Source organism: Cucurbita pepo, chromosome 7 (assembly GCF_057944985.1).
Source record: "Cucurbita pepo subsp. pepo isolate OVF chromosome 7, ASM5794498v1, whole genome shotgun sequence".
NCBI classification, from domain to species: domain Eukaryota; kingdom Viridiplantae; phylum Streptophyta; class Magnoliopsida; order Cucurbitales; family Cucurbitaceae; genus Cucurbita; species Cucurbita pepo.
Window position 1 is genome coordinate 4,506,269 of NC_141804.1, and position 144,179 is coordinate 4,650,447.

The window sequence follows — 144,179 nt, forward strand, 5'->3', positions numbered from 1 at the left end:
GTGGTTTCCATAGGAGTGAAAAGGATCGGTGTTGTTATCTTAAGAAATACATTGATTCTTATGTGTTTCTACTCCTATACGTGGATGATATACTGATTGCTGGATCTAGTACGAGGGAGATAAACCACCTGAAGGCAAACATATCTTCAGTATTTGAGATGAAAGATTTGGGTGTAGCGAAATAGATTCTTGGGATGAGGATTTCTCGAGATAGATCTGCTAGCACATTAAATCTATCTCAAGAGTAGTACATTGAGAAGGTGTTGTCCAAATTCAGGATGAATGATGCAAACCTAGGAATACCCCTTTGACAAATCGTATTAAATTTTCAAAGGGGCAATCTCCCAAGGCAGTTTAGAACGTGAGCACATGGCATCAGTTCCGTACGCTTCTATAGTTGGGAGCTTGATGTTGCTATTGTTTGCACTAGACCTGATATAACACATGCAGTGAGAGTTGTTAGCCAGTACATGGCAAACCCAGGGAAAGAACATTGGGAAGCTGGGAAGTGGCTTCTGAGATATCTGAGAGGTACATCCAATACTTCACTTTGTTATGACAATGACAAAGTAGTTCTGCAAGGTTTTGTGGATGCTGATCTGAGTGGAGATGTAGACTCTGGCAAGAGCACATCTGGATATATCTACACTATAGATGGAACAACAGTGAGTTGAATGTCTAGGTTTCAGAAATGCGTTGCTCTTTCATCTGCTGAGGCTGAGTACGTGGCAATACCTGAAGCTGGAAAGGAGATGATATGGATGGCAGACTATCTAGAAGAATTAGGCAAGAAACAACGCGAGAAGATTCTACAGGTAGATAGTTAGAGTGTCATGCAGTTGGCGAGGAACCCGGTCTATCATTTTGTGGACAAAACACAGTAAGCGATACCATTTCACTAGGAGGTTAGTGGAAGATGGTGATATGTTTGGAGAAGATAGAGGGTGCAAGGAATCCAGCGAACATTTTGTGTTGATGTTAGAACATTAAGGTTGTGCAAAACCTCAAGTGGTTTGGTACAAATTGAGAATGAAATTCTTGGTTGACTGGATCAGTCTCTAAGTGGGAGATTGTTGTGATTAACTGGATCAGTCTCCAAGTGGGAGATTGTTGGGATATAAAGCCTGATGCCTAGATCTGGTAGAGATATATTTGGAATATATTTCGTAAAGATCTCATAGAGATATATATGTTTGATATTTGGTAAAGATTTGATAGATATATATTTGTTTGATTATATGTCGTAGGTTTAAATATTTGGAAGCTATATTTAGTAAATTGAAACCATATATATACCCGATCAGGCAGTGCTCTCAAAATCTACTTTTTTTCATTCTTTGTATTCTCTATTGTTGTACATACCTGAAGTCATCAATAAAACATTTAGCCAATATTCCTCCTTGTACTTTCTCTCTCCTATTCTTTGTGTTCATCTTGATCGAGTGACTGCGTTGTTGAGCGATCCTAACAATTGGTATCAGAGCGAGGCAAAATTCACTATGATCTATGAGATGGAAATTTCAAAGATTAGAATTGAAAAGTTTGATGGATCTGATTTCAGTTTCTGGAAGATGCAGATTGAAGATTATCTGTACCAGAAAGATCTTCATGAACCCGTGTTGGGGGTGAAGCTGGATAATATGGCCACGGAGCGGTAGAATCTCAAGGATCGTTAGACCTTAGGGTTGATTCGATTGACGCTGTCCAGAAACATGACGTTCAATATCATCAAGGAGAAGATAACGTCAGATCCGTTGAAGGGCTGTCGAATATGTACGAGAAATCGTCGACTATGAATAAGGTGTATTTGATGCATAAAAGAATCACAAATCTAAAGATGACGATGATTCTATACATTCAGCAGAAGATACTGAGGATGCTCTAATCCTTTGTGTGGACAACCCGATTGAATCCTAGATTTTGGACTCATGTGCATTGTTTCATTCGTCTCTAAATTAGGAATTGTTTCAAAATTTCAAATCAAGAAATTTTGAGAAGGTGTATCTTACCGACAACAAAATCTTGGAGATTGAAGGAAAGAGAGATGTATGTATACAAACTCCAGCAGGGAATCAATGAACATTAAAGGATGCCATATATATTCCTGGTCTCAAGAAGAATCTGATTTCTATTGTTCAGTTGGATAACACAGGTTTTGTAGCTGAGTTTGGAAAGAGTTCGTGGAAGATTGTGAAGGGTGCCATGGTGGTAGCACGTGACACAAAATCTGGAACCTTATACACCACTGCAGGGTTTATGAACATGGCGCTGTTGCTGAGAGTGCTTCCAATCAAGTCTATGGTACAATAGACTTGGACATATGGGTGTCAAAGGAATGAAGATGCTAGCTGCGAGAGGAGTTTTAGAAGACCTAAAATGTGTTGATATGGGCCTTTGTGAGAGCTGCGTTATGGGCAAATAGAAACGAGTTAGCTTTACAAAGGCTGTCAGAGAACCAAAGAAAGTACGATTGGAAATGGTCCATACAGACGTTTGGGGATCATCTCCAATTTCATCACTTGGCGGATCAAAGTTTTATGTCACCTTCATTGATGTTTTCAGCAGGAAGGTATGAGTTTATTTCCTGAAACACAAGTCAGATGTGTTTGCTACTTTCAAGAAGTGGAAAGCTGAAGTTGAAAATCAGACCGGCTTGAAGATCAAATTCCTAAGGTCCACAATGGAGGAGAGTACGACAAGTCAGAGTTTAAAATATTTTGTGCAGCTAAGGGAATTAGATTAATGAGGACAGTTCCTGGTAAGACAAGACAAAATGGCGTTGTAGAAAGGATGAACAGAACATTAAATGAGCGGGCAAGAAGCATGAGGATTTATTCTGGACTACCAAAGACATTCTGGGCTGATGCTGTGACTACAGCAGCTTATTTGATCAATAAAGGGCCATCAGTACCCTTGAAGTTCAAATTGCCAGAAGAAGTATGGACAGGAAAAAAACTCAAGTACTCTCACTTGAGAACTTTTGGCTGTACTGCATATGTTCACATCAATCCAGAGAAAAGAGACAAGCTATGCTAAGGCTGTGAACCGCTACTTCATAGGCTATGGCTTAGACATGTTCGGGTATAGGTTTGGGATGACAAGAATAGAAAAATCCTAAGACATTGTAACGTAACCTTTGATGAAAAAATCTTGTACAATGACAAAGAGAAGATAAACTCTGAGACTCTGAAGCAAGTGGGAGTTGAGCTTGAGTCGCAGGAAAATTCACCCAGTGATGTTACAGCAGAAGCTTAAGAAACTCCTGAATCCGTTGCTGAAGAACCCGACGTGGAACAAGTGACACCTAAGTAGGTGTTGAGGAGATCATCCAAAACCATCAGAACACCAGCTAGATATTCACCTTCATTGCATTATCTATTGCTGACTAATGAAGGAGAACCATAGTCCTTTGATGAGGCCTTTTGGGGAAGCCCAAAGCAAAGCCATGAGAGCTTATGCTCAAGGTGGACAATATCATACCATTGTGGAGAGTTGTGATTCCTTACATGGTATCAGAGCTAACATAGTCAAAGAGAAGGAGGTGGCTAAGATCCCATGTGGTCATGTGTTCCACAAATCATGCATCCTAACCTGGTTTTAATGGAGCAATTCATGTCCTTTGTTAGAGCATCATTCTTAAAAATACGTTATAATTTGGCTCTACACAAAGGACATGAATTGCTCCATTGAAACCAGGTAAGGATGCATGATTTGTGGAACACATGACCGCATGGGATCTTAGCCACCTCCTTCTCTCCGCCCTTCTCTTCCTCGTAGCATTCATAGCACACACTACACTCTTCTCCCACAATCCCCTATTTTCCCGCCGCCACTCCAACTTCCTCCAAAACCACCCTCTCCTCCACCATTACACCTCGCTGAACAGGACCTTGGCTCTCCTCCCTCCAAAATATTTAAATGTAGTCAATATCCGCCACCAATTAAAACCATATATATACCCCATTAGGCAATGCTCTCAAAACATACTTTTCTTCATTCTCTGTATTCTCTCTTGTTGTACATACATGAAGTCATCAATAAATCCTTTAGTCAATATTCCTCCTTGAATTTTCTCTCTCCTATTCTTTGTGTTCATCTTGATTGAGTGTGTGTGTTGCTAAGCGATCCTAACAACTGATATCAGAGCGAGGCAAAATTCACCACGATCTGTGAAGATGGAAAGTTCAAAGATTGGAATTGAAAAGTTTGATGGATCTGATTTCTGTTTCTGGAAGATGCAGATTGAAGATTATCTGTACCAGAAAGATCTTCACGAACCCCTGTTGGGGGTGAAGCTGGATAATATGACCACGGAGCAGTGGAAGCTCAAGGATCGTCAGGCCTTAGGGTTGATCCGATTGACGTTGTTCAGAAACATGACGTTCAATATCATCAAGGAGAAGACAATGTCAGATCTGTTGAAGGTGCTGTCGAATATGTACGAGAAACCGTCGACTATGAATAATGTGTATTTGTTGAAATAAAATTCGCTTTGATACCAACTTGTAGAAAATAAACGCTCGCTCTGAAATTAACTTGTTTAAGTAACTCTCACGAAGCTGTGAAGGAGGTGTCGAGAGGGGAGAGACAAGGGAACAAAAGAAATTCTGAAAAGCTCTTTTCTATTACACTGTACACTTTGCTTTCTGTCTCTTGCTCTTACTCTCTACCTCTTGCATTTTACAATGAAAACAAATCAATTTATAGGGTTTCTAAAGTCTAAAATTAGTTATCCCATAACCCACTTTCCTCGAGTGATTCTTGGCCCTTTATTTTTTCTTTTCATTTTTCTTCTTTACGACTAAAATTTCACAAGCCTTACTAAATTTAACAAAATAAAAAACTACCATTCTTTTCTTTTTTCATTTAAGTTTATTCTCAACAAAACTCCCCCATAAACTTAAATGCTCTATTCAACGATTCCACCTGCGCTGTTTTAGTTTTCTCAAGCTTAGTCGTGGTTTCTTCAGTTTCCTCTCCTTGTCCTCGAGCGGCAAACTAAGTTTGTCCTTCTCTGATTAGACTTCATTTGGATCTTCTCGAGAACAGCCCATCTGAGACACCAACTCTTCATTTCTCCCGTTCTTAGCCACGCTTGACTTAGACATCATGGCTTTGTTCAGTTTACTCAATTCCCTTTGCAAGTTCAAAGCAACATTTACAGCTAGTATTTTTGCTTCCTCCATTTCGGCTTTATCACGAGTGAGTAAATCAATCGTGGGTCGTAAGTTCACTGTCTCCTGTTGGATTTGATTCAGGTTCACGTCGAGTGAGTCTCTCTGTTGAGTCAGCATCTTTATATCTTTCTCCTCCCTCACTAGCTCGTCCACTAGAGCCTCAATCTCCATTAGCAAGTCATTCTCTTTCTCTACATCTTCTTCAACTTTTTTCATTAGATTAGAGATTACCTTCCCATTCTTTTCCTTCTCCTATTTGAGATAGGAAGAACTCTCACTCAACTCAGTCATTTCTTTCTCTAACCTTTATTTCTAACTCTTTCTTTTCTTCTTCCATTTTCATCCTCTTTTTTCTTTCTTCATCGAATTGCCTTTCCGACCATCGGAGCTCTCTCTCTCTTCGCGCTCAGGCTCTCTGTTATTCGGTTGTTCATCTTTCTTCGATTTTCTTGTCTCCGCTATCAAGATTTCGCCACATCCGCTGCGCATCACCTCATTTCCAACAGTTTCCACTACCTCACGACTATCGCCATTGTCTTTCGCACCGTCGCGTTCAAACCTAATATTTTCAACATCTGCCAGAAGACATACAAGGTGCACCTCATCTGTTGAGTCATACAAATCTCGCAAACTTCGCATTTTGGGTTGTCGTGGTTCATCTTCATCATCGGATATTTCTGAGTCTGTTGGTGCACTTGTTGGTGCAGCGACTGATGATTCTCTTACTTCGATATTGACTTTCGTCGAATTATTCCGGTCCCATTCGCTTGCTTCATTTACTCGCACATCGCAACTCACTTTCACCATCTTGCTAATCGGGTCAAGTAGTTTGTATCCTTTTGTCTTCTCATCATATCCAATAAAGATATACTTTTTGCTTTTGCCTTCGAGCTTTGTTCTTTGTTGGTCTGGTACGTGAGCATAAGCCATACTACCGAACACTTTGAGATGAGAGATTGTAGGCTTTTGTCCGCTCCAAGCCTCTTGTGGTGTTTGATCATCTAACTTCGCATGTGGACATCGATTCTGTACGTAGATGGCGCATTGCACGGCTTCTGCCCAAAATTCCTTCGACATGCTTTTGCTCTTGAGCATTAAGCGAACCATGTCGAGAATGGTCCGATTATTTCTCCTTATGCCTTGCTCCTCGCAGTACTCCATGAAAGCTGTCGAAGTATACTCGCCACCTCCATCGGATCGTACAACTTTGATGTGTCTACCAGTTTCCTTCTCCACCATTACTTTGAACTTTTTGAACACCTCGAATGCCTCGAATTTTTCTTTCAGAAAGTAAGCCCAAGTTTTTTGTGAGTAATCATCGATAAAGGAAATGAAATACCTCTTTCCACGGAAGAACTCGGGGGTAATTGGTCCACATGTATCTGTATGGATCAACTCGAGAGGTTGTTTTTAGCCCAAAATTTAGCCTTCTTTTGAATTTAGGTTCTCGCATGCTTGTTGAGCACGCATTCTTCACAAAATTTACCTTCAAAGTCCATATTTGGTAGCCCATGTACCATATTCTTCTTCGCTAACTCCTTTAGGCCGCCATGATGTAGATGATCAAAGCGGAAATGCCACAGTGATGCCTTGTCTTCTACGTCGACTCGCAAACACTTTTCTCATATGCTTCTTAAGTTCAATTTGTACATCCGATTTCTTCCTATCTCGACTCGAGCAACCAAAGGCTCTTTCTTATCCTTCAGGTGTAGCAGGCGGTCCTTTAGGAATATCGAGTAACCTTTCTCTGTGAGTTGTCCCATACTCAATATGTTGGTCTTGAGGTCTGGTACGTAGTAAACATCTTGGATTGACCCCATCACACTATCCTTTTACAAGAAATGTATCGCACCTCGGCCTTTGACCTCCACCTTTGACGCATCTCCAAATGACACATGACCATCTTCAATCTTTTGCATTTCTTTGAATAGGTGCTCATGACCGCACATATGGTTGCTTGCTCCTGAGTCGAGGTACCACAGAGTATCGTTGTTGAAGTTCTCTTCATCTTGAGCCATCAAGAGAAGACCTTCATCTGTTACATCTTCCACGGCTAGGTTGGTTGTTCCTTCCACCCTTTTTCCAGCTCGACAAGCTTTTGCAACGTGCCCCATTCTACCAAAATTGTAACATTTGTCGGAGTTATAATTATTTGCATAGTGGCCATATTTTTTACATTTGTAACACTGGATGTTGGAATTATATCCTTGACCACATCCTTGATTGCGTCCTCTTCTACGTCAATTTGCTTGGCTCGACTGTCTCTTCTCCTTATAGTTTTCTTCGTAACTGTTGTCTTGACCACCTCGACCATTCCTGCGGCTTCCGTGACCTCTACCTAGAACATTTTGAGTGTAGAGTACTTTTTTATCCTTTATTGATGCCTTCGTCTGAAGCGCTTGATCAAGTGTCTCCTCCTTCTTTTTCTTACGTTGCTGGTGTGCCTCGAGAGAACCGGCGAACTTTGCTAGATCCTTGGACTCTTCTATAGCACATACAACATTCTCGAAGTTGTCTGTTAACGACCTCAAGATTTTCTCCACAACCCGCGTCTCGAGTAACATTTCTTCGTTTCGATTTAGCTGATTTGCCACGGTTTGTACGCGTGTAATGTAGTTAGATACATTTTCTGACTCCTTCATCTTCATGCTCTCCAACTCGCCACGCAGAGTCTGAAGACGCACCTGCTTGACTCCGTCGGTTCCTTTGAACACCTTTTCTAGAGTGTCCCACACTTCTTTTGAAGTAGTTGCCCTTGCAATCTTCTCAAAGCCCAACTCGTCAACAGCCCAGAACAGCATGTATAATGTTGTCTTATCCTTTGATCATAATTCTTTTAGCGCCTTGTTTTGCGCCGCCATATAACCCGTGGTATCTTTCGATTTTTCGAAACCTTCTTCGACCACTTCCCATGCGTCTTGAGATCCGAGAAGAGCTTTCATTTGGATGCTCCAATTCTCGTAGTTCGTCTTCGTCAATCGTGGTAGCAGCATTTGTCCCATCATGTTCGCCATCGACTCTATTACCAATTTGTTGAAATAAAATTCGCTCTAATACCAACTTGTAGAAAATAAAGGCTTGCTCTGAAACTAACTTGTTTAAATAACTCTCACGAAGCCGTAAAAGAGGTGTCGAGAGGGGAGAGACAAGGGAACAAAAGAAATTCTGAAAAACTCTTTTCTATTACACTTGTACACTTTGCTTCCTGTATCTTACTCTTGCTCTCTGCCTCTTGCATTTTACAATGAAAGCGAATCAATTATAGAGTTTCTAAAATCTAAAATTAGCTATCACATAATCCACTTTCTCCTAGAGTGATTCTTGACCCTTTATTTTTTCTTTGGCATTTTCCGACTCAAATTTCAAAAGCCTTACTAAATTTAACAACAGTTTCTAAAATCAATTTATAGAGTTTCTTTATTTAAGTTTATTCCCAACAGTTCTTAGCGAAAGTATTCGCAAACGGGAAATTGGAGATTCATCACGCAATGCTCTCAGTTTTGATCGAAGGGGAAGAAGTAAATCAAAGGGCCCAAACAATGAGCGATCAAAATCAAGGAATTGACAAAAATCTCCAAACAAACCAAACGTAAAATGTTGGAGTTGTGGAGAAAAAGGTCACTTTTGGGTAGATTGTACAAAGAGGAAGAAGAATCACAAATCAGAGAATGACGGTTCTATACATTTAGCAGAAGACCTTGGGGATGCTCTAATCGTCAGCGTGGACAGTCCGATTGAATCATGAATTTTGGATTCAGGTGCATCTTTTCATTCATCTCCAAACAAAAATTTGTTTCGAAATTTCAAGTTGGGAAGTTTCGAGAAGGTGTATCTTGCCGACAATAATGATTTGAAGATTGAAGGAAAAGGGGATGTCTGCATAAAAACTCCGGCAGGAAACCATGGGACATTAAAGGATGTTAGATATATTTCTAGTCTCAAGAAGAACCTGATCTCTATCGGTCAGTTGAATAGCACAGGTTATGCAACAAAGTTTGGGAAGAGTTCGTTGAAGATTGTGAAGGGTGCTATGGTGGTAGCACGTGGCACAAAATCTAGAACCTTATATACCACTACAAGGTGTATGAACATGGTTGATGTTGCTGAGAGTGCTTCAAATTCAAGTTTATGGCATAATACACTTGGATATATGAGCGTTAAAGGAATGAAGATGTTGGCTGCGGAAGGAGTTTTGGAAGGTCTGAAATATATTGATATGACTTCTTGTGAGAACTGCGTTCTGAGCAAACAAAAATGAGTTAGCTTCGCAAAGACTGCCAGAGAATTGAAGAAAAGTACCAAGACAACGAAGCAAGTGGGAGTTGAGGTTGAGTTGCTGAAAGATTCACCTAGTGATGTCGTAGCGGATACTTAAAAAACTCTTGAGACTGTTGCTAAGGAACTAGAGGTGAAGCAAGTGGGAGTTGAGGTTGAGTTGCTGAAAGATTCATCTAGTGATGTTGTAGCAGATACTCAAGAAACTCCTGAGACTGTTGCTGAGGAACTAGAGTTGAAGCACATGGGAGTTGAGGTTGAGTTGCTGAAAGATTCATCTAGTGATGTTGCAGTAGATACTCAAGAAACTTCTGAGGCTGTTGTTGAGGAATTAGAAGTAGAGCAAGTGACACCTGAGCAGGTGTTGAAAAGATCATCCAGAGCCATCAGAGTACTTGTAAGGATTCAAATTTTTGTTTTATTTATTTTAGATTTTATGCTAAGATTTTATTTTTACTGCCAAAACGAAAAGATATTATGCTGCATTTATTGTCTGTCGCTGGAAAAGGTACGATTTCTAGCAATGAAATTACTACCTTAATGGAAGAGTCATAAAGACCTTTTATATTCCCATATACAACTCTCCTCCTTCCTTGAAACAACTTTTGCTCTCCAAACGTTTAGGGTTTTCGAGGGTGTCTGAGAGTACGGAAAAATCGAGAGGGTTAGCCAGGAAAAACGTGTGAGGTGGTTCGATGGATTTTCTTCGGTGAGTGGCTGGAGGGAGAAGCGACCGAGGCTATCGGTGTTGAATATCGTTGCGCGTCGGTTGGAATAGGCGAGGGGTGTCATTGCATCTTCGGAATCGGGGTTGTGACATCGTCGTTTGCGGCGCAGCGACGATTAGGGTTTTCGCGAGATTTCGGGTAAGGAAGACGAAGGAAAACGGGTCGGGTTCACGTTTGGCCTCTGGACCAGCCCACGGAACGAATGCGGGCCCTGTGCGTTTCGGCCCAACGCGGACGGGCGCTGCAGCCTTGGTCTCGACTCCGCACGTGTGCTCTCGGCTCGGCTTGACGTGTACGGCGGCTCGGCTCCGTCAAAACCCGCGGCTCGACTTCGTCAAATCCCGCAGCTCAACTTGGCGGCTTAATTGGTCGGCTCGGCAGCTCAGCTTGGTGAATCGGTATCACTATAATATATCGATTCCAAGGTTTTTGGCCCTTCCGAAGCCGTTTCTGCCCTTAATTTTACCATCCGAGGTCAGTATGGCTCCTAAACGTTAAAGACAGATTAGGTCGAGGGTTTATTTGATAAATAGCATGAGGTTTAGACCTTATGAAAGGTTCTAAATTTTTATGTGGTTATCATAGGACATATTTAACCGCTGGGATTAGCTCGTTGTGAGTGACTTCAACCAAGACCATCGAGGTAAGTGACCTTACTGTTGGAGTTAGCTTTCTACGTGTTGTATGATGGTGTGTGCCATGTGGCCCCTGCATGCACCATATTTATGTGATATGATGATGTGATGTATAGATTGTGTTGATCGTACATTGTGTATGTTATGTGACGTATGAACTTGTGTTGACTGTTGATTGTTTATGTTATGTCATGAATGAGATGTTAGTATTGTATGTCATGAATATGTTGATTGATGCCATAGATACACGTAGAATTATCGAGTCATGTCATGAGATGCTTATGCAACTGGAATGTTATGTAATATGCCAGGTAATGTAAGTCATGTGAGATGCCATGTGATGTAAGAAACGTAAATGCGATGTTAGCACTGCTTATGTAATGCCATGTTAAATATGTTAAGGGACCTCATGCATATATGTATGTCACGTGCATCGGGATTCTTCCCCTTTATGATACGAAAGAATGAAATACGATATTTATGTTCGCCTTGATATGATGCGGGCCCTTTTCTGTTCTGTGGTGTCCGACTACGTGTAACACGTTGTGCCCGACCAAGTCAGGCCCAAGGGGTACGTATAAGAGCCCGCCTGGTGGGTTCATGTACACGTACATGGGCCATGTGTGAAGGAGTACCACACATCCAACCCTACCCGGAATAGAAAAGCGCTCAAGGCTATGAAAAGTTTATGAAAAGTTAGGTCCCGCTCATATGTTGCATGTGTTTGCATTCCTAACCCTAACAGTGGGGTGACTTACTGAGTATTTCATAAAATACTCAAGCCACGTGCTACCTACATTTTTTAGGTAAAGGCAAGGCGCCAATGTACGGTTGACGGCGGAGCTGAGGCCACCATGGAAGTTGGAGACGGGATATTTTTAGAAGTTTACTTTTATTAGACTGTTTGTTATAGGATTGAGTATGGATTTATTTGGATTTATTTTGAATTCAGTATTGAAGGTTTATTTTTGGAGTTTAGGTTTTGTTTTGGATTCATGAATTTTTATGAAAGACTATTTCAAGGTTATTTATGATGAGCTTCCGCTTAATGAGATAAGTATGCATGGGTGACGTCACTAATTAGGTTAAAGAAAATTAGGGGCGTTACAGTACTAGATAGGTATGTACCTTCTTTACACTATTGATTGGTGACTGATGAAGGGGAACGGAAGCCCCTTGATGAGGCCCTACAGTTGGAGGATACAACCAAGTGGGAGCAAGCCATGGATGATGGGATGTCTAGGCTTCAGACATGCTTGCTCTTTCATCTGCTGAGGCTGAGTACGTTGCAATAGCTGAAGCTAGAAAAGAGATGATATAGATGACAGACTATCTAGAAGAATTAGGCAAGAACCAACGCGAGAAGATTCTTCAGGTAGATAGTTAGAGTGTCATGCAATTGGTGAGGAACCCGGTCTATCACTCAAAGACAAAACACAGAAGGCGATATCATTTCACTAGGAGGTTAGTGGAAGATGGTGATGTGTTTGGAGAAGATAGAGGGTACAAGGAATCCAGCAAACTTTGTGTTGATATTGGAACATTGAGGTTGTGCGAAGCCTCAAGTGGTATGTTACAGATTGAGAATGAAATTCTTGGTTGACTAGATCAGTCTCCAAGTGGGAGATTGTTGGGGTTGATTGGATTAGTCTCCAAGTGGGAGATTGTTGTAATTGACTAGATTAGTCTCCAAGTGGGAGATTGTTGTAATTGACTAGATTAGTCTCCAAATGGGAGATTGTTGGGATATGGAGCCTAATGCCTAGATGTGGTAGAGATATATATGGTAGATATTTAGTAAAGATTTGATAGAAATATAGTTGTTAGATTATATGTGTTGAAATCTTTGGAAGCTATATTTAGTAAATTGAAACCATATATATACCCATTAGTTACGGCTCTCACTCTCAAAACATACTTTTCTTCCTTCTCCATATTCTCTCTTGTTGTACATACATGAAGTCATCAATAAAACCTTTAGCCAATATTCCTCCTTGAATTTTCTCTCTCCTATTCTTTGTGTTCATCTTGATCGAGTGTGTGCATTGTTCAGCGATCCTAACACGTTTATGCTAGTCTCTCTCATCATCATCATATTTTTAAACCTATGTCATAGACCCTCCAGGTGAGACCTCAATCACAAATTTTGTTAGGTTATGGAGCCTGATGCTTATTTATAACTTAGTCAATGGTTATACATAGTAAAACTATATATGAAAATTTGTTAGGTTATGGAGCCTGATGCTTATTTATAGCTTAGTTAACGGTTTTACATAGTATAACTATATATGAAAAATGACATATAAAGTAAATTGTCATAAATAATAAATAGCTATGTATAGTAAAAAGCTACATACGGTAAAGCTATATATGGTAGATAGTTATATCTCGTAAACCTATATAGTAAGTTGAACTATATATATATATAGAGCTTTGAAAATGTACTTTATGTATTCTTTGTATTCTCTTACTGTACATACTTGAAGTCATCAATATAAATTCTTTAGCCAGAGTTCTCCTTGCATTTTCTCTATCCTGTTCTTTGTGTTCATCTAGATCGAGTGTGTGCGTTGTTGTGCGATCCTAACAAAATTTTCATAAGGTTCATGTATTCTAAAGTTCAACTAACTCTCAAGGTATTACAATGGACCTCTGCAGCTCGTGAAAGGTTCATTAGGAGGGAATTAACTAGCAAACTCTCTAATAATCTCTCCAAAGTACAATCATAAATTATAAGTCAATTCTATAGTAATTCGGACTTCCAAAGATCGAGTCAGGCTTACGATTAGGGGTCAATCGGTAAACCCCTAATTGTCCTCGTATAACCACATAAAATCACATTCATGAATAGATCATCGTAAGTCTCAAGTTCAATCAGCTCTAAAGATATAACTGCGGACCCTTGTCGCTCGTGTCAGGTTCACTAAAAAGAAACTAACTAGCAAACTCTAATAATTTCCATAGGGTACAATCATACATCATAAACCAAATTTATAGTTATCTGAATCCCTGACAATCAAGTCAGGTTTATAGTTAAGGACTAGTTGACGAACCTCTGCCCCTTATAATCACATAAAAATCACATGCATACACATTGAAGACATAGTATAGCGCCCTACACATGGATACTTAGCTACACTTCAATTCGTCCATTTTTTTGGAAACGTACATAATAACATTCAACATGCTCTTACATACATTTAAGCAACTCATTCCATGCTCAAATCTCGATAATAAGTTCCCTATAACATGATTTTGATCATACTCAAGGCATGTTTTTAGTTCCATTCGATCAGAGTCCAGTGGCTCATTTCTCAAGAAACGTGCATCATATCAATTTGACATGCTTTTCATAGATCAAATAAACTCAGTTCAAACTCAAATTTTTATAACATGTTTCTCATATCATGCTTGCATACATACTATAATCATAGTTAAATCCAAAGTTTTGATGTGCCACTTAAAAAACATGACACTATTTGTACGCGTTCACATCCTTAGAAAATTTTAAAATGATCTTAAATTGAGAAAAATCATGAGAACCAATAAAATTTGGAGTAATATAGCCCAAACACAAGAGAACTGATGAATCAAATTGGTTGGACCGAGTCAGCTCGTCCAACTAGTCCAATTAGATCGGTCATCTTCAATCTCAGTTACTCGTGTGCTAGCCGTTCAGTTGCTCACCTTTTAACTTGTGCTCTAGGTCTTGAAACTATCCACTTACTTCTACAAAGTTGTAGATCTCGTTATGTTGAATCGAAAGACATAAAAAACACAAGTTTTTGTTAAGAATCTACGAAAATATCGCCGATCAAACTTCTGCCTCATGTTAAGCTCCTTTTGCATGAACAGGTATTTAAGGCTCTTGTTATCTATGTAGATGTGGATCTTTTATATGTAAAAACAGTGTCTCCAAATCTTCAAGGCAAAAAACTGCCACTACCAACTTCAGATTGTGAGTTGAGTAGTTCTCATATTCGTTTAACTATCGGGAGGCTTAGGCAACCATCCTCCTATTTTGCATCAATACGCAGCCTAGTCCCTTCCCTAATACATGATTGTAGACTACATAGTTTTCGACGTCATCGAGCATAGTGAGCACTGATGCCGTCACCAATCTCTTTTTTAGTTCTAAGAAACTTGTCTCACAAGCTCGGTTCCATATGAACAGTTGTTCTTTTTTGGTTAGTTGAGTCAGGGCGGCTGCAATCTTGGAAAAATCCTTTATAAAACGATGGTAGTAACCTATTAGTCCCAAAAAACTTTGTATCTTAGTTGTTGTAGTCGAACAAGGTCATTCCATCACTACCTCAACCTTGGTTGGATCCACTACTATTCCTTTTATTGACACCACGTAGCTTAAGAAAGCAAATTTTTGAAGCCAAAACTCGCATTTCAAAAGTTCCGCTCTCAGCGTGGTCAGTACTCTCCTTAAATGACCTTCATGTTCTTTACTAGATCTAGAATAAACCATGATGTTGTTGATGATTGCTATCACGATCATGACAAGGAAGTTTCTGAATACCCTCTTCATCATATCTACAAATACAATGGGTGCATTCGTTCGTCCAAAAGACATAGACATTATTGTGAACCCATAATGATAAGCGCCAACAATGCTGGAATTTGCAAAGCTAGAGGTCCTTCTAGAATCCTTGCAAAACGCTCACAGAGAAAGCTAACTTAACGGATTGATTCCAACCAAGAGCTGGTTAGAAGATGAATGACTCTTAGATCGAACTTGGAATCTATGATGGTCACTCTTAGATACCAAGACAATTCACTCAGAATTAGCTTGATCAAAACTAATTCAATGAATCGGTTTAAACATCAAACCTAAAGCAAGATTTGAAAAAGAATAACACCAACAGGGTATTAAGAAAACACAAAGGTTTTTTTCTGTATTCAACCAAAATTCCCCCAAACATGAATATTACATGCCTTTAAATAGGTCCAGAAGATAATCCTAACAAAATAAAGTTCAGCCACCAACCATAATAAATGCTATTAAATATAAATTGAAGAATATAAGGCAATTCATACAAACTATTAATAAATGCGATTAAATATAAAATGAATCAAATAAGGCATTAATAATTTCCTTAATTGGTAATTCAACTACCAAAGGCAAGTCTTCTAATTACTTTCCAATATCAGCCACTCCATTATCTTCTTGATTTGATATGCTTAATGCTATAAAGATTTTTGGGCTCAAAAGTCAACCGGTACACTAGCTAGCTTTTGAAGATGCAATGTATAGGCCTCTTGAATCTTCTTAACCTTGCTTCTTGTAATCGGTCCTTCGGGTACATGCACGTGATCAGTTGTTGGATTCATATCACTAGATCTAGAATAAACCATGATGTTGTTGATGATTGCTATCACGATCATGACAAGGAAGTTTCTGAATACCCTCTTCATCATATCTACAAATACAATGGGAGCATTCGTTCGTCCAAAAGACATAGACATTATTGTGAACCCATAATGTATGTCGTAAGTTCAGAAAATTGTCTTAGCTATATATTCCCTAATTATTAATTAATGGTATCGGTCCGCAAATGTTTCACTTGCCCTCTTTTATTTTTTATTATTATTTATTTATTCTTTTATCCTTTTAAAAAAATAGATATTACACGAACATTGCCAACCCACCCAAATTGTTGTGCATAATGTATTCCATGTGTTAATGGTGCGCAAGTACACACCAAACTTGTCAAAAGTGAAAACACTAGCAACAACGAGATCACTCAATCAGATTAAATTAATGCATGAAAAAACTTAATTAACTTATAAATTTATACAATAATGATGTTTTTCTTTATGCTCTAAACAATTTTGTATTATATATATCTCCTATCATTTATTTTAAACTAAAAATTGCAACATAAGGTTAAAATTGTAGCCATTATAATGCAATTTGATAAAAAGTTCAAGGTAATTATGACTTTTTTGAAGTACACTTTAAAAAATATAAGCAAAAATTCATACAAGACGAAAAGAAACTGAAAGTTGTAAAATTACTGGCAGTGAAAGACTCGATTGTAAGCTGATTTAAGGAGAGACTATTGTGTTCTTACACCGAAAAATAGAAAGCTGATCTTATCTCACAATGCAAACCAATAACTAATTAATCTACACTGAAGAAGGCGGATTCTGTTATGATTGCGAAGAGACTTACGAGTTTGAATAATTTAAATGAGCTTCTTTTTCTCGAAAAAGGTCTTCAGGTGCCATAGTTGCAATCCTGCAACTGATAAGCAAACAAAGAGCGAAAGCAAACTCAACCATGCCATCTTTGTGTTTGTACTTCTGTTCAGATCTTGCATCTCGTCCTCCCTGCAATCACAGATTGTTCATGGTTTCAGACCAATAACGAGGACGTCCATGAGTAACGGGGGCTGGGGTCAGCGAAAAAACTTGTATTGAACACGGTCGAGAACAAGTGAGAACGAGTAATCTCAATTCCTAAATGGGGGAATGGGGTGGGGGCAAAGAAGTAGAATGCATGATTCTATTTTACCTTTCACGGAGATAATTCATCTCTTCTTGAATAGAATTGGCTGTGTCAAACAACTTCTGAAGCTCTAATTCCATGGCCTGGCATTGTAAGAGAATCGTTAATGACATAGCCACATGAGATTGGGAAAACAACTCACAGCCATTTATTAGAATTGAAAAAAAACAAGCAGCATTCATCGAGTCCCAAGTGAGTTTGTGTTCCAGTGAGTTCAAAACTTGATAATTGCGGAGATTCGACACAATTTCGATGTCGTTGAAGCAAAATTATGGAAAAAGTCAAGAAATTAGGTGGCCATCATAATTCAGTTCCTCCCCACTTTATTTTTGGTGAGGGTATTCAATTCAACAACTCCAAAAAATCACCCGACCCAATTCAAATGGTAATTTTCTACGTGGGGTACTGCATTAAGATTTCTGAATTTGTTATTACCTAGTTGAATCGAAATACCCTCACCAAATCTTCAGCCAACATAATTCGAACTTCTATCGATTGTTTTCTGTTTCCAAGTGTTATTTGGTCTAATGACGCTAATAGCAGAGTACTTCACCAACATAAGACATTACTAGAGTTGGTGTATGAATGGACCAATTTAAAAAGTTAACAGATAAGCAAATTAGAACAGGAGGGGAAAGAAATTTCCTACACCAAATCAGATGTCATGCCACAAAAGAACTCGCACCAATAGTGGGAGACATTCATTCAAATAGTCAAGTCTTGACCGCAAGCTTGATGACACTTTTTAGGACCCATGTGAGATCCCGCATCGGTTGGGGAAGAGAACGAAGCATTCTTTATAAAGATGTGGAAACCTCTCCGTAGCAGACGCGTTTTAAAAATCTTGAGGGAAAGCCCAAAGAGGAGAATATCTGCTAGCGGTGGGCTTAGGCCGTTACAAATGGTATCAGAGTTAGACATCGGACAATGTGTCAGCGAGGAGACTGAGCCCTGAAGGGGGTGGAATGTGAGTTCCCACATCGGTTGGAGAGGAGAACGAAGCATTCTTTATAAGGGTGTGGAAACCTCTCCCTAGCAGACGCGTTTTAAAAACCTTGAGGGAAAGCTCGAAAGGGAAAGCCCAAAGAGGACAATATCTGCTAGCGGTGAGCTTGGGCCGTTACAACTCATGTCTCTAGATTGGTATGGTACTATTCACTCAAGAATTTTGAACCCAACTCCACTTATGTCGTGTGAATATAGGCACAACCCATAAATCTTCTAAATAATGTAGAACTCTAATAGCAACAATAATGGTGCTGAACGTCCTTTTCAAGTGAACTGTTAAAATTGGTTCAGAGAAGCATTCATTCCTAAGAGAGAATCTGAAACTGAGATTGCTGGCAGCATTAGAAGGAAGAATACTGAGAAAACTTGGCGAGTGAAAACTTTGTTTGGGAGGATGTCTCATGCTCTCTACTACAACTTTTTCTTTCAAAATATGCCTTCTTTCAAACTATGAAGAAAAGTGGCTTTATATTTAGCGAAAAAAGTGCACACCTTGAGTGGAAAAAGGGAAAGAAAAAATTTAGCCATCATATTAATTTAAAGATCTTTCCTATTATCTTGGAAAGCGGAGGATAAGACATCCCGAACTAAATCTTGTTAGCAAAATGACCTCGGAGATACCGAAGGAAATCAAAGAAAGAATCTTCATAGTAAGATCACAAGCATCCATGGGAAGGAGAATTGTGGATTTTCTTGGACCAAAGAGAGGAAATTTAGATATGACCACAATCCTGGTCAAATGTTGCTAAGCCCAAACCTCTTTTCGAGGCGTCAACAATCCCAAGGGTGGAAAATAAAGCCTCAAACATTATGTTGGAGAGACCGGTGCCTAGATGGACAGGTTTCTAATCTCCAATGAACTATTCCCTACCTCTTTTACCGTCTCGGGTTCCAAAGACACCAAAATGAAAGAAGCTATGAACGAGACAACTAGATTTACAAGATGGTAGAAAGGACGATCTTAAAACAGAGAGAAATTAAAATCCAGGCCTGCTTCTAAATGGGACACACCTCATTAGAGATGTTAATAGAGAAAAAATAATTTTTTTTGGGAAAAGAAATTTTCAATTTTTCTTGGGAGGAGAACTAAGAAAGTAATTTTCTTACTAGGTCCTAAGCTTGGTTCTAACTGTAATTTATGAAAAACAGCAGATCTACACTGCTTTATAAAAAGAAGGTATCAATGAACTTCTCTGAAATGGTTTCATGGGATTTAGCCAATTGTCTTGATCGTGAGATATCATTGAGAAATAGAAGAGTTTGATCAAAGGATTTCCTGCGATTCTTTCTAGTATGGAATGAGTAAATCATCCTCCCTCCTGTTTACCTCGTGTTTAAGGTCAGGGAATAGAAGTTGGTTCGCAATATATACATCAAAATAAGAAGGAGACAGATCAAACGCCTTTCTATTTACCGAGTTAAAGAAGGGAATTCAGTGAAACCAATGATTCGGTATTGTAACAGATAGCAAGAAATTGAAGAGGTTATTGTACCATTAGCCTACGATTGTTGGCATATTAGACTACGGGCGAAGCCCACTCCTGACTCCTTACTCCCTCTCCCTATCGTTCTCGTTGCTGCGCTCACTCCTTATAGTTTATTACCTGAACCGGAACAAGGGAGACTCTTTTGGCTTTATTTTTGCTCCTACAATTAGAGAATCCTAGCACACATTAAATGATGATCTGTGATTGTCTATATTGTGCAATTGCTCCTACAGTTTGAATAGCTGGAATTCCCTACTACAGCGCTTCAACTGTTCTTGAATATATGCAAATTCCACAAAAGAAACATAATTCGATCACTTTCTGGAAATATAATTAGAAAGATAACAAAAACTCTGAGGCTGAACGCAGTCAACGATGGCTGGAGTTTGCAACTTGAAAGGAACTTTAGGTCGTTCAATTAAAAGGAGTGCCTAAAGGTAGGAGATACAACTAATACAAGCAAAGAATGGTAAATTCCTCGGATCCGGAGAAAAGACCTTAACAAAGAATTCAAAATTCGGGTAAACGCGCCAATCAAAATCCTCGTAAACAATCAAGCAATCGAACAGAACGAAGTTCAATCAATATTTGTCATAGAGATGCGAAAACTTACATCGACAGAGCCTTTCTTAGCGACATTGGACCAATCCTTGGCAGCCACACCCGTCCTCCAATCGAAATCCACGGACAATGTGACCTGAGGCTGGTGATCGGGAGCCCAAAAGCAGGTCATGAAATCACCCGCCTCCGCAGCAACGAAAGCGAATTGCCCCGATTCCACCTTATCGGAGTAATGGTAGGTATTTCCAGTAGCCGAAGTCACCTACAGATTCCAAAACCCTAAATCAAGCATCACAAATCGACCAAAACCCCCCGAAAAAACAAAAAAAATCAAGAGATCCTCCCAAAAAAAAAAAAGAAAAAAAAAAGAAAAAAAAAAAGGAAAATACCCGAACAATGAGCTTGCGATCATCAGTCAAAGGCTGGCCTTCATCGGGATTAACAACGTGATACTTACCGACGGACATGGCGTTGTGCTTAATGTCCTCAGAGATACACTTGGTGTGGCCGGACTGCAAGTCGAATCGAAGAGATTCAGATCCAGACGACATGAATCCGATGAGGAAAATAAGGTGAAAAGCGGCGAAAAATCGCACCATTTTTGAGAAGGGAAGAAAGTTTTCAATGGGAAGTAAGCGGAGAGAGAGAGATTCGGGATTATGTGCTTAGTAGAAGAAACAAGAGACGATATCAATGGCGGCCAACGAAATTGTAAATCGCAAAATCAAATAAATATAATTATCACATTACAAATTAAATTACATTTAACATTAAATAAATAAATAATATGAAATTAAAATGATGTCAGTTGCTCGATTCTCATTGGCCAAGACACGTACTCTTCCTTCCTTCCTTCACTGACACGTGTTTTATCAAACCATTAAACTATTAAATTAATACGAAATATTAAATCATAGGTTCCTTCAGTAGCTCTTTGATTAAACGTATTAGTCAACATTTCTATGTTTCGATGCAACCACAACAAGAAAACTTCAGCTATCGAGCACTTCTGCCCCGATAAACATTTTACACTTATGAAGTTTAGTCCTTCGGACCTTTCAACCTCGCAACTTTAGTAGCTAGGCGCTCGCACGCTCTAAGGGTTGTTTCAAGTATTGCACTAAGAAAGACTCCTGTCGTTGCTAAAGGTCAGATTTTCAATCAAGCTATTTCTTTAAAACGGTTTCAGTATTCAATCTATCCCCTTTGTTCTCGAGTTCAGGATTGATTTTTTATGGTCTTTTTTCCTTAAACTTCGACCCTCTTTAAACTCTCTTCCAGAAATTTTTGCTTGGTCGAGTAACAAGCGGTCCAATCACCGTCAAATTTTTAATAAAAATATAAAATTTTATTAGAAAAGTATAATTGTTTTGTTGTTGGTTACCATAAATAAAGAAAGAGTTACATAATAATAAAACAAAACAAAACAAAAAAACAAAAAAAAACAAAAAAAACATTAATGCTAAAGCAATAAAACACACAAATATTGGAGTAATCGTGTCAATCCTGTGCTACGTCTTGTCTTATAAGGATGTGAAAGAGAAACAAAGTATTTTTTATAAGGATGTGAAAACCTCCTCTTACTAGACAGGTTTTAAACACACACAAATAACCTGTCATAGTTTAAGATTGTCTGGCTTGGTCAATAAAAACATTGATCACTTAACTCATATGTTAATGATCCGTTCCTAAAAACCGAGATCAGAAGATCATTGTGGCAATGATCCTTCTCATTACAATACTCGTGATGTTTATAATTTTTTTTTATCATTTACATGTAAATAAAAACAACGTATCTACATTCTATAGATTATCTACCTCTTCGATTTCTTCTCTCTCGTTGTCACAATTTGATTTTTCGAGATTTCAAATCTCGTACCATGACTAAAAACAATACAACAGTAAATAAATGAAAGCAAAAACACAATAAAACTTCGAACGAATTAATAAGTAGTCAAAATCTAAAATCCAATACAAAAATAATTCAAAATAGGTATTGTTTAAGTTATTTACAAATAGTGAATGTGAGCGGGATACAAAATGTTACAAATGACAACCCATAAAATACAAATTAAACTGACGCCCCGAGTCGACACCTCTATGTGATAGTACAGCTCCCAAGCAGTCCTCCACCTCAATCGGTAACTTGTGATCACCTGAAAAAAAAAAAATGGGGAAAGAGACGAGTATAAAAAAAACATTCAGCAAGCAACCAACTTGTAAGCTCTCATTGCATCTTTAACCTAGTAAGTAACCACAAATTTTTCATTGGGTTCCAAGAAGTTTGAACCCAGTTCAAGAATTCTCCTGATTCCTCGTGTTATCTACTTATGTAGTCTCTCGTCCTCTCAAGGTAGTTATATTCTACACAGTATTAGTTCCTTGCGTTATCTACTTATGTAGTTCCTTGTGTTATCTACTTATGTAGTCTCTCGTCCCCTCTCAAGGTGGGTTTTATTCTACACAGTAGTAGTTCCTTGTGTTGTCTACTAATGTAGTCTGTCATCCCCGCTAAAGGTGGGTTTCATTCTACAGACTAGCAGTTACATAAATTACTGGCTACTCAAATTCATTGGTTCACACTGCTAACGGTCTCATAAGTTCTGACAATTTTTCTTGGGTGGTGTGGAGATTTACTGGGTTCTTAGGACTTTTAGGCGGCTTAGATCTCATCTCGCATTTTCAGGTTATACGAGATTAGCCCTTTGGAGCTAAACTAGTCCTCTAGGTACATTTAGGTCTAGACGTCTGTTCAACGCTCATGATCCTAGGGTGCTCGGTCTACTGAAAACGTACTGACATCGGTTAATGTGAAAATAACTCTAGCTCTATCGCCCTATTCTTAACTTGGTTCTCTCATGCATGCTTGGTTAGGGAGAAATTTCATCGATCATCTAAAACACGAGAAACATGATCCATTCATTCAGGCATGCTTATTAAGGAAATATTTCTATAAGTCACCTGTAGCATTGAACACATAAACTAAAACATTCATGCAATCAAACGAGCTCGATAGGGAGATAACATCCATCAATCTCTCGAAGCATCGATCACATTAGTCCATCCTCCCTTCTAACATAGCAGAAAGTATACAGAACAACATTTATCAGAAATCTCATCGTAAGTCTTTTGGTACTAGCATCTTGCATAGCTTACTCGTCCATATTGCCCAACTCGTTTTCTAATTATGCATATTTTATTTCTAGCTCAATGTAAATATAAAAACAACATGCATACCGAAATTCTCCTTCTAGGGGCATAACGATAATTTTTCATGACATACATACAATGCGTTCTCATCTGAAATTGTCCTTCAGAAGTCTTAAACATGCATTTTTCTAACTTCCTAAGATAAGGAATGCTCGCATGCTAGATCGTCCTAGCGATCCCTACAAGTATTACTTGCCTAAAGTTCATGTGGTTAATTATCAGGATGAAGCGTGTCTTTTCGAGCTTGTTTTTTCACGTGTTAGAGGCTTCAAATTTCTTGAAAATTTATTGATAGGTCTTGGTTCAAGTGAAATTAAGGTCAGTATCGATATCAAGACGAAAAACAGTTGAATGAGTAAAAAAGGAACTCACACGTGTGTCAGTTTGTGCGGTTCAAGTCAATCTACGTTTTCAATTCAGATGTTGGGTTGTCGATTCATGCACGAATCTTGGGTTGGTTATTGATAGGGTCGGGTTAATCCGCGACACGTGTCACCGCTAGATACCGTACACGCTTCTGCACTCCATGCTTGACACGTGTCAATCATTAGTCATTGTGTCGCTCGACATGTGTCTCAACCATTTCCAGACGAATACATCTCCCCTCTATGCGACACGTAGCTTCCTCCAGTTTATCCCATATAACTGTAAAAGTTCGTAAGAGGTTTTTCCCTAAGGAAAGCAACTTCAAGCTAATTTATTCTATCCCCATATAACTGTAAAAGTTCGTAATCGGTTTTTACTTCTTAGTCTTTCCTCTACTCTAAAGAAAGGTTAGTTCTTCTTCAAAGAGCTTGACTTTACCTCCTTCCGATCAGTAGAACTTCTTCACCTACGAATTTCCAGTTTTCGATCTTTCTTTACATTTTCATTATTTTTCATAAAAAAAAACGAATCAACTTGATTTATTCCCCAAGTTATAGATTTTAATCCATCTATACGAAGGTGTTTTTCTTGTAACTTATTTCCAAACACACAAATAAATGTTCACGTTCAAAGTAGGCAAAAAACTACATAATTACCGTTTTTGGACGATCCGTTGAAACTCCAATTCCAACCCGAATCTCCTCTGAGTTTCGTAGACCTCTTTGAGATAAATAGTCTTTTTTGTGCAATTCCAAATGGGAAGTAAGTCTTCATATCTTATTAGTGAAATTGACTACTTGAAGGCATATTCATAGTCAAGCCTCCAAAAGACCAAGACTAAGACTCCAGAAGAAAAAGAGTTGAGCCTCCTCGAAGACATAGTAAAAAATGACTAAGACTCCAAAAGAAAAAGGAGTCGAGCCTCAATTAAGGGGAGACATACTTTATTCGAGGGAAGGTGTTGGATGATGAAAATTCCACATTGGCTAATTGAAGGAATGATCATGGGTTTATAATCATGGAATACTCTCTCTATAGTATGAGACCTTTTGGATAAGTCGAAAGCAAAGGCATGAGAGCTTATACTCAAAGTAGACAATATCATACTATTATAGAGAATCATGTTCGTCTAACATGGATTTGATTACGAACTTGTGTGGAATCAACTCATTTTAAATTTCTCACTATTTTTTTTTATATATTTTTTTTTAAATTCATGAGATTTTTCAAATTATTTTTCTCTTCTACATCATTTTGAAATTCGACCCTTTCGAACTTCAAAGGAAAAATGGAGAAATTAATTATCGCCGAAGGCTTTCAGTATTACATTCATCTATTTCAACCTGACTAATACCCTCGTAACTCCCTCATTTCATTCCTTGATTTCTGGAACTTTTCCAATTTCTTTCTTTTTTTTCTTTTTTTTTTTAATAAAAATGAGAAAGTTTTCATTCATAAACATTTCTAAACATGAATATAATAAATTTGACTACTCAAATAGATAATTTGTTTTCAAGTTAGTTTTTTTCTTGCGAGATTAAAGATATTAATGCTACTTTTTAAAGTTAATGGGTATCTTTGAAACGTAGTAAAGTTATTTTTTTAATTTAAAAAAAATTAAAGGTACTTTTTTTATTAAAAAAAAGTTTAAGAAAATTAATGAAATTTAAAAAAAAAATGTTAAAAAGATATTTTTGAAACAAGTTATAACCGATTCCCATCCAAAACTAACGATAAAGATTTAAAAAAAATATATATTTTGAATATTTAAGGTACGGTTGAAACTTTTAAAACTTTTGAGGTGTTTTTTAGGTAAGGTATAAAACTTAGAGGTATGTTTATTAACGATATTCCATCTATAAATTTGGCATAAAAACTAATAATTTATTACCTTTAGTGGGAAGCAAGGCATGTTAGGAAAGGTGAAGCTATCCAGTGGAAGAGGCAGAGAAAGATTTGGGATTGAACTCCTCCATTACATGTATGAACACTTGAGGAGCATCTTCTCTGTTGCATAAACATAATATATGACAACACCAAATCAACTCCAAACATAAAGCAATGCTTAAGACAAGAAACATTATGAATAGAAAATGAACCTTTCTTTAGCTTCTTGATACGTACAACTTGAAGCAACAGCCAAAAGTTGACCTCCGCAGTTGTACGACAACGATGCCACGCTATTTGGAAATCTAGGCAACTAAAATCAAATGAACGAATTGTCAAACATAGTCGACCCTAGTCACATAAATTTTAGAGGACAATGCGAAGTGTGAGAGTCCCATATTGATTGGAGAAGAGAACGAAACACTATTTATAAGGTAGCAGACGCGTTTTAAAGTCTAAAGGAAAAGCTCAAAGAGAGCAATATATGCTAGTATTGGGCTTAGAGTATTACAAAAAGAATCTCATACCTCGAGTATTCTTCTCTTGCTTTGGAAATCCCATACGCTAACAAAGCCTGCATTGTCACCCGTTGCAAAGGCACCATGATGTCTAAATGCAACATACAAAATTAGCATAATGTGACAAAATATGTTGACTTTGGGTGAAACTATAATGCATACATTGGATTAAACACAATATCATTCACCGACTCCAAATGCTTTCTTCTACCCTTTGACTTTGGGTGACACCAGAAAATATATCTGTTTCAAAAATATAAAGGAAATACTGTGTAAGAATAATGCATCCCAGGAGTTATTGGACAAGGCCAAATAATGATTCAAGAATATCATGAATATCTTTCTTTAGCACTTGAAAAACTCTAGGAAGATGGAACGTGGCAGAAAATGAATCTTTTCACATGTCTCTTTATCCTTAATTAAGCCTTTAAGTGTAACTGGATGGAGAACGCCCTATGATTTGGAATCTAAGTTTGACCCTTGACGATTCTAGTATTCTCCAGCAACTTGACTACATCACTTTACTTGTCTTAATCTAAAGTACCCTAAGCTTAAGATCCAGAATCTAAATTCAACACATGACGGCTCTAGCATTTCCCTACGATCGACTATGTCGCCTTACTTGTCTAAAGCTACTTGTTAGATTGAAGACTATTTTCACATGGGTCCTATCAATATGCTACCATAAGTCACCTGCTTCCTCGTAAATTTCACAAAAGATTACCCAATATAAGATTAAACCAAGCACACTTAACTTTAGATTTTCTATGCTTAAGGCACAAGAAAGGAAGGTGTACATCATTCGTAGAGATAATAACCATCAATTAGTACACGCAAATTGTTCTCAGTGAATGGAAATCGGTGACAACACTTCAAATAGGTCTTCAAAGTCGCTAAGCAGTCTTTTGTAAACAATTCCCAGTAAAAATACCTCCAAACAAGTTCTAAGTTTTTTGTGTTCCCATAATGGACTAAAAGCAACTGAACCCAACAACAGATTATTGACTGTAGTACCTAGAAGGATAATGTGAGATCTCACATCGGTTGGGGAGGAGAACGAAACACCCCTTATAAGAGTGTGAAAACCTCTCCCTAACAGACGCATTTTAAAAACCTTAAATGGAAGTCTGAAAGGAAAAGTCCAAAGATGACAATATCTGCTAGTGGTGGGCATGAACCGTTACAGATATGATAGAGCATTTAAGCAATATACTAACTCGACCTAGTTCAATATATGATTTAAGTAATTAGCATCCATATCCAAGGGTAGGGAAAGCAAAAACCTGATGTCATCTGCTTGGTCCAGACAAGCAATCTCCAAAGCTACACGTCCATCTACTGAGCCAATCGCAAATCCTGCAAAGAAAGTATTTAGAAGTGAACACAATTCAAGCAAAAGTTGTCCTGATGATTTATAGGCGTCCTTCAACAATCAGAATATTAGCTACAAGTTATCTGGAAGAAACTGCATAATATGTCAACCAACCTTCAGTATAAGGAACAGAGCTTACACAAGCTACTGGAACTTTCATACAAGAATCTGTGAGTTGAACTGGTTTTTGTATGTTACGTAAGTCCAGTGAATATACACATATTCCAGAAGCCACAATTAAATTAAATCCAGAGATAGACATGGACACCACATCTGAACCCCTGTTTCTCACAAATGACACACATTTTTCTCTACGCGTGTCCCACAACAGTATCTTTCCATCCAAACCCGCTGTTACTATTTGGCCTACAAAAATAAAGGGAGTAAATTCTATCTTTTCAAAACCAATGTGACAAAGGGTCAATAATAGCTAACGAAATACTGCAATGGACATAGAGTTGGCCAATTCTTGAGTGAACAGGGCTCAATGAGAATCACGGTTCATCAAGTTCAAAAGGAAAATATTAGCCAGTTATTAACAAGCATACTAAAAGGAAAACTTATAGTTCCCACCATTTTAAATAATTTATCAAAAAGTAACTGATATGTGTATGAATCGCGTAAATTATGTCATGAGGTAAAGTAGCTCACATGTTTGATCCGAATATCTGATATTGGTTGCAATATCATCATGTTTTCCAATGGTTTCAGAAATTCCTGATTGCAAGTCATACCTGTAAAGTTTTAATGAAAGCCATTAGCAACCTATGGTCAAAATATCCAACCATGACTCAATGCCGCTAGCATAAAACAGACCTAGAAAGGTAAAGAAAAGAACCAAGGAAAAATTTATAATAACGTTTTTAGAAACCATTGCAAGATAAAGTAACAGACTAAAATACTTGTAATTTGTCTGTTTTTGTTAGACTCATAATACAATACATTTGTTTATATTCGTTTTTTGTTTCTCATAAAAAAACTACGGATACAATATTACAAATGGGCTTATCCAAGACATTTCTTCCATTATGAACAAGAAAAGAGTGGATGTGAGAAAAACTCATTGAGTGGGATTTGTAATCCCAGAAACGCTTTCTTCCAAGTGTTTTGGGTGGTTCGTTCAAGACACATGGGATGATAAATTGTGAAATTTTGGATCAATGTCGAAAGGGGAGGAGTCCTTTACAAAGAAATTACACATTTGAGTTTCGAAGAGAAGATTCTTTCAAACTTGCTTAACAAGATTCAGATGATGACTAAAAAGTTATTTTGCTAGGAGATCTTGTAGATTCGAAGACGAATCTTCTCGAAGAAAGGGAGAATGATAAGAAAATAAGTGATCAACTAGCTCAACCAAGATCAAATAGAACTTATTCTCAAATTCAAACCAATAATGAGTCAATCATTATGCCACACAGCCCAACCATTAAAGTTAAAAAGATGACAAGAAGTACATAACAGCCCAAGCCTACCGCTAGCAAATATTGCTCTCTTTGGACTTTCTCTTCAAGAACTTCCTCTCAAGGTTTTAAAACACGTCAGTTAAGGAGAGGTTTCCACACCCTTATAAGGAATGTTTCGTTCTCCTCTCCACCCGATGTGGGATCTCACAATCCATCCCTCTTGGGGGCCCAACGTCCTCGCTAGAACACCACTCAGTGTCTGATTCTGATACCATTTGTAACAACCCAATCCCACCGCTAGCAGATATTGTCTGCTTTCGCCCGTTATGTATCGTCATCAACCTCACAGTTTTAAAACGCGTCTACTATGGAGAAAGTGTAGCCCTACTCCGACCAGTGTCTCACACCGTTCAGTGACTGGCTCTGATACTATTTGTAATAGTCCAAGCCCACCTCTAGCAGATATTGTCTTCTTTGGGTTTTCCCTTCAACGGCTTCGCCTCGAAGTTTTAAGACGCATCTGTTAGGGAGAAGTGTCCACACCCTTCTAAAAAATGTTTCATTCCCCCCTCCATCCAACCCCTTAGGGCCCAGCATTCTCGTTGGCACACCACTCGGTGTCTAGCTCTGATACCAAACTATAACGACATGTGATTCGAGGTATCGAACATCAGGGGAAACCATTCAAGTTCGATACGGAAACTATTCATCCAAGAGACTTAATGAATCTAAAAACTCAGAATCATTCCTATCTTGACTACAATATGTACCTTTTAAATTCATGTATTCTTATGACTGTCGTGGGGCTTCACCTAGAATAAGAGGGGTTTTCATGCATAATTGAAGTAGTTCTTTTAATAATCCTCTTAAGAAATCAACCGACAAAAAAATTGACTATCTAGAACAGAATGAGATTAAAAGAAGAACAAACAAACTACTGCATTTACTATTTCACAGCAAAAACCAGGACAGAATTTAACTCCATCATTAACATCTAAATAATCCTCATGTTTTACTTCAGAGACTTTTCCTATTTGGTGGAAGGGGGTTGAAAGAGACAATTTCCTTCCCAACTTTGTGGAAATCATTTCAATACCTTAATAGTTACAGCCATAGACAAACAATTTCTCCAAGTATGATGAATTGAAAGAAGAACAATGGAACAAATCGAGATAATTGCTAGATCCAAATATCTTAATCTGTACCATGATATTTCATTTCATAACATTAACCCAGAGGATTTATTATTAAATTCGAACCCCAAACCTTCTTATTAAGCCATCAGAACCAGCGCTCAAAGCCAGTGACTCGTCCTGGAAGCAGCAGTCAAGCAGTGCAGCTTCGGAGGGAGCTTCAAGCCTGAGTGCAGAATTATCCACATCGTACAAACGAAGACTCTGTCCAAAAAAAACGAAAACCTAGAACTTCATTCATAGTGAACGAAAAGAAATGGCAGAAACGTTGAAAGAATTTGGAACACCAAAAGGAAGACTAACAGAATCCCAGGAAGAAATAAGGAGATTGTTCGAACGGGGAGCGAATTGGATTGTGGAGATGGCATCTTGGATCGGATTTTGAAAATCCAGCAAAGCCCTGTTGGGTTCCATGCCTGGGGATCGAGGTTAGACGAACAAAAGAGGCGGGAAATGAAGTAATAGAACAAAATTTGAGTTGGATGAGACGCTCTTTCAAGCGGTATAATAACAAATGAAGGGTTTTTGAAAAAATGATCCTTGGCTGTGTGTATGGCTCACGTTTGATCGGATTAAGCCCAATGGGTGGAGGCTAAGCAAACTCAGAACCGTTACAAGAACACAACTCTTCCCTAAATTAGTCGAGGTGGGACTTTCATCATTAACCTCTCCCTTTAATCGAGACTCGACTCCTTTTTCTTTTGGATTCTTAGTATTTTGTTCGACATTTACCAATATTGGCATGGTTAAGTTTAGGGCATGGCTCTGATACCATGTTAGTTAGAAGAACATAACTCTACATAATGTTATGATATTGTCCCTTTTGAGCAAAAGCTCTCCTGGCTTTGCTTTGAGCTTCTGCAAAAGACCTTATAACAATGAAGATAGTATTTCTTAATCACCTGACCATTCCCTAAATTAGCGGACAATATATAACCTTGGGTAGGGAGAAGTTGACAACTAGTCAAATCCCCCTACCCAAGGTTATATATTGTAAGCCGTTGTGTATTTCTCTCTTGCTTGCTTATATAACGTCTCTTTCAAAAATCTCTCTCTGCCCTCGCTTTCTAAAGCATACGTCGCTTGGCCGTAGGTGACGGAAGAACGAATTGGCTTAGCTCACTTGTCGTTGGAAAGTGAGTGCCGCACAATCGCAAGTTCGCTGCCATTAAAAGTGCGATTGTGACAAGTGGGACTTTCATCATCCAACAAGGACAAGCTTGTTGAGCATACTCCAGACTGGGCAAGAGGCCCTGGTACTTAGGTCAAACCGAGCCTAGTCTTTTACATTTACTTGGGAATCAATTACCAATTCAAGATCCACAAAAATGAATATCATAAATGATAGTAACCCCACCGGTCATGAGCAAGGTCGCCGCTCAGACACACATCATCTAAGGAAAAGTTCTTGTATCAAATGGTAAAGAATCATTACACAAAAGTAAGATTCATATTATCTTGTTGATCGAATATTTAAATGTAATAATACTTGTTTGAAATTCAAATCACTGCTAATGATCAATCTAAACTACTTATAATTGCAAATAAACTTAGCGCAGACTAAATGAAAAAGTAAAAATGCCTTTTTTACTAAATTGTTCGAGTCTTCAACCTACCTGACTTTATATAGCCTCAAAATTAAAACTTAATTTTCATATTTTATTACTATAATTAGACTATATTTTATGTCATAATTAAATAAGTCTTAAAATACATTAAATAAATATTATAATTGCAATATCTTGTGATAATTTGAACAACATTTTATTCGCTTATTCTTTGAAGTTTATATTGTATGATTGATGTCTTGGTTCATATTAGAACAACTCCGTCTATTTATTTAACTAGTTAGAAGTGAATTCGATCGGGCTATGCTCATATCTCTTTATTTGATAAAGTTTTTAAAACGGTAGATTTCAATAATTATTTAGAAATTAAATGTATATTATCATAAATGACGATATTCAAGAATTATATAGTTTAAATTATAATAATCGTGAATGCATGCATAAAAGATGGGTAGGTTAGGAATTGATGATTAGAATTTATGATGACTCTAGCTTCACGTAGTACTATAGTGGTTTGATGCTAAGATCGGAGAGCATGTAGCCCACATGTCTACTACATCCTGCGGAATCCCCGATGATTGTGCTGCGTGTTAAATTGAGAACATGAGTATTTCAGATTGTCGAGTTTGGTGCTAGTTCAAGTCACATAAACCGTATTTATCCAAGAGCGAGTCTTACATACGGGTTTGAAATTCATGTTAAACATAAATAGATATAGTAGGTAAAGAACAGTTAAAATATCTTAAACCTACCACGACGTCTAGTTACTAAAAGCTTCATTAGGAGAGATTAAACTGATTCGACAATCCCCGAATGCTAACATAGACTCGTTACTAGGAAAGAATGTCATGACTGTTGACAAACGAACTCGAGACAATGACCTGACTTGGATCCACCTACTAATGAGCTAGATTGAAACATAGGAAGTATGCGTTCGACTCATGATTTTATATAAAAGTCGTCAAATTTCCAATTTAAGTATACTATGCGCTCAACTGGTTAAATCTAGATAAATTATAACGGCCCAAGCATACCACTAGCAGATATTGTCCTCTTTGGGCTTTTCCTTTCGAGCTTCCCCTCAAGACTTTAAAGGGTGTTTCATTCTCCTCCCCAACCAATGTGGGATATCACAATCCACTCCTCTTCAGAGTCAGCGTCCTCACTAGCACTCGTTCCTTTCTCCAATCGATGTGGGACCCCCATCAAATCCACCTCCTTCGGGGCCCAGCGTCCTTACTGACACACCGCCTCGTGTCTACCTCCTTTCAGGGAACAACCTCCTCGCTGGCACATCGCTCGATGTCTGACTTTGATACCATTTGTAACGGCTCAAACACACCATTTGTAAATTGTGTTCAAACCTTGCTTGAAATGAGAGAAAGCCATGAAAATTTGAGATGGGTCGAAGTTTCGTGAGTTAAAAGCCAAATTTATGTACAATGCATGATCATACGATAGATATCACTAGAGTATGCATTGGGTTCGCCAAGTCTTGTGGTAGCACCATTTTGCCTTATTTCTTCCGTACGCAACATACTTTGACCTAGTTTTCTTGTACTTACTTTACGTTTTAATGGAAATCTTTCTTAAAGCACTCGAGAGTTTTGTTGAAATTATTCTTACCTATTTGATCAACCGAGGAAGAATATTAGCATGTTTAGGTAGCAGAAGGACCGAGCGTATCAAAATACTAGCTTAGAACAAGAGTGAGCATACAATCACTAAGATGTTCTAGGGATAATCCAACCACTTGTAAGCAATAAAGGCGATACATAACGAACAAGGATAACACATAGGAGTCCAACACGAGCGAGGCACTTGAAGATATAGTTGCTCCATATTCACGAAACCATCATACCCATACTGATATGGAATCAACCCAAGGGAAAGTATGGAACAGATTACCTTGATAATCAAGATCAAGAGTAAAGAAAACTCATTTCTAAACTCCACAAGAGGTTTGATCAATACTACTTGAATGACTCTTGCATGCAAGTTCTAAACACAAGAATTTGCAAAGAAAATCTTAGCTTTCAACGAAGCTAAAAAAAAAAAAAAAAAAATAGAAATTCTATTATTTTTAATTCCAAAATATGATGTCTCTAATCAAATAAAGGAAGGCTTATATAGCGTTTACAACCTTAACCTATGCGTCACCCATAACTTTCATATTAAAATGGGCTAGTTAAGGGTGAAATATGGTAACCTATGTGAGTTGCAATATAACCTCAACATCTATATTAAAAACTAATTTAAATATGAGAAACAAATATTTAAATTATAATTAAATAGTGCAAGAAATAAAATGTAATTATTAATTATCCTTGGACTGGTTCCATAAATTTAGCGGAGTTCATTAAATGCAACTTAAGGTGCATCTTTTTATTGAAGCTCAACTTTGCACAACATATCAGGGAGGCATCCAACGTCTTCCACAATTTTATTTGATGAGCTCACCTTAGCTTGAATATAAGTGTACAAGGTTTGTTGTAGCTTCTTGACTCTCGTCGTGGTTCATATCACATACATACAATAAATATTAAAACTACTTCAATTAATTACTCCTAAAATGTTTAATTATTTATTGTATTTGTAATTGTATTCATGAAATAATATATATATTTTTTAAATACAAATTTAGTAGGTCATTTGAAAAATGTAAAAAGGTTTATTTATTAATGTAACATTCTAATTAAAAAAAAAAAAAAATCTATATAAAACCGGGATGTCTTTTCTTTTTCGACAGCTAATTGTGGAAATTTCATGAATGAAGAATTCATTTTGAAGATTCAGAGCACATTTTCATAAGATCCTAGGATCCTGCGCGGTGTAATTGACGGCGATAGTAGTTTTCTGCTTCTGCAATGGCGGTGAATTTGAACTGAAGCCACGGGTTCGTCTTTCATTCCATCAGATTTCATCCATCACGTTCGACCGCCTGAAAATTTTCAGCCCCAATTCCTTGACTGTGATTGAATCGCCATTGGAAGCTTTAGATCGGTGTGCGGATCTTATGTAAGCGGACGATTTTTCACTTGCAGTTGATTACCTCTACTAATGGCGGGGAAGCCTAGCTCGGTTTCCTTCAGGGTTCCGTACCGGAACCTCCAGGATGCGGAAGTAGAGATGGTGGCTGTCGATGAACAGCAGCTCCAAGGGATTGATCTCAATTCTCCTTCTTCTAGTAGATGTGCCAATGGAAACCCAGACGGTTCGTCGTCAACGCCTCATGTTAGATCTACGCCAAATAGTTTGATTATCTTAATTCTCAGTTGTACTATCGCTGCTGGTGTTCAATTTGGTTGGGCATTACAGCTCTCCTTACTAACTCCCTATATTCAGGTATTGTTTCTCGCTTGCGTCTCTGATTTCGTTTTCGTCTATGAATCGACAGGTGTTTGGATTCAGTATTGGCGTATTATTCAGATTGTTTTCTACGAAAATCGTCGTCTGATCATTCTTTAATTACGACATTGTTTAGTTGCATGGTGTATTTCATGTACTCGACGGTTATATTTGTCTATATTTATTCGGTTGCTAATTTCTTCAACTTTTTGTGTAACTGTGTAGACACTTGGAATCGAGCATGCATTTTCTTCATTTATTTGGCTTTGCGGTCCCATCACTGGTCTCGTGGTAGGTGATTATAACCATTTCGTATCAATTCTTCCCTGAATTTTCTGTTATTGTCAATGAAAAATTTGTTCATGATTGATAGAAAATGTATCTACTTAACTTCGGTGTAAACTAAACCGACAATTAGAATAAGCACGAAAATTAAAGCTTCTGTAAATGTATAATAATGGATTTGAAATTGTACCCAACCATCGCCCATTTGTTCTATTCCCGATTCAAAAGTTTCTCTGGCTCTTTGCTAAGAGGGGCTAAAACTCCAGAAATGAGAAATATTATGCATTGAAACAATAGCGTACCATATGTATGGATGAATGGGGTCAGTTTTATTTATTATGTTATCGACCACCATGGATCCGAATCTACTACTGTTGTAAATTCATATGCATTTGCAGGTTTGGGTTCATGCCTTGGTCACTTACCTAGTTTACTATGACTGTTTTTTGGCTATTTGTAGCGTCTCGTTGGGGTAATAGTGACTATTAGATATGTATAATGTATAAATATACATTCCATTCATCACATGCTGGATTGGTTGTTTTTCTCTGAAGTATACTATTAATGTCTGTTGTCATGTGGTTCTCTTTTGTATGGTTCTTATGTCTACACTTTGAGGCACAGAAGATTAGGACATGGTGATCATTTAGCAGTCTGTTGCGTAGCTTGTGTCTAACATGCAGTCTTCAAAGAAAGCAAGTTAGTAATGCTCTGTTGGTTTGCATTATAAGAAGAGCTGTTATGTATTAAAAGGCTCATGGTTCTTGATTTCTAAAGATTGGCTAGATATGATCTTTATTTTTTGTTGCATGAAGTTAAGTTCCTCCTTTTTCTTTTTCAAATATATGTGTGACTTGTTATGCCCTCAATTATCAGTAACATATGGATTGACTATTTCAATCTCTTTCCTGGGACTGGATGGAAATTTTTGAACATTCAACAACTTTTTGTTCTTTGGTTACTCTTCTGCTGATCCTTGATTCTTATTTATGGTCATTTACATGGTATTTACGTTACATCTGATTCTTTCTTTGTGATGTAATGGATAAAGTTTTGTTGAAGCTTCAGAAATATTCATCTTCGTTGATTTTGATTTTTTCTTTTTTAATATTTGGTTCTTAGGTTCAACCATGTGTTGGTATATGGAGTGATAAGTGTTCTTCAAAATATGGAAGGAGGCGTCCCTTTATTCTTGCTGGGTCTTTAATGATAGCAGTTGCTGTAAGCTGTGTTTTTCTGGGTACTTGTTTTGTTTCCTTCTTTATTAACAACTATTGTCTAAAGCATTAGAAACTAAATGGTTATTTTTTATTTAAATAGGTGGTGTTGATTGGATTTTCTGCTGACATTGGGTATATACTAGGAGATACGAAGGAACATTGCAGGTTTGTTGGAGCAACTTAATGAATTGATTTCTGTTATTATCTTTCTTGGTGCTCTCTTGTATATTTTTTTGTGAGCAAGCATGAATTCTAAATTGATTGTTCATGCTTATGCAGAGTATATAAGGGTACACGAACAAGGGCAGCTATTATTTTTGTAATAGGCTTTTGGATGCTTGATCTTGCAAACAATACAGTGCAGGTATTACCTACAAGGATTGGGTACTTATATTTTTCTTTCACTTCTGTGTTTAAAGTATTTGTATGAGTAAAATAAGTTGTCTTGTGACCATCTTTCAGGGTCCTGCCCGTGCTCTTCTAGCTGATTTATCAGGTTACACCCTCCCCCTTAAGAAAAAAGGAAAAAATAAAAAAGATGATAATAATAAGATAATAATTTGACTGTAATTGTAATCCATTTAGTTTCTGTGGACATGAATATCTGTGGCTTCTATTTTGAATTTTATATGCTTGATAATCACCCAGTATTTTCTTGTTGGCGCTTTATTCTAGGTCCTGATCAACACAATGTTGCAAATGCAGTATTTTGTTCATGGATGGCTGTTGGTAATATCCTAGGATTTTCAGCAGGAGCTAGTGGAAACTGGCACAAGTAATATTTTGAGCCAGATTTGAGACTTAATGTTTCCATCCATTTACATTTGCATTTGTGCTATTTAGTTGGCCATAGTTTTCTGAGATTAGTTCATATTTTGAATCTTCTTTTTTGATTTCCCTTCCTATGATTCATCTTTGGGCAGATGGTTTCCTTTCCTTTTGAGTGATGCTTGCTGTGAAGCCTGTGGAAACCTTAAAGCAGCATTTCTTATCGCTGTGGTGAGCTACTGATAAGCATATAGTTCAATATATTCCATGATATAAAATTTCGTTTACTGTGTACCTCTTTAAGATGCTCTATCATGTTTGGTTCTTATGCTCATGACTTTCATAAATAAAGACAACTGTTTCATCTTTTGGATTGTGGCTAGAATTTGGTTCTCTAACTGCAGTTCTAACATCTGCATTTCACTTATGCAGGTTTTTCTAACCATATGTACTCTTGTTACCATATATTTTGCCCATGAAGTTCCACTTGCTGCTGTAGATCAACTACCACGTTTATCAGATTCTGCTCCTCTGTTGAATGGGAATGAACAAAGTAGTCCTAATATTGTAAAATCGGAACTTAACAGTCCAAATGGGAGCAATGACAACTATGGCTATCAAAAAGATGTGAATTTGGAAATTTCAAAATCAATAATTGAGGAAAATCACAGTGAAAGTTATTACGATGGTCCTGCAACAGTGGTAGTCAAATTGTTAACCAGTTTAAGGCATTTACCACCGGCCATGCATTCAGTGCTTCTTGTGATGGCTCTTAGCTGGGTATGTTCTACTGTTAATTAAAATCTTATTTCCGCTATTAAATTTTCCTCTTAGCTTTGCATCTATGTATTGCCAATTTTCCAGTGGCTATGTGGATCATGTAGGCAGCTCTTGAATATTGCTTTTGGTGCTTGCATTTTGCATGCAGTTATCCTGGTTTCCTTTCTTCTTATTTGATACGGATTGGATGGGAAGGGAAGTGTACCATGGGGACCCAAAAGGAAGTTTGGCTGATGAACAGGTTTATGATCAGGGTGTCAGAGCAGGTGCATTTGGTTTGCTATTGAATTCTGTAAGAACTCAGATTTGATTACATTTATTAGTTTGAGTTTTTTCATATATTTTGCGGTATTCGAGTTTGATTAAATTATGAGTTGTCTCTATTATATTTTAGACGTTAGTTATCATTTTTCTTCCCTTACGAAGTGTTTGTTTTTATTTATGTTCTGTGTTATAGGTTGTTCTTGGTATCAGTTCTTTCTTCATAGAGCCGATGTGTCAGCGCATGGGAGCAAGACTTGTCTGGGCAATAAGCAACTTTATTGTGTTTGCATGCATGACGGGAACTACTATTATCAGTTTGATATCTGTCAGTCAATACTCTGAAGGAATCGAACACGTTATAGGGGGAAACTCAACAATAAAAAATGCCGCCTTGGCTGTTTTTGTTCTTCTTGGTTTTCCTCTTGCTGTAAATGTCAAAGTTTATCTTTTCAATTTATTCTCTTTATATCACATCCTTGAAGTTAAAAGTCCATTGTTTCTGTTGCAGATAACTTATAGCGTTCCCTTCTCTTTGACAGCAGAATTGACTGCTGATTCTGGTGGTGGCCAAGGTTTGGATGGAGTTCATGTAGTATTGTTTTTCTTGGTGTTTATAGACTATCTGGATTCTGACACTTGAGAGACTGATTTTTACAGGATTGGCTATTGGAGTTCTCAATCTTGCAGTTGTTATTCCCCAGGTATGGGTAACGAGCATATTATATCTACTTTTAGAAAACAAAAATTATTTTGATGTGTAAGTGTCTTTTAAGTGAGAATATTTGCTAAAACCACCCCACCTAAATAGTGGTGAAATTCTCTATTTATAAGAGAAATAAATGGATACAAGATATTTGCATATAATAAAAGGTCCATTATATAATAAAAGGTCCAATATGATACCTATGGTAAAGGCAAATATTTTATGATATCTATTGTAAACCGTAATGAAAGGCTAAATAACAAGTGCTTACGGGAGGATGGAAAGTGTGAGAATCCCACCTTGGTTGGGGAGGAGAACGAAACACCCTTTATAACTAGCAGACGCGTTTTGAAGCCTTGAGGGGAAGCCCGAAAGGGAAAGCACAAAGAGGACAATATTGGCTAGCGGTGGGGTGGGCTTGGGCCGTTACAGAAATCTTTTCAAATTTTTCACGGGGGCTTTTAATCAATTAAAAGTAGTTCTGTAAAAGTGTTCTATAAAAGCATTCCTTTTAAATGTTGGTAAGTTTTTATTTCTATTTTTTTCATACATCAAGAGAACCATTCTGGATTGATACTTCAATTTTGTTCTTTTTATTCCTTACTCTTTATTTGGTTCTTTTCTGTAGCTTCGGATTTATCATGAATCCAAGTGAAAACCGTTCCAAATTACTTTTCATCGTTAATCTAGTCTTCCTCCACTCTCCTTTCATCCCCTTTTGCGTTTACCATTACAACACTTAACGTGATAACATATACATTATGTATGCTTTGTTCAGATGATTGTATCACTGGGTGCTGGGCCATGGGATGCATTATTCAGTGGAGGAAACATTCCTGCATTTGCTTTGGCTTCTGTTTGTGCGCTTGCGGCTGGAGTTGTTGCGCTTCTTAGATTGCCTGATCACACCAACAGTTCTTTCAAATCCACAGGCTTTCATTTTGGTTGAAAAAGACCGCATCAAACTTTTAAAACAAGCTAGAACATACATGCACATGCTCCCTGCCAATCAACGCTTTTACAAGGTTGGATTTCCAGTGCCATTACAGTTTATTTAAACTATATGCATTCGATATTCATATTCATTGATTTTTTCTGGGTATCTGTACCGTAGGTAGTGTAAATTTTCACTTACCAAGATGAGTAAAGTGGAGATATAACGATGATAAAAGTCTCGCTTGCACGTTTATGTTATTTGTCCTCGTAGAAACACAACGATCATAATACGTTATAGTGGCTAGATTAATGAAATTAATGAAGAGTTTCTTTCCTCGTATTTATTCTTCTTCTCCATCCTAACCTTTTGCTTTCATGTTCCTTAAAATCTAAGGTTCTTACTTGTAGATTGTTGTTGGAGTTATACAGTGAAATTGTTATGGGTATTCTTTTGATAAGCTTTGTGGCCTTAAAGGTTGAACTACAAATAGGATCTCGGTTGAGGGAGTGCGTTAGAACGCACGAGTAAATGGATAGGACAAAGCCAAGGTTTGAATCGAGTACAAAATACTTCAAAGCAGTCGATCTTCCATTTTAACTAAATTTATTCGAAGCCTTTATAGCTATCGATTTTTTTACCTTAGACCAAGTTTCATTTGGAGCCTTCATAGCTAAACAAGCTCACTATCAATCAATTCAACCATTCATCCATCAATTCACAAGGTCATTTGTAGTTTGGAAAACAAGGGAGAAATGTCGAAGGCACGAGAGGAGTCCATTAGAACAAAAGCCACTAGTTTTGAAGACCAGTGGATTCAATAATGAAAGATTGAAGGTGACTCGAGAGGAGTCCATTAGAACAAAAGCCACTAGTTTTGAAGACCAGTGGATTCAATAATGAAAGATTGAAGGTGACTCGAGAGGAGTCCATTAGAACAAAAGCCACTAGTTTTGAAGACCAGTGGATTCAATAATGAAAGATTGAAGGTGACTCGAGAGGAGTCCATTAGAACAAAAGCCACTAGTTTTGAAGACCAGTGGATTCAATAATGAAAGATTGAAGGTGACTCGAGAGGAGTCCATTAGAACAAAAGCCACTAGTTTTGAAGACCAGTGGATTCAATAATGAAAGATTGAAGGTGACTCGAGAGGAGTCCATTAGAACAAAAGCCACTAGTTTTGAAGACCAGTGGATTCAATAATGAAAGATTGAAGGTGACTCGAGAGGAGTCCATTAGAACAAAAGCCACTAGTTTTGAAGACCAGTGGATTCAATAATGAAAGATTGAAGGTGTTCTTGAACTCACTCAACAAACCACCACCAAGTTTCGGTGCAACTCTTGAATTTTAGACTTAGGTGCAACTAATCACATGACCCTTCACTCACTATGTTTTAAAACATATAAACTATGTTCCAGTAATCGAAATATTATAGTTGCAAATGGAATCAGTGTCACGATTGCAGACGTAGGTGATGTATTCATTTTTCAAACCCTTAAACGAAAAGACGTCCTACACGTCCCAAAACTATCTAATAGTTTCCTTTCGTACAAAGCTTATCCATGACATCCACTACTGTGTTATTTTCTCCTTGCATGTTGCGTGTTTCAAGACCAAAACTTGAGACCGACGATTGAACTTGCTAAGGAATTGAATAGCCTATACTATCAATTGCTTGAGAGAACAAGTTGTCCTACACTTTGTCATATCTTATTTCCTCGGGTAAAGATGTGATTTGGTTACATCACTTCTTCATGGGTCATCCCTCATTTAGAACCATGAAAGTTATGTTTTTAAATTTGTATTAAGGACTCAAAGTCTCTGATTTTTCGAGTGATAAACGTGAATTTGTCCAACATAATCGTGTTATCCCTCATTTAGAACCATGAAAGTTATGTTTTCAAATTTGTATTAGGGACTCCAAGTCTCTGATTTTTCGAGTGATAAACGTGAATTTGTCCAACATAATCGTGTTATCTTTTTCCATTAATCAAAATAAAAACTCTACCCATTTTCATTTTATTCATAATGATATATGGGGACTCTCGATTATTCCAAATATTTATGGTGTTCGTTTCTCAATTAATTGATGATTATACTTGGGCCACATGACTATTTCTTCTCAAATAAAAATTCAATGTTTGTAATATTATTCATGCGTTCGACTTAATGATTCAGATCCAATTTGGAGTCAAAATAAAAATATGTCAAAATAAAAATATGTCGACAATACTAGAGATTATTTCAATCAAATATTATCCCCATATTTTTTTATCTCAAGGCATTATCCATGATTTTTCATGTGTTATTACCACAACAAAATATAGTAGCAGAAATATAACATATTTTAAACACGGAGTTGGAGTTACTATAAATAGCATTTGATTGATAATTTGTTATAAAACTTTATTTATTATTTTAATTCTTAATTTGTTGTAGAGAAGTTATTTATCAAAGTGGAGTAACTTATCTGATTTCTTTTGTGAAAAGAAATTACTAAGTAAAAGACCTATAAATGTCACAAATTACTAGGTAAAAGACCGATTTTTTATGAATGAAATTTAGACTTTCACCCTTGAAATTCAGTCTTATAAATTATTTAGACTTTTACACTTGTAAATTTGACTTTCACCATTGTAAATTAGAGCATCATCTTCTTTCAAGCAATTCTTGTGTCATATTGCATCTAAGCCATTCATTTTGTTTCAAGTAATTCTTGTGTTCTTGTGTTATATGGCATCTGAGCTGCAATTCTTGCGTTATATTGCATCTGAGCTATTCATTTTGTTTTCAAGCAATTCTTGTGTTATAGCCATGTGTTATATTGCATATGAGCCACGTGTTAGAGATATTTGTGGTATATTACATCTAAACCGAGCAATTCTTGTGTTATATTGCATCTAAGTCATTCATGGTCAAATTCGATTGTGGAGTGACTCAATTTAAATCAAGTCTGGATCAAATTCGACTCAATTTAAATCAAATCTAAATCAAATTCGACTCAATTTAAATCAAATCTGGATCAAATTCGACTAAATTTAAATCAAATCTGGATCAAATTCGACTCAATTTAAATCAAATCTGGATCAAATTCAACTCAATTTAAATCAAATCTTGATCAAATTCGACTGTAGAATGACTCAATTTAGAACAAAGTTTTAAATTTTGCTGCTAGACCTAGAAGTAATCTACTTCTAACTTTTCATTCAAATTTTTGTATAAGAAGATTATAAGAAGATGTTAATTTCTTTTATTCCAGAGTTCTTATTAAGATTATCTATCAAACAGTCACGTGCGTATGTATATATATATATATATATATATATATCAACAACGAACCTGTATTAGAAAGACCAATGAAATCCAGATCAAACATGGTACGTAGGAAAACAGATAACACAACTACGCATAAATAACCACAGCAAAACAAAAGCCCTTTGCGGTAAAGGACTAAATCCAACCTACAATCTCAATTTGATAGAAATCAATACACAATTTATGTACAGAAGAAGAAACCTTTGGTTACTGCCACTCTTCAAATACAAATTCTTTATCCATTTCAACAATAGGAAACCTTTTCATATTCTTTTTTCAATCTGGAATGAAGAAATCAAACCTCACGTCCACCGAACCCGATGTCTCTCCCTTATCTTTGTATTCTATGTTCGTTATCGTTCCACTCTCGTCTTCTTCTTGATATTCTTTTTTCACCCTCCTCACAGGTACTGTCACAGAATAAATGGTTCCAAGATCAGCATCTGCTGACATGCTCAACTCAACTTTATCCTTCGATTCAATTTCTACGAAATCTGATAGAGCTCGCACTATGTTGCTAACAATCTTCCGTTTAGCCTCGTCACTAACAGCGCATCGGTCCGCAAACAGGATCATCTTTAGTCGCTGCTTGGCGATCAGTGCGTTGGAGTTTCTCTTAGATGCTGGAGTTGGAAATAAAATTCTCCAAGCCAAGTTTAAACGCTCAAAGAAGTTCATGTTTATGGCATTCATAAGGAAGGTTTCAGCTTCTTGGCTCGATGTCTTTGACGACAGTTCATAACTTCCTGACCTTCCAGTAGTTATATGAGAAACGCCACGCCTATTACGACTATCAATTGCCATGTTGCGCCATTTTAGTGCAACTTCCTGAATGCAAGGCCCTCCCCTTGAAAAACCAGAGAATTCGACCTAGGATGAAGCACATACAATAAGCATCAAGGCATATATGCAATTGTTTCCAGAGAAAAAAAATCAAAATGCAGCAAAACTACCAATGAATTAATTCTTCGATTCAGTGAAAGAACGTGTCGGTCAATACATGATCTGTAAGGGTGGTCTTTCTGGTTCCAGATAGTCTACATCTATAGCAGGAAGGGAAGGAGGGAAATCCATTAGTGTAGAAATAACATAAATATTAGTGCGCTCCAAGTAACCGACTTCGTTACTGTGTCAGGATGAGGTGAGAATCTAAGGAGTATTTTGGGAAAGCAAAGACATAGGGTGACAGTTTTGGACTCGGGAGTTCGAGTTGGGAGAGAAGCTGAACTCATAGATTTTTCTTTAGGCCTGTCTCTCTACGATTTTCCTTTTGATTCAGTGTAAACCTATCAAATATTTACATTCGAAAAATGGAAGATGCTGAAATAGACATGATCTGTTTTCGCAACTAATTGATTTGTGTGTAACTATCTCACAATCGTCAGAACAGCCAGAAATACTAAATAGCGTGCACTGTGATTTGGTCAGTCTAGTGAAAAGTAGTCCATTATCGCTGCATGATAAGAAAGAATCTGGATTATGTTACATCACATTCTTCACTCTACCCAAAATCTAATTTTTACAAGGTGGGTCTGGCAAGTTGTGCATGTTCCCAGGATTTTTTTTATAAGAACACGAGAAATATATTCAATAAAGAAGGCATAAAAGAACAGCCTAGTGGACTTGTTCTAAATAGACCAAATTAATCTTCTCCGGGAAGGATAACCAGCTGCTAAACTCTCTATCGAAACATCGTCTCCTAGCACCCAGGTTCCATGATTGACTATCACAACTCCAGAAAAATTTGAGTCACAGTCAATACTTTTCAACATCGTTGTGGGGAATGTTAATATTCAAGTATTTCGACTGAAATTTTGTCTGCCACGGGGACAACCCTTTTATTTAATTGTTGAGACAGCATAAAAACAGAAAAAAAAAAAAAAGAAAAAAAACTGCTGTAAAGAAGTCAAATCGATCCAGATATCCTCCCAAAATCGAATTTTGTTACTAGCCCCAGGTTTAAACTTGACAAAACAGAAGAAAGGGTCGTTTCTATGCGAACCAGGTCGTTTTTGGCTATATCTGCAAGATTTCTTACCAAAAACATGCAAGGAGGTTTCATCTATCCCAAGACATACTCTAATAGACTACATTTTATGTTATAAAGTTCTCAAGGAGGTTTATCTTTGAGAATCCTATTGCTGTAGACTACGAGAGACTCGTTCTGCAATGACATAGAACCACTGGAATCAAGGCCTTTGTGTCAATTAGGTCATTAAGTCTAATCCATGCGCGCTACAAGGGATTGTCGGGTAAAATGAAGCAAAAAAAAAAAAAAAAATGCTACAAATTCACATAGAACCCTAGAATTCTCGAATATGTTCACTAATCTGAAAAATAATTGTAGTAAAGCAAAAAATCCAAACTGCAGAGATAGCGTTAACACAACCTCCAATTCATAAATGCCGCATGAGCAAAACAAACAATTTACACCGAAACTCAGAATTCATATCTTCCAGGCACCAAATTCCACATTTACACAAAATTTCCAACGCTTAGGCAACCGAAGGAACAAATAACAGAAGAATTGGAAGAAAATACAGAGAGATGAAAAGAGGAGAAGTTGGGGACCTTTGAAGAGCGAAAAGGAGTCCGAAGAGGGTGAGGATGGTGAGAGCAGAGTGTTGCGGAGACTCTGAGATCTCCAGAAACCGCCATTAGCGTTGAGAGCTGTGCAATGCTCCGTCGAGTGCTGTGTGTTCGTTCGTTCCCCCTCGGCCTTCGGCTGGGCGCCGTATTGTCTTGGAGCCGACAGAAACCACTCTCAAGAGCTTCTGTGCAGGGTAAGGAGCACCGGTATTGATTTTAACGTATCAAACGCTGTCGTTTTCACCTCTCTTATTTGCCTATTTTATTCCATTATTTTTCGTATATATATATATATATATATATATATATATATATGTGCATCTAGAGATATCCATGGGGTGAGACAAGGTACTAATCCCGGTCCCCGTCCCCGACCCCGTCTCCCCTTCTATTTTAATTTCTATCTACGAAATTTTTCATTTATTTTTGTCAGGATCGAACATGTATTAAACCCAAAATTCAAAAATCGATTAGACACAAAGTTAAAAGTTTAAGGGCTTATTAGACATATTTTTTTAAGGTCGGACCAAATATACATCAATCAAAAAGTTTGGAAAGTTAGAAAATGTGTTTGAAACATAACGTTTTGTTCGTTTTTTTTCTCTAGAGATTTGCAGTCCAAGAATTTACTCTTTACGAGACACTGAATGATAGATTGTGTCGATGATGCATGAAAACAAACTTTAGAGTTATGAATAGCGTTAGATATGTTTGAACGGTACGTCATGTTCTCTCGATCAATCTTGTTCAGTAGAACTAAACCAGATGATTTGTGTATGAAGAGTTTATGAACGGGGCCTTATTTGAAGTAGAATTTAGATGTGGGGCCTATTCGTTGTTTGGTAGTAGAATATGATGGAATGAGTTAATCGTTGAAACACCAAATTTCAAAGGAACTAGATATCACACTGTGCAAAAGAAAACCTAAGCATGAAAAGAGATTTAGAATCGTATCTTTACTATGCCATGTGTTTGGACTTATAGACTCGTCTCGATCGACAAAGGGACAAACAAGGTTGTCTAGAGATTGGAGTCGCTTCTCTTTCCTTGTTGGTGCCTCGTAGAAACTAAGGGGTAGCTAGCTAACCTTAATAGAGCTCAATTGGTGGGAGAGTTACGCATGCACCTAGGATTTGACTTAGATTGGTTCCGATAGGGTAGTGCCGGGAGAGTAGAACTTGATGAGATTTGATGCTTTGCTATCGAGACTACTCCGAAGGGCGGCAGGCAAAGCTACAAGGATCTCGTGCCTTTATAGGCAATGTGAGCTAATAAACTTGAACTAACTTGTGGAGAATTGTTAGCAGACTTAATAGAATAAGCTACTAACTTATGGAGCAACCTTAGGAGAATTGTCAGTAGACTTAGTAGAATAAGTCACTAACTTATTAAGCAACTACAGGAGAATTGGTAGTAGTTGCCAAATTGTGGACCAAATTTTGTGGCGGTGAACCATGTGCTTTAATTAGGAAGATTGTCAGTAGTTTTTAACGTGATCGAAAGTTTAGGAAACAAGTTAGTGCTTTCTCAAGGTAAATACTCATGAAAAGTATGTTTTTTTTCACGACAGAACAACAAAAGAGAATTGAAAAACTAAGTGCTTAAGTTTACTTTGTTCCGAAAGCTCTCTCCCCTCAAATTTTTCGTTTGCCTCTTTTACTTATTTCGACGTATTTCAATCGTGGGTCAAATCCAACAAGTAATTGGTACTTATTACATATTGTCACCTTATTTAGAGCTTTGTTGATATAAACCCAGAGACATCAATCATACAATATACTTCAACGAAGATGTGAAAAAAATGTTGTTGAAATTATCAAAAGATATTTCAATTCATGCCACATTGAAGAAGAATAGAGTTTCATTGTTATAAATTTTGATGGATCATAGTTTAGAATAATTTAAAGTTGTTGTTTCTTGAATGTATTTTAAAGTAGCCTCAGGGAAGGTTAAGAGTTTGCATTTTGAGGCTATATAATGTCATATATGTTATCCTTGCTAGATAAACTTCAAAAATATAGTAAAATGAGCATTTGTGCTTTCTTCTAGCCAATGGCTAAGTTTATTTGTAATTCTACCTAGTTTAGGTTGCATGTAGAATCATTCAAACTTGACATGATCAATCTTGTTTGTGGAGTGATTCGAATCTCAAACAAGTGTTCTTGCCTTGAGATATTCGATCAACAAGGTAATCCGAATCTTACTCCCCTTGTAGTGATTTTCATATTATTTGATGTCAGATCTTTCTTTTGAGTTGATTTCATATCATTTGTAGTTGATGCACAACTATAACGTCCCATCTTTCTTCTTTTGGAATAAGACTGGGCCCCATAAGGTGGGACAGATGAACCTTGTAGCCAACAACTTATTTAGCTGTTTTCTCAATTTGACTAGCTTTGCGAGAGCCATCAGATATGCATTCTTTGCTAGAGGTTTTACCCCAGTAGAAGTTCAATCTCGTGGTCGATGTCCTTATGAAAGGGTAATGTCTTTGGAAGTTTTTTTTGGCATGATGTTAGCATAACTATACAAGACATCTCTGACTTCATTTAGAACAGGTTCAACGGTGGTTACTTCTTTCACCATCGATATAGCCATGAACGTGGGCTCTTCTCGGGTGAGCCCTATCTTCAATTGTAATGTCGAGATCATTCTTATATTGTCAAGTTGTTTGATTCTGGCGGGAATTACGGTAGGATTGCAATCAATGATCATGATATACTTCACCAATGACATTAGGATGACTTTTATTCAAGGAGGAAATCCATTCCCAGTACCACATCAAAGTCGTCCATGCCCACTACGATCATATCCATTTTTTCTGATCAAGCCCCTAATTTTAGGGAGATTCTCTTGGAGATCCCAACGACAGGTAAGACCTCTAAATTAACCGCTTTCATCTTTCAGAAGTCCTTTTCTATCTTTTATTCCCGTCGGTGGGCTTCATGTTCAGAGATGAAATTGTGAGTTGCACCAGAATTTATTAGGGCGCTTTTATTAGGGCGCTCTTACTCGGCTGAGAATAGATTACAACATCAACAAACATCAACTCTTCTTGTAGTGTCGTGATCTTCTTCCTTATCTCCCACTAGTTCGATTTTAGGGCCATTGCCCCCTTATACTACAACTTGAAGGGCACTAAGTGTAGCTTGATGAGGGCATTGAGGGATTTTGTGGGAGCCTTTACATAAGAGACATTGTATGAGCATTGACGGTTGCTTTTGTTGGATGAAAGTCCCACATCGGCTAATTTAGGAAATGATCATGGGTTTATAATCAAAGAATACTATCTCCATTGGTATGAGGAGGAAGCCCAAAGCAAAGCCATGAGAGCTTATGCTCAAAGTGGACAATATCATACCATTGTGGAGAGTCCTATTCATCTAATAGGTTTATGTGGGGGTAAGGTCCTTTATATGAGTCAATATACCTATTTTGAGGTGACCTATAGGTTTAAAAGGTCTATTCTCGGTGCTTGTTTCTTTTGGAAGTTTGCTTCACCATCGAAGTCCAGGAGTGTTTCTGAGGTGGTGAATGCAGCGATAAGATCTTAAACATTTTATTTATATAGTTTTGTCTTTGCCCATGGCTGCAATCCCTCGACAAAACATAATACTTATATTTCTCCATCATGTCCCGGATATCCAGAATCAACGCGAAGAATTACTTAACATAGTCCCTTATTCTTTCGGTGTGTCTTAGTTCCCACCGTTTTCATCTTGCTACAAAGTTAACATTTTTTGGGGATGAATTGAGTCGAATACTCTCTCTTGAGGTCTTCCCATGAGTTGATGGTGCATGACCCACTTTGACTATCATTCACCTTCGAACCCCACCAGAGTTTTGCATCGTCCACGAAATGCATTGTGGCGAGTATAACTTTTAGGTCCTAAAAAAAAAGTTTCTACATCAAAGATACCGTTTTTCAATTCTTTGGCTTCTCAGTTTCCTTCAACGGCTTTGGGTTTCAGGATTTTCAGTTTATTCAATCTAACATGAGCTTGGCCTGGGGTGTGATTCTCTACGGCCCTCATGGTCAAACTCACTTGGGTGTTTATCTCGATCATCTCTCCCTTGATGGTATCAATTGTTGTTACGAAGTCTTCAGCCAATTTGTTGAACAACTTCAGCATGGTCTTTTGTGAATCGTCTACCTCTTCAACATGATCCTCAATGTGTGCGACAGAGCTATTAGGGCTACCTCCACATTTTGGGCTAATCATTCACGTAACTCTTCCTTCTAGGGAGTCGACCCTAAATATCAATTTTTTGATCGACAACCCATCTAGTCGAGCATTGATAGCATCTATACTCCCAATTTTTCTATCTAGTTTCACTAGCCGATTTTCTATGAAATGTATCGTGTCAGGCATCTCTTTCAAGAACATCATTTATTCTTCCATCAAGGTAAGTCAGTCGGCTTGTGATTTAGGTGTCGACTTTATCATTGACATTGTTTCGGTCTCGATGCATCAAAAAGCTAACAAACCTTTGATACCACTTGTCACAATCACACTTTCTTGACAGTGGACTAGCAATTTTGCAGTATTTGTTCTAACCTAGCGAACAAGTTAGCTATGTAAAAATCAGACTTCGTGGCCAATTCTAATGTATGATCGAGCCTCGAGCCACAATTTGAAAGAAAATATTTTAGAAAACGTGGGCGAGAAAAATCATTGAAAATAAGTTGAAAGTAAACATCGTGAAATCAATTGCAGGAGTAGACATGAATTTGTTGAACGATCATACAATATAAAATGAAACAAGAAAGTAATACAACATGAAAGCAAGTAAAGGAGGCTTGAAATGCTACATGCATGCGACCATGAGAAATACGTCCTATACAAGCATGACTGTGATATTTGGAGAAGAAGAGAACCCGAGAGAGAGAATTTGGACCTTTTTTCTTCATCAATAACTAAAAATTACATTTTTGCCCTTTCTCACTTTTGAACATAAGGGGGACAAATGTATTAGATGTATTTTATATATTTTTGAAATAAGATTTCCCAATTGCATAAGAAAAAAAAAACATTTTTATATAATTTAACCTATAGTTTTTTTTATAATTATTTCAATTAAAACTTTATTATATAAATTAAATATGACTTACCAAAAATTCTATATCTAATAAAAATCCAATTTTTTTTAACTTTTTAAAAGGTTTTAAGAATATTGGTGAAAATTTTAAAAGTTTAGATTTTTGTTCGAGAGAATATATGAAGTTAAGGGATATCTTTACTAATTTAACCTTCACAAATGTCATAATTACCCTAAAAAAGTTACCATGTTTTCGTGGTAAAAAAAAAAAAAAAAAAAAAAAAAAAAAAAAAAAAAAATCTAATTTATTTATTTTAGTTTATAATCGTAAAATGAAATAAGACATATATGTATGAGTTCACGAACTTCTAATCTTCCCAGTGAATCAGATTGGTACTAGGGTTTCTTATTCAACCTTCGGACCTTATCGACGGGCTTCAATTTGTGGGGTTCGATTTTCGAATCTCTCGGGTAAGCACCAATTCATCTTCAATCTCTTCTTCTTCTTCTTCTTCTTCTTCTTCGTTTCGTAATGTGGATGCCACTTTTCAATTTTTCATATCATGTGCATGGACCTGTTAATTGTGGTCGATGATGATGGCTTAATCCTTGCTTCTACGAGAATTTCTAGTTTATAGTTGCATGGGGGTTTTTTGCGCAGGGTTCTTCTGTAATCGCTAAACGTGAAAGAATATGTACTCGTCTAGAGGCAGTGGTAACTACGGACAGCAGTCCTCATCATATGCTGCGCAGACTGGATATGGCCAAAATGTATGCTCTCCATTTTTTTTATTCGATTTCTGCATGTCTTTCGAACCTTGAATCTTTGTCTTGTTATTTTATTTGGCATACAATTATCAATTTTTTTGATGTTTTGATACGCGGTCCGTTTTATATTCGATTTCTGCGTGCCTTTCGAACCTTAACCATTCGTCGATTTTTGATGTTGTGATACGCTCTTCGCATTTGTTTTGGTATCCAGTCGTTGTGTTAGAGTTTTATTCAAGACGTGTGATATATGGTATATATAATTCTCTCTATATGGTATATATAATTCTCTCTTGCGCTGAAAACCTTACTCATTATTTTGATATGCTATTTACCTTTTTAAAAATCTAGTATTGATGAATATCGTTAGGGTTTTTTTGTTCCTTTTATTTCAACAATCAATAGTTTTATGGCTGTTTCAAGGGATCTTTATGAATAAGGCAGTATAAAATTAGGGAAATGATTATTCCTCCTTTTTGTGGGTTCATAAAATTTAGTGACTACTTTTACCCTTGTTCTCTCACTATGATCGCTTTCTGGTGCTTTTGTAGTTGGGAAGTGTCTACCCGGGGAATTCTGTTGGGGGACCCGACTCTCAACAACACTCCATGGCATCTAGGCACTCCTCAATGTTGGGAGCATCACAGGAAGCTGATACTGCTGCATACAGGCCACATTCATCGAGCACCACTCATTATGGAGGACAGTATGGTTCTGTGTATAGCTCAGGTGCATTGAGTGGCAAACCACAGGTTAGGTTTTCGCCCATTTAATTGTACTTTCCTTTGGACTATTATGTTATTTTGCATCACATCTTTTGTGCCAGAGTTTCTTAGCCTAAATTCATTAGGATATGAGGGAGTGGGTTTCCTATTGTGAAAGAGTTGACAATCATCGTGGTATTTGTTCAAACGTTCTGTTCATGTTATGGTGGAGATTTAATGCCAATTTCCGCGAGCTTGCACGCTTTTCCAGTTTTTCTTTCTTGTGAAACTTATAGAGTAGTATATTAAGATTTAATCCATTTGATTTCAAATAGCCTTACCTTTTTTATAAAGGCTGGTTGCAAATTGGTATCCGGTAAAAGATTTGATTATCTCATGATTACCTTGGTTAAAAGATAGTTTTTGACTAACTTAATAATGTGGCAACCTCCACAATCATAGCATAGGGTAAAAATAGGTGACTACCAAGAATATGGTTGCAACTCATCAAGTATGCATTCTACATTCATTTGCATTTTTTTTTCAAAACAAGAAACAAAACTCATTAATCAATGAAAAGATAAAAGTAGTACAAAAATTAAAAGACTTCAATAGTGTAGGCTGGAGATCAACGAGAAAAGGGAAAACTAAAGATCGCCCTTATAAACAGAAAAAGCCCCCCAATTATTAAAATATCAATAAGAGAATAACCAACAAACACTTTAGATGAGGTTTCCTAACGAGAAACTTTGTTCTTGATGAGTTCAAAACAATCTTCCCCATTAAGGATCTAATCTAAATTTCTTATTAGTTACTAACTAAAATAGTAGGTTGAACCTTTGAAGATAAGTTGTCTTTTTATTTTTTTTATTTTTAAATTTATGTATTATTTATTATTTTTACAGAAATGTACAGCTTACCGCTGCTTGATGGGCTTTTAGTTACATGAAATTCGTTTATAATTACAACCTTACTTTGTCAACCGTTGGAAAACTTTCTTGTAGTAGTATCTTTTTGTTGGGAGGGGGTTCTCTCTACCCTGACCCCCCTAGTTGTTCCATCTTTTGTTTTAATGCAATCTTGTTTCTTACAATAAATGATATATATGTTAATGTTGAATCTAAACTATTATTAATTTATTTATAAACAAGTTGTATGTTATAGATTTTGTATAATTATTATTTTACTACATCTCATAATTTATAATATATCATAATATACATCTTTTAATTTAACAAAAATTAAATGGTTTTATTGCATGAAATACTATAGTTATCCAAGTTTTTTTTTAATATCTTTTAAATGTAATTTTGCATTTTAAAATTAAGAAATCAAGTCTGGGTAGACCGAAACATAAAAATGTTGTTTCCATAATTTCCACCACTTTCGATCGCAAAATTCAAAAACAATTTTTAGAAACAAATCTTCCAAACACATTGGCTGAATTTATTGGATTCAATGAATCTGAAAACATAAAACAAAATTCAGATTGTTTACCAGATAGACCCTAAATATTTCACTTCGATTCCTAGCAAAAGAATCTCTCATTAAATTGATGGAAAAAAGTATGCCAACAATAATCTGAAAACATAAAACAAAATTCAGATTGTATATCAAATAGACCTTAAATATTTGAGTTGGAATCCTAACAAAAAATCTAACTCATTAAATTGATGTAAAGAAGCATTCCGACAATATATGAATATGAACAGTAAAATGAAATGATTATGATATTCTGAATTCAAAATTCTCATTGAAATCCATTAATTTACCCTTTTTTGAAACAAATTTGTCCTCAAATTAAGTATCAAGAGTATTCCTTGACTAATCTCAAGGACAACGGATCCTACAATATTTGATTGTTTGAAACTTAGGATATTAAGACTAGGTAAGTGACCATCATAGTTTAATCTCATTCCTTTTAAAGCTCAGTTATTTTTCCTAGCTCCAATGACCACCCGGCCAATCTGTCTGTGGTTTACATTTATTCGAATTTGGAACACTAAATGTACTTGATATGTTGAGAATTTTTGGTAGCTTGATCATGTAAACATTGGGCGCAATTGTTTCAACAACTTCCTTGTTTATTTGAACAATCTGGTCACCAAGGATCTTGGCTTCCACATATAGGTCAAATTACTTTCCATTTCTTTGAAAACATGAAATTGGCTTTTCATTTATTAGTGGAAAGTAAAAAGTTACACCCTTACGTTCACAATCCAGAGAGACCAAAATATACATACAAGACAAGCCGTATGTATATATTTTTTTCTGTCCTTTTTTTTTTTATAAAAATTTAAAAACACTAGAATATGAATTATTTACAAAAGGAGTAAATTATCGATAAAGGACCACATATACAATAATAGAATACTAAAAAGGAAAACAACCTTGTGGTAGGGTAGAGGAAACCCCCCACACCCCAAGAAGACAATTGCACGAGAGCACTATCTGGGTTAATCCAAGAATAGGTTTAATTTCCTAATAAAGATTTTTGTAAGATGCTTTAACATGTTGTCATGTAAGACCACATCAACTTTTAATATCACAGTTAAAAACAATGTCCCAAAGATTAGGGAAATAGACAAAGAATACAAAAAATATTGAGATCATTAAGTAAAAATTTGGGAAAAACAATTAGAAAGATTGCTAATTAAATCCATATATCACTTGTTTCATTATTGTAGTTTTCTTTTGTTTTTGTGTTACTTCATGAGCTTGACTTGATTTCTGTGTTACTGAAGGCGTGGCAAACTGGCCTATTTGGGTTGTGTATCTCTTACTAGAAGCGTGATTATCGGTTTAATGCATTACCCTTTTTGGATGATTTGGTTATAACACAGTAAATGGAACATTCTAACATGAGCTTTTAGGTCATTAAACTTTTTTTTTCGGGTAGTTAATTTGTTGCATCTATGAGTTGTGAAATAGTGTTTTCTTTACATTTATAATTATGTTTGAAAATTGTAATTACAAATTACATTTTCCATTAGTGTTCCTTGTCATCTTAACTGTATCTCCCACTTCCATTAATATCACCAGTTCTGTATTCAGACCAAAAATTAGTTGGAATGCGGCCTTGTGGTCCATCCTTACGTCTTGTCAGTTGAAAGTTATGGTAAATGAATATTTGAGATTTCATTATTATCCAACAGTTATACTAAATTGTTGTCCTATTTTGCTAAATATAGGGCCCTCCACTGAGTGCCAAAGGGAATGGTGTTCCATCTGCTCTGGAAGGTCGGGGAAGCTATGCCTCAGCCATTCCTGATTCCCCCAAGTATCTGTCAAGTGACTATATATCATCTTCAAACCATGGCTATGGTCATAGAACTGGTCAGTTGTTCACTGAAAAGGTCACTGAATATCCTACTCTGGAAAGGCGGCAATATAGTGAGCATCAGAGTGCTTATTTAGGGAGGGATTTGAAAACTGATGCAGCTGGACGATTTTCTGAATCTGTTGGTTTTGGGCATCAACGTCATGTATGGTTTCTGTAGGAATATTTTTGGTCTTTTTTTTTCTTCTAGTAGTATTCCTTTTTAGAAAATAATGAGATTTGCAGTTCTGTTTATGTGTGTTCTCTTGATGGTAATCCCTCTATTGTGTTCCAACAGGCCGACTCCTATGATCGTGTTGATCAGATGTCCCTGCTTCGTCAAGAGCAGTTACTAAAATCTCAATCTCTGCAATCAGACGCCCTTGATGGGAGCTCAAGGTATAGTATTTTGGTCAGGATATTTGTATGTTGCATTAAGTCAAGGTTGGTTTGTTTTTCTACGGAAATTTGGAAGTTTGTGATTATCCGACTTTTCCAGTGGTCAAACCATATAACAACTATTGTCTTCAGGTTTTTCTTTCTGCTTTTATTGGTATTAGTCTATAGAACGAATAAAATGATTGTCTGTTTCTAATGACGCTAAGTAGCGGGACATTTCTGGCAGACAAAATGATTATCTTTCAGCAAAAGCTGCTGCTAGTCTTCATTCCACTCAAGAGTTTCTCTCTTACGGAGTAAGAGTAGATGCTGATCCTCGCAACGTGTCGGTGCTCAATTCTTCTTATAGTGGTCAACATTCGACGTCAATTTTAGGGGCTGCTCCACGGAGAAATGTGGATGAACTTATCTACTCCCAAAGTTCATCAAATCCAGGTTATGGAGTGAGCTTGCCACCAGGTAGAGACTATGCTGCAGGGAAAGGGCTTCATGGAACTTCTCTCGAGTCAGATTATTCAGGTAGTATGTTGACTCATAGTAGCCATCCAAGGATTGATGAACACAAAGATGATAGAGCTGGTTATCTTCGGGAATTTGAGCTTAGAGAGGAGGAGCGTCGGAGGGACCGTTTTCGCATGAGAGAGAAAGAAAAAGAAAGGGAGAAGGCACGAGAAAAAGAACGCGAGCGAGAACGAGAACGAGAAAGAGAACGGGAACGAGAACGGCGAGAACGTGAACGTGAAAGAGAGAGAGAACGAGAAAGAGAGCGGGAAAGAGAACGGGAAAGAGAGCGCATCTTGGAGAGACAGAAAGAAAGAGACAGAGAATTCAAACGTGGGCTTGAAGCTAGGCGTATCAGCACTCCACCAAGACTTTCTAAAGACAGGCGTGGTTCCTCTTTGGCAAAGGAGGGAAGATCATTACACCGAGATTCTCCACATTATGAAGCCTTGCATAGGTGGATCTTGATGTTTTTTTTTTGACCCTCCTGTAGTTCCGCATGCAGAATCTTTTGTTGGTCCGTTATAACTAACTCGGTGTTCTTTAATGCTGAAGGCATCACTCACCCGTTAAAGAAAAAAGGAGAGAATATGTCTGCAAGGTAAAAAGATCTGGAGCTCAGTCATTCAATGATTTTGACGAGATACATCCCATTAAATATCTGGCTCCTTTTTGTTCTAGTTTAGGGACTGGATTTTATAGGAATTAAATCGCTTGCTCCAGATTTTTTCTATCTTATTCTCTCCATTGCTTCTTGGCTCTGGAATTAGTGTTGAATCCTGAAATTATCTATACCCTGGTTCTTCTCTCCCTTTTTTATATCGTTGCAACTGATTCAGAGTATCTTCACCTCCCAGAGTTTTCTTTTTCCTCATTGGTTTTCTTCTTTGTTTTTCGTTGGTTCAACGTGGATTCCATTTATTCATTACCTTCCTTGGCAAGAACGAGGTTTTTTAGTCATAAGGCCTAGTTTCTTCTCCTTCCTTCTCTATATCCTTACACCTAATATGAGTTTCTTCATGTTCCAAAAGTTCCTCTTGCATTCACTTTCTTGTTCAGTCCTCCATTTGCTCCACCGGGATTCCATTTGTTCATTGCCTTGTCTTTCCCACTCTTCTGGAACAGATTGCTCTGGTACTTTTTTTTCTCGCAATTGTGATATTTCCATGAAGTGATTTCATGTTCTTCATTTGTTCCACTTAGATTCTGTTCGCTCATTGCCTTTCTCGATTTCCCATTCTTCTGGAACAAGCTTCTTATAACATATAGTTCGTTTTGCAATTGTGATATAATCATGCATTGTTTCTGGGAGCAGCGTGGCCAATCTTCTGAGCTCCTAGATTATAGTTGGGAGTTGATTTTTATCTAAGTTATACTCTTATCTCAAAAAGATATGGAATATATTTTTTTTAATTTGACAACAGATCATCGTTAATATTTCTTGTATGTATAATAGTTGAGTAAGAATATGTTAGGGTTGTGACAATGTCATGAAAGATTTTTTTTTTTCTTTTTCTTTTTTGTGTGCGTGTGTGTGTGTTGCAACCAATGATTTTCTGATTTGATGCCTTCCTCCCTTTGTGGGTATCGATTGTCCTCACTTGCAGGTGTGCCCGCACAGTTTAGTTGACATACAACGGGATTATTTGTCATTGGAAAAGCGATATCCTCGACTCTTTGTATCCCCAGAGTTTACGAAGGTGCATACATCATGTTATATGCGTTCTAGAAGATTTTATCAATTGATTGATGATGGTAGAGGACTTGATGTTTTCAATTATTCTAGGTTATTGTGAATTGGCCAAAGGAGAAACTTGACCTTTCCATCCATACTCCTGTCAGGTAATTCATCTTTCTCTCATGTATTTGAAACTTTCTTGTAGCTTCTTTGGAAGTGCATTTTAAAAGAGTTTATTTACATTTTTTGTTTCCCTCTCTTTTCATTGTCACAGTTGAGGGTTCGAGATTATATTATATTGCCATTTGGGTTGAACAGTTTATTTCTGCCCATTTTGGGTGTATTTGTGTTCATGCTTGTTCTGCGTCAAAGATGACCTTTGGTTTTATTTTACTCTTAATGTGTGTTCTGCCACTTCTATGGAGCATATGGGTTTTATGAAAAAAAAAAAAAAAAAAAACCATAGGCAAAGTTTTTTTCAGTTCATTAAGGAAGAGGTTGTATGATAAAAGCAGAAATTCAACCATTCTGATATTTTCCATTGCTACATAATAACCTAAACTTCTTTTGATAGGAAACAATCTGTATCTTGAGCATCTGTTTCCTCGAGGCATGCTTATTAATTGTGGATCTTATGATTGTGTGTTTTCAAATTGGTTGTTGCTCTAAAAGTGTATTGGTAAAGAAAAATGGCCATCTAATACTTCTTGTTGCTACAGTTTTGAGCATGATTTTATTGATGAAGGGACCGTATCTGGCTCAAAAGAGCTTTCCAATGAGCTTAAGGCTGGAGAACTTGAGAAATCAGATCATGTGAATATAATATGGAATGTGAAGGTAGGTTGCTTGCAACATGCATCTGATGTTTACTTCAATCACTCTGTTTCTCATAAAATATTCCTTTCTGCTCTTATGGGTGTTTTGGTTCTTTGAGCTGGTTTTCTGTGTGCCCTTTTTGTATTCTCTTATTTGTTTTCAATGAAAGCATGTTTTCTCGTTAAAAAAAAAAAAAAAACCCTTCCTGTTCGTGTGCATCTGCAAACTTCGTTGTGCTCTTATTTTCAGAGTGTTTTCCAGGAAGCAATCCGCTGGTCAATTAATGCCTTTTGAACGATCTGATTCTTCCTGAATTGTCTCCTTGAAATTTTTGGGGTTCTTACTATTACTATTGTTAGAATGCAAATTTATATCCCTGAAATATGTATAATGAAGATATCCCAAGGGTAGGAATGTTTTCATGAGAGATATGCTTGCTGCGGTTCTGTTATACTGGATGGAGGAGGAATGGTGTTTTATGGTCTGGATTTTGATAACCCTGCTTAGATAATTGAAGATTTGACTACTTAGTTGTTTGTCACCTAAATTATGGATGCAGAATGAGGATGTTGAAGTGGAGGCTAACAGATCATTGTAGATACATGCGTAAAATTCACAAAAAATGATTGGTCATTGTACATTAACTACTTTATAGTTGGAGGAAAATAAACTCTTGTCAATCTGTACACATTTTTATCGCATAGCGATGCATCATTTTATTTTTCATCTCTTTCATTTTGAACCAAAAATAGGTCAAGAAAACAAATTCAGTACCCTGCTGCTCATGTATTTATCTTGTCTCCTGGTTCAGATTATTTTGATGAGTGGTATCAGTAAAAATGCTCTTGAGGAGTTGTCATCTGAGAGAAGTTCAGACGACCGTGTAGCCCACTTTTGCAATATCCTTAGGTTTGCAATTCTTAAGAAAGGCCGGAGTTTCATGGCAATTGGTGGTCCATGGCAATCATCTGATGGTGGTGATCCTTCAGTTGATGATGGTGCTTTAGTTCAAACAGCCCTTAGGTTCGTGTTATGTGCTACTTATGTTTGTATGCAAGAAAGTGCTTTGCTTTGTCTTATTTGTGAACGTATTTTATCCAGGTATGCGAAGGATGTTACACAACTAGACTTGCAAAACTGCCACCACTGGAATCGTTTCTTAGAGGTTCATTTTTAATTACTGTTAAGCTCGACTGTCTGTTACCTGTATATTGCGTATCTAACTTGGTTTATTTTTTAATTATTTAAAGAGCTGACACTTGAGGGTATTTGTCTCATCAGATACACTATGATAGATATGGAAAGGATGGGGTATTGAGCCATAAAGAAGTCTCTGTATTATTTGTTCCAGATTTATCTGATTGTCTCCCTTCATTAAATGTGTGGAAGGAACAATGGCTTGCACATAAAAAGGCTGTTGTTGAGAGAGAGCGCCAGATTGCACTGAAAAAGGAGGTTTGTGTTTTTATTGTTCTAAGTAGAGTTTTCATCAACATTAAGGCATATTATTATTTTCTGATTTCTATTTGAAGAAATTGTGGCTGGTACCTGTTAATGAAAAACACATTTTTAAATGCTTCCTTGTGTGTGCAATGCAACTTTGACTGGATCATATACTGGCGTATGGGATGGTTGAGGTGAAGTTAAGATAATTGGTGGACTTTTGATTCACTTGATGTTTATGTTCCAAATTTCTATATGTCTAATATAAGGATGCAGTGTACTGAACGAAATTTCAAAAGATGAGGGTGATATTCCAGCTGTTATGACATAATTGAGATGAACTTTTGATAGGGTGAAGAGATTGCCAAGCACACATCAATGTTATGAATCTCCTGTATATATATATAATTTACTGAAATTTGTATGCACAATTTACCATCCTTGTCATTGAAGATTCTTCAATTCCTCCTGAGCCGTGTTGTCCAAAAATTCCTTTATATATTTGGTATTTTTGGTATTGTGTGCCTTTTCAAATAAAAGTTATTTATTCTGCATAAGTTCTCTCAAGTTCATACTGCATCGCTCTTAGATTTCTCCTATATATTTCTGCACTAAGATTATGTTAATTTCTCAGATATCCAAGGAGACAAAGGAAGGCATGGAAGGTAATTTCTGTTGCACATCTACTTGAAAGATACTATTGACTTTATATTTTACTACTAAATTGTTAACATCCCCTTGCTCTTTATACTCTTAGTCAAAGAAACAGAATCAACAAAAGATACTAAAAGTGTCAGCAAGTCTGAAAAAAAGGAAAAGAGTGACAAAGATGACAAAGGAAATACGTCTGAGGGAAGGGGTAATGGAAGTAGCACAAAACTTGAAAGCAAGGATGAGGATGAAAGAGGCAAGGAAGCTCAGAATGTTGAGAAACCAGATCAAGAAGAAGTTGATGGTGGTACTCAGAAAAGTGGCACTGTGAAATCTGGAAAAAAGAAGATTGTCAAGAAGATTGTTAAACAAAAGGCCAAAGCGGTTGGTGATGCAGCCAACAAGAAAAATGACAAACTGGATGAAAAGGTTGATGGAGAGAAGAATTCTGACATTCCTCCGGATCCACCTTCAAATGATTCTGCTGGTGTTAAAACATTTGCAAGGAAAAAAGTAATTAGACGTGTGGCAAAAAGTGATCAGAATGAAAAAAATAAAGATGTACTTCCAAAAGAAGAGAATGAAATGGATTGCTCTGTGGATAAGTCTAAGGACAATTCAGATGTCAATGCAACAGCTACCCAAGATACTGTTGTGAAAACAACTGTGAAAAAGAAAGTAATTAAGAGGGTACCTAAAAAAAAGGTTCCTGCAGTGGTTTCTAGCGAGGAAGCTTCTAGAAAAGGTGATGGGCATGAGAAGAAGGTTACAGCAGATGAAACACTCAATGTGGAGAATCCCACTACAGATGATAAACGAGAAAAAAATATTCCTAAATCAAAGTCGACATCTTCGCCTACTACATTGAAACTGCATGATTCTGTAAATTTGAAGAAGACTGAGAAAGAGGAAATGATGAATGAAAATGAAGCTGGCAAGGAATTCAGTCCTACAACCAATTCGATTGACAAACAAAAAGTTGGTGAGAAGGATAGTAGTAATGGAAAGAGAGAAAAATCTAGAGATGGTGAACAATCAAAAGAGGAGAAGGAGAAAATGAGTAAAGATGTGTCTAAAAGCAAACCAAACAAAGAAGTAAAAGAAAAGAGAAAGTCCGAAGAACCTCCTCGACATCCTGGGTTGATTCTACGAACTAAAGGGAGCAAGGATTCCAAAGTAGGTTGATTTTAGCCAGATCCATTTGCATGAGTAGTTTGACAGTGCATCCTTTAATAATATATCTTAATTGTATATCTTGTTTTTATTATGCAATACAGTTTCGGTCATTGTCGCTTTCCCTTGACTCACTCTTGGAGTATACAGACAAAGACATTGAAGAATCGACATTTGAGGTACCTCCTTGCTGCAATGAAGATTTTCATTACCTTCTGTTCCCGAAGTTCATTCTGTATTAGAGCTTTCTACTTACTGATTCAAAGCAGTATTTACTGGTTTTTTGCTACTTACACATTGCTTTATTCTTTTTCCTTCACAGCTTTCACTATTTGCTGAATCACTGAATGAAATGCTTCAGTATCAGATGGGAAGCCGAATTTTAACTTTCCTCCAGGTTGCATGAACCTTTGAGGCGGTTAAATTATTGTTCTGATGATCTTAAAGGTTTATATATTTATTTTATCTTTTATTTTGGCGTAGAAATTGCGTGTCAAGTTTGTGGCAAAGAGAAATCAACGAAAACGGCCGCGGGAGGAATTACACAAGGAAGACAAAAAAAAATCATCACCAAAACGGTCAAAGACTATTGACGTTCCTAAATCTATCGATCCGGAAACATCAGGTGCATCTCAAGTGGATGCCGTAACACCTGCAGTGGAGGGGAACAACTCAGCTGGTCATGTTGATGAGATGAAGATGGAAACTGAAACAGATTACGAGCCTGAAGAAGATCCTGAAGAAGATCCTGAAGAAGACCCTGAAGAAGATCCTGAAGAATGCGAGGAACTGGAGGACGCGAGTTCTCAACACAATTCATCTAATGAGGCATCTCTCCTCTCTATTCTCCATCCCCAATAACTTTTCCTTGACTTATGCTTTATAATATTAAGTTTTTGTTTTTGTTTTTTTTTTTTCCGTATTCTATATTTTAGATTTCTAATGTATTGTGTGCCTCGGCTCATTTAATGTTATTGCATCATGCATAAGTTCAGTGAGCTACTGCCTCAGTGTGCTTTGAACTTCATTAACTTTTGTTACGTGTTATATTAATTTTTATAAATTTCTATTCCACAAGATAATATTTTGAAATTGTGTTATGTTTTCCTTGTGATAATAGAACGACGTGGATGCTATGGTTGAAAACAATGAAGAGAATGCTACAACGGGAGCCAATGAAGAGACTGAATTGAACGAAGAGGGGAAGACAGCATCAAATAAAGAGCCTGGAAATGTTGCACCGAATCAACCTGATGATCCCAAAGGGTCCGAACCGGAGAGCCTCAGCAAGAAAACGACGGAGTCTGTTGAAAAAGGGACAGACAACGAGATGAAGAAGAAAGAGGCTTCACCTCCCAAGGAGGCAGTGGTAGACAAGGAGCTACTGCAGGTAAGTTTTACGAACCTTACAACCTAAATTCTTCAGAATTCAAATTAATTTACGTTGCTAATTTTGGTTAATCTGAAACAGGCTTTTCGGTTCTTCGATCGAAACTTAGTTGGCTATATTCGGGTAAAGAATCTAAACCTTCTTTGATATTAACTGATTCCCAGCGAGGGAATTAAGAACTCACAGCAGTTTTGTGGTAATCTATCAGGTTGAAGATATGAGAATGATGATCCACAGCATGGGGAAGTTCCTTTCTCACAGGGATGTAAAGGTGGGTAGTTGGTTGGTTGGTTGGTTGGTTGGTTGTAACATAAAATTGTGAATATATACAGATATTGATGAATGGTTTTGACCTCTCTCTCTCCTCTTATCAGGAACTTGTTCACAGTGCATTGTTGGAGTCGAACACTGGAAGGGATGATCGGATCCTGTATGGCAAACTTGTACGAATGTCTGACCTTTGAAATTGTAGTGTATGGACCTCTGACTCACCCTTTTTTTTTTTTTACTTTTCTTTGTTAGTTTTTTGCCTGACTGATTGTTTGAAGAACTGGGCAGTTTTGAATGTTTCCATGTTCATACCTCAGAATTTTAGGCATTACTAGAAGATTGTAATACAAAAATAATTGCAGCTTATTATAAATTTGTTCAATTATTACTCTTTTTATACTTTGTGAGGGAATATATACAATACTTTAATGTACTTCTATATAGTACAAGAAAATTGTTATTATGTATCTATAACATATTGACATATATTAGTAAATTTATTTTTAATCATGCTATTTTGTTAATTTAAAAAATGTTTTAACAAATTTCTTGATTTCTTGCTTTGAATTTCTGGAAATATCCCTTTTTTGAGTGAACATAAAGTATTTTGTTTTTATTTTTTTAAAATTGTTAAATTTGAGTAAAATTCTAAGAAACAGAAACAATTTTGTTTATTTTTATTGTTTTATATATCGAATAACCATATTAAAAGTTGGATAGAACTTTTGTTTTAAAAGAGGAAAAAGATACATATTTCATACCATAATAAATAACAGTTTAGCTGTCACATTATTTATTTATTAAATTTTGTAGCACGATGGAGTGAAACTAGAAATTTTAAAACGAACTAAATCAAATGTATAATCATATTTTAAAAATAGGGATGTAAAAAGCCATAGTTTCAAAATTTGTGAGCATCCCCAACATGAATTTGTATAGATGCTTATTTGTATGGACTAGAAGCGAATATACCCTATAGACACTCTGTTCTTTGCTTATTTACAAGAACATAAACAAGGTTGATGGAATCTTTAAAGTGGGACACCGAGAGAATTCCCTTTAGTAGAACAAGCCCCTCTCGGGTAATGAGAGGGTGGGGTCTCATTGTTCAAGTCTTAAAATCATTTTTCTGCGCATTACACAACCTAACAATCCGGTATTCTCAAGCAAGTGACAGGGGTTTTGGTCGACATGGTGAAGAAGAGCAAATAGGAAGGAAGAAACCATTTTAGTACCCATGATCAAACTCGACCTCATTAGTCCACTGCCGACAAATATAATGTTGCTGATCAAACTCGACCTCATTAGTCCACTGCCGACAAATATAATGTTGCTGCTGTCGTAATCTTTTATTCTTTTAACCTAGTTTGGACTTTGTAAGACTTGAGCTTCAAAAGCCTCAGATGGTCATTTTGACCCATTTTCCTAATAAGGAGTATGTTATAACCTTAATCTTAATTTGGAGGGAGGAGAAAAAGTAATAACTAAAGAAAGGAAAAAGTTAGGGTTTTAAGGGAAAAAGAAGAAGAAAGTAGAAATTGCTCCAACCAGAATTTAGCTGAATTTCCTTCGTAAGAACTACTTAGGACGTTGAGGATATCAAGTCTGGACATTTGAATCGTTTAAATCCATCAATAAATGAGGAGGAATGAGAGGTAAGTTTTCTGAATTTCTAGTGTTGTTCTTGATTGAATTTCACACAAGTTTTATGAAGGAAGTCGAAATTGAATTAGATTGTAAAGTGGAGTCCCAGCGATCTTTAAGAATGGTAAGTTATGTAGTTTGGACAATATTTATTTCTCTTCTTAGTTAAGAATAGAATGAGAATAATTTTATTGAAAGGATGAATAAAAACTCTACAACCTTATGGAAATGAGAATAATTTTATTGAAAGGATGAATAAAAACTCTACAACCTTATGGAAATGAGAATAATTTCTGCCTCTTTGCTACCTTTCCACTCTAGCACCTATACTGTCGAGCTAGGTCTAGGTCAATTAAAGTAGTACATCAAGATGACAAGATGCCCCAACCTTATAGAAATGACTAGAACAACAAAGTAGTACGTCAAGATGACAAGATGCCCCAACCTTATAGAAATGACTAGAACAACCTGTATGAATTTGATGCATGAATTGAGTAATGTAGGGGAGATATTCAATTATGGTAATATCATGTAAAGCCTAAATATAGTAATGAACTTTGAACCAGGCATTTAAATCGGAGTGGTTTTGAATTAGAAACCATGTGTACTTTTTTTAAAAAAATGATTTTAGGTTGGTAGAGCTTATAGTTTTCTTTGGATGGCTTATGAACTAAACCAATTTTATTATGGGCAAGTTTTGATTAAAAAATTATTTTTAAATGATGATTGTGATACATATTGAAAGTAAGAGGTTGATATACATGTGAAAGATTATTCTATGTTGGAGCACCTCATGTATTTGTGTGCCTATTAAAAGTTTTACCAATATTATCTTATATGATAATAAAAGAATTAAAAGTTTTACCAATATTATCTTATATGATGATAAAAGAATTCTAGGCACATCGTTAATTGATTGCAGCAATTTCGTTAACTAGATGTCAACTAATCATGAATTAGGTAAATTGCCATATTTCCACCCTAAATATTTATAATACTCAACCCTCAATAGAGGTTAAAATTAGCTGAACTGAAAATAAGTAATCTAAGAGGCAGAAATTTCGACTCTTCTTTCGTATGGAGTAGAAAAAAAAATCAAAATTTATAGAAATTCTGTTAAGAGCACATGAACTAATATAAAAAAAGCAAGTGTCTAATAATATTGTACAACAATTTCCTCACACACAATAGGAAAAGTGAATGTGGTGAGTATAATGGAAAGAAAAGCATTAAACTAGACGTACATTGAACTGATTTTAGTATGGTTTCTGCCTGCGGCCATGTGAATGTGATGCTGACGAAGGTGGTCTCCCGTTTCCTCTTCTATCAAATGCGGAATACCTATTATTTCCATATTGCTGTTGTGGGCCGCCGCCGCCATTGTTGCCTGCTGGAGGAGGCCGCCCCGCACGTCCATGATGTTGCTGACTACTACCCGAATCTGCAGCGAGTTGGTTGTAGCTGTAACCACTTTGATAAGTTGGAGGGTGGTGGGATGTCGGTCCATTAGGAGGATAGGGAGGCACATCGCCGTGACGAGACCACGATGTCGATGTAGATGGGTAATAAGCTTCAGGATTCTCACCATAATGTTGGGAATTCATTTGATTGTGTGATCTACTATTGTAGTGTTGGGAATGAGGTCTCGGGTCATGGTGGTATACTGGGCGTGGCTGATGGTATGCATCATCTAGGTGGCTGGGCATTGCGTTGGGATTCATTGGTCGGTTATGACCTTGGGAGTAGTTCGGTCTGCCACCAGGTGGCATTCTGTAATCGGCTTCCTGATCTCGTGATCGATAATCCATATGTGGATGTGGGGGATGCCCAGGGATGTAGGGTTGCACCGTATGGGAGAGCGAGGGTGCCTGCTGCCAGTTGTAGTGACCCTTTCGATCTCCCCCCCTAACCTGCAAGCTGTTGGCAACGAGTCTATGTGCTGCATCTCCTAGGTGTCGACCTGTAATGGCCCCAGGAGGATTCGGCCTGAAAAAACGCAATGAATTCTCACCAGAAGTATAGTTTCCAAATCATTGGCTATGAATGAAAACGCGTATTTACGAATAGACTTTCACTCTCTATAGCATAAGAGTACCTTGTACTATCATTGTATCTTCCGTTGTCATGATGATGCCTCCTACCAGAATCTTCATGCCACAATACAGGTTCAGGTTTCATGTCACCCATGCTCACAATCTGCCACAAGACGACGTGAGTGAATTTAAAAAAAGAACGGTACTGCGGATTTAAACAATGGTAGAAGCTATAAACAAATAATGTACCTTTGGAGGAAAGTTCACCCCAGCGGGCGGTTGAGTGATATGCTTGTGCGCGTCTGGAAGTCGATATATAGCACATCTAAATTCGAAGAAAAATGAAAACGTGATCAGTATTTTTGCTTCTTCAAATGTTGAAATCGAATATAGTGGAGCTCAAGATTCTTACATGACTTGGTTATCTATAATATCCTCCAAGCCCTCAACTGGAGACCTGAATATAGGAGGGCAGAGCTCTCCCGAACATGGAGAGAGATAGCCATTCATTCCTCCACTGCAGTTAATTAATTCAAATCAGAATCATGTTTGAAACAGAAAACTATAACTTCTACCAAGAAAATGAGTGTGGCACGTTAAATAATCAAAGTTTGGAGAGGACATTGAATAAACATTTCCATGAGAAATTAAGCACGTGGTGACATAAAGAAACCGAGTTGCCTAGAGACCAGAGTTCGGAAAACCTGTATTGCTTTCTGTGTGTCCGAGCAAATACATTAAACAAAAACTTTAAAAAAGCATAAAAATTAAACCTACAATGACTACAAGAATCATCTTAAAGTAAAACACAGGTATCATCTCAAAGGATATCAGATTTGAAGAATTTGCATGCAAACACAGGAAGATGTGAATATACCATCATGATAGAAATAACTAGTATGCTCGGGAACAAAAGAATTTTACATGATACAAACCTATGTTCAGGGTTCATTTTTTCCTTAACCTCAATACGTTCTCTCTCTCTCAACTGCTTACAGCGGTTGTCAAGGGAGTATATACTAACAGAGAGGGGGTGAGAAGATGTCACAAAAAGCATGTCAAACATCACACTATTTCTCCGCGCTTCTTCTTCCTGCGGAAATGTAAAAATACAATTATTCAAAGAGAAGCAGGGATATGAATTGCTTTTTTCTGTATTTTGTTTTCCTCCTTGATGAGATTCAGATGATTGATTATCTGGACCTCATTATGGAGGAAAATAAATCATATCCAAAGGAAATGCATGTCCGAACAACTAGTAACTCACCGTCAATGTATGCTCAATTTTGTCAACCTCGGAAAGAAGGCGGGCTTCATCAATGAAAGGCAGTTTGGCAATACCCTGCAGAATAGTTGGTACAAATTATTAAAAGCAGCAATTTGCATAACCTAATTGAAGCCAGTTCATCAAATTAAAGGATAAATTAATGGCTGGAAGCAAACAAACCTGCCAGGAATATCGTTTACCATTCATATCCACTTCAAAATCTGACACATCAAACCAAGGTTAAGAGAGAGGAAAAAAAACTTAGGTAACCATAAAGCAGCCATTTTTTAACAAATGCTGTACCTGTAGGATAGAAGTCAATGATAGGTGAGTTCTGATCTGTCATCAATTTTCGATACTGCTCAGGGAGTGCATGTGCGCTGCAAAAAGTGCAATGTAAGAACCCTTTGATAAATGTAAGTTCCATTAAAAGACACACACACACACACCTAGCAGCAGGGAAGACACCCAGTAGCTGATTGAATGGCTTAAAGGGAGTGCCTAGATTGAATGATATATCCAGCTCACCAAGGCCTTTGAGATCGGAAGCAAACGGTGCATAATGATATGGATAAAACCTGAGGAAGAAAATGACAGAAGTAAACACCTAAATGCACATCACAAGAACAAGAAAAATTGAATACATATTCAATTACCCAGGACTACTCCACTACAGATGAAATTATGATAACAAGGAAACATAAAAGACACAGGTACTTATGCGGCATCAAAACACACGGTTGACACAGGTACTTATGACATTTATAATATTCCACCTTTTTTATCAATTTTTTTTTTCAAAATTTGATTATTTTATTCTTGTTGATTCCGAGAACAAGGCATATTAAGGACATGCTAGAGACACATTTAAGATGCATGGTAAAGAAACTGTTGCAGAACTTAGAAAGAAAAGGATAACTGATGAAAAGATAAGTCTGTTTGCCATGCAATTTAGATTCTATTACTTATTTTCCAGATTCCGTGAATCAATTGGATTTCTGAATATCTATTTGGTGGAATATTTTACAAACATTTTTTGGGCTATGTGATCCCAACCACAGAAATTAACATTTTTTATCTTTTCAACAGATCCAGATTTCCAATTCAGAAACTGAAAACAGAAAATTACACTGGGCAAAACAAAAATATACTATCTAATGTTATAAGCTTGTTTCATTTTTTGTTAAAATTAAAACATGAATTCCATAATATATTATAAATTAGGTAATATTGTAAAATAATAATTATATAAAATTATAACATAAAATATCCACTTGATAATGATGAGTTAGAATAGAAGAATTGGGAAAAATTGTTCCAAATAAAGCTAGGTTTCAACAAAAAAATAAATAACAATAGACGCTCAAAATAAAGTTATCTTCTTTAGAAAAATAAATTTTCATTTTATTAGGACACCCATGTATCTTAAGATAATTATAAGCAATAATATACAAAAAAAATTGAAGATCATAAAAGCACCAAAGAGAGGAGACTAAGCAACTCACCATTGCCAAGAACAGACGCCTTCATAATAATAGTGCATAACCCAACATAGCCCTTCTGTGTACCTCAAAACCTGACAGAAAACAAAATATTAGCTTACAATCATAGTAGATGAAAAGCATAAAAATCAACAATAATTCACTTCTAATTAACTTACAACATCCTTTCGCGTGTCATCAAGTTCCTCTGGAGTATTTGCAGAAAATTTTTCGTTATAATACCTCTCTCTCCACCCAGGTACGCCCAATTTAATCTGACCATCAACATTCATTCAGCTTAAGAGATGAGCTTAACACATTGATTATATAGTACTATACAACCACGAGTAGACTATTAATAATATTGAAAAAAAGAATTTTAAAGTCATTTAGCTCCATGGTAGCATGAAACAGAAAACAAATCATAATGCAACATAGAATGGAAATTATGCAATAGGAAGAAGCATAAGGGAAACTTCAATTAAAAATGAAAATTAGAAGCCTTAAGATAGATCAGTATAATATATGCATAATGCAGCCAAGCTGAACGGAGAGAAGTTTCTAGATACAAACCTTGTCTTCTTCTGCATTATCAGTGTTGAAAACATCAGACTTTTCACGCAGTATCTCTTTAAGCTTTGCCTTCAATTCATTTTTGTTCTCATGGATCTAAAAGAGAAACAAAAAATAAAATCTATAAGAAGCATTCTAGACCTCAATGATCTACTTGAAAACTCCATGCCAGTAAGGCTCATGCCCAATTAAAGATTGGACATAGAAAATACTCCTAAAAATGTCTAATGGGTTTATAGAATAACAATGAACTGTCGCCTGAAGCATGAAAACATACATCTATTTCCAAAGTGTTTTCTGCTTCAACAATAGCAGAACCAATAGAAGCCCCAGATGATGGACGAGCAACTTTGTTACGGTGAACGTAGGGACCGCTATCATCAGATTCCAGTGATTGCTTATTCTTATTTTTCAGTCGAGGTAATTTGGACGTGGCTTTTCCAAATCCTGATTGTTCATATGGCGAAGGACAAGGACCTGAAGCTAGACGAGATTCACGAAAACGTGCAACTGGAACTAGGGATGGTTGAACCTGAGGCTCTGCATCATCTCCTCTTCTTGTCTGACCTTTTTCACGCTTTATTCTATCTGCCTGCTTCTGGGTTTAGAAAAGATGACCAACAGTATGAGAATATAAAGGATAACGGTCATGCAGCAAACAAGAATACAGGCAATTATGAGATGCAATCTACAAATTAACTAAAATAGAAGTCTATTAAAAAATGTAATCCAACATGCAAATTACCCGTTAACCAACCCAACCTTAACACACAGGTGTGAAGGCAGGATCACAAGGCCAAAAAGAAAGAGAGAAGAAAACCAATATTTTTCTTGGTGGGGCACACAATATATAAGAAAAAAAATTGTAAATGAAAATTGTACTATACAAACACAGGAAAAGAGAAAGCTTATTGCGTAATTTTGATCAACAAGAGGCAGTATATTGTACAACCTCCCCCAAAGAAGGCACAAAAATCCCCGTTTTAAAATATTGTTTCAGGCTGGTGTGACATCCTTATGAACATGCCAAGCCACTCAAATATCACAGAGATGGAACCAGTAAGGCACAACCACCAATAAATTGATGACTTATGGAGTCTTCCGTGCACATACAACTCAAACAAACTTGGGGGACATCAGCGAGAATCTTGAATTTCCAGATCTTATTAGTAAAACCCCTACATTCCAGCAATCTGTTGGTGCTCCAGATGGCATTTTGATCTTATCGAATGAAGCCTTAGTCTCAGCTGAAGATTCTTTGGTGGGAAATTGCACCCTTTCTATTAATTTTAAACTTGCAGATGGTTTTTCGTATTCGTTACTTGTTAATCCAGATTGAACTTAAAGAAATGGTGGATGGAAACAATTAGGGTTGCCCTAGTTTTGTGATGATACAGAAGTTGAAGAAGATTAAAGTGAAGCTAAGTTGGTGGATAAGGATGTTTTTGACTTCACACATTCTCAGAAGGAGACTCTCATCAGTCCAGTAACAAACTCAACATGAAAGAGAAATTAAAAGACAAGATAAAAATAAATAATTAAAAGACAAGATAAAAATAAATAATTAAAAGACAAGATAAATCTAGGAAACATTCCTAACCTTAAAAAACTGCCTAATATTCACCTGAAAATCCCCCCCCCCCCCCCCCTCCCCTTTTCCTCTCCACACAAACAGGCACTCTTAATGAATAAAACATGAAAGATGAAGGGATAAATAATATATATAACCGGTAACGGAACACAAAAACATGAGAAATAAGAGAACCTGATGCAGTCTAGCTCTTTTTTGGAATATTCTATCTTCATAACTTCCAACGGCTTGAATGAAATGCTCCACTCTTCGCAAATTTGGCTGGCATAAAAACCACAGATACATGTTTCATGCCTGAGCTCACAGAAGGTATTATAAATATATAACATAAAATAGAGAAACAAAAAACATAATTACCTTGCTTCCATCAGTCAAGTACCCACCTAGTGCCCTAAATTCTTTCTTGTACACAGCTAATAGCAAGTTAATTGCACCCTGGAAATAAAGAATAAAAAAGTAAAGCCTCCATAGTAACTTACATAAATTGCTTCAAAAAGAATTTGCATAAATTGCCAATGTAAAACAATCTAAATTATTAGAATATTTATAATTTATGTGCTGCAAGAAAAAATGTCCCCTAAACATAATAACTTTTGGCTCGTATATCCATTAATAGATGATTGATAAGCCATAACTCTTAAGCTTAGGTTAAAATAGCTGGCAATAATCAACCTCCAAATAGAAATTCCACCGGATTTCTGTTTTTCGATCAACACTAATAACTCCTCCTTTAATCCAAGTTCTGAGATCATCAATATTTTTTCTCCGTCAGTAGCAACATTCCTCCATGTATTTTTTTTTATTTATTTTTTTTTCATTCTTGATAGAGGCTAACAAGCTCAATGCTCACTTCCAAAAGAATTTCTTTTACCCTTAGATAAGAGCTGACAAGGTAACTGATATCAAGTATGCAAAAATAATCATAACAATAATAATAACAACAATGGAATTTCTCAAGTCTTGAAATAGAATAATTCCATTTGAAAGGCGACAAGACTTCATTAACTTATAAATTGGAAGTTCCAATATGTAATTTACCTCCCGAATCTCTAATGTGGGCATATGGGGTAAGAAGTCATTGCCAACAAAGAAACACATGAACACAAAATCATCCACAATGCGTTCAAGGTCGATTTCGAAGGGAACATTCGGAATACGCATTTCATGTTCCAAGTACTCTCTAAGTATCCAAATGTGGAGAAACTGCCCAACAAAAAGACCACAGAAAGTGAATAACAGCAATAAGGCATAAACAAGTTTTCCTATTATTCCACCAAAGTACACAAAACAAATAAGTGGAAATCCTACCTGGTAAGGTTTTTTAACAACATTTTCACCTTTCTCATCAAACTCTCCAGCCTTTCTTTTCGCTTTACCCTCGCAGTCAGCTGCAAAATGACCCATCTGGCCACACAGAAAACATTTTTCTTGCTGTCCGGGAGTGAACACTACCTGAAGTTCATCAAGAACGAAGGTTGTAATTAGCTTATGGAATATAATGCATGTGTGTTGAGTATTTTAAATAATGAACAAGTGGCTTGTCCTCAGGCTGGGAGAGATACTTGCAAAGGTGCTAAATAACCAAATTCTTCATAAACTGTAGGAGCATAGCCAAAACACAAACCTCACGCAGAATTGAAAAATGGACTTCGTGAGTAGCCAAAGCCAACATTATCAAATCTGCATCCTGTAATTATAAAAACCAAGTGATACAACGGATTCAACAACCAGGTCACATAATCATGTGAATTAAATTACGGACACACATTCAAGAGACGTGTAAATTACATAAAAAAAAAGCATGGAGAAAAAATATACCAAACCATACAGGCAGTGACGAGTATTTGGATCAAAACCAGGAAGATTTCTCTGAAGACGAATATAGGACATTATTTTGTGTTCTCCTTCCCCCGGAACATTGGCATCAGAAAGAATGACCTTCACATTTTAAAACTACCATCAAGCAGGGCAACAAAGGCCAAATTCGGCTTTGCTATTCAGTAAAACTGCAGTTTTTAGAATACTGCAGTCATGTAAACTTACCTTAACATTTTTCCAACCAGGGTCATTGTTTAGTCTAAGATGAATGTAGTACTGTAAAGCAATGGACAGCACTGCCATAAAGTCAGTTCCAGGAGTGATCACATTGGAATCAAAAACTTGTGACTCCTGCTTTGGAGGAAGCTTCCGTCCCTCCCTCTCAAACTCTTCTCTTAGACGTGCCTCTTCAGCTGCCTATGGGAAAAAAACATAGCTTATCAAATGCTCATGCCAAGAGGTTATCTTTTTCGTACATGATAGTTCACATAAAGTGGATGCAGTAGAATACTTCAAACTATGCATCCCACAAAGGCAAGAAAAATAAATAAGAGAAGGAAATATCTTACATATGTTTTCTTATATGGAACATATTTCATTCAAATATTGAAAAATACAACAAGCATCCTCCAAAAGTGTTGCAACTAAAACTCCAACTGGAGGTAAGGCAAAAGAGGAGAGAGAAACATGAATGGAAAATACAAAATGCTTGCTCCAAACGAATTCTAACAAAACACTCCATCTGGAGGTAATAAAGAAGAAGGGTACGGTAAATGTAGTGCCTAACATCTACTAACTTTTAAAAATAACCTTGAGCTCTCTATAAATTTAAGACTCAATACCACCAAATCTAGAACTATGAAGTATAAATGAGGAACTAGCAAATCATCTAAAACATTTGGTAGTCAAGGAACTAAGTCATGTAATAGTCAGGAAGGTGGCCATAGAATATAATACAACGGCTGAATGTTTTGGCTTACACCCCTCAACCTCAGAAAAGACTATAAACAAAAGTACATACTGCATCTGTGGCATCTTTTGCAGCTCTAAATCGCCGAGATCGTTGTTGATTCATTTTTGCCCTGGGGGCAACACCATCTACACAATCATTTCAACAGGAAATAAACAATAAGAACAGGCATTATCACACCTTTGTCTTGCCAATTTGTAGCAACAAAACACAAATAAATAAAAACTACAAACTCACCTATAGCCATATATAGCAATTTTCTAGGCCGGACCATGACAAAAAGCCTATCAATGTAATCAAACATGCATTGAAAGACCTCGCTAAAAGTTGTTGGAGAAGGCTGCATCAGTAAAAAATAACAATCAAGCCAACATGCACAAAAATGTTAGATTAGAAGGAAACTTCATATGTATTATGTTTTTCTTTTGAGCAGAGTAGACATGTTCCCATGTTCCTAAACTGAAAATACAATTTATATCAAGTCACTCGTGGACTGACCACATTAGTTGATTGAGAATCTCCAACTAACAGAAATCCCATTCATCATTAGTACGTTCACTTATTCTGGCATGAAAGATTACTATCCCAAATTTATAGGATTATGTTTCTTCACTTGACATCAAATGAAAGAAATTCTTGATAAGGTTAGACATGGACTGACTATGTTATCTCCCTTGACATTGAAAGAAAATAGATCCTGACCACAGGGCCTAAATTCAATATGCCACACATTTACAATGCTATCTAAAATGAAAAACCACAATGTCACATCTACATGATGTCAGAGAGATAGAAGTCAAAGTGTATATCAAAGTTTACCCTATCTTCAGGATGGAAGCAAGGATGAATTATGCCATTCATGTCGAGGTAGAGGTTATCAAATTCAAGATTATTTGGATTGGGTTTGCTTGTATCAACTGGAATGGAAATGCCATCTATTACAACTGGTTCTTCCTCAATTACATCAACGACCACCAAAGGATACTTCTCCGCTAACCACCTATAGAAGGCCGGAACTCCCATCGCTGCTCACTTGGAGACTAGAGAGTTTCAAAATACTTTATGCAACACAACCTCAGCTGAGATAAAAAAAAAATAATAATAAATAAATAAATATTTATTCCTGTCACTAAAAATAGGTCAATGAGTTTTTGAGAGAATAAATATATACTTGTTTAATAAAACCAAAAAATTGCTTGCAAGATTTACAAAACATAAAAAGAAAAGGGGGTCATCAAAGGAATGAACCTCTCTTCAAGAAATATATATAGACACATATATACTTATATACTTTTTTATCTCAAGAAAATTATGTCAGTATGACAGTGATTCATAGAACATATTGGATCAACATGTAGATGGTGGTATTCTTCTATTTGTCCTAGTGGTTTAAGTACCTGTCTGACATTCCTAACATTAAAATTGAAAAAACAAAATAATTATAAAAAAAAAACATAATCTCCATAATCTCACAATACTAGAAACCTGAACATGATTTACATTACAAGTTAGTGCCACTAATTTCATTCCAAAGTTCAACACAAATAACGCACTACAGGCAGCCCAATAGAACAATGCTCTAAAGTACATACAAAACAATGTGCAATTGAAACCATATTTTTCCCGTTCGGTTTAATCAAATTCAATACTTGCAAGACTTGAGTACTTTTAGCAACTCTATATACAGCACTTGATTTCTCAGTAATATAAATGAGTTTGCATTGGCGACTGACAACAGATCAATGAGAGGAATCCTTCCGATGCCACATGCTCCAATACCATAAGAAACCTTTCTACCGAATTAGTACCACAGTCAAGGACTCGGGAAAACAAAAGTGAAACTAAGAAAACGTGTACATGCTTCTATAAAACCCGTCTACGGGAATAGTGCGGTTCAATCTCTCTCCCGCTGAAGAATTCAAAAAAAAAAAAAAAAAAAAAAAAACATTCATGGAATCTAGGGAAAAAGAAAAAGAAGGAAAAAAAAAAAAAAAAACCCTCGAAGTCATCTCGATTCAATCTCCCAGTAAGGAATCCAAAAAGATAAAACAGTATCCTTGGTATCCAGAAAAAGACCTTTTAAGGTCCCTTGAGTCATCAACATTTATCATAAACATGAACGACATTGAATGGCAGGATTCTAAATAAAAATTGACCTAATCCAAATTTTACCCGAAGTTGGTTAAACTGAAGGAGACCACAACAGCGAGCGACAGAGAGCTAAACGGGGCAGGGGAAAACTGGAGTGAACCACAGCAATGGCAGCTGCAAAAGAAGGGGTGGTGAACCGTAAGTTAAGCGGCTGTAGCGAAGCACAGGTGTGGCGCGGCGGCGTGTGGTTGCAGCAGATATATATATATATATATATATATATATATATAGAGAGAGAGAGAGAGAGAGAGAGAGAGATAAGGAGAGAAGAAGGAAAAGAGACGGTGGGGTGGTGCCGGCGAGCCGACGTGCGGCTGCGGCGAGGGCGGGAGAGGGAGACAAGAAAAGAATAAAGAAAATGCGTCTGCCGTGAGGGATTGGTGGAGTGCGAGTGCGGTAAGAATGGAAGTGAAGAAAGAAATGGGGAATGGGGAAAGAAGAAAGAGACGGAACGGTAGGGTTTAGGTTTTTCTTTCTTAAAATTACAATTCAGTCCTTATTACGTTTGTTTGACCTTTTAACCAACCATTTAGGACATTAATTTTTCAGAATTATGTAACAAAATATTTATATATTTATTTATTTATTTATTTATTTAAATTAATTAATAAATAACTTATTATTAACGTACGATCATTGAACATTATTGACGTTGGTGGAAGTTCATCGATAAATATGCATACGCTATAATGATTCAGGAGTATTGTAAATTGGAATAAATAACGATAATTATTTGAGAGGGAACGAATTATTAGTTTGTATGGTGAAAATATTGGACGTTTGTTTGATTTTTATTAAAAAATTAAATAAAGCATGGAAGGAGTATGAAACATGACATTGTAGATATAGTGGTCGATCAGTCTATTTGTGTTTTCAATAGTATCACACTGTAAGATCTAAACTTTGATGGGAATTAATTTTTTTAATTTTTGCTTTTAGGTTTTTGCCTCTAAAATTTTATTGAGAATTTTAGAGGTAGAATTTCAAGACGATGAAGAAAATTTTTATTGTGTATCTGAACGCCCGTTTGACCCAACCCGACTAGGAGGCACCTATCCATGTGTGCCACGTGTCTCGTAGGGAGCACGAGTCTCTTCCCCTTAAGCATGTCTGTACACGCTCGTGGGAAGCCCTCTAGTCACTTGTGAGGCGGGCAAAGGTGTGTGTGAATGTCCTTTTGGCCCTGATTTGACTCCCATTTGCCTGATTTTCACTCCAATTTTGGTATTAACCATTATGACTTGAATTAGAACCCACGAGAGAAACTTTTGTTGTCCTCAACTCCGCCATCAACCATACATTGGCGCCTAAACTTTACCGGAAAAATGTAGGCAGCACATGGCTTGAGTATTTTATGAAATACTCTCACCCACTGTTGGGGTTAGAAATGCAAACACATGCAACATATGAGCGGGACCTAACTTTTCGCAAACTTTACATAGCCTTGGGCGTTTTTCTATTCCGAATAGGGTTGGATGTGTGATACTCCTTCACACACGGCCCTCACACATGGCCCATGTACGCGTACATGGACCCACCAGGCGGGCTCGTATACATACCACCAAGTCGGGCACACGTGTTACACATTGCCGGATATCACAGAATAGAAAAGGGCCTGCATGATATCATGACGAACATAAATATCGTAATTCATTCTTTCGTATCATAAAAGGGAAGAATCCCGATGCAAGTGACATACATATATGCATCAAGTTCCTTAACATACCTAACATGGCATTAAATAAGCATTGCTAAGATCACATATGCATTTCTTACATTACATGGCATATTACAGAACATGAAAATACATTCCAGTTCTATAAGCACTTCATGACATGACTAGAGAATACTACGTGTATACATGACATCGATAAACATTTTCATGACATATATTACTAACATATCATTCATAACTTCACATAACATAAACAGTCAACAGTCAACATAATTCATACATCACATAACACAAACAATCGACAATCAACACAATCTATACATCACATAGTCATATCACATAAATATGGTGCATGCAGGGGCCACAAGGCACGCACCATCATACAACATGTAGTAAGCTAACTCCAACAGTAAGGTCACTTACCTTGATGGCCTTGGCCGAAGTCACTCACAACAAGCTAATTTCAACGGTTAAATACGTCCTATAATAACCACATAAAAACTTAGGAACCTTTCATAACATACTCTAGCTAAATCTCATGCTATTTATCAAAATAAACTCCAAACGCAATCTGTCTTTGACGATTAGGAACCATAATGACCTCAGATGGTAAAACTAAAGGCAGAAACGGCATCAGAAGGGTCGAAAACCTAGAAATTGATATATTATAGCGATACAGAGCCGATAAGTCGAGCTGCCGAGCCGACCAACTAAGCCGTCAAGCCGAGTCGCGGGAATTGATGGTGCCGAGCCGATGTACACGCCAAGCTGAGTTCAGCCAGTCACGCAGCGTCTTCGACACAAGCACGACAATCCCGATGTCTATATCTTACTTCCACTCTAATCCTTTTTCCAAAATATCAACCCTAATGTTCTAAGAGAAAATCGTCTTCAAGGAATGTAAAAGGTTGAGCATAAGAATATAAAAATAATCTCAAGACATTTTCAGGCATTGTGGGGTTTTAGGATAAGGAAACTAAGAGAAATAGGGATGTTTGTATTAGACAATAAATGTCTTGTAGGAAATCCCTCGATTTCCGGGGAGATTACATGAGAACATTTAATTATTTATTTTATTTTTATTAGATTTTATTTTATTCCAAAAACTCGAATCGTTACACTTACACTCTCATGGGGTTCAGAACAATAGAACTACCGTCTTAGGAAGAGTACTACCTATTACTTTATCTTTTCAGGCTAGAATGGTAAACTACCTGCCTCTGCGCGCTTCCGGGTTGGGTTAGTAAAAAAAGGTCATGGCTCTCGCCACTAGGCACCCCTTATTTTGTACTACAGTAGTGCACTCCCTACTCATATCCTCTGTGGGTGACAACTAAATTGAACGTAACAAGTAAACCCTAACCTCTGTCGGTTAGTTCATGAATAGGGGTTGCGCCCTACCTGTCCCTACAAGGTACCTAAATCACCAATGACAACTTTGGAAAACATAATTTAATACAAATATGTAAAGAATAGCTCATAGTCTATGAAATTCACAATTCGTATCCTCTAGCATATAGCAATTGGTCCAACTCACAATTTGGTAATAAAATTCGTATCCTCTAGCATATAGCAATTGGTCCAACTCACAATTTGGTAATAAATGGCCTATTCAAACCCCAAATCAATGCATAAGAATGAATAAAGACAGACAATAATAATTAACCTTAACATATTAGAAAGTATATAAATCCAATTATCCATCAAAGATTTCACATTCATGCATGCGGAAGCTATATAACCGTGAATATAATCAAGGGATAACCATTAATATCATCAAAATATAATTCTCATGGGACTAAATTTAATCATTTGTCCTCATTCCATATCGACCCCTAAAAGTATTTCTTAGAAACTTGCTCCTTGCAGTTACTTACTTAGTTATAGACTTCCCTTGCGTCTTCTCCTCCACGAAAACCCACCATCCTCCCTCAACAATAACCTAGATATGAAGACCCGCAAAATGCATTAGTTTTTTTTTTTTTTTTTTTTTTTTACGGTCGGAGTTCTTCCCTTCTAGGCAGTTTAAGTCCCAATGTCGTCACTCACGAGTTTCTCGAGTCTCGCTTTTCTTCTCTTAAGTTTCGCCTCCTCCCCTCGCTCCTTTAAACAACTTTGATGTCCCATGTATGGCAAAAAATCTCAAGTGGATAGGGTTACAGCTCTTTTCCTCCTCTACTATCATTTGCCCTACAGAGGCCGCTGGCCACAATGTACAACCAACGGCTTCACCGTCCAACTTTTTTTTTTTTTTTTTGGGTAGTAGTTGGCCATTTCATTTATTCCTCACTGTACTAGTTATTATAATCTTCCCCCCTTAACAATTTTTGTTTCTTCGATGGTTCTTCCACACCACTTTGACGAGTGGGATCTCTTTGTTTCTACGCTTTTGTACTTGTGTGACAACGATCCTGATGGGCTCCTCCTCATAACTTAAGTCCTCCTTTAGGGAAAGGTTGCATACTCTATCACATAAGAAGGATTTGTGGTGTACTTACGCAACATAGACACGTAGAACACGTTGTGTACGGCGACTAAGCAGGCGATAAGGCTAGTTGCCATGCCACAGGCCCAACTCTCTCCAGGACGTCAAAAGGGCCGATAGATCTTGGGCTCAACTTGCCCCTCTTCCCAAACCTCATCATCCCTCGCATGAGTGCAACTTTTAGGAAGACGTGATCGTCGACGACAAACTTTAAGTTCTTACAACGCGTGTCTGCATAGCTCTTTTGTCGGCTCTGTGCAGTTTGAATTCATACTCTGATCTTTTGCGCTGCTGCATTCGTTAGTTGGACTAACTCTAGCCTTAGCAGTTGTCGCTTTCCTACTTCCTCCCAGAAGACTGGAGACCGACACCTTCGCCCGTACAGGGCCTCAAAAGATGTCATTTGTATGATCACCTAGTAACTGTTATTGTATGCAAATTCTATAAGGTGCAGGTATTCATCCCAGGCAAAGTCAACCATGCATGCTTGCAACATGTCCTCTTGGACCTGATTCAGCCTCTTTGTTTGGTCGTCAGTCTCGTGTGGAATGCTTTACTGAATCTAAGTTGGGTCCCCATTACTTTTGCAAACTGGTAAAATGTGCATCTCTGTCAGACACAATAGAGACTCGAATTCCATGCTGTCAAACAATCTATTCTAAGTATAACTTTGCTCACCTATCCACTATGTAGGTAGCCTTACCCGAAATTTGGGGTGTGCATGATCCGATTGAGTTGGGTTGAGGGATTTTTTGACCCAACTCAAAAGTTTGGGTTGGTTGGACTGGTAACCCAGTCTACCTCCATTGCTTGTAAAAAGGATTTCCTCGGAAAAGGAGCAAAATTTGAAAAAAAGGCGTGCAATTTTCCAAAGAAAAAGTCGAGAAAGGTCAGGTTCGTTACAGACAGATTACAAATGATTGTAATATGGGCAAACCCCATTTGTCTTATAGTAATACCAATGCTAATTCAGATTTCATCTACCTTCTTCATCTCTCTAAACTAATTTCAGAAAATTATTTTTTTAAAAAAGATAATTTTCTGTTTTTCTATTGCAAAATATAATAGAAAATAGGCAAAATTAAATATTTAAATCCCAACCTTTTCGATACGTTGTTTGAGGGACGAATTCGAGCATAAACTTGAACGAGGAAGATATAATGATACTGGTTTTTTATTTTTTACTGATCCAATTGTGTGTACATATCAAAACTTCCACTGTTTTAGTTGTCAAAGAACTCCTAAAATAATCAATAATCCTCTCACCCGTACTAAATGCTAATTCATAAGCTAGAGCCGACATTGGAACGACCAAAACATCTTGGGCAATTTTTTTTTATTATTATAAAACTATATGTTTAAACTCATTTGCCTTCCACCCTACCAAAACATTAAAATTATCATCAAGTTATTCATTGGGATCAGATAATTTTCGATCCAAATCATTCTTTAACTCTTGAATTTTGCTCTTATCTTCTTCGTTTGTATCTTGATAATACTAATATTAAACCAAGTAAAATGATATGTAATCCAATTTGTAACGAGATTCAAGTACGGTTGCTATGAATATCAATTTATTAATTCTTTCAACTAAGCCCTAATATTTGTCATACTTAATTTTCCTATTTTAACTCGTATTACTTAAATTAGAGTTCACCTTTTTTCAAATTTCAAGACATGATCAAACATCAAATAAGTAGAATTCCTTCTAATTGCCACAGCCAAACAAATAAGTGCTTTACATTGCCACATCCAAACAAACAAGTGCTTTACATTAGATTTTTTTTTGTTCAATACAATTTTTAAATTTTGTCAATATCTTGGGGATGATCTAACATACCTCACCGCAGTGCGAAAACTAGAAATGGAGTCATGCATTTCTTTAAGTCCTTTATTCATAATCAAGTTAATTATACGAGCACAACATCTCATTTGTAATATTTCTCCATCTAACACAAGTGAATTTAAACTCCTTAACTTCTCTAAGAAATAGCTATATCATTCGAACTTACATTAACAACTGTGTGATAGAGAAAACCTTATCGATCCCCCATTTCAATAAACAACTGTCAATAATCTTCTCAATAGTCTCTCCCTTGTGGTTAGAAACATGACAAAAGTTAAATTCTTTTATGCAAATTCCATTCAGAATCAATAAATTGCGTAGTGATTACCATGTAGTTAATGTTTTGTTACGAAGAATGATCGACTAAAAAATATGAAATTCTCATTCTCTATGAATTTAAACGATAACTCGTCCATAATTATCATCTTGGCACATGCTGTTATACAAGTTGTTTGACTAAATAATGAAGTGAAAATATTACTACCACCCTTCCCATCTATTGAAGGTTGAAAACTTAGAGTGGTTTGTTCTTTGTCTTCCACCTTATATGGGTACTTTCGAAAACGATTTTTAGGTGCTTCTCTAAAGTGTTAGTTCCACAAGAATTAGTATGAGAAACATACTTCTTATAACAATAGTTACACTTGCACCTCTTTTTATTGTTTTCTAACCTTATAAAATGATCTCACACACTTGATTTACTAGGTTTCTTCTTCTAAATTTAGATTGTGGCTTCGATGCATTATAATTACTGGAACTAGAGCCAGAATAAGGAGTTTCTGTCACGACCCGATTTTTGAGGCTTCGAAAAACCGAATAGTGACAAAAAGATGAAATCGAAACAAACAAAAATAAAAGAAAATAAAAAGAAGAGTGAAATAAAAAGATGAAAATCAAATAAAATTAAAATATTTCAAAAGAGGATTTAAGTTTACAAAAAGAAAAAAAATACAAATCTAAAAGGAATTCGCAAAAGACTCCAAAAGACCGAAAAGGGACTGACGCTCCAGAACGACCCCCTTTGTGACCGCATAGCTCTCGAACGCTCCTCCACCTCGACCGGCACCTGACAAAAAAGTAGAAAGGAATGAGTATAAAAATTTTACTCAGTAAGCCACCTACTTGTAGGCTCTCTTCGCATCTTAGTTTAACAGAATTCCCACGGTTTCCTACTTAGGTTCTAGGACATCTGGTTCTAATGTTAGTCCCTTGGGGCTTGCCCCTTGGGTTTCACCTGTTCGTCGTCCTTTCATTAAACGCCTAGAGGTTCCTTACGCCAAGCTAATATGGTCGGTATCTCTCTATGAGGCGCTACCTCTACATAGCTATCTGGGACTACGTGGTACCTAGCCTAGGGGTGTGATGAATACCCCTACACCCATATAGTCCCCCTATGGGGGGCACGACCCAATCCGTTCCCAGGCAGCTAATGGGCTGTACGACGTGGGGACAAATTTCCCATGCGAAATGGCTAAGAGCAGTAAGGACTGATCAGGGACCCTTGGTCCTCCCACGAAGCTATAGATACCGTCTCACGCTAGCAATCTATGAACACTCCGAGGTACCTTCTTGCCGTGGTAAACCGCAAAGTTCCTATGGGGAAATTAAATCTGGCTGGAGCGACATATCGCTCATAACAATAATTCCCTAAGCTTATCATAGAAATGGGCCATAGCAATTAATAGAGTGTGCATGCAATCGTCTTCTAACATCATACTATATAATTCACACAAACTAGGCATACCGGCTCAAAGGGGCGATGACCTCCATCAAGCACCCAGAGCACAAAGTTCGCGCTCAATGGGGCGAATTCGTCCATCAAGCACCCGAAACACGGAATACACAATTCCAACATAAATTAAATGCATGCATACATATAGCGGAAGCATAAAGCATACAGCAACACTCATGTAATTCACCCAATACAGTCATAACAGTTAATCTGACCAATAATTTACATGGAGAGCTAATCTAAACAAAATTACTAGCATGCATGCAATCCAAGTGAATCCTACAAGTATTTCTTCCTAAATACCGGGTGGTGACTTACCTGGTTGACGCGTGCCCTTTTTCTAGGGTTTCTTTGCCCCTGAGGTGTCCAAAAATACTGATTTCTTTAAATTAGGTCCCTATTCACGTAAAAACAGTATTAGAACTGGAACTGGGACAAAAATCGGGCAAACAGAAAGCAACCGGGCCAAATTGGCCGTCCCACGCGCACTCACGCGCTGGGAGTGCGTGGTCACGCGCGCGGGAAGGTGCCAGTCGCAGGCTGCACGCGCGCCCACCTCCGCGTAGTCGCGGGTCGGCCGGTCCGGTCGGCTCGCGTTGCGGTTCGGCCCAGCTTGCAGGCGACACATGTTGACGCCTCGCTGGAGCTGCGTTGCTCCAGCCGATGGTCGACGCGTGTTCGGCGCCTGTCGCCGCCCTCCGCCGCTCACCGGTCGAGTCTTTTTTTTTCTTTCTTTCTTCTTTCTTCTCTGCCCTCTGAAAACCGAAACACAGTCCTCTTTTCCGATTTTCATATCTTTCGATCCGTAGATCGGATTGACATGATTCCTTCGGCAAAGTTTTAGATCGTGTTACGAGCTACGTCCTCGTAATTTTTTTTGTAATTTTTTTGCTTGACTACCGAACGAGTTAAGAACGTCGGAAGTTCGCTCACCATTCTCGGTCGACTCTCTGATCTCCGCCTTCAGGTTGAGATCTCGACCAAACTTCTTCACATAACATGCGTAGAGTTGTTCCTAGATGAATATATCAAGATTTCAGATCTTGATTCACAAAGGAAAACCGTAGATCTAAGAAAATGTTCAAGATCCTTACCTTGCGGGTTTTCCGATTTCTTGATGAAAAATGAGACTCCGGCCACCCACATTCTCTTTTCCCTTCCAAGAAAGTCTCCCTGCATCATGATCTTCACCTCCTTGCATCATGATCTTCACCAGAATAGACTCTGACGGTAGTTTTCGGTGAGTCTTCCGGCGGTTCATCCCTTCTCCTCTCTCTAGGTTCTCTCTTCCCCTTTCTCTCACTATTTTTCTTTTGCAGGACTCTGGATGGGGTTTCATTTGGACCCCTTAGACCTATTTGCCCCTCTCTCGACTTTTCCTATTTTTTTTCTTTTTTCTATTTCTATTTCTCTTTCTTCCGGTATTACAGTTTCACACCCTCTTGCACTATTGTTTTCTATCTATAAAAGGTAAAATAAAATTAATATTATTCAAATATTCCACCCAAAAAAAATAAAGATAAAATAATTTTTTTGAGATAATCAACCCATAAGATATTTTAGAATTGGAAGCCTGTAGTATATTAATTGGTATAAGACAAAACTAGCCACATTTATAAAGAACCGTCCTACATAACCAAAGCTTTGTGTGAAAAAAAAAATGCCACCTATCTAGCAAAAAAAATAAAAATAAATAAATAATGAAGTTTAGAGGTGTGGTCCAAAAAAATGCTACATCACCCAACCCTTGTCTAAAAAATACCACAAAACCCACCCTCAATTTAAAAAAATGCCACGTAACCAACCCTCAATTTAAAAAATACCACATAACCAACCCTCTGTTCAAACAAAATGACACTTATCTAGCCACAAGGAAGGGAGTTTAGAGATGTAGGGGGCTTTATAATTTATATAAGAAAACATACAGCCACAAATAATGGAGTGGAGAGATACATAGATGCACATCCTAGTTTTATTAAAGCAAAGTTCTCAAAAAATGTTTACCACTTCAGTTACCCACTCAAGCTGAACACGAGAGATCGAGAGACAAGGAGAGACCGAGTGTCAAAGACGACAAGAGATCGAGATCAAGACTGAGAAACAAAGAGGATAGTCGAGACCACAACGTCCCGGTGTCGCAGAGAGGAGAGTCAAGACTAATGTCTTAGAGTGAGAGGATGAGAGATTGATAGAGTGAGACTGTGAGAGACTGAGAGAGACTTTGAAAGTGAAAGACTCAGAAAGAGACAAAGAATAAAAGGTTAGAAAAGCTGAGTCCGAGGGACAAAGTCTCAGACTCACGGTCAAACAGCGGATTCCAGATGTTGTTAGAGAGCGATAGTACGGCGGTGGACGCCAGACGTGTATGGCGTCGCAGAACGCAGCGAGAGATAGTACAACGTGGGCTTCGATTTCGGGCTTCAGCCCGTTCAATTGTTTGGTTGGGGCCGTTGGACTATTTTTTTTAGTTTTATCTTTTCGGGTTGGGTCGAGTTGACCCAATCAATTTCTTTTGGAACTCGAACCCAATCCGAACCAAATCAGGTTCAAAAATTTAAACTCAGCCCAAACCCGCCCAAACCCGATATCCAATTCAACCCAACCCAACCCAACCCTAATAATTCAGGTTGGGTGTACACCCCTACCCTAGATGAAATGGGCGGATTTCATCAGCCCATCAATAATCACCGAGATAACTGTTTATCCCTTTGAGGTCTACGGTAATCTTGATATGAAGTTCATGGCTATATCCTCCAATTCCCTCTATGGGATGTCTAGGGGCTGTAATAGACTTGAGGGTCTTTACTTAGGGGCCTTCAACTGTTGGCAGGTTAGACATCTACCAACTCTGAGGGCAATATCTTGCTTCATCCTTTGCCACCAATAGCACTTCTTCAGGTCGTGATACATATTGGTACTACCAAGGTGTATTGAATATAGAGATTCATGGACATCAGTCAGGAGGTCTTCTTTGATCTGTTCATCTGTGAGGACACATAGTCATACCTATCACAATAGCCCTCCATCAGAAGACATGATGATTCCTTCTTCCCTCTTTGCCTCGTCCGGTTGGCAAATCAAGTATAATTGAAGGTCGTTGCTCTGAGCATTTATTATTCCCTGTCTCAGGTCTTGCTGGACTCTAAGTTGACTGAGTCTTCCTACTGCTCCTCTTGCCATCACTTTTATTCCAATCTTCGCCATATCCTCTTGCAACCTCAAGTTCTTCGTGACTAATGCTGAAGAGTGAGCTGTCTTCTTGCTTAGAGAACCTATTTTTTTGGTTAATTTTATCGATGAAATTTAAGTGAGTTTTTGGGTTCATATGGATGTTGGTGATTTTGACTAATTAAACAAAACTAAAGCTTCCACTGCTGTCAAAAAACAGAAAATGATAAGAAAATCAACTATAATGAGGAAGGTTCGACTAAGAGAGATTAAATAGATAAGTTGTTGAGTTTTGTGGTAGATTTTTGTTACTTTTAATAGATTCCCAAGCCCACTTTCAAAGGTCATGCATGATGGTTATTTTCATAATCGTTTGTAATTTCTATTAAAGGCTCTAGGAGAAGAATTATTCCTAACCCTTCTACTACCCTTTCAAGTATCCTTGCAATGGAACTAGGGTATTAAAAAGAATTTCATTGCTCCCACTCTTCTCCCGAATATGAGAACAACTATGTATGTAAAGTAGCTAATTAAACACACATGTAAATCATTAACAACAACTCTTTAATAAATTAAAATCATATCGTCAACATACTTAAACTATATAAAACTCTCTCGCCTCCCCTATTAAGTTTAGCTCTCCATACAAACTGAATTAAACAGAGGAACCCACATCACAATCATATAAAATTGATAGAATAAGAAAAGAGAGTAAGGAAATAGAGTGTTATCCAGCTTTGTTGTTGTTCTTCAATGGAAGTTCCCTCCCCTTGAGCTCTCACGTCTACCTCTTTGCCCTAATCTATCCTTCTTGGTCTTCTTTTCCTTCTGCCGTCAACAGTTGTAGGATTAGGGTTTTTCTTCTTCTTCTCTGGTTTCACAGTTCACAGTAGCAGAGGCTATATTGTCTAATCCGATTTTCTCCCCCAAAATGTGGCTTTTTCCTATTTTAGGCATCCTTTTCCTTTTATAATGTTTGTTTCTTCTCATTTAGGGTTGAGAAAGGATAAAATCATTCAATGTTTCTAATTTGGTAGCCAATGATCCACGTGGATTGCTGATGTGGATTAAAATTCCAGGTCATCCCCGAAAAGTTTGCCTTCCAAATTGCTTCAGCATTAAGGTCAGCAATTTATTTCCAAATTTGCAAGCAGTGTTGTTTCCAGATTTGTTACAACATCATGGTTCAGCATAAACATTCTGGAATTTTACCAAATAACTCAATTAAGTGTACAATTAAGCTCGGTTTATGCAAATTGATCTTCTTTTCATTTTAAACAACAATTGACTATTTCATATATACTAATTAGAATAAATGAAGCAATTAATGAGAAAATGGTGAGTATAAGTGCAAAATTAATTGTAAAAAGATTTGATATAACTCTACTTTTGGAGAGTTATTACACTTTAACCCGCCGGTGCTTTAATTCCTGAAACTTTGCTCACATGCACTATCCCATGAGAATGCCTTCCCTTTCCTTGTTAGTCGTGTAAGGCTGGCGACTATTTTGGAGAATTCTGGATAAATTTTCTGTGGTATCTTGCTAAGCCTAAGAAGCTCCTCACTTCGGTTGCTGAGGTAGGTCGGGGCCAATCATGCATTGGCCTTCATACATTCATCATCATTAACATTAACTAGGGTTGTGTCTTTGAAAACTCGTTGTCATGGTGCATTGTGACATTTAATACATGCATATCATCTTAATATGGAACATCATCATAATAAGTCATTTTATTATCATACGTCTCACATCATCTTGTTATCATGCATCATCATCATGTACATCATCACGTCATCATATAACATCATCACATCATTATATAACAAAATCACATCATCATATAAAGTCATTACATCATCATTTAACGTCAACACGTCATCATATAACATCATCACATCATTATATAACAAAATCACATCATCATATAAAGTCATTACATCATCATTTAACGTCAACACGTCATCAAATAACATCATCACATCATCATATAGCATCATCATTTCATCATTTAATGTCATGCATCATCCTTTAACGTCATCATATCATCATATCATCATATAACATCATCACTTAACATCATCCCGTCATCATATAAAACCATCACATAACAATATAATGTCATCACATCATCATTTAACATAAATCATAAATGACACGTGCAAAGTCAATTGGGCACATGTTGACATACAACTAATCATGTCCAACTACCAAAGTAAGAAGAATGCTAGTTACTACTCAAGGACAAGGGACCAAGGTCCTCAGAGACAGAAATTCAAGAATGTTAGGTAATACTCTAATCATGTCCAAAGTGACCCATGACCTCCCACCACTCGGTGCTTTCAAAGCTCCAAGTTTTCCTCTTCTAGGTGGGATGACTTGCACCATGTTTCCTTTGTAGGATGTCATGTTTGGCCTCATGTTTTCCTCACTTAGATGAGATGCCCTACACCATGTTATGGGTACCCAAAGATTTGCAGGATGCCATGTTCATGTATGCACCGATCACGTAACCTTCATGGTCTATCATGGGGAGTAGTCTAGGGCCACGATGGAACAAGAAGAGAGTAAGTTACCATAGTCATGAATCAAGAACCTCCTAAGACCTCCCACGGTACAACATGCTCATGACTTAGACTATGTTGCTTGGAACGCATGAAGCCTTGAGTGTAGGTATTCAGACTATGCCGCTTGGTACGCATGAAACCTTGAGCATAGGTATTCAAGCTGTATCACAGGGCAAGCCCTAGATGCAGGATTAGACTACATCGCTTGGAACGTAAGAAGCCTTAGATGTAGGTTTTCAGACTATGCCGCTTGGAATGCATGAAGCATTGGGCATAGGTTTTCATACCGTATCGAAGGGCAAGCCCTAAGATGCGGGTTCAGACTACGTCGCTTGGAACACATGAAGCCTTGAACATAGGTTAAGACTGTGTCACTTGGAACACATGAAGCCTTGGACACAAATTGTTAGGTTCATGACTAGTACCGTAAATCTTGGGGGAGCGTGTTAGAGAACGAATCAAGAACAGAACAAGAACCTAAAAAGTACCAAGAACAAAAGAAAGATAAATGATTAAAACATGGATCAAGATCCAAGTTCTAAGGACAGACAAGAACTAAGAATCAAGAACCAAGTACCATAGTATTAAGGCCCTTAGAAGATAACCAAGTTTCAGAATCCAAGGACCAATGTCCTCAGGATAGATCATGACACGAACCAGAAGTCAAGAACAAGAATTAGAAGACCTAAGTATTTACAACAAGAACCACAACAAGACAAGAAATAGTGTGGTACCCTAACATATCAAGGACACGATTAAGAGCCACAAGTAGGCTACTTACAGTGTCTTTGTACTCATTTCTTATTTTCCATTTTTTTTCAGGTAATAAGGAGCTGGTCGAGGTCGGGAGTGGACTCTGGAGCAGGTGCCATAGACAAGCCTCACCCCTTGTCCAACCCTTTTATTTTTAAAATGTTTTGTGTTAATTCCTTATTTTGTGTTTCTACTATTGTGTCGTGTTTTAATTACTCATATATGAATATTGTTTTATTTTAATGAATGTTATGTTTTAAATTCCGTTTTATTTTGCTAAAAATTTATCCGTGATTTTGGAGTCATCCAGTTAGTCAGGTCCTAACAAAATAGTTCATCTTCCCGTATTTACTCTATTTTTCTTTAAATACTATTCACACATACTTTTTACAATTTTAATTATTTTATTTTTTAAAAAAATGGTTATTGATCCAACTGATTTTAGCTAAATAATTGCAAAAAAATTATGGAAGATATCAGATATAATCTACGGTGATTTCTTAAAAACCAAATCAGGATACAAAAAAGGAAAGTTGAGATATAACTTACTGTACATCTGTTTTTCTCTCTCCAAATAAATTTTGTATAGGTAAATTTAAATGAGATTTACGAGAGAATTTGTTGGAGTTTGGGAGGGTGGGAGATTAGGGTTTTCTTATTTTGTTGGTTTTTTTACGGTTACAATATATTTTACTATTTTCTACTTCTAATATATTAAATATTAATTTGAATCATTGAAATTAATATATATTTTTTCTCTTTTTATATTTAACCTATCTAATATATTAAATATTAATTGGAATACTTCAAATTAAATATATTTTTTCTCTATCTATTTGATATATCTAATATATTAAATATTCATTGAACCTTTTAAATTAAATATATTTCTATCTAATATATTAAATATTAATTTGAATACTTCAACAATATCTATCAATTAAATTGAACCTTTAAATATTACTATTTTAACCTTTTTAAGTGTTACTATGAACGAGGACACCTTATGACCTACAGATTATAAGCTCCATCCGTAGAAAATTAATTAATTAAATTCTTTAATTAAATTCTATTTTAACCTCTTAAATTAATACTATTTTAATTAATTAATTTAGAACCTCTTTAATTAATTAAATTCTTTAATTAATTAATTTATGTTCATTAATTATATGTCACTCCATTATAGAGCACCCTTATGCATTAGACGACAAGTTATGTTCATTGATATAATTATTACAAAGATGTTAATCGATTGTTCATAATTACAGTTGGGTCAAAAGTCCGTTTTACCCTTAATTACATATTTTGCCTTTACCACTACTTCTCTAATAGACAATTTGTTTATGATCCAATCATAAACAAGTCCCTTCTAATGAGAGGGTGAGGCCCAATTGTTTAAGTCCCAAAAATCAATACTTAAAAACAACTCATCTACTTTAGAGATGAGTGAATTTCATTTGATGATATTATGTATCAGACTCTATTTGACTAAGTTTCCAGAATGGTAGGCATGTTGAATCGGCTAAAAGAATCATTTTCATTCATTCAAATTAAAGAACGATCCCTCGTAGGAAAGAATTCATAACTCACTTAGGATTAAGATCAAGTTGCATATGATCATCATTTGAAATATTAATCTTTTCAATTAACGAATTTGTAAACAGAGAAGAATTCATAACTCACTTAGGGTTAAGATCGAGTTGCATATGATCATCATTTGAAATATTAATCTTTTCAATTAATGAATTTGTAAATAGAGATTAAATATTTCTTGGTCCAGTCTTATACAAACTAATTGTATAAGATACTCTTACTCACGTGTCTCCACATGAACAATTTGGATAAAATCATTTGTAACGATTACAAAGTGGGTCGTATCAATAGTGTTACTCGAATAAGACACCCAACTTTATCCATATACTATAGACCCTTCAGGTTATTATTTTAACACAATCCTCATATATGTTAAGCATATGTTGTTCAAGATTACATTATCAATCTTCGATTTTCATACAATAGATAATATTAAATTGTAAATAAAATAATAAAAATTATTATTAAAAATTAAATAATTAATTACGAGGCTTTAGGCATAAATCCCAACACTTGTATCATATTGTGCATAGATGATATTTCGATATACTCTAAGATGGAGCAGGAACATCAGTTGCATTTTCAAAAAGTCTTGACGATTCTGTAAGAGAAGAAGTTGTATTCCAAATTCACAAAGTGTGAATTTTTGTTACGGGAGGTTTCATTTTTGAGACATGTTGTGTTAGAGAATGGTGTTTCAGTAGACCTTGCAAATGTGGAAACTTTCAATAAGTGAACTCACCTAATTACATTCATTGAGGTAAGTAGTTTCTTGGACCTGACAGACTACTATTGATGCTTCGTACAAGATTTTACCAAGATAGTCTTACCACTTACACAACAAACCAAGAAGAGCGTGCTATTTGTATGGAACGAGAATTGCACGACAAGTTTTAAAGATTTGAAAGATAGATTAGTGACTGCACTAATACTCAAGATGGCCGACGACAAGGAAAATTATGTAATTTATAGCGATGCTTACGATAAGGGCTTAGGGTGTGTGTTGATGCAACATGGAAAGGTCATTTCATACGTATCACAACAGTTGAAAAATTATTAATAGAATATTATACGCACCAATAGGATATTATTATTTGTTGGTCTTGGTATACTTCATGTACCATTGGAAGCTCTCTCAATTACGTCCATCTATGATAATTTCAAATAAAATATGTATGAAATAAACTCGCACCCGAATGAATGTGAGAGTCATATTACTTGATTAAAAAAAATCATACATGTTTCTTCATAAAATTTGACATCATTGATTTCATATTTATCATGTCTTCTCTAATCTTCAAATATACTTTTTCGATAATCATGTATTTATTTTTTTTGTTTAGACGAGAAATAATTTTAAATGAGTCGCTCCAAATTCGAGTCCTCTTACATGTTCATGATCGAGATTAAGAACTTCACTCAAGTCATCATCAACAATACTATTTTATGAAGTTATGAAATTATTGTCTCAACCTTGGCTGGTTTAATGTACAAAATACCTAATGCAATTTTTTAACTTTCAACAATTGTTTCATCCATTCTATAAATTAAAAGACATAAATAAAATAAAAAAATATTTTAACAAAATCATTTGTTTGTTCAATGTATTCATAAAATAAAAATAAAAATAAAAAACTTTAATCGTCTGTTTCACATATTTTATGAAAACGGATATCAACAAATACAATACTTGCAAACCTTTTACGTATTCAATAAGATATCAACAAAGATAAGTAATTTTCAAACAAGTTTAACATATGTTATGATGTCTTCTAAAGTTTTCACCCATTCGAGAGTGATATCATCAAACATAATACTTCCAATTTTTTTCATTAATCTAATGAAATGGCAACAAAGACAACTCATTTCGAACAAATTTAACACATGTTGAAAGCAAAAACATATCAAACAACTTTATCACATGTATAACATTTTCATGCCATCCCCGCAACACGAATATAATATATCTTTAGTTGAATATTGAACTTAAAAATGCTACATTTTAAACATTGCAATATTTTATGAATAGAATAAAATAGAAGACATATGAGTGCTCAATAACTTGTGCATTCCCTGGTTGTTCATCATTTTTTATGTAAGCCTTTGTCCATAACATAATTCTTGAGATTGAAGTTGGATTTGAAAAACTGTTCTTTTGCAAAATGAAATAAATATATACTACAAGAAACTTACTATATAATAGTTTTTCACCATTTTTCACCATAGCAATTTAGAAAATATGCTAGGAAAAATTTAATTTAAAAAAAAATCTGGAGCTAAAATTGTTTGATTTGATAGAAAAAAAAAGGTAAAGTTTCATTTGGAAGGGAGAGAGTAAGGATAAAGATTTTGTTTGAAAGAGAAGAAGGGGAAGGGTTTGATTAAAAAAAAAACTGTATTTTTCCTTGCCCATTTCTTCTTCCTCAGTCCAAGTTATTTATTTCTCCCATTTTTTCGGGTAAATTTCCTTTCCATTTTTTTGGGGCAATTTTTTTCCTCATTTCCTCCTCAATGTGCAATTGTCCCTTCACATTTATCTTCATATCTTCATGTTACAACAATTTTCTCTCAACTTCCAGTACATTTTCCCCTCTCCATTGTTGTACGTCAAAAGCGGAACAAATGTACTCACAACACCAGAGTTACTCAAGACATACAATGTGACACCCAAAACTTGATGATTTCAACCGCAGAAAGAATGACATTATATTATTTCTGTGAAGCCTAAAAATATAAGCTAAACAAACAAGCCTAAAAATGTTAGCAAGACCTTGAGAATAGGTCCTAAAGAATAGGACTTATGGCAGTTTACAACAATCTCCACCTTGTCACAAGATCTCCAAGTTATCGTTGCAACCACGTCAACACAGTCCTTCCTTCTGACGTTGATGAAATCTTAACAATGCCAGAACTTTTCACGATCACCTTTGTCAACATATCAGCAGGGTTATCAGCCGTTCCAATTTTTAATAAACGAATATCCCCTTTGCTAATAATTTCTCGAATAAAGTGAAAAAGGACATCAATACGTTTTGTATGAGCATGATGGACTTGATTTTTTGACAAACAAATAGCGCTCTAGCTATCACAAAACACATCTATATGTTCCTACAAAATACCCAAGTCATTGATCAAACCATGCATCCAAGTAGCTTCTTTGAAAGCTTCTGTTACTGCCATATACTCTGCTTCGGTGGTAGACAATGCAACAGTAAACTGCAATGTTGAACGCCAACAAACAGGTCCACCAGCCATAGTAAATAAATAACCCGTAGTAGATCGTCGCTTATCTAAATCACCAGCATAATCAGAATCCACATAACCAGCTACACGATTGTCAAGATTAAACATTTCTTGTTTTTGAAATTTAATACCAACATCAATAGTACCAAGAATGTACCTAAGAATCCATTTGACAGCCTGTCAATGCTCTTTACCAGGATTATGCATGTAACGACTCACCATGCTTACTGCGTGTGAAAGGTCAGGTCGAGTACACACCATAGCATACATCAAAGCACCAACAACATTTGTATAAGGAATATTCTCCATATACCTTTTGTCATCGTCAGAACTTGGACACATGGAAGCACTAAGCTTGAAATGAGGAGCAAGTGGAGTACTAACGGGTTTGGTTGAATTATTCAAACTAAATCTTGTCAATACCTTGCGTAGATATTGAGATTGAGTCAACCAGACTGTACCTTTTTTCCGATCTCGCTCTATTTCCATTCCAAGTATTTTCTTTGCATTGCCTAAGTCTTTCAATCTCCACCTGTCTCTTTGAAGCAATTAACATATCATCAATATATAAGAGCAAATAGATAAACGATCCATCATCGAGACACCGATAATACACACAATGGTCAAATTGACTATGAGTATACATATTCTCTACCATGAAATGATCAAACCTTTTATACCATTGGCGAGGGGATTGCTTCAGCCCATACAAAGATTTCTTCAATCTGCATACTAAATGTTGCTGTCCAACTACTCGGAAACTAATCGGTTGCGCCATATATATTTCTTCTTCCAAATCTCCATGCAAAAAAGCAGTTTTTACATCGAGTTGTGCAAGCTCAAGATTAAATTGAGCAACCAAAGCCAATAAAATTCGAATGGAAGAATGTTTTACCACAGGTGAGAAAATTTCATTGTAATCAATACCTTCTTTTTGTGCGTACCTTTAGCCACAAGTCGAGCCTGATAACGTATACGAGAAGAGTCTTCTTTTTTTTTTTGCAAAAACCCATTTACAACCAATTTCCTTCTTACCTTTTGGAAGTTGTACCAAATCCCAAGTTTGATTTATCTCCAATGATGCTATCTCCTGATTCATAGCCTCTTGCCAGTGTAAACTATCCGGGCTCTGAATAGCATCTTTGTAACTGTTAGAAACTCCATCAATCAAAGAGAAAGCATATGCTATCGTATCATCAAACCTGGCAGGTTTTCGAATTATCCTTCGTGGTCTATTCTTGGCGATAGACTCAGGTTCCTCCACTCTTTCATTTACAAGGCTTTGCTCCTCAGGGCTTTGCTCTTTCTGTTCTAAGACATCAAAGTTATTATCTACCTAATAAATAGGTTCTTTAGTAGGAGTAACCATATCAAGAGAGAACACCACCTTTTCCACCTGCTTCAATGCCTCGTCATTATTTTCAATTTTCTGAAAAAACATTCTAGACTCATCGAATGTCTCATCGAATGTCACATCTCGACTATTAACAATCTTACTTGTTTCTAGACACCATAACCTATAGCCCTTCACACCTTTGCTAAAGCCCAGAAACTTGGCTTTTTTTGCTCTAGGATCCGGCTTTGAGTCTGTCACATGATAATAAGCAGGACACCCAAATACATGCAATTTATCATAATCACTAACAGGAGTACCTGACAATACCTCAAGAGGAATTCTCCCACCATTTCCAGAAACAGGTAAACGATTTACCAAGTGAACTGCATAACTGAGAGCCTCAGCCCAAAATGCCTTACTCAATCCTGCTTGAGTCAATATGCATCGAACCTTCCCTATTAATGTTTGGTTCATTCTCTCAGCAACTCCATTTTATTGTGGCTTACCAGGAACAGTGAAGTGTCGAATGATCCCTTCATCTCGGCATACTTTAAGGAATGGATCATAAGTATATTCTCCCCCGTTGTCTGATCTCAGCTTTTTGATTGTCCTATCTGTCTGATTCTCTACCATTTTCTTCCACTCTAGGAAGATTTGGAGAACCTCGTTTTTCTGCCTCATGGGATACATTTAAACTCTCTTCGAGTAATCATCAATAAAGGTAACAAACCACCTCTTTTCTTCCAATGAGACATTCTTCGTGGGACCCCATACATCAGTGTGAACATAATCCAAAATGTCCTTTGTTTGGTGTATAGTTGTACCAAACTCCACATTTTTTTTATTTACCAAATATACAATGTTCACAGAAATCAATTTTACTAGTTGTGGCACCCTTAAGAACTCCTTTGTTCACCAATGTCTGAAGCGCCTTCTCACCATTAAATATCTTGATTTGTACTAAGCCGATTCCCATCATCTTGCAAGTACTATCATTGCCCATATAGACAACTCCACCATTGAACTTTTTGAAGTCCAAAAACATCTCTATGTTGGGACACATGATAGGAGCACCCAAAATCAAGAATCCATTCACTAGTTTGGCTGGCTGATAGGGAGATTGTCAAGGCATCATCTGTATCAGTGTCGTCCTCTCTAACCACATTGGACTTCGACCCCTTCTCTTTTAAGATCGAACAATTTTTCTTCCAATGGCCTTTCTGTTGACAATATGCACACTCATTTTTATCAAGTTTTCTCCAATTATCAGATCTACCTCTCGACTTTAATCGGGACTCTCCACATTCGTTCCTTTTCCAAGTAGAAGTCCTTCCATGAGTAGTGAGAACATTTGAGCTAGAGCCTTGATACGTCTCCTTTTCCTTCTTTCGCATCTCATTGTTTATTAAGGCATTTGAAACATCTTCAAAATCAATATTTGTGATTCCATGTAGTAGGATCGTTACTAAAAACTCGTAGGATTCTGGGAAAGAATTTAATAACAACAACGCATTGTCCTCGTCATCAATCTTAACATCAAGATTGAGCAAATCCATGATGATTTTGTTAAAATCATCCAAATGCTCGGCCATTGAGATACCTTCTTTGTAGTCAAAACAGAAGAGTTTCTTCTTCAAATAGAGTTTGTTTTCCACACTCTTCTTCATATATTTCGCCTCAAGCTTGTCCCATAATTCTTTTGCCATGGTAACCTTCATAAATGGATATTTCGGATCCTTGCCAAGACAGGATCGAATAATTCCACAGGCTTGTCGATTTAATTTCGTCCATTTTGCTTCTGTCATGTCTTCAGGCATCTTCTCTTGGAGAGAAACATCGAGGTCTTGCATGACCAGCAAATCGCTAACTTCACCTTGCCAAACACCAAAATTATTGGTTCCATCAAATTTCTCTACTTCGAGATTGGAACTCCACACCCTCGATCCATGCCGTGATGATTCTGCCATTTGCAATAATTAATCTGGATGTAACTAAAAACATAATTCTTGAAAATTGATTTTCAAGAGAATAAGCACGATTGAGGAGCACATCTAATGGTCGATGAGGCCAAAACTTTCACAATACCCCCAAATACCACAATAAGGCTCTGATACCACTTGTTGTGCGCCGAAAGCAGAACAAATGTACTCACAACACCAGAGTTACTCAAGACATACAATGTGACACCCATGATTTCTACCTGAATGACATTATATAGCTTTATGTGAAACCTAAACATATAAGCTAACTAACCAGCCTAAAAATATTAGCAAGACCTTAAGAATAGGTCCTAAAGAATAGAACTTATGACAGTTTACAACACCCATTTCCCCACTTGATGCTACAACAGTTTGTGTCTTCTTTATTTTTTTTATCCATTTATGAACCGAAGATTATGAATAGAGGAGAAGTAGAATGAGAGGATTCTTGTAATTATATTTTTTAAGTTTTTTTATTTATTTATTTATTTTTTTTTTATTTTTGTGTGATTTCTTCAACTCTTGTTGATGAGAGATGATTTTAGGCACTATGACTTTAGACTTCTTTTGGAGCTTACCAATAGAGATTTCATAGAGATTTCTTGTGACTGGTAATGCTGTTATTTTTCTCTTGTGTCCAACTAAATGCAAGAATTAGTGCACCAATACAACTTATGTTTCACATTTTTTTTCAATAATGTAATGCTGTTATTTTTCTCTTGTGTCCAACTAAATGCAAGAATTAGTGCACCAATACAACTTATGTTTCACATTTTTTTTCAATAATGTAATGCTGTTATTTTTCTCTTGTGTCCAACTAAATGCAAGAATTAGTGCACCAATACAACTTATGTTTCACATTTTTTTTCAATAATGTAATGCTGTTATTTTTCTCTTGTGTCCAACTAAATGCAAGAATTAGTGCACCAATACAACTTATGTTTCACATTTTTTTTCAATAATGTAATGCTGTTATTTTTCTCTTGTGTCCAACTAAATGCAAGAATTAGTGCACCAATACAACTTATGTTTCACATTTTTTTTCAATAATGTAATGCTGTTATTTTTCTCTTGTGTCCAACTAAATGCAAGAATTAGTGCACCAATACAACTTATGTTTCACATTTTTTTTCAATAATGTAATGCTGTTATTTTTCTCTTGTGTCCAACTAAATGCAAGAATTAGTGCACCAATACAACTTATGTTTCACATTTTTTTTCAATAATGTAATGCTGTTATTTTTCTCTTGTGTCCAACTAAATGCAAGAATTAGTGCACCAATACAACTTATGTTTCACATTTTTTTTCAATAATGAAAGCAGAATTAGTCGAAAGCTATCGGTAACTGTCAGCCAAGACAAAAACTTATTTTGTCACTGTTGTTGTTCTATGGGATGCTGAGTTTTATATTAAAGTCAATGGTGATGTCCATGTCAACTTAGGCAAACGTTGAAATTATTTTTTCTCTGTAGAAATCGATCAAATATTTGGTTTCAAGTGGTTGATCCAGATAGAAGATGAGCGTTCTACTTTTAGATCAACTTTAGCTACACATCGAACAAAGCCTCTAGTTTAAATTGGTTGCATGAAGTCTGGACACTTCCTTTCACAGAAGTGAGAATTACTTCTATGTTTGTAGCTAATGCTAATTGTCAGAATCTGTAATCTTTAATTTCCTAAACTTTTTTTTTGTTCTTTGCCACAGGAGAGTAAAGTAGCATTGGATATTTGGTGGAGAAGGAAACAAGTACTTTTGTCATGCCACGGTGCAACTTTATGCAATTTCAAGGGAGGTAGCAAAGTATATACTAAAGAATCGTTAAGTTTTCATCCTCACAATCCCAGATTGCTTCACTAACCATCTTTTCTTATCAACACATTATTTCTAATCGGTTCTCATATCATAGGAAAAGTTAATTATAATTATCTCTCATTCCAAGTTATAACTTGTATCTACGTGCTTCATATTGGCTTAGAGTTTTCTCTCGTGAATATAGTCATCCAGCTCACTTCAAATCAGCAAGGCTCTATTCTCATTATGAGATTATTAAAAAAATCCACAAGTGTTTTTTATATAAAACTAGCACAATAACATCATTTTGAATTAAATATGTGCATGTGCTGCATAAATATGATAACGAAGATGTTTCCGAGTTTCATTTGGAGTCAAATCTTCCTATATTGTGATAACATTATTTGAAATTTTCAATGCATCATCACCTACTTAAGTTGATGTAGGTGGACAAGAACTTGAAGGAATGTATTGTGACATATTATTTGTTGAAATAAGAATCTTGCTTATCGATGCAACCTATAACTAGTGCATCTTTAAGTATAAGTGCACTTTCTCTCATTGAAGTGTTCTAATATTGTGACTAAATTGCATGGTTGAGTTTGTTTTCATTAGTTGTCTTGTTGTGGTATTATTTCTATTTTTTAAAAAAGTGATTGTCCTTCCAACATTCATCAAAGACCACCAAAACCATATGTTTTCTTATTCTGTTGACTTGATTTTCTCTATGTTATTATTACTCTTTTAAATTCTCATCTTCCAACTCCATCCACAAAGGAAGGTTGCTTGTTGAATTTACTATGGGGTGCAAAAACCTTTCCATTCTTTTGTGGTTTTATGTGTTAGTCATATTTTTTAGAATATCCCGTAAAGATTTTTTTTGTTCTACTAGTTTGTCTTCATATCATAGGTGACAGGCTTCACATCATAGGGGATGGCTTTGAGAGTTTGTTTACAACCCTATGCTGCTTAACATTCTCTCAAAGTTATGAAATAGAGTAAGGTTAGTTCATTAGAACCATTTTGTGGATAGACATGGAAAAATTCCTCAATACTAGAAGGTAGCAGTACTACGAAGATTGTAAAGACTCCTACGTCAGATAGCATGCTGACATAGATCCTTTTGATTTTTGCTTATGTTATTTTTTTCTTTCACATGATATGTCGAGGATTTCTTTTATTGTTTTGTGGGTAGGGGGAATGGATTTGCAATGTAATACTAGTGAAAGACTTAATTACAATAAATAATAGTCGTGCAAAGTTTATTTATTTATTTATTTTTTATATTAACTCAAAGTGTTTCTTTAGCGTGAGAGTTTGTTTAGCTTGTTGCTGAGAGTTTGATGTTATTATCAAACTTCTCATATTTAGAGTTTAATGTTATTATCAAACTTCTCATATTTTCTATGGTTTGGCTCTTATAGTGGATCAGTGGGGCTAAGTCTTGTGCAACATAGAAATGGTGTCTCATATCTTACTCAAGTATCTAACAAGATTATGTATCTTCTGTCTTAAACTTATTTAATTTTACTTTGATTAATTGACTTTTTAATTTTGATGGAGATATCTACCGAATTGGGTAGAAATTACAATATATTATCTTTTTTGGAAATGTAATTATATGTTTTTGGCTGGTTTATTAACTCTTCTCAATATTTTGTTGTTAAAATTTGGATATGGACAATTCTTATAGTTTACACAAATATCTCCTAGTAGTTTAGTTTTTCTTTCTTTAATATTTTGTTGTTAAAATTTGGATATGGACAATTCTTATAGTTTACACAAATATCTCCTAGTAGTTTAGTTTTTCTTTCTTTAATGATTGCTTATCATCTTGCTAAATATCACACGAAAGGAATTATAAAGTATAAAATACTATAGTGAGGAGTCCGTGGCCTACACATAAGGTACACATTCTACCCTCTCTTTATTCTCTTTATTAAACAAAGCAAATGCAACATAAAATTAAAGATGGTTGGTTATTTATAGGAAATGAAGGGTAATACAAGATTTACAATACAAAGGCATGACATGATAGCCGTCCCAAACAATCGAATATCAATGCAAACAATGGAGAATACTTTATTTTGTATTGTTTGAACAACTTTTTTTATTTTATGAAATTATGATTTTGTAATGTAAATAGGTGAAATTTCAATTGTGAATGAAAATTATAGTATTTAATGTGCAATAAAGTAAATCAGAGATAGATTTAGTTAAAAATGAAATACTTGAATAATTTTTTTTATCAAAATATAATTAATGAAGTGATAATTAAATAATAAATGAGCTTGTTATGAATACTATATTATAACATTAAAAAAATATTATAATAAGTCAAAGATAGCATAATATTTTAGCTATATTCAACCTACAATAGCTTTACTAAAATGCTATGAAATGTTTTTTTAACCATGCATATAAGTTATGTTATATCATATATTATAGCTATAAAAAAATACTATAAAAAGTCTTGGACTTTTAATAACATGGGTTGTCACGACGTATGAAAAATGCTATAAAAAGTTTATGATAGCATAGAATTAAACGATCGTACCCTTTCCTACTAATTGAGGGGAGTTGTCTCTTATTCATGGTTTTAAACTTTTCACTTTCCAATTACTCATTATTGAAACTGAGAATATTTGCTAAAACCACTAAATCGTGAAAATTCTCTATTTATAATCATTTACAGAATCAAATAAATTACAAAGGATATGGAAAAGGCTAAATATCCTTTAACAAAAATAACATACATAATAGTTGCATTATAGTATATAAGAATTTCAAAAATTTCGCATGTAACTTTTTCGTTGTATAGATATTTATTACCATGAAGTTTGCATTCGTTTTTCTTTGACAAAATCCATCTAATCATCTACCAATTGTAAATTATACGATATAAATTGCAGTACTGCACCGTTTGTTAGGGCATTGTGAATTTGTTTTATACCATACTAGATTTTTCATCCCTCCATAATATACTCATTTGTTGAAAAATAAACTTATTTTGTCAATAGTTGTTCACATTGTACCTTGACTAAGTATTCAATGGTTAGAAATAAAATTACACCCGTGATTAAAACTAGATATATGAATTAAAATAACTTCATACATGGATAGACTTCTATAACACTAATTTTAGCCTCGTAGGAAATTTCTTTCCATTCTCTAATGTCATGGTACAACCTCTCTTATAAGTGGACCAAGAAAAGAAGTCAATCCTATAGATTCATTCCCTATGAGTTGCTGATTTTCATTAAAAATAAGTTCAACTCTAGATTATCTATCGAAAACTATTGTCTCCATCTTTGTAGGACCGATAGAGTTGTTTCATGAGGAATTCCACTAATTACATGATAGTTTCATTAGAAGCTTCTATTTGCCTACGAATTACTAATCTTGTGCGAGTGGCTGACGAGTCTATTGTAAAATATGATTAGGTTTCCGTGTCTTCCCATCCCTTTGATGAAAAGGGTTCAAAGATGTTAGTTATAGGAGATTTGTGCTCTTTGGAGGAGACAAATTAGTCTTATTGTAAATTGATATAGATGTCTTTTTTTCCTTTTTGATCTTTTCAACTTGTAGTTCATGGCAATGCAATATTTCATTGCTACAAATCTTTCTAAGTTTACATTTTTTAAGCAGAGTAATAACAATATCTCTCTACTTTTTTCAAAATGTTTATTGGGATGAGACATTTTTCTTGGTATGACTTTTAGTCCCAAGATATCTTCTTTGTGTTCTAAAGTTTGAGGTGGTACCTAAACCAAAACTAATATATAATCATTATACACTAAGTGGGAAAAAAAATAACAAATGCAATTAGACACCAATCACAAAGGATCACAAAAGAACAATAAAAATGCCCTCATAGTCTTCTCTAGCATAAGGGATCTCATCATTTTAATCCATTAACGTAATAAAATTTTCATGATATTTCTTTTATGTTTATAAATTTAGTTATAGGTTTTATTCAAGATTATAGAGGTCTCAACAGTATTACTTATTATAATATAATCGAAGAGACTTCCATCCATAATCGAAATTTATAATTTATTAACACACTACAAAATAAAGTATTCAATGAAATGTACACCAAATTTAGGTAACACTTAGGAAATATATTACTAAAATCTTCAAAAGAATAAAGATAATAACAATGCCCAATTACTGTTCTTCGAGATCTTTTAACACGTTGAACAACTAATTCTTTGCTAGTCCATTGTCTCATTAGGAGCAAGCTACCTTATATAAGTAACTGGTATTTGAGTCTTGTTTATAACCCTGAGCAGTTATACTCGTCTCCTATGAGACTAGATTTTCTTTCTAAGTATGTCGAAAAAAAAGTAGTAGAGTAATTTTTCAACATGCTTCACTTGTTCCTACAATTTCATAAAAAACTAAATAATTTGAGATTATGAACCATTACATTCAAGAGTCTAAGAACTAAAAATTTTAAATCCATCTCGTTTATACTAACAAATAGTAGTTAAAAAATATGGAAAGTTAAACCGTTTTTGTTCAATAACACTTTGACAAGAAATAGTCTTTAGGCTGAGCAAACTATTTGGGTCATTGTTGGGTCAAACTTTAGGTGAGCTTCTAGGTTTGGTTTGCAACTAAGGGATTTGTTATGCAATTTTGGCCGTAACTTGACTTGCAGGTGGGTCATACTATTAGCTAGCTTCAGATCATGGGTTGAGGCCGACCCGAATATCCACGGATCTCATCTTCCTCGCCCGTCTATTACGCAATTTTCTCTCACTCCCAATCACGGTGACTCCGTCTCGTCAATTCCTCCTCACCCACAACGTAATCCCCTTCGTATGTGCCTGTACACTCAAATTTGGGGAGGTATAAGCATACCCACGTCTGCGGTTCAACACCGACAAATAGACGTACTTTTTTGTGGGTATTGAGGTCTGTCTGGTTGATCGTTACCCACCGTGTTCTGCTCATCACCATGTCCCTCTTGGAGTTTTCTTTCCTGCGTCGGCATCATAAATTAATAGAGGGTTTCCTCCTCGGTTTCACACTCTTTTTCTTTGCAGGTATCTTCTGTGAGGAGTAGTTGGGTGAGTAATGTCGTCTGGCGTGTCGTGAGAAATGTGGAGTGCATCTCCCGAGGGTTGCCTGAGAATTTTGGTGACTTGCCGAAATCCTTTGGTGACCTTTTTTTTGTATCGTTACAAAGGTTTTTGACTGAATAAATGGTAACTAAATATTACAAGAATATGAATTATTTAGTATAATGTTTGGTTGAAATTGTCTGAATTCAGTGAAGGAACACTTGACCTAGTCTACGCTGTCACTTGTTCTAAATCACTAAACAATACAATAAATAATGCTTTTAACATACAATAGATAATGCTTTTGATAGCTTTTAAACATGTTTAATGCTATTAAAAAATTGGAAAGGAAAACGAAAAAAACACTAAAAGATGAGAAAACTTAAAATATATGAGAAGAGAAAAAATGAAAAGAAAAAGGAAAAGGAAAAAAAAATGGAAAAACCCTTTGTATGACCATTTGTGTGAAAACCCTCCAATCTTATAATCTCTCTGCAGTAAATCTCACCATAGCAAAACTCTGTCCCCACCATCTTCACCAAAAATCTTGCAAGAGGGAATGGGTGATTCTTTGAGGCTTAGTGAAAGAATTCTTCCTTCCGTAGTGGGTTAGGTCAAATCTGAAGTCAGGTCCATTCACAGGCTTCTTTTTGAGATATTGTTTAGTATTATGAGGTTTCGATGGGATGTTGTAATAATTTTTCCTCTCAATCTATTAAGTAATGTTCAACTAAATAAACACTTAATCCATATATATATATATATATATATATATATAACTTTTGGTTGTTGCAATGACCGGCTTGTAAGGGAAATTTTTATAGCTTTCTGGTAATGTAGGAGTTAAATTTCTACTAGAGTAAGCAACATTTCAAGGGCATGAACGGTTTTTTTTTTTAATTATTGAAGATAATTATATATTATAAAACTTGTATTAAAATTTAACATCTCTTAACTTTTAGATTTATATCTATTTGGTCTATAAATTTTAGAATGCAGCTAATAGATTCTTAAAAATATGTATTTAAGTTTTGAAAATTATGTTTGTAAATATTACTTCTTTGAGATTCTTTGTTTTGTTATTAACTAATTCATGCTAAAAGATATAGGGTTGTTTCAAAAAAAAATAAAAACAATAGTTTTTTAAAAATGTGTTTTCTTTTTTAGAATTTGACTCGAAAATAACCTAGGATAGCATTAAGAAAATGCTATAAGTTAAACTATATTTAATATATTATACCTTAATAAAAATTGCTATAAAATATTTTCGCAACGAATATAAGTTATAACTTCATACTTCTTTATAACATCAATTATAATTATAAAAAAACGCAATAAAAAGTCTTAGACTTTTAATTGCGTGGGCTATCACGACGTACGAAAAACGCTATAAAAAGTTTTTGATAGCATTTTTCATAAACTATCTTACTCGTTATTTCTTGTAATGTATGTACTATTACATTCAAGGGTCTAAGAATTAAAAATTTTAAATCCATCTCGATACAAGCAAATAGTAGTTAAAAAACATGGGAAGTGAAGCCATTTTGGTTCAGTAATACTTTGACAAGAAATAGCATTTAGGCTGAGCGAACTATTTATGCAATTTTTGAGTGAAACTTTAGCTGAGCTTCTAGGTTTGGTTTGCAACTAATGGATTTATTATACAATTTGGGCCACGACTTGACTTTAAGGCATGGGTTGAGGTCGACTCGAATATCCACGGATCTCATCTTCCTCTCCTGTATGTTACACAATTTTCTCTCTCTCTTCATACAACCATTCCGATGCCTTCTTTTTTTCTTTACCGACCATGGTAACTCCGTTTCGTGAGTTCCTCCACCCCCACGACGTAATCCCCTTCGTATGTGCCTGTACACTCAAATATGTGGAGGTATAAGCATACCCACGTCGAGTCTCCAGAATTTTTGGTCAAACTAATGGTAACTAAATATTATAGAAATAAGAGTTATTCTACTATAATATTTGGTTGAGATTGTTTCCATTTAAGGAAGGAACACTCCCTACCCAACAACTTCATTTGTTTTAAATCACTAAAAAGTACCATAGCATTAGAAATTATTTATAAGATTCATTTTATAAAACTATTTGTACTCTATGCTGAAATTGAATAAATAGTCTTGTTCGTAATTAATTAATATTTTATATATTCTAAATATTATGTTTATTTTTTCTATGGTTTAATTTTACTACTTTAAAAAAATAATATTAGCACTATATTATATATATATATTTTGTCATCTTTATTGAGAAATGTTCTTAAGACTTATTTTTAATATCAATCGAATGGTTCGAAGGACATATGATTGATGAACCAAAGGTAAGGAAAAACTTTGTTCATATCTTTTAGTTTACATATTGGATGCCACCCTAAAAGATAATAAAATGACAAAAACATATGAGATGCTAAGTTAATAGAAACTAAATTTAGATAGTTATCTAAATGATCTCGAAATTAAGTATTACAAAATTTAAGAAAAATAATCTTGAAGTTATAATTGGAAAGAGTTACTAATTATTCTGTCAGAAATCTTTTAAATTACTATATGGAAGAAAAAAAAAAAGAGGTGATTTACTAGATTTTTTTATTTTTATTTTTATTTTTAGAATAAGTGATACACTTAGATAGTTGATATAAGATCTACTATCAAAATTCATTCTTTATTACCTTTAATATGTAATTTGATAAATCTCTTAGATAGAGTTATATAAGTTTTTTTATAGTTAATTTTGCACTCGTACTTACAATTTTCTCATTAATTGCTCCATTTATTCTAATTATTATACATGAAATAGTCAATTGTAGTTTAATATGAAAAGAAGATCAATTTGAGTTTAATTGTATACTTAATTGAATTATTTGGTAAAATTCTACAACATTTATGCTGAACAATGATGTTGTAGCAAATCTGGAAACAACGCTGCTTGCAAATATGGAAATAAATTGCTGACCCTAATGCTGAAGCAATTCGGAAAGCAAACTTTTCGGGATGACATGAAAATTTTAATCCACATCAGCAATTCACATGGGTCATTGACTATCAAATTAGAAACATCCTACGTGAACGATTTATCCTTTCTCAACCCTAAATGAGAAGAAACAAACATTATAAAAGAAAAAGATACCTAAAAAAGGAGGAGAGCACATTTTGGGATAGAATAGGGTAAAGAGTTGACATGAGAGCTCAAAGGAAGGGAACTTTATTGAAGAGCAACAACAAAGCTCGATAACTCTCTATTTCCTTACTCTCTTCTCTTTTTCTATCAATTTTATGTGATTGAGACGCGGGTTCCTCTTTTTAATTCAATTTGTATGGAGAGCTAAACTTTATAGGGGAGGCGAGAGAGTTTTATATAGTTTAAATAAGTTGACGGTATGATTTTAGTTTATTGAAGAGTTAGTTGTTAATGATCTACATGTGTGTTTAATTAGTTACTTTGCATACATAGTTGTTCTCTTACACCGGAGAAGAGAGGGAGCAATGAAATCCTTTTTAATACTCTGGTTCCATTGCAAAGATAGTTGAAGGTAACAGGGTTAAAAATAATTCTTCTCGAAGAGCCTTGTTAATAAAAATGAGATAATCACGGAAGTAGTCACATACATAATCTTTGGAAGTGGGCTTGGGAATATTAAAAGGAACTAAAATTTACCACAAAACTCAACAATTTATCTATTTAATCTCAGTTAGCCAAACCTTATCCATTATAGTTGATTTTCTCATTGTTTTTCTATTTTTGGCCCATAGTGTCACTCTACGTTAATTTGTTAAAATCACAACCCTCATTCAATGTTACCCAAAAACTTACTTAATTTCTAGCGATAAAATTAACCAACAAGATAGATTCTACGTGGAATCGATAATTTACTTATTACTTGCTGCGTGTAATAATGTATACTTGCACTTATTCTTGTGAATTTTACATCATTTTATTATATACATCTACAAGTGATCATAAACCTTGGAAAATACTTGATGATGTAGAATATTGTTAATATTTTATCAATATGATTGATAATTATTCAATATATAAGTACATTTACCAAATGCAACCTAGTTAAACCTTTCTTATGCCGAGTTGTGAATGACTCGTGACCCTCTGTGAGGTGCTACCTCATGCATGGCTCTATGAGACTATATTGTCTCTTACCTAAGGGTGAGCTAATGTAACGACCCTAAATTTCCACATACTTAGAGTCGCTACTAACGTCTCATGCTCATCTATAATGCGGAAATATAACTCTTACATGAACATAGTTGATAACGTAAACTTCAAAAAAACGTTTAAAACAACTTCTTCTCTAGAAAACACAGCCATGGTCTTACGTGTTTAAATATGAAATACTGAAATTTAGAGAAAACAAAAACAAATACAAGATAATTTAAAACAATGAAATGCAAAACAACCTATTCTAACTTAAGACTAAAAATTTAAATATGAATCTACCCTATGCACGTGCCACAGTCTCTGCTCGCGATGCCGCCGTCCTCCGTACAAGTGCGTCTTGCCTTTACCTGAAAAATGATGTGGCACACGGCTTGAGTATTTCAAAGAATACTCAGTAAGTGGCCCCACTATAGGGGCCATGCAAATGCAAACCCATGCAATCATGATTTAGGGACCTATCTCTAATCATCTTAGGGGTGGCCTCCAGTCTCGGACAAATTGGATGTGTAGTACTTCCCTACACACGACTCACACGTGCGAGTGTGAGTCCCCAGGGCGCTCGCACACCCCCTGGACCCTCTGGTCAAGCTAATCTGTAGCGACGTCCGGAGGTCAGCGGAACCCCATAGTGTCATGCGCCTCATGAACACCCTCATCTGTGTGCTTTCGCACCTGTGCGCATTCGCGCTCATCATAAGGTGCGCGTCCGCACTCATCATCTCTAGGGGAAGTAGCCCTATGCTTATGAACATACAAAATGCATGAGGTCCCTCTAAATCCATCGTAATGTCTCTTCTGACACAACCCTCTAGTCTCATCTCTTTGTTACTCTAGGTAACGCATACTCGTGGATATTTATATTAATATCATTTTCATGCTCTTAGGGTTGTGTCCTACGTCGATCTAACGACATGATGCAATATGGCACTCATCATCATCTAGCATGCTCAATATGGAAAACATCATCATATTAAGGTAAAAATCATGCAATCATCATGCTCATCATTATGCCACAACGTGCGTCAAACATATCAAGCGTCACTCGACAAAATATGTATATACCGCACATATCATCAAGCATCATAATCCACACATCATCATAACTCATACAATTATTTAGCCTATCCTATAGTAAGGCCACTTACTTGGTTGGCCTTGGCCGAAATACTCCCTAAATAGCTAAACGTAAGCTCCCGTTCCGTGAGAGCTGCTTCCTACGTCGCCGGGGTTTGTTTCCTATCACACCGTTCACCACTTTTCGTTAGTATTTCACAATTAATTTACCTATAATTTAATAAATATGAAATACGACTCTAAAACGGCCTCGGATACCTTAATCGGGGCCGAAAACAGATCCGGGAGGGTCAAAATAGTGGAAACCGGGCTGAAAACAGGTGAGCCGAGCCGAACAGCCGCTGGAGGGAGCCGAGCCGTTTGCGCCGAGCCGAGCCGAGAGACGGCCTGCGCCGCTGTGTGACACATGGTGGCAGTAGAGATAGCCACGTCGAGCGGTAGTGTCGGGTCGAAGCGCGGGTCGCAGTCCGGTTCGGGTCGTGGTTCGGGTCGCAGGCTGTGGAAGGCTACTGGGCCAAGACTAATCGTTGGGCCTCGGCTTACTGGGCTGGGCCGCAAGTGTTTGGTTTGCAGGCCGGCTCAATTGGACCGTGGGTCTAGTCTGGGTTGGTTCAATTGAACCGTAGCTTCTGGGCCGGTTTGAGGTTTGGACCGCTGTAGTTGGGCTGGGCCGAAGGCAAAGGCCAAGGGAGGAACGGGCTGGCTCTCTCGGGTTCTGGGTTCGGGTTGACCCAGATCCGTGGATCTCGTCTTCCTTACCTGACTTCGGCCGATTTTCCGACGGGCTTTCTCTCTCCTTCCCGCGGCGTTTTCGTTGCCGATTTCGGTCCTCTTCCTTCCCTTTTCCTCTTTGTTCGTCGTCCTTCTTTCCTTTCTGGGAGTTTTGCGGCCTAAAAGCTCCTAAAAGCCACAGATCTAAGAATCGATTAAGAAACCTAATTTTCCGATCTCGGTTACCGACGACGATGCTTACGAAATAACACAAAACGCACCCTGAGTTATTGTGCTTTTGTTAGGGATCCCTCTTATGGTAGTAACAGGTCGTTTGGTGTCAGTTTGAGAGTGGTTTGAGGGCTCGTCGGAGAAACTGGACACTTGCCGACGTTTGTCCGAAATCTCTCTCTCTCTCTCGAAATTTTCTCTCTTTTCTCCCTTTGCAGGTGTTCTGAAGATGCTGGGTGTCGTGGGCTGAGGGTGGGCGTGCTGTGACCGTCGTTTCGCGTGGGTTCCGCGAAACTCGGCGGTCGCCGGAAAACTTGCGGGTTTTCCGGCGACTGAGTTATTATTTTTTTTTTTTTTTTCGTTTTCTCGTTTTCCTTTATTTATTTATTTATTTATTATTATATATCTATATATATATATATATATATATATATATATATATATATATATATATATATTTTTTTTTTTTTTTTTCTCTTTCCCGGGTCATTACAACTAAAATCTCCTAGATCCATAAAGTCACCCTCGTTGGGGGATTTGACCCCTCCCTTGTCTCATCTAGCTAATGAGTCGTACGACATGGGTCTCTTGTTTTCCATGCGAAAAAAAGCTAGGTTCAGTCGGGTTTTGATCAGAAACTCTCGTCCCCACACGAAGTTGTTGACACCATTCACACAACTTGCAGACTAAGGACAACTCTTAAGATAGTTCGTAAGACATGGTGGTCCGTTAGGCTCCTAGGGAATGTTCGGTTTAAATTTAGTAACAAGCTATCCCAACCATAATTTCCTAGTTTAACATATTACAAGTTCATGAAAATCAACTAGGTGAGTACAGAATATTTATCTAGAATTGTCATACATAAATTATGCAAACAGTCACACATACTCAACAAGGTGATAACATCCATCAAACACCGAGAGCGCGATCACAAATTTTCTATCCTCCTTTCAACATATAATACTCATAATTACAATGGAAATAAAGCATAATGGCATCAAACATACGATTCTTACAATTCATCCCATGGAAAAACTATCCACCTAGGGTGGGTAATTATACATCATGCATGCAAATCATGAGATTTCTACAAGTATTTCTTACAAAATTATGTGTGGTGACGGTGCCCTTTCCTCTGAGGCTTTCACACAAATAGAATGTCCAGAAATAGTGATTTTATTAAGTTAGGTAATAAATCACTTAAAAATATAGTTAGAATTGGAATCGAGATAATAATCGAACAAGCGAAAGTCAAACGAACCGAAAATTGTTCCTCACGCACTAGCCATGTGCTTCCACGCACTTAAGGAAGTTCTACTCGCGGCTGTCACACGCGAGTGCCACGCACGAAAGAAAGCTGTACTTGAGGGTCATTGGACCAAGTTTTGGGATGATTCAGGTTAAGTGGTTTGGGCCGGCTCGGTTGGACCCAGGTCAATCGGGTCGATGGGTTGGAGGTCAGATCGAGCGTAGAGGCTGTGTGTCACAGATTGGATGGAGCCGCAATACTCCACTCCGCGTTCGACATGCGTCCCTCTCGTTTCCAAGCCGTGTATCTCCTCTTCCCCTAGGAGATGAAACTCAAAAATTTTCTGATTAGTTTTCTTGAACTTTACATTTTTGTATCTTTTGATTTTGAACTCAAATAAAGTCGATTTCTTCAGCAAAGTTGTAGACCCTCATCCCAAATATTTCCTTATATTTTTTTCTTGATTTTTTACACTGACATAGACCGACTTATGGACGTTGTAAATAGGTACATTATCCTTTCTTACCATTCGTGGAAAAGCTCTCACAACAACAGTTTTCAGTCTAAGATTACCACCAAATTTCTACACAAAATTTATGAAGAACTCTTCCTAGAACAACATATCAAAATCTTGGGTCTTAGTTCGTACGAAACGACTCGGATTTGAGAAAAAACCGTTTATGGTTACTCAAGAACTTACCTCGCTCAACTTCCCAATTATTTACAGAAAATTAAACTCCGATCACTCAAATCCTCTTCTCCTGTAACATTAAAAGTGTAAATTGCCATTCATGTAAGACCCAAAGGATCCAAGGAGAAGAATTAAGGGATAAAAGCAAGGACAAGAGTCTTTGAATTTTAAGGAGTAAAGGCATTTGGAGATAGGTTGGAAAAGAAAAAAGTAAGCATAAAAAAAAAAAAAAAAAAAAAAAAAAAAAAAAAAAAAAAAAGAAAAAAAGAAAAAAAGAAAAAAAAGAAAAGAAAAGAAAAGTAGTTTATCCAATTTCTAAGGAACTTTCTAGATTTTTAATTCATTATCTAGAAATAGGGGTGTACACGAAAACCTGAGATCCCAACCCAACACAACCAAGACCATAAGGGTTGGGTTGGATTCGAGTTCCAAAAGAAATTGATTGGGTCAATCCAACCCAACCCGAAAACATAAAAAAATAGCCCAACGACCCCAACCAAACAATTGAACGGGCCGAAGCCCAAAACCAAAGTCGACGTCGTATTAATCTGTCGCTGCGTCCTGCGACATCGTACACGTCTCGCATCTGCCGCCGTATTATCTCTCTCTGACAGCGTCTGGTGTCCGCCGTTTGACCGTGAGTCCGAGACTTATTCTCTCACAGCTTTTACTCTTAGTCTCTCTCTCTCACAGCTTTTCACTTTCACAGTCTCTCTTAGTCTCTTAAGCCTCTCACATTCTCATAGTCCCACTCTCTCAGTCTCTCACTCTCTGTGGTCTCAACTCTTCTCTCCATCTCTTAGTCTCAACTCTTCTCTCCATCTCTTAGTCTTGATCTCGATCTCTCCTCGTCTTCGACACTTGAAAGTTGGTCTCTCCTTCTCATCTCTCGATTTCTTAGATTCAACTTGAGCGGGTAAGTGAAATGGTAAGCATTTATTTTTGTGAATTTGTGCTTTAATAAAATTGTTGTGGCTACATATTTGCACTCCATTACTTCTGGCTAGCTGGTATCTTTTTTTAGACAGAGGGTTGGTTATGTGGCATCTTTTTGTTGGTGAATGGTTATGTGGCATTTGTGTGGACCTGCCTCTCTAACCTTCATTATTTGTGGCTAAATAGGTGACATTTTCTCAGAGGGAGGGTTGGTTATGTGGCATTTTTCGACAGACAGTTGGTTATGTGGCAATTGGTTATGTGGCATGTTTTTTTTTTTTGACGAAGGGTTCTTTATAAATGTGTTACTTATGTTATACTAGATAATATACCAAAGCTTCCTGTAATAGCCCAAAAAATAAAATAAATAAATAAATAAAATAATAAATAATGAAATAAAAAAATAAAAATAATTATAAAAACAAGTTAAAAAATAATAATAAAAATAAATAAACAAATAATAATAAATAAATAAAACAACATTTCTCCACTTCTCTCTATTAACCTCTAATCCCTTTCCACAATTATCTCTCCTCAACCCATCTTACGCCATAAAGTAATTGTTCCGACACTTATCTCTCCTCAACCAAATTATAGTTAGAATTATTACAAATGTTTATCTTTAGTTAGAATGACCTTTATCCAGTTGAGATTCACCCAGATTTACCTGAAGATAGATCTAATCAAATATATTAAATCTTCATTTTCTTTTGTCCTATTTTTTTTAGAAATCACAGCCAATTATAGTTAGAATTATTACAAATGTTTATCTTTGAGTTAGAAAGTAAATGCCAATCATTTATACGAATTCTAATAAATCACGTCAGATTAGTAATATTAGATTAATCATGTCAGATTAGTAATATTAGATTAAATTTATATTAGTAGCCAAATGAATAGATTAAAAATTGAATGACCAAGAAAATTTGTGAACAGTAAAGAAAAGATTTGGAAAGAGAGATACACTCAGGACATTGGGAATACATGATAACATAATTAAAAGGCAAATAAAAAAAAGAAGAAGATTAAGGAATTAAAAACCACAAACTAAGTGCAGAGAGAAAGGTAAATAGAGAGTAATAAAGTTCAGAATAACTTGAAATAGTTGTATCTACTCTATTATACAACAGTAACCATGGAAAATAAGAATTTTTAATAAAAATATAATTATAGATATATAACATTTCAAGACTTTTAACAATGGACCCATGTAAATTAGAGAAATAATATTGTAGAGTTCAAACCTGAAACTGATGTCATGGGCTCATATAGGTTGACTCGGATTTCAAAGTATGGAATCGAACTTTCATTAAAGATATATTCGTAACTACTTAAGCTAGCCAGGTAAGTGACCTTACTATCGGTATGGTTATATTTGATGTTGACACATGCCTCGTGGTTCTGCACGTGTCATATATATTGATATGTATGAATTGTCTGTGGATCGATATGCTTCTTATATGTTATGTATATGTTATAATATGTGAATTGTATGATAATAATTACGGTACGATGTGTTCAAGAATATGTTTGAGATAGGATACGAGAAGGATGCACAAAAAGAAATGTAACGATAGGAGTAAAATACGTTCATGAAACATTAAGGTTAGGTTACATACCAGAGTGATATGGATAAGAGAGATTGATGGAAGAATACGGTTAGGTTACGGGTAGAAAGGGATAAGTTTGTGATAGATTGATAGAACGATAGCGTTAGGTTACGTTTTTGTGATGATATGACTAAGGTACGTTCACGTAATGATATGTCTGTGATAGGTATAAGAACGTTAAGGCTATGATAAGTTAGAGAACGATATGACTATGAAGTGTTTACGTCATGACTTGTTTATGATATGATACATTGTGATGCAATATGTCATGGTATGATGTGTATATGATGAAATGTTACGTTATAAGCAAAGAACGTTATGTTAGGTCTCTTAAATTGTGTGTATACAACATGATATGAATGACATGAAATTATGATAAATGGCATGAAATATAACCCCGTTAGAATTATGTAGGATTTGAAAACTGAAGAATGAGGAACGATATGATATGAATGATGAACGATATCTGAAACGATATGAAAAATGATATGATATGTACATAATGCCAACGAGGTTGTATTAAAGGATAATGAAAATGGTAAAGTTTTGGGACCTCATGCATTATGTGTGCTCATGCATTTGGGGGATACCCCTATCCCATCACGAGGGTACGGATGCGTACATCCAATGGCAGGACAACGATCGTTATGCTTTGCATAGCGTTGCCGTGACAGTTACTAGTTCTAGCGGGTGTCCGGCTTAAGGAGCTCCCAGAGTATGCCCACCGGATAAGGAAAGTGGCCTAGCAGTGTGCGAACTAGCTGGTGAGCCCATACTCGCACATATGGGCTGTATGTAGATATATGGTACACGTCCAAAATTACCTGTTAGGACAGCACTGTAGGGAAAACGGAATGAAAGATAGGTCCCATCATCTCATTGCATGTGATTGTTGCATTTAACCCTAACAGTGGGGTCACTCACTGAGTATTTCTTTAAATACTCAAGCCATGTGCTACTACATCTTTTAGGTTAAGGCAAAGCATTCCTGTATGGCTGACGACGACATCACAACTCGAGACCATGACACATGCATAGTGCAGTGGTATTTGTTTTCTTAGATTTAGGCTAGTCTTTTGTTGTGTCGTTTTAAAGATGTTTTCGATACACGTAAGTCCATGGCTGTGCTTTAAGATAAAGGTTATGTTTTATGGAATTTAGATGAAGTCTTCCGCATTCAATGTTTATGGTACGTATACAGTAGTGACCTTAAATTAAGTAGAAAATTTCGAGTCGTTACACTTCCAATTCTAAAATATTTGGTGGGTTGATTGTCTAAAAAAAATTTATGTTATCTTTCTTTTTTTTTGGGTTGAATGTTTGAATAATATTAGTTTTATTTTACTTTTTATAGATGGGAAACAATAGTGGAGTGAATGTGAAACTCCTTATCCTGGCTCTAATAATTATAATGCATCTAACCCACCACTTCGTGCACAATCAGTAGAAGAAGCCTAGTAAATGTGTGTTGTTATTTTACAAGATTAGAAAAAAATAATAAGAGGTACAAGTGCAACTATCCGAATTTAAGGAGTATGCTTGTGATACTAATTCTCGTGGAACTAGCATCTTGTAGAAACACATAACAAATCAATGTAGAAAGTACCCATATAAAGTGGAAGACAAATACAAACCACTCTAAGTTTTCCATTCAATAGATGGAAAGGGGTAGTAATATTTTCACTTCATTATTTAGTCAAACAACATGTATAGCAGCATGTGACAATATGATAATTATGGACGAGTTGTCGTTTAAATTCATAGAGGATGAGGGTTTCAGATTGTTTTATCGTAGGATGAGGGTTTCAGATTGTTTTATCGTGTTTAAATTCATAGAGGATGAGGGTTTCAGATTGTTTTATCGTACTGCATGTCTTAAGTTCAAACCTTTGTCAAGAGTAACACTAGAGATATATTTCAACTTTATCTGAAAGAAAAAAAGAAATTAAAATATCTTTTAGTCAATCATTCTAATAGGGTTTTCCTTACCATTAATACCTGAATTTCCTTGCAAAACATTAACTACATGGTAATCACTGTCCACTTTATTAATTATGAATGGAATTTGCATCAAAGAATCTCAACTTTTGTCAAGTCCACCGCGTAGACATTCATAAACTGCTCTACCATAATTCTTAGCGGATAATCCCAATTTTGGTTTAATAGTACATCCCAATAGAGGGCGACCATACTTGTTCAATTTATCTCTTTCAACCTGGATACCATGAGGCGGGCCAAGTTGCTAACCACAAGGGAGAGACTATTGACAAGATTATTGAGAGTTGTTTATTGGAATGAGGATCAATAAGATTTTCTCTATCACAATTGATAATGCAAAGTTCCAGTGATATAGTTATTTCTTATATCAAGAGAAGACTTACAAGTTAGAATTTACTTGTGTTAGATCGAGAAATATTATATATGAGGTGTTGTGTTCACATAATTAACTTGATTGTGAATGAAGGGATTAAAGAAATGCATGACTCCATTTCTAGTTTTCGCAATGTGGTGAGGTATGTTAGATCATCCCGACGAGATTGACAAAATTTAAAGATTGTGTTGAACAAGAAAAAATCAAATATAAAGCACTTAATTTGTTTGGAAGTGGCAACTCGATGAAATTCTACTTATTTGATGCTTGATAATGCCTTGAAATTTGAAAAAGCCTTCAAAGTATTAGAGGAGGAAGAATTAGATTTTGTTGAGTACTTCAAAGAAGGAATCATCGAAATAAGAGAATAAGGCTACCAACCATTGATGATTGGAAAAACGTTGCTACCAAGATAAGTGGTTCTTTATGTGTGACTTCCAATTCTTATTTACATGAACTATGAGATATTCAATTAATTGGAGTACAAATGTGAACTCTCTTTTAACTAATATGAGTTCAAATATGAAAATTAAGTATGACAAGTATCGAGGCTTACTTGAAAGAATTAATAAGTTGATATTCATAGCGGTGGTACTCGATCCTCGTTACAATAGGACTACATACATTTTTATTTTCGAATATATATGATGATGACATGGTTAAAGTGATGGTAGATGGCATAAAAAATTATTTAATTCGCTTTTATAATTACTACGAGTTTTATGATAATGCTCAAGATCATCACAAATCTGAACCAAGACTCACTTCTAATTTTATGAGCATTGACACAATTGATGAAGTGAATTTGAGTGGTTCAATATTAGTATTATCAAGATACAACAGAAGAAGAGAAGAGGAAAATTCACTAAAGTTAAAGAATGACGTGGATCGATATTTATCTTATTCCACTGAAGAATTTGATGATAATTTTAATGTTCTGACACGGTGGAAAGCAGATGAGTTTAAATATAGAGTTTTATCAAAAATTGCCCAAGATGTTTTGGGTTCCAGTGTCAACTGTAGCTTGTGAATCAACATTAAGTACAGATGGGAGGATTTTTTTTTTATCTTTTTAGAAGTTCTTTGACACCTAAAAGTTTTAATATGTACATAAAATATTAGTATCATTATATCAAACTCGAAGATTTGGAGATTTGTTCCAAAATTGAGACACATCACTCCAAATCTATTTATTGTCTATTTGTTGGGATGTACTATATATTCTTATATCACAATTTATAATTTTTTTTTTTGTAAGTTTGTTTTAATTTCCAAAAACAATCCTGTCTTAATTTCACACACTAATTAATATATTTTTTTAAAGCTTGTCTTTAAAATTGAATAAAGAATTAGTATGGTTTGAAAACGAAGAGAAGCTGAATGAGTGTGGTTTGAGCTGACATCAAGAATAGATGATTTGATACTTTTAAATTTATAGGTACTTTGTTGAATGAACATAAATTACGAAGGTAGATAATTTAATTATAGATAGTAACTTTGGAATTGATTCATTGCATATCTTTTACCTATTTATATGTGATAATATGGATGCAATAGAGGGTTGAATACTTTTAAACTAAAAAGCATATAGGTGGTAATTGTTGTAGCATTTTAGATGATACCAATTAAATAAAAAAAAAAAAAAAAAAAAAAAAAAAAAAAAAAAAAAAAAAAAAGAAAATTGGAACAATCTCAACCCAACGGGAAAATAGAGTGTTGGGTTGGGTTGACTTAACAATCCAACTAAACCCAACTTTTTGGTCAACAAATGAGGAAGAATTTTTAGAATACTAATGGATTTGGAGAAAAATAATATCAAAATATTCGAAAATGAAAAATTACCAAAATACCCCTGGAAATATGAATAATTACGAAAATGTCTTTCTGCTCAAAATCAGAACTTCCACAGCGACCTCCTGCACAAAATCCATCAAATCTCAAAATCTAGCCGTTGGATCTCCTCCAAAATTGGACACAATTTAAAATGTTCATAGATCACCACATCCAACGGTAAGAATTCAAATTGGAAGTTGTTAGCTTGCTTATCAAAGAAGATATTTCTGAAGGATTATCCAAAAAATTTAATCTCCAAATCCCAACGATAATGGAGGTTTCATTGTCAGTGTAAGCTTCCCCTATAAATTTTGAAGTTGGGACAATAGCATGGAACAAGAATCGAATGCTGCAATGTGTTTAAATTTTGGGTCTCCTACTCTCGAATTTCTTTCAAACTCAAGAGCAATTCTCCACCATTTCCCTTCAAACTTGTTCCAACAAATTCTAAACAAGACTACCAACAAGCTTTGGGAAGAAATCGAGTACTGAAAGTGCCTAGAACCATTCCCCCCCAATCCAATTTGCCTTCAAAGAGCTTCAAGGAAAACTCGAAAGTCCAATCCGAAGATACACGATAATTAGTCAAGCAAGAATCTTAGTCAAGAATCTTAGGCTACAATCCACGAGAAGGTATGAAACCAATTCCTAGCTCTTCCTTGTAACACCATCTTTAAGTTTTAGAAAGAAATCTAGCAAAGAAACACTGTAAATGGGGCTATGGAGGTTGAGTGTCAGACGACGGTGCACGTAGAAATGCGCATCCTCTTCTTGTCTAGAGGAAGAAGACAATGACGTAGCCGGTCATGTTAACCTAAAATTCGCTCTTCCCTCGTTTTTCTCAATTTTAACCCCTACTAGATTGGTTCTCATGAAAAATTTTATGGTTCCAGAAAATAGACACAATAAAGGATTTGTGGAAGAAAATTTGAGGTAATTCGGATACTGAAAGCTCGAGAACAGAGATTCCGAACGTTGATGACGAGGTAAGTAGCCACCTTAGACTTTTCTTAAGAAATACTTGTAGGAATTGCTTCGATTTCTGTATGAACCTTAAAAAAATTATGAGTTAAGGATATATGAAATAAAAACACAAAGAAACGAGGGTTAAGGCCTTGAACCAATCAAATTGCTTGATATTTAAGTAACATTAAAGTAACCCACTAAATAAACTCTGCTGCCAACGAAATTATAATGCTGAATATATTTTAGCATTTTGAGATTATACATTAACTTTGTTATTCATCGGATAAGGTTAAGTAGGTAAACTAAGAAATGGTGTAAAAAGACCGTAATGCCCCTAAGGTAATTTACCTTTGATTCATGACCTAGATGACATCTAAATGCTATTGGTAGTAGATCTTATTTTATGATGTTTATTGATATTATGAAGTTCGAAAGCCATTGGAATACGTTAAGTAGAAAAACCAAGAATTGGGGATAGAATGACAAAAATGCCCCTAGGACTACTTATGATATTTCAAGTTCTATATGTGGTCCAAATGACATACTACTTTCTATAAGTCTTATTCTTAAGGGTATAAAGATATGTATGAGATTTCGAGTGGATTTGAGAAAGTTTGGAACCTAAATCAAGTTAGGACCCAAGAAATACCTAAAGGAAACACCTCAAGATTCGACTCTTCTAGAACTCTCGAAAGAATCCATTATGACTCTATGGCTTTCTAGAATAACTCATGCTTGTTATTATGATGAGTTCATATATCTATGGTTGCATGTTAAATCTTATGCCTCCAGGAATCATGAACCTTAGAAACATACAAGATTGAGAATCAAGAACAATACCACACAAGCGCTACGATTACCAAGGTAAGAAGAATGCTAGGTACCACTCAAGGATAAAGACCCAACATCCTCCGACACAGAAACTTAAGAATACTAGGTAATACTCTAATCATGTCTAATGTGACCCATGACCTCCCACCACGCAGTGCTTTTAGAGAACCATGTTTTCCTCTTCTAGGTGGGATGCCCTGTGTCACAATCGCGGTTTCTAGGCAGCGAATTTTGCGATTGTACGACACTCACTCTCAGCACTGAATGAGTCAAGCCAACTTCAGATTACGTTGCCTATGGTAGGGCAACGTGTATACAAACCTCGGGTCCCGATTTCAAGAGAAGATTTTAGAAAGCGGGGGAGAGAGGTTTTGGAAAAAGAGTTTTGAGAGAGAGAGAGAGAGGTGTTATATAGCATGCAAGCAATAAGGCAACAACAACGGCTTAACAGTATATAACTTTTCCGTAGGGAGAATTTGGCAACTAGTTGCATCTCCCTATAGTACATTTTGAGGCATTTCATGTCCACCAGGCGTAGCCATGATCTTGCCGAAACGTCATACTCTTAAAGGAAACAAGAAGAAAATAATACAACATGAAAGTAGTAAAAGAAAGTGGTAAAGTGTACAAGGCAAAGGTTTCGGCTTGTCACGGGCAAGTGGCCATGGGCAACACGCCTTGGACAAGCATGACTGTGACATCCTCCCCCACTTAATTGGTTGACGTTGGCACGTTCCTAGCTGATTTCTTCTTCTCTTCAAACTCTGTTAACCGTCTCATTTCTTCAAACTCTACAATTTGAGGTACGGTTGTCTTCAGGTCGTTGGCACGTTCCCAGCTAATTTCTTCTTTTGGAAGTCCTTTCCACTTAACTAAAAGTTCCTGTAGGTTGCACTTTGGTTTGCCGATGTGAGGGGTTCGCTCGGCCAAAATCTCCTCTACTTCCTTTTTACTAGAGTCCTTCATCATAACTAGAGGTCGTGTCACTTGTTGCGTTGATGGTCGTCGTCGTCTGGATGATACGGATTTAGGTTACTTTCATGGATGACAGGGTGAATTTTCATCCATGTCGGTAGCTGGAGAGATATGACTTCAATTGGTCCCTCATCGCACTAGTCGTTGGTCCCTATTCCCAAGGAATCTAAATTTTTCTGATCCCAGCTTGATCATAACTTGGTCACCGGCCTAGAACTCTAATGATCTTTGTTTTTTATCTAGCCACTTGTTCATTCTTCGTGAGGCTTCCTCCAAGTACGCTCGTGCTATTTCAGAGGCTTGCTTCCACTCTTTGGTGAAGTTGTACGCTTGAGGGCTTCTTGTTAGGATCGATACCAGTTGTTAGGATCGCACAACAACGCACACGCTCGATCTAGATGAACACAAAGAAAAAAAGGATAGAGAAAAGTTGCAAGGAGAACTCTGGCTAAAAGGATTTTGTATTGATGACTTCAGGTATGTACAACAAGAGAGAGAGTACAGAGAATAGAAAAGTACATTTCAAAGCTTTACTCGACGGGATATATATATATGGTTCAGTCTACTAAATATAGCTTTACCAGATTTAACCATCTACTATATATAGCTATGTACCATATATAGCTTTACCGGATATAGCTTTACCATATATGGCTTTACCAAATATAGCTTTACCGGATATAGCCATTGACCAAGCTATAAATACAGGGAGCAGACTCCATAACTCAACAATTCTCCCACTTGGAGACTGATCCTACACCATACCAATTAGGGCTTTGCATAGCTTTAATTTTCCAACATCAACCCATTTTGTCAACATGTCTGCTGGATTCTTTGCACCCTCTATCTTCTCCAAACACATATCGCCTTCTTCCACTAACCTGCGAGTGAAATGGTACCGTCTTCTAATGTGTTTTGTCCTTGAATGATAGACTGGGTTTTTCACCAACTGTATGGCACTCTGACTATCTGTATAAAGGATCTTCTTGCACTGCTTCCGGCCTAATTCTTCTAGATAGTCTGTCATCCATATCATCTCCTTTCCAGCTTCAGCTATGGCCACGTACTCAGCTTTAGTAGATGAAAGAGCAACGCATTTCTGAAGCTTGGACATCCAACTCACTGCTGTTCCATCTATAGTGTAGATATACCCAGATGTGCTCTTGCTGGAGTCTACATCTCCACTCAGATCAGCATCCACAAAACCTTGCAGAACTACTTTGCCATTGCCATAACAAAGTGTAGTATTGGATGTACCTCTCAGATATCTCAGAAGCCACTTCACAGCTTCCCAATGTTCCTTCCCTGGATTTGCCATGTACTTGCTAACAACTCCCACTACATGTGTTATGTCAGGTCTAGTGCAGACCATAGCATACATCAAACTCCCAACTGCAGAAGCGTACGGAACTGATGCCATGTGCTCACGTTCCTCAACTGTCTTGGGAGATTGCCCCTTTGACAATTTAATATGATTTGCCAAGGGGGTAGTCCTGGGTTTAGCGTTATTCATCTTGAATTTGGACAACACCTTCTCAATGTACTACTCTTGGGATAGATTTAATGTGCCAGCAGATCTATCTCGAGAAATCCTCATCCCAAGGATCTGCTTCGCTGCACCTAAATCTTTCATCTCAAATACTGAAGACAAGCTTGCCTTCAGGTGGTTTATCTCCCTCATACTTGATCCAACAATTAGTATATCATCCACATACAGGAGTAGAAACACATAAGAATCAGTGTATTTCTTGAGGTAGCAACACTGATCCTTTTCACTTCTGTGGAAACCACTCTTGCTCATGAAGGAGTCAAACTTCTTGTACCATTGTCTCGGTGCTTGTTTCAGTCCATACAAGCTCTTATTGAGCTTACACACCATGTGCTCCTTGCTTGGAGCTGTAAATTCTTCGGGTTGTTGCATATAGATTTCCTCATCTAGATCTCCATGTAAAAATGCCGTTTTTACATCCATTTGCTCAAGGTGCAAATTCTCCGATGCAACAATACTCAGTAGAATTCGGATAGTAGTTAATTTCACAACTGGAGAAAAGATCTCAGCATAATCAATGCCTTTTCTTTGTGAATATCCTTTAACTACTAACCGAGCCTTAAACCTCCTTCTGCCATCTGGTTCAACCTTGATTTTGAACACCCATTTGTTCAACAGAGCTCTCTTTCCTGTAGGCAACTCAGTCAGCACCCACGTATTATTCCTTTCAAGTGAGCTCATCTCATCATCCATGGCTTGCTCCCACTTAGTTGAATCTTCCACTTGTAGGGCCTCATCAAAGGACTCTGGTTCTCCTTCGTCAGTAAGCAACAGATAATTTAATGAGGTTGAATATCTATCTGGTGCTCTGGTAGTTCTGGATGATCTTCTCAACACCTGCTCAGGTGCAACTTGCTCCATATCTGGTTCTTCAGCAATAAGATCAGGAGTTTCTTGAGCTTCTGTTGTACCATCACTATGTGAATTTTCTTGCCACTCAAGTTCAACTCCCACTTGCTTCGTAGTCTCAGAGTTTATCTTCTCTCTGTCCTTGTACGTGACATTTTCATCAAAGGTCACATCACAGTGTCTTAGGATCTTCATATTTTTCTCATCCCAAAACCTATACCCGAACATGTCAGAACCATAGCCTATGAAGTAGCATTTCACAGCCTTAGCATCAAGCTTATCTCTCTTCTCTGGATCAACATGAACATACGCAGTACAACCAAAGGTTCTCAAGTGAGAGTACTTGAGTTCTTTTCCTGTCCATACTTCTTCGGGCAATTTGAACTTCAAGGGTACTGACGGCCCTCTATTAATCAAATATGCTGCTGTGTTCACAGCATCAGCCTAGAATGTCTTTGGCAATCCAAAATGAATCCTCATGCTTCTTGCTCGCTCATTCAAGGTTCTGTTCATCCTTTCTGCAATACCATTTTGTCTTGCCTTACCGGGAATTGTTCTTATTAATCTAATTCCCTCAGCTGCACAAAATGTTATAAACTCTGATTTGTTGTACTCTCCTCCATTGTCAGACCTCAGGCAGGTAAACACATCTGACTTGTGTTTCAGAAAGTAAACCCATACCTTCCTGCTGAAGTCATCGATGAAGGTGACGTAGTGTTTCAGAAAGTAAACCCATACCTTCCTGCTGAAGTCATCGATGAAGGTGACGTAGTACCTTGATCCACCAAGTGATGAAACTGGAGATGGTCCCCAGACGTCTGTATGGACCATTTCCATCCGCACTTTCTTCGGTTCTCTGGCAGCATCAACAGATTTTAAGCCTTCTAAAGCTCCTTTCGCAGTGAGCATCTTCCTTTCGCAGTGAGCATCTTCATTCCTTTGACGCTCATATGTTCAAGTCTATCTGCAGTAGTGTATAAGGTTCCGGATTTTGTGCCACGCGCAACAACTATGGCGCCCTTCACAATCTTCCAGGAACTCTTTCCAAACTCTGATGGCGCCCTTCACAATCTTCCAGGCACAAAATCCGGAACCTTATACACTACTGCATAGCCTGTGCTATCCAACTGACCAATAGAGATCAGGTTCTTCATCTGACATCTTGTAATGTCCATTGATTTCCTGCTGGAGTTTGTATGGAGAGTATATAGAATCATCATCATCTTCAGATTTATGATTCTGCTTCTTTCTTCTCCACCTCTTATTCGGCCACTCGTTGTAGTTGGACCTTGTCAACATTGGGTAACTAAACGATGGCAGTCGTTGTCTCCCTGATCACGATATGTGTGTTTTCATGCTTTGCATTTTCTTCTACTCGAACTTGAGACCTGTATGTTGTTAGGTCAACGCTCTAACCACTTGAGCTATTCAACTTGACTGTTGATAAAGTTGGCTCCTCCGCAATGATATACCACCGATGGCTTCAACCAGGCTCTGATACCACTTGTTGTTTTTCGACAATCGACAAGGATAATCGGCAAGTGAAATCCTTTTCGGTGAGAGGAAATCGTTTGACTGGAAGTTGTTGGAAGAAAAATAAAAATGCGAAAAATAAGAGAGAGAGAATTGATTAAGACTTTTGCTTAAAATGAGGTGATGATCTATTTCTGAACAGATTCATCAGTTTAAATATTTAACTTATCCTTAAAGAGGCATGAGAGTGGCCAACTAAATCTGTGTTACTTCCTACAAAATGGTCATCTAAAAAGTTGGTAATCCATTCGACATGTTTGTCAAATGGTCAAACAAAGATATTCAATTAACTAATAGAAACGTGTAAAGCTAAATAAGGAAACCTCAGGTTTTATCTAACAATGTAGTAGGACGCCCCCTAGGGTGAAATCTGACACATCTGCTTAACTTCAAAGGGCTTTGTCACGTCGGCAATCCCCAAAACTGGTCCTTCCATCATGACATTCTTTAAGTTGTTGAAGGCTTCTTGACAACGTGGAGTCCAACTCCACTTGTTTCCCTTCCTTCGACAAACCGCCGATAATAGTTTGCTAACCCAAGGAAGGAGCGTACTTCTGTCACTGAAGAGGGGTCTTCCAATCCTTGATGGCTTTTACTTTCTCCTCTTCCATACCTACCTTGCTTCTATTACATGTCCAAGAAAGTTTTTGTTGTTGCGCGAACGCACATTTTTCCCTCTTCACATATAATTGGTGTTCTCTTAGCTTTTCAAAAACTAACCGGAGGTGGTGTTGATGCTCTTCCTTGGTGGAGCTGTAAACCACTATGTCGTCCAAGTAGACTATAACAAATTTATCGAGGTACTCGTGGAAAACTTGGTTCATTAATGTGTAGAATGTGGCAGGGGCATTAGTCAGACCAAAAGGCATGACTAGGAATTCAAAGGCCCCATATCTAGTGACGCAAGTCGTTTTGGGTTCATCTCCCTTGACAATCCGAACTTGAGAGTATCCCGACCTTGAGTCGAGTTTTAAGTACTTCTCCCCATGTAGTCGATCGAACAAGTTTGTAATGATGGGCAGAGGGTACTTAATTCTTACAGTGATCTTGTTTAGGGCGCGGTAGTCTATGCATAGGCGAAGATTCCTATCCTTCTTCTTTTGAAATAACACCGGGCTCCATAGGGGGCTTTCGCAGGTCTGATAAACCTAGCGATAAGTAGTTCATCCAATTGCTTTCATAGCACCGCTAACTCAGGGGGAGCTATTTTGTAGGCATTCTTTGCTGGGGGTTTCAACCCAGGCATCAGTCTGATCTCGTGGTCTATGCCCCGATGAGGTGGTAAGGTCTTTGGTAGACTCTCTGGCATTACTTCCCGGTACTCCTCTAGTACGCGTTGTATTTCTACGGGAACAAATTCAGTTGTTCCTTCAGTTTCAACCACAAGGATGACCATGAACGTTGGTTCGTTAAGCCCAAGACCTCGCTTAAACTGGAGCACCAAAATCATCTTGATTTCATCAGGCAGTTTGATGCTTGTTAGGACAATAGGAGGGGTTCATCCTGTTATGACTAGGAATTTAGCCAAAGGCATGAGGATCATTTTATGTTCCAATAGGAATTCCATCCCGAGCACCACATCAAAGTTGTCCATTTTGACAATCACAAAGTCCACTAGACTACTCCATGTTCCTAACTTGAGGGTAGTCTTTCTCGCTATACCAAGGATTAGCAAGGCCACAGAGTTGACGACCTTCATTCTCCCTGAGTCTTGATGCCATTTGATGTTCAACCGATTCGCTTCACTCTCGGTCATGAAATTATGGATGGCCCCTGAATCAACATCGTACTCTTGACCAATTTGTGATTCACCCATGCTTCCACGTACCTGAGACATTTTTCAATCGGCTCTCTATGCTCTCCAATCTTCTTTTGAAGTGCAAATAGGAACTTTTGTTGTTTTGACTGAGCAATTTAATGAGGAAATTGTGGGAGGAAAATAGTTGATCGTTGAAAGAAAAAAAAAATAGGAGGAAAAACACGAGAGAGACAGACGTATTTCAGATTCTGCTGAATACTGGATGATTTGCTTCTCATTCATTTGACATATTTAAATAACAAATATAACCTAAAAATGGAAAGAAGTGGCGACTCAATTAAAACCTTTCCACTTGACGTGGATATTCCACTCACTCTAATTCGGTGGCTATAGCAAGAAAATAGGGATCACTTTCACTAAAAAGTGGGATTTATCTAACCATCTCCTCCTAAAGCCCTATCGTATATCTACCTTATTGTTTGAACTCTGATTTTTTAGCGAAGTTCTTCAAATTTCACCCGCGCCAGAGATTTGGTGAAGATGTCTCCAAGTTGTTCCTCTATTCGGATGAAATCATCTTGATGAGCCCCCGATCTGCACACTCCCGGATGTAGTGAAATTTGATTTTTATGTGCTTGCTCCGATCATGCAAAACTGGATTTTTTATCAGGGAGATTGCAGCTTTGTTGTCCACGTAAAGCATTGGTGGATCGCATTCTCTTTCGAAGCGGCGATGTATTTTTATTCGCAAGAAGACAAAGCAACTACCTTTTGTTTAGTTGATTGCCAACAAATCGCGCCGCCTGAGAGGAAGTAAATCATCCCGCTGGTGCTCTTACGATCATCAACGTCACGACCATATCACTATCATTGTAGCCGACCAGCTCAAGCTTCTCCTTTCCTCTCCCTGCACAGTATCTCACACCCCAGCCTTTGGTTCCAACTACATAAAGCAGGATGTGCTTGACAGCTACTAGATGCTCCTCTCTAGGTGCTTCCATAAACCTACTCACGTATCCAATGGAATAAGCAAGGTCAGGGCGTGTGTTTACCAGATAGCACAGACTCCCGACAATGCTGTGGTAATTGGTGGAGTCGACTGCCATCGTAGTGTCGGCCTTCCTTAGCTGGAGTAGGGTCTCCATTGGTGTCCTTGTAGGGTTACTGTCTGCTAACCCAGTTGTGTACAACAGCTTTTTTACATACGCACCTTGACAGATGTTGATGCCGCCAGTACTCTATTGCACTTTGATGTCGAGATAGTAGCTGAGCACGCCAAGATTGCTCACCTTGAAGTTCTTTGACATCTCCCTCTTGAATCTCCCAAGAACTTCCATGTCGTCTCCAGTGATTATGAGGTCATTGACCTACACTCCTATGATCAGCCGCTACTTGTCGTGGCTATGCGTGTACATGTCATGCTCAGAGGCACAACACTTGAACTTCAGCGAAAGAAGGGTACTGTCGAGCGATTGTTAGAAGAATTTGATTAGGTCAAAATAGTTAGAGTATTTTTAGGTATTTAGTTTAAACATTTTCCAAATTTGTTTACAAGGTTTTCCAAGATTTGTGGTTAGTTTCTATTGATGGTTATTTTTAAAGCTATAAAAGTTAAGTTCAGTGTTCAATAATATCATCACTTCAAATTTCAACTGTTTATTTTGTTTCTAGCTTAGTTATGTCAAAACCCGACAATTGGTATTAGAGCCGTAATTTTGAGTGATCAAATAGAGAGAGTATGAGTGAAGACAAAACTTTAGTGAAGATTCCTCACTTCGATGGTCGCTATGATCATTGGAGTGAGCTGATGGAAAATTTGATCAGAGCAAAGGGTCTATGGAGTGTGGTGGAGATTGGTTTCTTAGAACCAGAGGAAGAAACAATGCTGATTGAGGCACAAAAGGGTCACCTTGATGATGCTAGACTCAAAGATTACCAAGTAAAGCATTACCTCATCCAGGCAATTGATCATATTGTCTTTGAATATATCTTGGATCGTCGCACAACCAAGATTGTTTGGGACTCAATGAAGCGAAAATTTGGTGGAAACCAAAAATTGAAGAAATCTTTTCTTAATGCATTAAGGAGAGAATTTGAGGTTCTAGAGATGAAGAAGGATGAAAGTATCACAGCTTATTTTGCAAGAGTGATGATAATCTCCAACAAGATGAGAAGCAATGAAGAAGATATGCCAGACAAGAAAAGTGTAGAAAAAATTATGCATACCTTGTCTGAAAAATTTACTTATGTTATAGTATCCATCGATGAATTCAAAGATACTGATAACATGTCCATTGATGAATTACAAAGTTTATTAGTGGTGCATGAACAAATATTTCAAAGATCTGGCATTAATGGAGAGGAGCAAGTTCTAAAAGTCGAAGGACGAACGGAAATAAGTAATAGAGGAAGAGGAACTTACAGGGGCAGAGGATGCAGAAGAAGAAGATCAACTTTCAACAAAGAAACTGTTGAATGTTATAGGTGTCATGACTTAGGTCATTTTCAATATGAATGTCCAAAGATGAATAAAGAATTGAATTATGCAGAGCTGGAAGAAGAGGATGAAATGTTGTTAATGGCTCATATGGAAAGACATGAAGCAGAAATGAGTGATGCTTGGTTCTTAGATTCTAGTTGCTCAAACCATATGTGTGCAAGTGAAGGTATGTTTTCAAGCTTAGACAAGACATTTTTCCACATTGCCAAACTTGAAAATAATACAAGTATGAAAGTTATCGAAAAGGGTGCAATGAAATTAACTTTGCATGGGGTTCGTTGCACTATTAGTGATGTGTATTGGGTACTTGAACTCAAAAATAATCTCTTGAGTGTTGGACAACTACAAGAAAAAGGAGTAACAGTACTATTTAAAGATGGTGTATGTAGCATTTGTCATCCACAAAAAGAAAAAATAGCAGAGTCAATTATGAGAGCAAATCGACAGTTTATTTTATGTACTGAACCATCTAGCACAACAAATGAAAAAAGATGCCTCCAAGTTTCAAATACGGACCAGTCAACACTTTGGTACCATCGTTATGGTCATCTCGGCTACAAAGACTTGTGCACCTTGAAACACAAAAACACGGTGAAAGGCAAGCAACATCGGACTCCATTTTCAAAAATGGGTAAATGGAGAGCAACGAAAAAATTGGACTGGGGAAAAATATTGAAATTGATAAGAACACAGCCGAAGGAGGAGAAATCACAGAGAAAACGACTGAATCGGTTTGCTGAAAGAATTGTTTTCATTAAGAGGGGTCAAAATGACCATTTTACCCTTGAGGTTGACGTTTTCTCAAATTTTCACTATTTTTTTAATATATATATATTTTTGAATTTATGGATTTTTTACAATTTTTTTCTTCTACACAAACTTCAAAATTTACTTCTAAGACTCTCGATAAAATCTAAAAAAAAAATAAATTATACTCATTTTAAAATTTTATTTTATTTTTTTTAAGTTGAAGATCTCAAAATGTAAATATTTTTAAAGTTAGACGTTAAAATGATCATTTTTTAAAAAAAAGATTGAATGATAAATATAAATATATAAATATTTTGAAAGAACTTAATTTTTCTTTACCAAAAAAAAATTCAAAATCTAAGGATATTTATTTACTTAGAATTTCTAATTTAAAATTATAATTTTTAATGACCCAACTTTTAGATTTTAAAATGCCAATAGCTTTTGAAATTTTTTTAGAAATGATAGGGAGAGAAATGGGTTTCCATAATACAATTTAAAATCTTTATTAGGGATATCAATAAAAATTTATAAAATATAAAATGAATTTGAGTATTAACAAAAAAAAAAAAAAAAAAAAAAAAAAAAAAAAAAAAAAAAAAAAAAATCCATATCAAGTATTATAAATGTGTAAACATGCTATTATAGACTCCACGACACTATCACCATACGATCTCGTTACTTGTCATGTATCCACTCTTGGAGTCAAGATGAAAGTAGAACTCAAGAAATAGTCACAAAAAAAGTTCCTGCTAGGAACAATGTTGTATGTGAGTGCATTTTCCAACTGTAACAGTGAGGTCATTTAGTGAGTATTTTTAAATATTCAACCTATGTAATACTTAAAACACGGTCAAAGTCAACAGAAAGGTAAATAAGTCATTTTTTCCAGAAAGTAAAATAAATAAAATTTTAAACATAAAATACATTATATTTATATTATAACAAAATAGTTTTCATACCTAAGTAGTTAAAACACAAGATAAGGAACGGACACAAAACATTTTTATTTAAAAAAAAAAGGTTGAGGACAACCGGTGAGGCTTGTCTATAGCACCTGCTTCAGGGCTCGCTCCCGACCTCGACCAACTTTTTGTTAACCTGAAAAACATGGAAAACATGGAATGAGAATAAAGACTCAGAAAGTAGCTTACTTATAGACTCTTAACCATGTCCTTGATATGCTAGGGTACAACACTTTTTTCTTCTCTTTTTCTTGTTCTTGTTGTAAGTACTTAGGCCCTTTAGTTATGTTCTTTACTTGTGGTTCTTATCATGATCTATTTTGAGGACCTTGGTCCTTGGATCCCGAAACCTGAGTTCTAATCTAAGGGTCTTAGTACTATGGTTCTTAGTTCTTGTTCTTAGAACTTGGATCCTGATCCATGTTCTCGTCCTTGATCTTTGTCTTGTTCTTGGTACTTTTTAGGTTCTTGTTCTGTTATGTTCTTGGTTCGTTCTCTAAGATACTCCCCCTAAGATTTATGGTACTAGTTATGAATCTGACAACTTATGTCCAAGGCTTTATGCGTTCTAAGCATCATAGTCTTAACTTATGTCCAAGGTTTCATGTGTTTCAAATGACGTAGTCTGAACCCACATCTAGGGCTTGCCCTGTGATACGATCTAAAAACCTATGCCCAAGGTTTCATGCGTTTAAAGTGGCATAGTCTAAAAACCTACGTCCAAGGCTTCTTACGTTCCAAGTGATGTAGTCTTAACCCTGCACCCAGAGCTTACCCTGTGATACAACCTGAATACCTATGCCCATGACTTATTACGTTCCAAGTGGCATAGTCTGAATAGCTACGCTCAAGGCTTCATACGTTTCAAGTAGCGTAGTCTAAATCTTGAACATGTTGTACCATGGGAGGTCTTAGGAGGTTCTTGATTCTTGGTTAAGGTAGTTTACTCTATTCTTGTTCCATCATGGCCTTAGATTGCTCCACATGAAAGACCAAAAAGGTCACGTGATTGGTGCAAAATATGACCATAACATCCTAAAAATCTTAGGGTGCTCATAACATGGTGCAGGGCATCTCATCTAGGTGAGGAAATAAGGCCAAACATGACATCCTGCTAAGAAAACATGGTGCAGGGTGTCACGGTCATGCTTGTCCAAGGTGTGTTGTCCATGGCCGCTTGCCCATGAGAAGCCGAAGCCCTTGCCTTGTACTACTTTACCATATTCTTTTACTGCTTTCATGTTATATTATTTTTTTCTTGTTTTCTTTAAGAGTATGACGGTTCGGTAAGATCATGGCTACACTTGGTAGACATGAAATGCCTCAAAATGTACTATAGGGGGGGTGTGACTAGTTGCCAAATTCTCCTACCCGAAAAGTTATATATTGTTAAGGCGTTGTTGTTAACTTTTTGCTTGCATACTATATAACACCACACTCTCTCTCTCTCTCTCTCTCTCTCTCTCTCTCTCTCTCTCTCTCTCTCTCTCTCTCTCTCTCTCTCTCTCTCTCAAAACTCTTTTTCTAGAACCTCTCTCCCCTGCTTTCTAAAATCTTCTCTTGAAATCGAGACCTGAGGTTTGTATACACGTTGCCCGACCGTAGGCAACGTGATTCGAAGTTGGCTTATCTCACTCAATGCTGTGAGTGAGTGCCGCACAATCTCCAAATCCGCTGCCTAGAAACTGCGATTGTGACAATTGGTATCAGAGCCAAGTTGGCAACAAAGTGACCGATAGATATGTCTTCGACCAAACAATTGAACAAGTCCCACATCGATAGATTAGTTGAAATAGAAGAACAGATGCAATACTTGTGGGAAGTCCCCGACAGTATTCGATTTCTAGATGAGCGAGCAAAGGAACTTGCTGACAAGTCCCTCACCATTGACACAATAAAGGGTTGGTTAGATGGGTTGCCCATTCAGGAAATAATGTATCGAATGGAAAACTTAGAAACAAAAACCACAAAGAATGGTGGTTTCGAGCGAGGAGACAACTCGATAGGCTTTGCTTGCTTCATTGAGGAGCGAGTCGATGACTTAGACAACTCCCAAAAAGTGATGTTTTAGATGGTCACTGAACTATCTGAAGATGTGAAGGCTGCCCTCGACGTAGTCAGGGTAGAAATGGCGGACGTAAGCGCTAGAGTAAATGTTGCTATAAGGGCGGTGGAGAATCTAGCCCCGACCTAGAAGACAACACAACCCAACAAGGTCAAACTTTTTGAGCCCAAGCCCTTCTCTGGGGCTCGAGATGCCAAGACCTTGGAGAACTACATCTTTGACCTTGAGTAGTACTTTAAGGCGACTGACATTGAGACAGAAAAAGAAAAGATCACTCTGGCCACCATGCATCTAGCTGAAGATGTGAAATTCTGGTGGCGTTCGAAGTATGTGGACATTCAAGAGGCCCGATGTATAATGGACACTTAAGAGAAACTAAAGCAAGAGCTTCGGTCCCAATTCTTCCCAAGGAACATTGAAATCATGACCAGAAGAAAATTGTGAGATCTTAAACACACGAGTAGTATTCGAGAGTATGTCAAACAGTTCTCGCTACTCATGTTGGATATCCGACAGATGTCCAAGCTAGATAAGATCTTCCAATTCACAGAAGGACTGAAGCCATGAGCGAAATCCAAACTATATGAACACAAAATAGAAGACCTCTCCATGACCTATGTTATGGCTGAACGACTGTTCGATCTGAACAACGAACAATCCCATGACACAAGGCGAAACCAAGCCTCCTCGAGTGGAGGTAATCGCAACCATACATCTAACCCTCCTAGAATGGGAGGAGGGGACAAATCAAGGACCAAAGGAGGCGAGACAAGACAACCCCAACAAGGGACTGACGTCTTAGGCAAGGGGCCTCACAATCAGAACAATGTCAATCGGCCACCTCCCTCCTGTTTCCTATGTAGAGGGAACCACAGGGTATACGAGTGCCCAAAGAGAGATTAGACGCAGACTGACACAAAATCAGAGGGTGAGGAAGCTGAAAATGTGCTGAACATAGAAACTTCTCGTATGGGAGCCCTAAAGTTAGATAAATTCCCATTTTAGTGAAAGTGATTGATCCCTATTTTCTCGTTAAAGCCAAAAAATTAGAGTGAGTGAAATATCAACCTCGAGTGGAAGGACTTTAATTGAGTCGCCACTTCTTTCCATTTTTAAGTTATATTTGTTATTTAAATATGTCAAATGAATGAGACAAATCATCCGGTATTTAGTAGAATCTGAAATACATATGTCCTTCTCTTGTGTTTTTCCTCCTATCTTTTTTTCTTTCAACGATCGGCTGTTTTCCTCCCACAATTTCCTCGTTAAATTGCTCAATCAAAACAACAGGTGGTATCAGAGCAAGGTTAGTGATATATCATTGTGGAGAAGCCAAGTCTATTAAAAGTCAAGTTGATTAGCTCAATTGGTTAGAATGTTGATTTAACAACGCATAGGTCTCAAATTCAAGTAGAAGAAAATGGTAAAGCGCGAAAATATACACATCGTGGTGTCCATCCTAGGTAGACTCGAATCTGCTATCCATACAGGTGGATGTCGATTTCTCACATCCTTTATTGTCAAATTTGGTGCGAGTATGTTAGTGGTCTAACCGAGCTTGAAGGGAGAAGAAAAATAAAATAAAAATGAAGGAAAAATAAGAAAGAAAAGTTAAAAGTTTGAGAGAAAAAGCGAAAGAATGATGGAAAACCGCTCCAACCGAGAGATAGAGTTCGAGTTTTTTCAAACTCCCTTTAGAAGAACTACTTAGAATATCGAAGATATCAAGTCTCGGTGTTCGATTTGCTTAGATCTATCCACAATTAAGGAAGAATGAAAGGTATATATTTAGGATTTTTTTTTTTTTTCCTTCATATCGGTTGGTTTTACTTGGATTTAGGATTTAAGAAAGCCAGAGTTGAATCGGATAGGAAGTTGGGCGTTCCAACATGCATCAAGAGCAAGAGCAGTACGATTTATGGTTCTGGTTCAACTTTGACTTGATTATAAATTACAAGAAAAATAATTTTATAAAGATAGATTAAAATTCTACAGATAAGGGAACCAAATTCCCAAATTGATACCATGTAGGTAGAAAAGTTATGTAAATCATAAGAAAATAGGAAGAAGTCAAAATTGCAATTGAATCTCGGTTGGTTTTAATGCAAGGGATATGTGTCGATCAAGGAAGTATGGAGTGCGGCCAGTTGCAAGGTGGATCGTGTCGTGTAATGAAAACTAAAACAATTTTGGCTGAACTCGACCTAAGCACATGTCGTTAGAGGGTAACTCGACCTGAACTGTCCATTCGAGTCATCGAACTGACTCGAACCCGTCAAACTGACCTAACCACTTCATCCAACACATGCGCACATCTTGCTCTAGTGCACCACATGTCGTTACGAGAATAATTGGAGGAATTTCATGCCACCAAAGAATCAATTGTAGACCCTAAGAGCTAAATGTGCAAATTAGAGGTTGTCACATGTCACAACATGGAGGCGTGTATCCTTCCCTCATGCTACACGCATGGGAGGTTCTCTAGGCGCGTGGATGTGTATGCGTAGTGCGTGAGTCCTTTTCGTTCTATTTGACTTCTATTTTGCTATTTTTCGCCCTAATTTCGATACTAACCCTAATTTTGCTTGAATTAGGACCTACCAAAGAAATTTCATAAATTTTGGAGCTCCTCACACGCAAGAAAGCTAGCTCAGGGAGGCACGTGACATCAAAGTATGTAAACACACCGACTTTAAACAAGTAATACTTGTAGGGATATCTAGGACATGCTAGCATGCAAACATTCCTTATCTTAAGTTTGAACCGCACCAACATCGTCTTGTAATGAGATTCATTTCGTATGTAATTTTGGTGTTGTTCGTTGGTTTTGTTTGGATTCAAATTTTATCGGATTATCATCTATTATTTTTATTTCATTTTTTTTATTTACTTTTGTATTTATATTTTCGATTTCCTTATGGTGCAATTTTTAAATTTTTTTTTTTTTTTTTTTTTTTGGGAATGAGATATTTCAATGTTTTATTAACAAAAAAATCACGTGCGTCAAATTAAAGCAGCTGCGACTCTACGCCTCCCTTCCTCCTATCAACTTTTCTTTACGGTTTTTTCCATGAAAATATTATAAAACTTTTAAATTAATTTTGATCTACCATATTTTATATTTTTATTTTAATTAAAATAAATAGTTTTTATTTTTTAGAAATACGAACACATATTTTTCCTATAATTTATAAATCATTATTTATATTAAATAATGATATTCAATCTATTTTCATTTTATTTTAACAATTAATTAAATTAATTTAGATAATGACCGGTTGATTTTAAGTTTTACAAATTAACCTCCACGTTACTAATTGTAATTATTAGTTCATATATCCTAGAATTAACGAACGTACGTATATTAATGATCAAATATTCATGATTTAAAATTCAAATTCACTACGACATAATCATATTACTTACCCTCCATTTCTAAAAACGAGATGTGTTAAGGATATTTAGCCTTAAATTATAGTTTACTATACGTATAATATTTGACCATTTATTATAGACAAATTTCTGGTATGATATTTAGTCTTCCATTATGGTTTACTATATGCACCAAATTTGACTTTTATTATATACAAATATCTAGACCTTTGCTTTCCATTAGACTTATCATAATAATCATATTTGCCATTTTATTATAGACAAATATTTTGTATCCATTTATTACTCTTCCCATATTATTGGTAATTTATTTGATTATGTAAATGAAAATAGAGAATTTTCACTACCATCTAGACGTGGTAACTTCAGCAAATATTGTCAAGATTGTCTTTATATTACCAATACGGATCATTCCAACATATGTTTGTCTTTAATCACAGGTATCTTACGAAAAATCCTATGATGTCACCCACATAAAATTGCTAAAAGTAAAACATGTTTGAGTTTTTAACAAATATTTAAAAACAAAAAATATGTAATTATAAAAAATCAGTATTTAAAATAAATAAATGTCTTCATAAATTTTTATCGAATTTCTCACATGTTTCTTCAAAATAAATAAATAAAAATAATAGAAGATTATTTTTAAAATACACTAATCTATTTACAGAAAATAAATAGTAGTATAAAATAATTATCCTAATCCTAAAAATTTAAATAATAATAATAATAATAATAAAAAATGGAAGATAATGAAAGGATGTAGACGTGGCTTGTATGTACGGCGGTGACGTTGAAGCATTTTTCTGATATTTTGAATTTTCTATTCAATAAAAAAATATATTAAAAATAATACCTTTCTAATTCAACCCATTCAATTGTTAATAAAATATTAAGATAAAGAAGAATTTAATTATTAATTAAATTAATTTTATATACGTGGATTTGGTCCATGATGCGACCAATTTCAACTTTCCCTCTCTTTAATTATATTATAATTTTTATAATTTGACTAGATCTCCCTTTTTTAACGGAAACAAATATGAAAGCTATTTAATAATTATAATTATGTTTTTTTTTTTTTTTTTTTTTTTTATTCAGTTTGGATTTGTTTAATTGATTTGAATGATAGAAAAGGTCATAAGCATTAAACCCAAATTAATTAGTCAATAATACTCATTTTTGGGTTGAAAATTGGTCTTATCAACACGTAGTTGGAGAAAAGAGTTTGGGAAGTATTCAAACAAACGTTGGTCAAAAGAGGTTATCTTTGATTATCTTAAGCTTTGACCCCTTTTTGAATTAGGTCAAATTAAGATCAAATCGGGTTTAACCGAGATCACATGAATAAGTCGGTAATAGCCCGTACCTCTATCATTATGTATTACTTGCTTATGATACAAGTGGCCTCTAAATGGTATGAAATTTGATAGGGAGACTGAAGATTATGCTCAGTTTTAAGGCGCTCGAATATGTTGAAGGACTTGAAACAAGATTTGGGGTAGAGGAATTATCCCTATAAGAATTCTAAGAGGTCTTTTAAGATCCTAAAAACCTTCAAGATTAGAGGTGTATATGGTCCTTGTTGGGTTGAGGGATTTTTTTTTACTCAACCCAAAAGTTCGGGTGGGTTAGATTGATAACCAACCCAACCCAAAAATTTTCAGGTTTGGTTGTCGGGTTGTTAAAAAAAAATTTTATTTATCTGCAATTTATAATTATTCGAATACAATCTTAAATAAATAGTTTTACATACCTTTGAACTTGAAATTGATGTCATGAGTTTAAATAGGTTGACTTGGATTTCAAATGACATAATTGAACAGTCATTAAGGTTAAATTAGTGACACTAGCTTAAGCTAACTAGGTAAGTGATCACTTTACTGTTGATGTTGGAAAAATTGTATGATGTATGATGATGACGCATGTCCTGTAGCCCCTGCATGCATCATAATGCTATGTTATGTGATGGTGTATGATGTCACGTTATGTATGTATGTGATGTTCTATTATGCCATGATTTGAATGAAAAAAATACTAGGTATGTAATGTTATGTCTTATCTGGGAAAGCCATGTTATAGATTATATAATGATGCAAGATGAAAGTCATGATGATTACTATGCATATGTGATTCATATGTGTATTATGACACAGATGTAAGGAAGAACAAAATGATTCTTATTTTGTTCTATGATTTTAAACCATGGGGATCTCATGCATTTATGTATGCCAAGTGCATCGGGGTACTTCCCCCGTTATGTTACGTTAGTACAGATGCGTACATTTGATATTTATGTTCGCCATGATATCATGCGGATCTTTCCTCTGTGCTGTTCGGCGACACATCAGCACATTTTGTCGGACGAAGGCAGACCTAAAGGGTATGTATACGAGTTTGCTTGATGGGCCCATGTGCGCGTGTGTGAGGAGGTGTCACACATCCAACCCTGCCCAAATTGGAAGGAGCTCAAAGTCATACTATGCTGTTTAAAGAAAATGTCACATCATATATGTGTTTGCTTTACTCAGCTCCAACGGTGGGACTACATGCTACACTTAGTTTTGAAAGTAAAGATAAAAGAAAATAATAATTGAAAAAACTACTCTATAACCATTGATTTTTGGTAATATGGAGGCCACGTGTCACAACCATATTAATCGAGAAAATTATATAGCAAAAGCACGTGCAGAGGGATCGAAGACAGCCACTGCTGCAAGGGTTCAGCGAGACCGTTGACGCAAGAGACCGTTGACGCAAGAGACCGTTGACGCAAGACAGGGACATACTTCAACCTTTCAAGGAAAATAAAATCCAGCCACTGCTGCATGGGTTCAGTGAGACCCTTGACACAAGATAGGGACATACTGATCAACCTGTAGGAATTCGTCACATGTTGGGCGTTTGAACGCAAACCACGAGCTTGGAGAAGGTATCAATAGTCAACACACCGCAAGCAGATGACGCGACTACTCCAACCTTACATGGACTGCCCTCTAGTTGAGTGCCCAATTTCACTCTCATTTATCTGTTTTACGCTAGAAAAGTCGTTTGGATAAACATGCAGGTATGTTATGAAAAATAACTATCGAAATACCCTAGAATGAGATTTTTAAGATGTAAGCTTCTTGAAACGTTTTACGTTGTGCTAGAAAGGAGGATGAATGTTGTGATTTGTGCTCCAGATGATTGATCAATTGAGCTTGCATGAATGCTTAGATAATGTTTTTTGTTATATGTTTAACTCATTGATAGGGTTGTCTACCTAAAAAGCATGCATGATTGTATGAAGTTAAGAATAGGGTGCTACAGCTAGGACAAATTTACGTTTACCTATGTCATACAATTTTCAGTAGATTGAACACCTTAGGATCATGAACAGCAATATATGGTTAAGGCTAAAATGCTCCCATAAATTAGATTAGCTCCAAGGAGATAGTCTCGAGTGTCCTAAAAATGTGAATTTAAGGTTTATATTTCCTTGGGTGGGTATAAAACTTCAAAGTTGGACTAAGTAGTGCCCCTACCAAGTTGTTGATAATTAGGAACTCGTGTCTTCGAGCTTTACTCAAATCAACTAGGTAGGATAGTGTGATGAGGCTAGTTAAGTTACCACCGCATGTAGAAACATGTCAAGGTCAATGCTGTAAATTTGTAACAAGTCTTGAGAGCATTCTAAGGACTACATAGGTAGTTAGCTCAAGATGAGTGCCCTTAGTATGTGTAGAAACAACCTCGAGTTTTTTGAACAAGATTGCGGTGTTGTAAATCCGTCTGAGATGGACGAGAAACCACACCGCAAAACTTAGTAGTTGGTCAACACATGAGGTTGCTCCCCTAGATTTAGTGTGAAATTATGTCACTGCATTAAGGGTCACCATCATGATGTTCATATGTGATGATATCATACTGTCCAAATAGATATAACAAGGTCACACCTCAACCCACGATGTTAAGTCTAAAGATTAGAAAAATTAGTTCACCCAAAAATGAGACACGTCATCTAGTAGACCTATAACGCTAGACCCAGGTGAACAATTCCAAACCACGATTAGCTATGTGATGAGTAAGAGAAACTACTCAAAATTTCATGGCCTTTCCAAAAACTCAAAT

General features: G+C 36.4%; 6 protein-coding genes and 1 long non-coding RNA gene across 13 annotated transcripts; 2 read left to right on the forward strand and 5 right to left on the reverse strand.

Annotated features, from left to right (window-relative positions):
* Positions 1 to 16,711: 16,711 nt before the first annotated feature.
* LOC111797976 (transmembrane emp24 domain-containing protein p24delta9) lies at positions 16,712 to 21,082 on the reverse strand. Its single transcript, XM_023680899.2, has 4 exons — positions 20,781 to 21,082; positions 20,444 to 20,653; positions 17,342 to 17,418; positions 16,712 to 17,157 (listed from the first exon to the last, which is right to left on the reverse strand). Exons 1-4 carry the CDS (start codon positions 20,988 to 20,990, stop codon positions 17,013 to 17,015), a joined length of 642 nt encoding a protein of 213 aa, XP_023536667.2. The 5' UTR covers positions 20,991 to 21,082; the 3' UTR covers positions 16,712 to 17,012.
* Positions 21,083 to 22,342: 1,260 nt separating this feature from the next.
* On the reverse strand, positions 22,343 to 30,883 carry LOC111798249 (Transducin/WD40 repeat-like superfamily protein). The gene is made up of 10 exons (XM_023681279.2): positions 30,644 to 30,883; positions 30,414 to 30,544; positions 28,396 to 28,478; positions 27,859 to 28,110; positions 27,656 to 27,728; positions 26,535 to 26,615; positions 26,382 to 26,463; positions 26,067 to 26,167; positions 25,859 to 25,974; positions 22,343 to 22,547 (listed from the first exon to the last, which is right to left on the reverse strand). The coding sequence occupies exons 1-9, from the start codon at positions 30,752 to 30,754 to the stop codon at positions 25,896 to 25,898; spliced, it is 993 nt and encodes a 330-aa protein (XP_023537047.2). The 5' UTR covers positions 30,755 to 30,883; the 3' UTR covers positions 22,343 to 22,547; positions 25,859 to 25,895.
* Positions 30,884 to 34,649: 3,766 nt separating this feature from the next.
* Positions 34,650 to 40,552, forward strand: LOC111799193 (sucrose transport protein SUC3). Of its 5 annotated transcripts, none has more exons than XR_015421688.1 (14): positions 34,650 to 35,253; positions 35,482 to 35,547; positions 36,664 to 36,762; positions 36,862 to 36,926; positions 37,041 to 37,125; positions 37,224 to 37,257; positions 37,437 to 37,536; positions 37,685 to 37,760; positions 37,962 to 38,309; positions 38,458 to 38,601; positions 38,767 to 39,000; positions 39,113 to 39,145; positions 39,231 to 39,274; positions 40,055 to 40,116. XR_015421688.1 is itself a non-coding variant. In XM_023682632.2 (14 exons), exons 1-14 carry the CDS (start codon positions 34,969 to 34,971, stop codon positions 40,223 to 40,225), a joined length of 1,815 nt encoding a protein of 604 aa, XP_023538400.2. In that variant the 5' UTR covers positions 34,650 to 34,968; the 3' UTR covers positions 40,226 to 40,552. The 5 variants fall into 5 exon arrangements, 4 of the variants coding, with proteins under 4 accessions (XP_023538400.2, XP_086981695.1, XP_023538398.2 ...); XM_023682632.2 differs by having other exon boundaries at positions 39,082 to 39,145; positions 40,055 to 40,552; XM_087125569.1 differs by having other exon boundaries at positions 37,467 to 37,536; positions 39,082 to 39,145; positions 40,055 to 40,552.
* Positions 40,553 to 43,594: 3,042 nt separating this feature from the next.
* MINE1 (homolog of bacterial MinE 1) lies at positions 43,595 to 46,313 on the reverse strand. The gene is made up of 2 exons (XM_023682733.2): positions 46,099 to 46,313; positions 43,595 to 44,397 (listed from the first exon to the last, which is right to left on the reverse strand). The coding sequence occupies exons 1-2, from the start codon at positions 46,183 to 46,185 to the stop codon at positions 43,804 to 43,806; spliced, it is 681 nt and encodes a 226-aa protein (XP_023538501.2). The 5' UTR covers positions 46,186 to 46,313; the 3' UTR covers positions 43,595 to 43,803.
* Positions 46,314 to 51,502: 5,189 nt separating this feature from the next.
* Positions 51,503 to 64,667, forward strand: LOC111798292 (protein SHORT ROOT IN SALT MEDIUM 1). The gene is made up of 22 exons (XM_023681353.2): positions 51,503 to 51,627; positions 51,818 to 51,927; positions 52,476 to 52,676; positions 55,820 to 56,113; positions 56,246 to 56,346; positions 56,573 to 57,304; positions 57,403 to 57,448; positions 58,455 to 58,547; positions 58,634 to 58,689; positions 59,245 to 59,362; positions 60,153 to 60,364; positions 60,443 to 60,506; positions 60,623 to 60,796; positions 61,419 to 61,449; positions 61,542 to 62,611; positions 62,713 to 62,787; positions 62,931 to 63,005; positions 63,092 to 63,436; positions 63,729 to 63,998; positions 64,080 to 64,121; positions 64,207 to 64,269; positions 64,373 to 64,667. The coding sequence occupies exons 2-22, from the start codon at positions 51,850 to 51,852 to the stop codon at positions 64,460 to 64,462; spliced, it is 4,230 nt and encodes a 1,409-aa protein (XP_023537121.2). The 5' UTR covers positions 51,503 to 51,627; positions 51,818 to 51,849; the 3' UTR covers positions 64,463 to 64,667.
* Positions 64,668 to 66,990: 2,323 nt separating this feature from the next.
* LOC111798477 (5'-3' exoribonuclease 3) lies at positions 66,991 to 78,229 on the reverse strand. 3 transcript variants are annotated; one of them, XM_023681648.2, is made up of 24 exons: positions 77,818 to 78,228; positions 76,465 to 76,724; positions 75,883 to 75,985; positions 75,697 to 75,773; positions 74,901 to 75,092; positions 74,676 to 74,795; positions 74,482 to 74,544; positions 74,166 to 74,309; positions 73,896 to 74,060; positions 73,215 to 73,292; positions 73,032 to 73,118; positions 71,544 to 71,864; positions 71,267 to 71,362; positions 70,873 to 70,968; positions 70,718 to 70,788; positions 69,662 to 69,790; positions 69,516 to 69,592; positions 69,393 to 69,433; positions 69,213 to 69,287; positions 68,881 to 69,038; positions 68,358 to 68,462; positions 68,195 to 68,270; positions 68,008 to 68,108; positions 66,991 to 67,898 (listed from the first exon to the last, which is right to left on the reverse strand). In XM_023681648.2, the coding sequence occupies exons 2-24, from the start codon at positions 76,666 to 76,668 to the stop codon at positions 67,169 to 67,171; spliced, it is 3,309 nt and encodes a 1,102-aa protein (XP_023537416.2). In that variant the 5' UTR covers positions 76,669 to 76,724; positions 77,818 to 78,228; the 3' UTR covers positions 66,991 to 67,168. The 3 variants fall into 3 exon arrangements, with proteins under 3 accessions (XP_023537416.2, XP_086981593.1, XP_086981595.1); XM_087125467.1 differs by having other exon boundaries at positions 69,516 to 69,790; positions 77,818 to 78,229; XM_087125469.1 differs by lacking the exons at positions 74,901 to 75,092; positions 75,697 to 75,773; positions 75,883 to 75,985; positions 76,465 to 76,724; positions 77,818 to 78,228 and having other exon boundaries at positions 69,516 to 69,790; positions 74,686 to 74,801.
* A 6,447-nt stretch (positions 78,230 to 84,676) lies between these two features.
* Positions 84,677 to 86,908, reverse strand: LOC147791631 (uncharacterized). Its single transcript, XR_015421628.1, has 4 exons — positions 86,629 to 86,908; positions 86,468 to 86,549; positions 85,853 to 85,931; positions 84,677 to 84,868 (listed from the first exon to the last, which is right to left on the reverse strand). It is a non-coding gene; the product is annotated as an uncharacterized LOC147791631 (long non-coding RNA).
* Between the last annotated feature and the right edge of the window lie 57,271 nt (positions 86,909 to 144,179).

What these genes read in the sequence shown, in the direction of transcription:
- LOC111798249 (XM_023681279.2), bottom strand. Translation starts at nt 30,754, where the DNA reads ATGGAACCCAACAGGGCTTTGCTGGATTTTCAAAATCCGATCCAAGAT. An exon ending in CTCTGTTCCTTATACTGAAG is followed by an intron (nt 27,729 to 27,858) that starts GTTGGTTGACAT and finishes CTTTCTTTGCAG; the next exon opens with GATTTGCGATTGGCTCAGTA. An exon ending in GCAAGAGAAGAATACTCGAG is followed by an intron (nt 26,168 to 26,381) that starts GTATGAGATTCT and finishes ATTTGATTTTAG; the next exon opens with TTGCCTAGATTTCCAAATAG.
- LOC111799193 (XM_023682630.2), top strand. Translation starts at nt 34,969, where the DNA reads ATGGCGGGGAAGCCTAGCTCGGTTTCCTTCAGGGTTCCGTACCGGAAC. An exon ending in GCTAGTGGAAACTGGCACAA is followed by an intron (nt 37,537 to 37,684) that starts GTAATATTTTGA and finishes ATCTTTGGGCAG; the next exon opens with ATGGTTTCCTTTCCTTTTGA. An exon ending in TGATTCTGGTGGTGGCCAAG is followed by an intron (nt 39,146 to 39,230) that starts GTTTGGATGGAG and finishes TGATTTTTACAG; the next exon opens with GATTGGCTATTGGAGTTCTC.
- LOC111798477 (XM_087125467.1), bottom strand. Translation starts at nt 76,668, where the DNA reads ATGGGAGTTCCGGCCTTCTATAGGTGGTTAGCGGAGAAGTATCCTTTG. An exon ending in ATTGCTATATATGGCTATAG is followed by an intron (nt 75,774 to 75,882) that starts GTGAGTTTGTAG and finishes ATGATTGTGTAG; the next exon opens with ATGGTGTTGCCCCCAGGGCA. An exon ending in GTCACTGCCTGTATGGTTTG is followed by an intron (nt 74,545 to 74,675) that starts GTATATTTTTTC and finishes TTATAATTACAG; the next exon opens with GATGCAGATTTGATAATGTT.
- LOC111798292 (XM_023681353.2), top strand. Translation starts at nt 51,850, where the DNA reads ATGTACTCGTCTAGAGGCAGTGGTAACTACGGACAGCAGTCCTCATCA. An exon ending in CATTATGAAGCCTTGCATAG is followed by an intron (nt 57,305 to 57,402) that starts GTGGATCTTGAT and finishes TTAATGCTGAAG; the next exon opens with GCATCACTCACCCGTTAAAG. An exon ending in ACTTAGTTGGCTATATTCGG is followed by an intron (nt 64,122 to 64,206) that starts GTAAAGAATCTA and finishes GTAATCTATCAG; the next exon opens with GTTGAAGATATGAGAATGAT.
- LOC111797976 (XM_023680899.2), bottom strand. Translation starts at nt 20,990, where the DNA reads ATGGTGCGATTTTTCGCCGCTTTTCACCTTATTTTCCTCATCGGATTC. An exon ending in ATCGCAAGCTCATTGTTCGG is followed by an intron (nt 20,654 to 20,780) that starts GTATTTTCCTTT and finishes TGGAATCTGTAG; the next exon opens with GTGACTTCGGCTACTGGAAA. An exon ending in ATGAATTATCTCCGTGAAAG is followed by an intron (nt 17,158 to 17,341) that starts GTAAAATAGAAT and finishes CTGTGATTGCAG; the next exon opens with GGAGGACGAGATGCAAGATC.
- MINE1 (XM_023682733.2), bottom strand. Translation starts at nt 46,185, where the DNA reads ATGGCGGTTTCTGGAGATCTCAGAGTCTCCGCAACACTCTGCTCTCAC. An exon ending in CTCCTTTTCGCTCTTCAAAG is followed by an intron (nt 44,398 to 46,098) that starts GTCCCCAACTTC and finishes GCTTCATCCTAG; the next exon opens with GTCGAATTCTCTGGTTTTTC.